The 144,179-nt window shown below is 33.3% G+C and overlaps 4 protein-coding genes across 8 annotated transcripts; 3 read left to right on the forward strand and 1 right to left on the reverse strand.

Annotated features, from left to right (window-relative positions):
- The first annotated feature begins 22,571 nt into the window (after positions 1-22,571).
- Positions 22,572-71,653, forward strand: LOC113395202 (insulin gene enhancer protein ISL-1). Its single transcript, XM_026632774.2, has 9 exons — positions 22,572-22,998; positions 57,113-57,302; positions 63,490-63,620; positions 63,857-63,924; positions 64,478-64,580; positions 68,279-68,396; positions 68,908-69,070; positions 69,519-69,716; positions 70,268-71,653. The coding sequence occupies exons 1-9, from the start codon at positions 22,896-22,898 to the stop codon at positions 70,376-70,378; spliced, it is 1,185 nt and encodes a 394-aa protein (XP_026488559.1). The 5' UTR covers positions 22,572-22,895; the 3' UTR covers positions 70,379-71,653.
- Positions 71,654-72,232: 579 nt separating this feature from the next.
- Positions 72,233-89,310, forward strand: LOC113395190 (endoplasmic reticulum metallopeptidase 1-like). 4 transcript variants are annotated; one of them, XM_064218681.1, is made up of 19 exons: positions 72,236-72,410; positions 73,318-73,389; positions 74,878-74,994; positions 75,659-75,839; positions 76,380-76,541; positions 77,766-77,893; positions 78,890-78,988; positions 79,411-79,555; positions 80,486-80,637; positions 81,147-81,291; positions 81,531-81,651; positions 81,898-82,000; positions 83,515-83,707; positions 83,864-84,045; positions 84,706-84,837; positions 85,541-85,815; positions 87,481-87,593; positions 87,986-88,167; positions 88,651-89,310. In XM_064218681.1, the coding sequence occupies exons 1-19, from the start codon at positions 72,402-72,404 to the stop codon at positions 88,816-88,818; spliced, it is 2,679 nt and encodes an 892-aa protein (XP_064074751.1). In that variant the 5' UTR covers positions 72,236-72,401; the 3' UTR covers positions 88,819-89,310. The 4 variants fall into 4 exon arrangements, with proteins under 4 accessions (XP_064074754.1, XP_064074751.1, XP_064074753.1 ...); XM_064218683.1 differs by having other exon boundaries at positions 85,541-85,800; XM_064218682.1 differs by having other exon boundaries at positions 73,321-73,389.
- A 2,376-nt stretch (positions 89,311-91,686) lies between these two features.
- On the reverse strand, positions 91,687-117,327 carry LOC113395189 (titin-like). Of its 2 annotated transcripts, XM_064218617.1 has the most exons (19): positions 117,266-117,327; positions 116,871-117,063; positions 116,331-116,474; positions 115,020-115,077; positions 114,694-114,744; positions 114,289-114,395; positions 113,085-113,616; positions 111,971-112,042; positions 110,753-110,852; positions 110,161-110,280; positions 109,889-109,964; positions 109,633-109,802; positions 109,200-109,432; positions 107,921-108,113; positions 107,648-107,778; positions 107,115-107,191; positions 106,197-106,268; positions 105,540-105,803; positions 91,687-92,650 (listed from the first exon to the last, which is right to left on the reverse strand). In XM_064218617.1, exons 1-19 carry the CDS (start codon positions 117,274-117,276, stop codon positions 92,519-92,521), a joined length of 2,736 nt encoding a protein of 911 aa, XP_064074687.1. In that variant the 5' UTR covers positions 117,277-117,327; the 3' UTR covers positions 91,687-92,518. The 2 variants fall into 2 exon arrangements, with proteins under 2 accessions (XP_064074687.1, XP_064074688.1); XM_064218618.1 differs by lacking the exon at positions 111,971-112,042.
- A 315-nt stretch (positions 117,328-117,642) lies between these two features.
- Positions 117,643-121,431, forward strand: LOC135193978 (zinc finger protein 652-like). Its single transcript, XM_064218679.1, has 6 exons — positions 117,643-118,355; positions 118,704-118,974; positions 119,503-119,621; positions 119,882-120,009; positions 120,556-120,643; positions 121,332-121,431. Exons 1-6 carry the CDS (start codon positions 117,773-117,775, stop codon positions 121,376-121,378), a joined length of 1,236 nt encoding a protein of 411 aa, XP_064074749.1. The 5' UTR covers positions 117,643-117,772; the 3' UTR covers positions 121,379-121,431.
- Positions 121,432-144,179: the final 22,748 nt, after the last annotated feature.

Below are 144,179 nucleotides of genomic sequence, written 5' to 3' on the forward strand. Positions count from 1 at the left end.
ATATTAATTCCATTATATATTTTTTTTAATATATAGAATAAGTAAATTTTCTCAACAACAAGAGACTAATATTTTAGGTAAATTGAAATCTATTGAATAAAGCTAGTTGATTAATTAAAGTAAACTATAGCTACAGGAAATATTTAAACATAATTATAATGCACTATAATGGAATATTTTTATAATCTGTATTTGTGTTATATAAGATCAAGTTATTAACAATAAAATCGTCTCGGATAAGTTCAATATTTTTACAATACAAGAATACTTTAGCATATATGAAATAGTCGAAGTAGAATAATAAAATAATGTCAAGTACCAAGTGATCTCGATCCAACTCCACCCCATCAACTAAAACTGAGTGATTTTGATAGACATGTAAAAAAGATTATATTCTATAGCACTGAATAATTATAAAAATGCGCGAATATAATTCTATAAATATGCCTTTTGAATATTGTGCATTTTAATTATTCAATAACGTTTAAATTAGGGGGAGTTTTATTATTATATTCGATAGTATTGTTTAGACATAATAAAATGAAAATCAAGTTTCTATTTTGAATATAACAAAAACTAAAATCAAAACATACTTTATTCGAGAAGGCTCATATATAATTATTTTGTAACGTTATTTTAAAAGTACATACTTGTTCTTTATATATAAGGAGACGTCTTCTTTAATTGCCTTAATGTAAATAACTACATACTCACATTAGCAGCCTGTAAATTTCCCACTGCTGGGCTAAGGCCTCCTCTCCTTTTGAAGAGAAGGTTTGGAGCATATTCCACCACGCTGCTCCAATGCCAGTTGGTGGAATAAACATCTGGTAGAATTTCTTTGAAATAAGACACATACAGGCTTCCTCACGATGTTTTCCTTATCCTGCCGAGCACGAGATTAATTATAAACACAAATTAAGTACATGAAAATTCAGTACTGCCTGCCTGGGTTTGAACCCGAATGCACGCGTTCTAACCACGGGGCCATCTCGGCTCGGCAATAAAACTTATACTAAAGTTTGTAACGCAAAATATACTTTATTCAAGCAGGCTTTCACCGGTTTCGAATGTAGATTCTAAAGAGAAGAACCGGCAAGAATCTCAGTAGTTACACTTTACCACAATTAAAATACAAAATTATGTTTGTTAAATACAATTATGTATGTATATAATATATCCCGCCTGGAAGTCATTTTTTTATCATTTATATAATCTTGTAACGTTTTGAGTTTGTTATTTATTCAACAATTGATAGATTGATCTCCCGAATATTTCTGACATAAATAATAACTCATCGTTAAGTTGATAAACATGAGGTACAGAAAAGTGCAAAATCACACGTGAAATATATTCTATTTTAGTTTGTCGGTAAAAAGCAAGTAAAACGTTGACACGAATTGATATAAATGATCTAAAAATCCTTCGTCATTCTTGGAAAGGGTGGGTCTCATAATAGTAACGCTTTCGTGTATAATTATATGTTTTTTTTAATAATATGAATTAATATAAATGATTTTTTATAAATTTTTCTAATGTTTTTTAAATTATATTTACTAACATTTTTCTTTAAATATATTTGTTTAAATCTAATCTTGTTTCAAACATATTTAAAAATATTAAAAAAAAAACTGATAAATTTAGCTAAAATATATTTTATTAGCTCAAGGACGTTCATGTCTACTTTCATTAACCAAATCTTTAATAATAATTATTTTTTTAGCGACCTACAGTATTTTTTAGGTTAAATAAGTTTAAACAAATTGTATGGTTTAAAATAAAGATACTTATTATATTTATTACTAGCTGTGCCCGCGACTTCGTTCGCGTAGTTGTCGGAAACACTATCATGATTATCGTTTGATTGCTCACGTTGGTTTTTGTTATTATAATCGTCAATAAGATTTAATAATATGTTTTACAGTACTTCAGCGTAGATTATATTTTTAGTTTTATTTTCTTGTGGTAGAAGAACATACTGATTTTGCCCGCAACCCGATCTTGACAACGCGATATATAGTTGGCCGTGTGAAAAGCAGTCTTGACGTAAATCGATTCCTACGTGTTTAAATGTTTGGCCCTGTGATTTATTAATGGTTACGGCAAAAGATAACTTAATGGGAAATTGAATTCTTTTAAAATTAAAAGGTAAATCATTTGGAATCATTGGGATGCGAGGTATAAGCACTGTTTGACCAACTGCCGGACCATTCAAAACTGTTGCAACGATCACGTTATTGCGAAGGAATTTTACTTGAAGGCGGGTCCCGTTACATAAATTTGGTGGTTTAAGATTTCTGAGGAAAATTATCGCAGCACCTATTTTTAACTTCAGGGAATGTGGTGGAAGGCCGCTCGGGTTTAAAGAATTGAGAAACTCTTGTGGGTAATGGACAGCATCTTCTTGATCCATTACATTATCAATAGATGTGTAGGTAGTTATATCGCCTGGAAGTTTGGTTAAAATTAGGTCGTTAATTTCGTCAACGCTACTATTTCTCGCCGCCAATATTGCCCTTTGACACATCCATTGGTAATCTTTATTTTCTATTTCGACGATATTAGGGTAAACTTTTGATATTAAATCCTCTATGCTAGTCACTTTTTCTCCTAAATCGCGATCAATTTCAATTTTATTTTCAGAATGAGGTACTTTTCCATCTCCTATTAAAAGTAACTTTGAAGGAAAATTTGTACTTCCTCCCCCCAAATGTGCTCTCATATTCGTAGATAGTTTTAAGGTATGGACAAATTTCCATAACGGTGAACTTTTAAGGCAAGACCTTACAATGTCTGCTCTAGTTCCTCTTAAAATTACCGGTAAAGTTTGTCGAAAATCCCCAGAAAACATAACGGTAATCCCACCCATAATTTTATCACAACTTCTAATATCTCTGAGAGTTCTATCTAGAGCCTCTACATGAGCTCTATGGATCATGGTACATTCGTCCCAGATAATTAAAGAAACGTCTTGTAAAACTTTACCCAGAGGGCCATTTTTGCGAATAGAGCAGACGCTATCTTTTTGTAAAGAAACAGTTAGAGGCAGTTTAAAAGTGGAATGAGCTGTGCGTCCACCTGCTAATAAAGTTGCCGCAATTCCTGACGACGCAACTGCCAAGGCTATTTTTCCCTGAGACCTTACTTTTGTTAATATGAAATTAGTAATAAAAGTCTTTCCAGTTCCACCTGGAGCATCCAAAGAAAATATTTTTCCTTCGTTAAAACGAATACTGCACATAACACGATTGTACGCCGTCACCTGGTCATTAACTAATTTTGGTTCATTTTCAGTAATATACTCATTTAATTCATTTACATCATACGGCTTCCGTAGTGCTACTTCTAAAGGATCTAAATTATTATGTGAATTATTCCTTTTTGATGCAGGAAGCCCAAAATCAGTCAATGATTTATCTGAAATTTCATGAATTTTATCTTCAATTAAGATAAGTCTATCATTGTATACGTTATCAGTATAGGCTAATGTTATATCCTGATTTTCATTACGCATTCTGTTTAATATATCTTCACATAAATCATTGCGAAATTTATTCCATAACTATAAGGGGTAAGATGGCTGGCAAAATATAAGGATGATTTGATTCCCGTTGTCGATTCACCGAAGTTCGGAAATTTTGTAAGGCTAACCTCTGTGAAGGTTCAACGCTCGATTCCCTAGCACGATGTTGTTCACTGACCGTTCTTTGATTAGCTAACCTCTGCGTATTGTCTTCAGCTGTTTCATTGCTACGCAAAAGCCGCAGACGCTTTGCATTAGCAGTCTGCCGAGAAAGGTTAGTTCTTTTTCTAGGCATTATAGTGACGAAAAAGATAAAAAAAAGGTAGGTATTAAATTTAAACCAAAACGTATCTTGTAATCAATAAAAACAAACATATGGTAAATAATTAAGTACCCGATAATATAATGAAATGTGTATTGAAAAAAAAAAGTATTATAAAGGTTATTTAATTATTTCGATATTTTATCGTAATAAAAAAACCATATATGTTTTAATAAACAAAAACCTAACCAAATCAGAATAATTATGCAGATGACACCCACTTCTAATAAACAAAAATTTTGACAAAAAAAAAACCGACTTCAAAAGAGAAAAAAAATAATATGCTCTAAAAAGTAAAAAATAATTGCTTATTATTCTACAACTTAATAATCAAGTAACTTATTCTACTTACCAATATGTAGGTACGTTCTGTGTTTCCACGCAGGGAGATAAGTATGTACCTACCCACCTATGAATAACAAACAATGATCACAATATTTTTTAGATTTAAACTATGTAAAATGAAATTAAAAATATTTAGACTATTTAAAAGTCAGCAAAGTTATTACGATAATATATTATAGTTAAAATTATTGTCCTTTATAATAAAAAAAGAATCATTAAAATTGGTTGGCACAATTTTGAGTTATTCACCTATTTATCGCGCACATACATAATGCACATTTAAGACTTATATCGTTTTCATAGGGATACCATCATCGTAACAGGATAAAATTAAAATGGGACCCCACGGGAAGCACTACCTTTCAAACAAAAAAAAAATTATCAAAATCCAGTGAAAAGTTATGAGGTAACAAACATATAAAAAACAAAAAAATACAGACGAATTGATAACCTCCTCCTTTTTGAAGTCGATTGAAAACAAACAATATTAACTTAAACGTAATAAGATAAACAAACCGAACTATAAGAAGTTTAGATTGTTTCTCCTTTGGTGTTATTATTTCATAAGGTGATTATAGTACAACCGTGTTGAATATGCTTGAACGTAATAGAAATTACTTGAAATATTGAACTACTAATTTATTTGTGTAGTCATTTTAAACGATATTCACCTATTTGCTTATTTGCATAATTTATTTTCTCAGTGATGATTAATCTGCATCGGTGAAAGTATCGCTCGCCATTTTGAACTTTTTTACGTGTGTAATTTAATTTTTATACCTTATTTATACCGTGAAACGTTTGAATTGTTTACTTGCAAAGTACGAAGGACTGTTCATTGAAATTTTATCTTATATCGTAAGTTAAAACTACAGCCGATTATGATTTAAATGTAATCGATTTTAAACGATAAAAAATAATGAGCAAATAAGCTGATAACAAAACCTAATTTTGATAAATAATTTAACTATTAAGAATGTTAATTTTTTTAAGTCGTTATGTGCATTGCTACTTCGCAGAACTACACCCGCGGGTGAGAGTGGCGAGCGCGGCGGCGGGGCTGACCCGCCTCCCCCTCATCCGCCACCGCGCCCCGCCTGCTAGCACACTCTTAACAAATAGACATATAGTGTCACGGACTTTTTTTTTATTATTAAAAGAGGAATATATCTTTCATACACATTTTTTGAGTAACTTAAAACGTTTATGCTGCGCACGCATCGAAAGTCCATAAATGTGAATAATTTTCCCCGTTTTTGCAACATTTCTCACTGTCGCTGCGCTCCTATTGGTCGCAGCGTAATGTTATATAGCCTAAAGCCTTCCTCTATAATTGGACTATTCAACAAAAAAAGAATTTTTCAAATCGGACCAGTAGTTCCTGAGATTAGCGCGTTTAAACAAACAAACAAACAAACTCTTCCGCTTTATATATTATATTTAAATATTTATTATTTCATTGAGGTAGGTATAATACAGATGTCTTCGGAAGATCACAAGATCAAATCTGGACGTGAATGGTCTTCCTGGCTTGGCCCAATGGTCAAGCTGGGTACGGGCCTCGAGGTTGCCCTCCTTACTCGGGCAGCTCCTCTCCAGTAGCCTCAGCTGCCGTGTCAGTTTGTTTAGAACCGTAAGGTCAGGGCCAATTTGCCCCAGTGGTGGGTCTGTACTGATGTACACGTTAATGAATTTATTTGTTGTTACTTCCGAACACTAGATGGCGTTATATCAAATCGTTGACATTTCTACATCGCGATGGCAAAATTCGCTAGTTGTTTTATATAGCACAATGGAAAGATATAGATAATTGTACTGTCGTTAACATTAGGGTTATGCACCGTCCTTATGATTGAGTGAGCCAGTTGTTCGACTGATGCCGAGAAGCGAGAACAAATCACTTACACTAGATTGTAGAACTTCCATTATCCGAACTAATTGGGACCGAGACTAGTTCGGATAATCGAAATGTGCTCTGGGAAAAGATTAAACAAAAACAACTACTTTTCACATAAAACCAGTACAGTCTAATAAAATTTGATATACATAATAAAATATAAAACGTAATATTAAACACCTAAAGAAAGTAATTTTACTTTTTTTATGTGTTTAATTATAAGTATGCTATTTATGTATAATTTTAGTCTATTCTGAATTGATGAACGGCTACATAAAAATTGCCTACTGACGTAATTCATAAGCTATTAAAGTCGTATAGGACTTTATTTATTTAAGTCAAAAACGAAATACACACGAATACATGAAATTTGTATATATAGGGTAAGCAAATACAGGCTGAGTAGTCTCAATTACAGTGAAACGACATTTTATTACAATTCAAGTGACCACAACTCAACACATAAAATGGAAACTATGAAGACATAGATTTACAAAAATATGTGTATGTGTAATATACATATATATTATGTTACATTAATAATATGTGAAGTAAAGTAAAGTAACTTGTAAATGTTCCACCTTTGGGCTAAAGCTCAAGGAGATAGTTTGGAGCTTATTCCACCACCCTGCCCCAATGCCGACAGAATTTCATTAATATTAAACTCTCAGTCTCAAGATGTTTTTCTTCATTGCCGAGCATAAGATGAATTATAAAAACAAATTTAGCACATGAACATTCAGTGTTGCTTTGTTGAGTTTGATCCCGCAATCCCGTTATAACAACTGAGTCATCTCTCTCTCTTCTAATATGTGAATGAATTAAATGTGTATCTAGAATGATTATACCTCCTAAAGTATCTTCCTTAAGAAAATGGAAGGCCTATGGCCAGCAGTGGGGTATTTACTGAATGTTGCTTTCTTTAAAAAGAAGGAAAACCGTCGAAGTCCATAAGTTCCTTATAAGTTATGCTATTCTCAAATTGTTAGTATATTTTAGTTTGATATATTTTAAATTGACACCGCGCTATGTACATGGTTATTTATAAAAGTAGTTATTATTACCGATAACAACGGTAATAATTGTTACAAAAATAATATAAAGCTTACGTAAAAAACGGTGGATTAACGTCTGTATCGTGAAATCAGTTTTAGTAGTTCTCGGTAGAGTTATTATGAAGGACTAAAACACACAATTCCAAGTAACATAAACGGAACTACACGACTACAACGTTACAAGAGAAATAATGTATGTTATTTAATATAAATTAGGCGTCTGCCTATTCACATTTTTATGATATAGGTATATAGGTAGGCGGATGAGCAAGTGGTCACCAACTACCATAGACAATAACGATGTAAAAAAATGCGAAAAACAGTCTTCTCTTAGGTCTACTCCGGCCATTTTGGAGATTACATTGCCAATGCGCCATCAATCTTAGGAACTAAGTTGTTATGTCTCTTGTCTAACTCACAGTTCAAACCGGGACACAACAATACTGAGTACTGCTGTTTGGCATACTCAGGCAGGCTTGCACAAAGCTCTACCACCACGTAAAGTAGGTACTATAGATTCGGTAAATGGGCCACTTGACGGTAAGTGGTTATGCCCATGCACTGCAAATTTAAACGACCTCTTGCCTCATCAGTGCATCACCAACCTTAGGAAAGACACAACATATATACTTATTGTTGTGTTCCGGTTTGAAGTGAGAGTTTGTGTCTTTACAAGCGCAAGGGACGTAACATCTTAGTTCCCAAGGCCGGCGCATTAGTGTTGATATTTCTTTGGCGGTACAATATGTTGATTTGATAGTACCCACCCATATGGGCTTCCGCTGAGCCCTACACCAAGTCAAGATTTACATACAGGATATATAAGTTTCATTGTGTATATTGATGAAAAGGAACAGCTATAGTTTTAGACGGTTCTTATTGGTAGAATCTACATCCGAACCCGGTGGTTTTAAATATCTTGTAAGATGACGATTCAAGAAATACATTTTATGACTAGTTCCGTCAAGATTATGTATAAGACAAAATTAAGATTAATGTTTAACGTAAATAAATCGCAAATTAAAATTGACTCACCCGACCTCGAATTCACTTACTAACAAGCCGGTGACATCTAAAATACTATCGCAGGTATCCGAAAATAAAAACAGGTATTCCGAGGACAGGACAAAAATTTATATCTGCGATAACAAAGTCGCCACACGGAATGTGGTCCGTCTCTGTATTGAGGTGCCGTTGAATTATACCAATTGAAACAGTTGTTATTGGTGTCGTTATGGCTTAGTGAGTTTTAATAGCGGTCGCAGATTCAAATTAAAACAAATAATCTTTTTAACAAAATATTTTATTTATTTTTTTATCATAAGGTATAACTATAATAATTAACTAACGTAACTTTGTATTTTTAAATGTTGAAAAAGAGTAACTACTGATTTTCTTGCCGGTTATTCACTTAATATAGTTTGTTAAATGGCGATTCAAAAGAGCTTGTAAAAGCCTAATATTTGTGCAGAAATATATCGATCTTTTGGAATATAGTATACAAATACTAAGTGAATATATGTATTTAGAATGAACGATTATAAATCAACTAAAAGGTATAGTTTTGTAAGTACAGTATTGAATCACCTGAAGCCCATGAGTTGAAGAATTCAGATGCAGGGCCTGATGCTGCAAACTGTAAACTTCTCAATTCCAGGTTGCTAATGCAAATTTCTTGTCAAAAAATTCAATGACTTCATTAGACTAACCTGAGGTTTGAACCCAGTTTCTGGGAATCTTGAGATTTGTTAGAAATCTAACTACTGAATTTACAAACCGAATCGGAAAGTTGATATACTCTTATAGTAAAATATGTTTCATGAGGTTTATACTAAGCTGTAGCTAATCTTTTTTTACATAGATTGGCAATGTTGACGTTTAAAACTTTAGTTTGGAAAATCATTATAAAATCGAATGAAAAATCGATTTAATCTTTTTATGATAATTTATAATTTACAAACAGTCGATTTCGATAACAATTTCGAAACATAAAATATATATATATATTATCAATTTCTTAAACAGACGTATAGACGTATTACGTGAATTATTAGGTGTAAGTAAATTGAAGGCAACAGCAACAAAGTATTTTGTACAAACGTTGGTTTTAATAAAAAAATAAAATATTTTGGAAACATTTTACTATTTTTGCAGACAGATTTTTTTTATTCGTTGTACATACATGTTTGATCAATCGGCGATGTTGTCAATTTCGTTCTATGTTTGTTTTATATGTTGTAAACGCAAAAACACCATATGCCCCATAAAACAAGCTTTTACGTGTGTTATCTGTTGACATTCGAATTACTGTACGCGATAACACTATCCTACTGACTTACACTGTAATGCTTTGAATTCGATTCAAGTGCTTTTATTGACTGGATATCTATACGTATAATAAAACTACAATCCTGTCTGTATGTTAACACAAACTTAAGTTATATGTGATAAGTATCTTTAGTTGCCTCAGACACATCTTGTTGGTTTTAATATTGAATAAATAAATGAATATTACTGATAATAAACGCGGATTTAATACTCATTGATTGTAGGCAGGACATACATTTTTTAATTCCATTTTATGGACATAAGCTTTGTAACATGGTGACAAAGAGTTCGGGCCGGTTCTTCTCGGTAAAATTTACTTTCTGACCGATGATAGCTTTTGGTAGCCGAATTGAAGAAGAGAGCAATGTAACTATGGTAATAAATGACAAAAAAAACAACAGGAAAGTTCTGCACAACTAATAATACGACAATTGCCATTTAAAATTATGAAGAAGTACATCATACGGGTCTAATAATACTCGTAAAATATGAGTTCCATAAATTGCCAGAATGGCGCTACTCTAGCTAGAGAATATAACCAACATTAATATTAATTGCGTTTATTAATTGTCGTTTATAAATATGAGAAATGATTTTAACGGATGTCTAACATTCTTTCTAATCCTGTCATATTTAGAGTTAGCGCGTTCCTTCAAATTTCATACATTTTGAGGAACACTTTTTATACACGAAGTACGTTCACTTACCGCAATATAAATATAAATGAAATAGTATTTTTTACACCATGATCAGTCATGAGTGAGCCAGTAACTACAGGCATAAGGGACATAGCATCTTAGTTCACAACGTTGGTGGCGCATTGGCGATGTAAGGAATGGTTAATATTTCTTACAGCGCCATTGTCTACGGGCGATAGTGACCAATAGGTATATAGCCTATGACCATCCTTGGGGCTCAAGCTTTCTTCATACCAAAATTCATCAAATTTGCATCAACAGTTTGGTCATGAGCGAGTAACAGACAGACTTACTTTCGAATTTGTAATAATAGTAGAGATAGTAACAATATTTAAAGGATACACGCATTCCAAATTCAAATTTACCGAAAAAAAAGTAGGTAGCCGACTTTAAGTTAACATGGAGCAAACGGGAAGCAGGAAAAAGGAAAATTAAAAGGATTTTCCAAATCGGTTAATACATGACGGAGTTCTAAGGTGACTACTTCTTTTTTGATGTTGGTTAAAATAGTATATCATCGTAAATCGGTTTTCAACATTTACTGGTGAGATACGAAGTGAATATCTAATAGAATACCTAATATAACATTGTAACAACCTCAGTTAAACATCACTTAGTCTTGCTCTGATTATTCTAATGGAAAGAAAATCAATTCTATCAAATTTATTTAATGATAATATTGCCGTAATTTTAATAAATAATTCCGTGAGAACGTTTGTACGTCTGTTGCGTTATCTCCTAAACTCGAGATTTCTACAAGGCCTCGTTTGTCCATCTCGAGTGCAAGTTATCGGTGGCAGATGTTTTATAAATATTATATAACAGCTTCCTTATATTAGAGATGAATGGTGCAGAGGGTATGTTTATGAGAATCCATACGGATCGTGGATTCAAATACGACGAAAGATATATTTTTTTATAAATCATTTTTATGTAGTATATTATTATCGAGTAAGATGGATTTTTTAAATAAAACTCGTTTATCACAGATCCAATTAATTTATCAAGTCCTATAAAAAGTTATCCATAAAAAAAGAAAATAGGGGCTCCTTAAAGGCTTGAAGCTTATTCCACCACGCTGCTTTCATTTAAGTTGAATAAATATCTAAGCTAATTACATCCGACACATGATTATTTATTTTACCGAATAGAACAAAATAAATTATAAACACATGAAAATTAATTCATTCGCCGAATTTGAACCCGCACCCTTCGGTTATGATCTACATTTCTATCTACTGAGCATCTCGGTTCAACATGGATAATATTTTAAAACATATATTTTAAACTTTAATAAAGTTTATAGGTAAAAATTTATTACAAAGTAATAAAAACACATTTAAAAATATTCATTGAACATAACACAGATAAAAAAAAAACACTTTTAAACAACCGATAGACAAAGTAGCATTCCAGAGCAGTCCATTTAACGTAAAAAAAGTTAATCCTTCACACACCAGCGACCTCTGATCCTATTCAGAACACGTACACAATAAGCGTCGAGAACCCCTAATGTTGGCAGATTAGCACATGCCGACAGACGAACCGAGATTTTATATAAAGACTAACAAACAACCGCAGTTATTCCCGTGTATTTCAGTGATTTTGTACAGTTATTTGTAGTATAATAATTGTTTCTTAATTCCGTTGCTAAAATACATAGGTATAAATTTGAGAAATTAGATTACCTTTAACTTTGTAAAATTACTTGAAATTTAAAGAGCGTAATTTTGAATTACGTTGATATATTGATTTGGTGCAAGTCCACCTGTGTAGACACCACCACTATACTCTACCGCTAAACAGGAATACTTAGTATTCATATTTGAAGGTTAAGTGAGCCAGTACAGCAGGCACAAGGGTCATAACATCTTAGATTCCATGGTTGGTGGCGAATTCGCCAATAGGCGATAGGAAAGGAGAGCCAATGTCTATGGTCGGTGGTGACCGCCTACTATTAGGTGGCCAACTTGCTCATTCGCTAACCTACATAAAAAAAAAACATAATTGAAAAGAAAATTAATTATAATTATTAATATATATTTTTTTGTAATTTTATTTACCAAGCACAATTGTACACATAGCAGGCTCGCAAGAATTAATTTCATGTTATCATAGTTTTTTATTACAGAAAAGATCGATTTTGCTTCAATTAGATTTAAATTTTATTTTTTTCATTCGTTTGCTAAATGCAGTTAACTAATTATTTGGTTCAGAAGTACCAAATAGACATTATCTTACCAACAGTTGAGTGGAAATATACTCGTTACATTCAGAAGATTATGTGACTTAGCCGAGTATCAAACAACGATTACTCGTGTGAACGCGGCGAAATGAAAATCAAAGAATGTTTTTTTAATCACAAAACACGGCTTAAATATTGCTTGTAATCTTAATAAATTTTTCTTAACCGTTTCTTTACATAGTATAAAACAAAGTTGCTTCCCGCCGTCTGTACGCTTATATCTCTTAAATGCGGTTTTCGTCAATAAACAGGTTCAAGAGGAAGGTGTATCTATCTAAGTATATAGTATATGCATATTATCGTAGAGAATAGCCAATCATTTTTAATCAGAAAAAACCTTACTGTACCCCTGTGTAGCTGGGATGGTTAGCTAGTCTGTAAATGCGAATAATAAGTGTACTGTTACAAAGCACTGTCAAGTTTCACTGCGATAGTGATCGTCAGGGCATCACGGTAGTATGCATTCTTGACACCCGCCGAAGAGACGGAGAGGGTACTATCGGTTTTTTAGTGGGTGTTCTGGTTAAGGCGCGCTAGGCGTCCTGGGCATCGGCAAGTTCCACATCTCCCCCCACTTCATGTAGGGGAAAGGAAACATGTAAGGCGTTTTGCCAGTGAGAAAAAAAATAAAATAAAAAAGGATACTGCGATAGAAGATTGTATATTTTAATGTATTTGTTATTATGTTTATTTTTCTTTGATTATTTTTGTTACTTACATTACACGCACGTTTTGTTATTTTAATTAAGTCTCTATTAACTTGAGTATAATTATAATTTATTATTATGATATAATTATAAATTTGTATATTACATTTTTATGAAGATTGAAATATTAAGAAAGTACACGAGTGTGTGCCCAAAGACAAGTGTACCGTTTATTCGCCCACTCTCGTAATCCGATGGGAGGTCAAATCCGAAACGGCTGGCAAGAGTTCAGGCACAGGAACATCGACTCGGCGCGCTTCTGCAGTAGTACCGATCATTTTTCGATAGAAAAACGAAATCACTTTTTATCAGGCCAAGCCGGGGTTTGAACCTAGGATCTGCGGCCCTAAATCTGGCTACTAGACAAGCTAGAGCAAGACAGTGAAACTATAAATTAAGCTACAAAGCTTAATGTATAGTTTCAAGTTTAAGGAATAAACAAAGGTAGTGAAGCATTTTTATCTACATAGTAAAAGCTTACTTGTGAAAAACCTGAGGGTCCTCACACCATTCCGCTCACCCGAGTGCTTAGACTTTTACACAAGAAAATTACTACAGCTTTTTTTTCAATTTCACAATTAATGTCAATAACAATGTTTATAATAAATTGTCCAAACTGCAAATGGGCATCGCTGTAACACGACACCGTGCCAGGATCGGATTTATTTAATCCCATCACCGTGCACCGTGAAATCCTCTCCGAGGGGATTTCTTTGTGTTTTTTGTCACCGTGGGCTACTGTTTTGAAACTAGCTGCTGTGTATTTTTTTACTTCAAAATGTTTTTACGTCAAATTGTATGCAAGTGCCATTTAAAAAAACATATTGTTATGTAAACATTATTTAGTCTTAGGAAATTTCATATACCTACCACAAGTGTGATGACATCTTAGTTAAGCTTGGTGGTACATTGACGATGTAGCGGATGGTGGTGACCACTTACCATGGAAAATAAAATTATAAGCACAAATTAAGCATATGAAAACTAAGTGCTTGCAGGATTTAAGAAAGTTAACATCAGGTAAGATCAGTATGTTCTGATCACAAATAAAAAGCTATATTTTTTTAAAATTATAATACGATTTTAATATAAAAGTGCGGGCATCCTTTTAAGGTTAAGACAGACCAAGCTCTAAAAAAACGTATTAGTCTATCATATCCACACATCTTAAAACCGATATTGTACAAAGAAACGGCGCCAAGCGGAGTGTTAAACGCGTTCTATTTTGACAAAGGAGGTTTTTGTATAATCTCTGGCCTTTTTAATCTGTGATTTTTTTCAGTGAGTTACTATGCCTTTTATATAAATGGCCTCTTTGACAGTTACATTTTATGAATTTTATTTTAAATAAAGATTAATTTTGTTCATTTATTTATTTTACAATTCGAAAAAATAGTAAAATTTTGCGCCTTTTTATACTATTATTTTATCTGTTATGAGTATTTTATATCAAGTTATCTTTGTATATTTACATAATACTTGTAAAGCGAATGTTATGTCTAAACGATGAATTAAAAAAAAATGTGATAAATTTAATTTATTGCCTCAAAATAAAATGTTGTATAATATTAATTTTCCATTAGTTTTAATTTTCCAGGAAAAGTAGTCTAAGTCGGTATATAGGCCTTTTAAAATTTATGCCAATCTGTTGCTACGTGAATGGAGGAAAAATTAAAATACAAAGTTTTGCATTTATAATTTGAATAAGGAAATAGAATTAAATAGTTTTTTCGTCGAATAATAAATTTAAAAAAAATATCTGAGGCCTTTATGATAGTGCTTGTTTAGATCAACTATAAACATATATAGACAGAGTGCAGTACTACAAAATAACTAAACCAAACGGACCAACTTTATGATCTTGGTGTACATGACAGCTACGCTTGACACTCGCCAAACGTCATACTTTACTAGTGTGCGTGTATTTAGTGGCCAACAGTTGGCAAACATTTGGCCACTATTCTATCTAGACAAATAAAAATGATCAAAGGTTCTTCCTTATTGCGACCGTTTGATTTCCAATAAATAATGCCGACATTATTTTAAGTTATCGTAGGATTTTCACCATTAGGTACTATAAAATCCTCGCACTTGCCCACTGCTGGACAAAGACATTTTATCCTCTCAAGAGAATGATCGTGGCTTGTTTCACAACGCTTTTCTAGACATTACTATTTTTCCTTTTAATTGGGTGTAAGGAATGATAAAATATCATGGGTCAGGATCGAACCAGGGACTTTTATATCGGTACGCAGTGGTTAACATTGGTTTATTAAAACTTGTGTGTTTTAATCTCTACACGACAAAAAATAGTTTTTAAAACATTGTTATTTTAAAGAGCGTTAATATGAACGTTCTGAAAAGAATATTTTGTACTTAACACGTCTTTAATATACGTGTGGATACGAATATCATTCCATCTCTCTCGCACATTAAGCTTGTACATTACGACTGACGTGAGCCGTCTTACCGTCGAAGCTTTGTTGGCGAAGTGTCACAGAGTGAAGTTTTTTCTTCTAACACGAATTTCAGCCATTTTGTTCGTCGCTTTGTTGTATGATTTTGGAATCGTGTCGACTGAAGATTTTTTCTTCAACAGTTGTACGATATATTATAAGAATACTTTGTTGGACGGGATGTTTAGAGACTTTAGAGTGATCTTTTATTTTTTTATAGTGTTTGGGATTAAATAGGTTAGTAGTAGGATCTAGGACTGACGTAAATCTATTAAAAATAGTATATACATATACATCGGAGGTAACCTCCGGAACTAATGATCAAATTCCAAAAAGTTTTTTCACTAATAGAAAATACATTAATCCTGAGTGCTATGATCTGTATTAATAGCATAAGCTATTACGTATTAATAGCACGTTTGGCGGTAGAATATCTGATGAGTGGATGTAAGATACCCAGACGGGCTTGCACAAAGCCGTACTACCAAGACAACGTCCTACCAAAAAATATAGCATTATAGATATACTGGAAGACAGAATAAACTTGATATTAAATGTTCTATTTTACTGATGAATACCTACTGCATGAAATATTTGCCATAAAGTAGATAACCAACGTGGAATTAGTTGCCAAACTGGTGCAAGCTTGGCGACCAATGCTGATTATATATTTAACACTAGATCTACAATACTAACGTGTATTGGTTTATTGGGATTGTGGTAGCTTTACATACAATTCAATCCAGTAACATTACTATACAAGAGTACTTATGAGAGCCAAGTTGAATCCTAACTAATACAATAAATGTGAAAGTTAGTTTGCTTGTTACGCTGATACGTCTTAACTTTAGAAATAATCATTATGAAATTACAACACGCTCTACGTTACAGTACACTTGACACACCGCCCCCCACCCCTCTCTCACACGTAGACTAAGCCGCGGGCGGAAACTAGTAAAGGATATTTAGATTTCGAGTTCGTATGTCATTATGAATTGTCGTGAGTAAGCACAGTGTTCTTTCCAAAGTTCTAATAAAGACCTTTAAAAGCCCCAAAAATGTTTGCCCTCATTGACAAGAGTATCACGATCGCTCGCATTTAAATGATACACATATTTACAGTTAAATTAGAACTTTTACGTAAACACGCACTGTACTGCGTTCAGTCCATTCGTAAAACAATGTAGTTATTTAAGATTTTAAATTAAAATGGTTATTTTTATTACTAACAGTATTTAAAACGGGATATTTTAGAGTCTCGTGAACAAGACATTCGTAGATAATGTTGAAATATCGAGCTCCACCAAATAAAAATAAAAAACATGGTAAATATACCGTTTTAAATACTATTAGTAATGTAGTTATAGTAAGGAGGTCGTTAGTTAGTATGTGTTCTCGTTCTCAGAACGAATGTAAGTGAATGATTATTTGAATTTATTTAAATTATCCATTGCTTTTAATCTTATTCTATGGTAAACAAGAATTATACTCTTTTATTTATCTTTATGACGTCACGTGAATGAGATAATGAGTGAATGGTTTAGATTTACAGAGATTTATTTTTTATTTTTTTATGTCCACGAACTTGATGTGTCTTGCGTGGTTTGGTATGTGTTTTTGTTTAGTTTTAAAATTTTCATCCAAGAAATTGAAAACATGTATTAAAAAATGATGAGACTGAATATTGATAATAAGTACTACTCAGTAAAGAATATATTGGCTTGTAACAAAAACCTCTGTTTATCATTCGCACGTTTCTAAACCCACGGCTACACATGGCGGAGTCAATTGTATAATACAAATCTTGTAAGGTTCTAATCAAATTACCGTACCAGTTTGGTAACTAGATCGACGAAAGTTTAAACAATAGACGGATAGAGTTATTTCTACAAAAACATACCGACACCAGTAACTTCGTAAAGTTAATTAATTAGGTAATTATCCATTTCTTTTTCAAGATTAATTGTCTGTTAATTTAAAATGTACATAGATTCTAAATAGATAGGAATCATTCGAAAGATACTACATTAATAAGTCAACCATACATACCTACTTACATTTGATTTAAAAAAGACAGACTCGCAAATAGGCGATCTGGTGGTAAGTATCACTTAAATTTACTGTGAATATTCTTACACTGGCTCACAATTGCATTTTAAGCCAGAAAATAATATTACTATTATACTAAGTACTGCTGCTTTTTATGATATCGGTAGGCGGACGAGCAAATGACCTACCTGATGGTAACTGGTCACCGCCGCCAAATATTAAACATTCCTTAAACACAATTAGTTACACTTTCTCACCCACTGGAACACAACAATACTGAGTACTGCTGTTTGGCGGTAGAATTTCTGATGAGCGGGTGGTACCTACCCAGACGGGCTTGCACAAAGCACTACCACGAAATAACATAGATTTTCTGAAAAAGCAACGAGTGGCCTAATAATTACAAGTATGAAAGCTTTAAGGTCACACACACACGTCGCATAGCTGACCACTTACCGCCAAGCGGGACAATTACTTTCCCCCTATTTTATTTTACATCCAAGCGAAGGAACATACCTAAACAGAATTGTCTCAAACAGATATCGAATTTCGAACTGTAGCAGTTCTGCAACTGAGCCAATAGTCGTTTATCCTTTACTACTAGGTCAAAACAAATGAAGTAGCCGAATCAATAAGTCGGTTTTATTCCCGGTTTCCGGTCCGGTTCTACCCTCGCTTCCGTCCGGTACTGTCCGGGGGTCATGAGATTAATTATTTTGTTTTCGAGACAATGGATAGACTGTCTCGTTAATGATTTTATTCCAAGTCATAAATCCAGAGATAATTTCACATACCAGTGTCTGACGAAGGTTCTAGTCCTTGCGAGATTATTCGGTGCATATATAATTTGAAATGTTCAGGACAATTGTCTTATTAATTAATAATATAGGTAACTTTTCATGTTTATAAGTATGGTTATATCTATGAAGGTACTTTACGTACGGTTATAGTATAGTTAAAAAATTACTATAAATTTGTAAAACTTCTATCTGTCTGTTGATATCTTGTAAAAGTTAAATTATTTTGATTTCACTAGAGTATACTAACAGAAGATATTTAGAAAAAAATATTTAAATAAAATCGTTAATTATATTTAAAATGAAAATACCACAATAAAACCAATTAGGTATATTATAATTTATATACCAACTATTTTTCACCATTATGATAAACTATTTAGAGAAAGCCTATATAGGTAGGTATAGTTTATAGTATATTTATTAATTTTACAAATATATTACATAAAACCGTCTATACAATAATGAGACATAATTACCTTCATAAATAACTTACCATTCAAGAATTTATCTCTATAACTTTTTACTAAACTTAAGCAACCTAGCGAAAATCCCTATCTGTGACATTCCGACATGTGCGATCTTTTTAAGGGCTCTTACAACTTCCTTCCTAATTAATATCAATCAATTTTAGCTTCTATTGCGTTAAAATAAGAACTATTTTCTGGTTTTTTTTTAAATCATACATCTGCTTAGATAAGTTTATTATCTGTGCGTTATTTTATCTATCGTCTAATGACGTGGCGGTTAACATTTGGCGCCGATTTTTTTTCTTTTTTTTTCCAATGTCACACATAGTTGACAACGTGATCAGAGGTATATTAATGATTCATACTTTAAAAAGAAAGTAAGTAATACTTCATACATAACAATAAAAGATCTGTCCAATATAATAATATTACACGGATGACACAATCTTTTGTAATTCAATAGAACGGTATACGAGATTTGGGAAGATCAGTTCTGAGTAGCAATCTGAAGTCAGTGTTTAGACTCGTGCCTCGGAAAGCACGTAGAGCGGTCGGTCTTTAACTTGATCGTTTTCTGATCGTAATTATGAGAGTGAGGGAAATCGGGATTAGGCGGTCGGACAAATGGGACATCTGATGTTCGGTGATCACCATCATCAACATGATGAAATTTAAATCGTTTTTACATAACCAATGCGCCACTGACCTTGCCAGCTCCCAAGATGTTATGTCCCTTGTACCTTTAGTTAGACTGGCACACTCTTCACTCACTCTTCAAACTGGAACACAACGATACTAAGAATACTAAAACACAACAATACTATAGCTGCTTGGCGGCAGAATATCTTTATGACGAGCTTGCACAATGCCCAACCAACTGATAGATGGCGATTATTTTTGCTTTTAAAGTATTATTCAAAAAGCGAATTAATTAATTAATAATTAAGTACCTACGTTACTGTCCAATACCTTATTACGCTGAACGTAATATTTTTTTATAGGTATCCAAGTCAATTTAATTACGGAAACAATTTTTACGCTAACGTTAACAAAACATTAAAATGTGAAAATCTATTGTGTCGGCTATTTTAACGGGAACCTGTTAGATGTGTTAATACCGAAAATGTGTCGTGTCTTTTTAGCATTTAAAAAAGTTATAATATTTGTGTCAATCAACATTTTGCTTGTACTATATACATAGTAGGTACATACAACCTATATATAACCTACCTACCTACATAAAAGTACACCTATGTACCTATATGGGGCCGAAAATAGTGATCCAATTTCTCAACAAAATGTGTAAATTTGAAAAACAGATTACAAAAGCCGAGATGTCGATCCATTTATAACGAGTGCATTTGATGATTTCGGGTTCAAGCCTAGGCAAGCACCACTGAATTTACAATTTATGTTTATAATTCATCTCGTGCTCCGCGATGGAGGAAAACAACGTTAGGATATTTGTATGGGTCTAATTCTAATGAAATTCGGCAACATGTGTAACGACCAACTCGTTTTGGAGCAGCGTGAGGCTTAAGCCCAACAGTGGAACATTAACAGTACTACAAACACTAGTTCATGAAATTCAAAAGTTTTCGAATTAATCGACAAGATACAATTTATTTCTATTATAATATTAGCTAAGTACATAAGTATTTACCCATTACATATTGATAAAAACAGTCAACGATTTTTAACCCATACAGAAATATTTGTATCCGTTCATTTACATGCCTATGTATTATAAAAAATATATGTTGATTTAATTTTTATTTGATTTTCAATACATATAATGCAAAAAGAGTAATAATCCGATAGATATCAAGGCATGTTTTTGTTACTATCTCTGTAACTATGCGATTATGTTTAATGAACATTTTCAACGAAAAATTGTAAATAAGATCTTATAGATTTATTTTCGACTACATTTTTACTGTACCGGTACGTACCGATTTATATATAGACTTATTCACTTACGAAGGCGCGCCCCTCCACTTTTAATAATGATCGTTGTGCATTAGTACGAGTGAGTGATGCTCGTGTCTACAAGTCTTAGTGTGCGTAAGGACGAAGAGTAAGATCAGCAAAAAAAATTTCTAAATTCTATTTTTTGAGTTTATTTCGTTTATTAATTTTATTATTAATGATAAACCTATAACCCTTTTTTTGATATACAATAATGTAGGACAATATGCGTAGAAAATAGTCCGTAACTACATTTTTTTATTACGACAGACTAAATTAAAATAATACCAACAATATTATAATCTACTAGTGTAATCGATTTAAAATTTTATACTTAAGAAGATAATACAAAAAAAAAATCGAATTCATTTAATTTTTTCTGAATATTTTTCAGATGTTTCGTTGTAATAACATCAATTTTATTTTAATAAATAATAAAAATGAAAAGTTCGACGTCGTAACAAGACAAGTCGTAATGTTAATAAAAACAAATAACTATATGGTAAATAACTTATTAAAAAGATTTTAATATTATAGGTAAATATAAATAACAACCTTTATGTATCTGCCTAAAGCTTCCTTGTAAGTAGGTAATCAAATTAGTACCTATACAAGCAAGTATATAGGTATAGGTTAAAACCACCCATAGGTGGGTACCTACCTGGGCTTAACTTAAATTACTTACCTACTTAATACCTAAACGAAATCTGGATGAAACTACAATAACGAACCGATGCTACTCAATATGGTACTTCGTTTTATAATATTTATTCTATTACTAAAAGCGTCTACCCATTGCAAGCGTTAAGACGGTCTTGACGTTATCAAAGCACTTTTTTCATAATTTCCCAGAACACATTAATATTTAAAAAATATAATAATAGGTAGCTACTCATAAGTAGGTAGGTATATACACATATATCGTATGTCATATATGTCGTAAGTATTTAAACACGCGACCGTATAAATAGGTACCTTTGTGTTATTAAGCCCTTTCTTTGTAACTCTATCTCCGAAATTAGCTCAACCAGTTATCACGTAATCACTTTAAACACGAAAATACTGATAATGTGAATAGACGTTCTTGTTTTTTTTTAATTTTGAATTTTCATCCAGTAACTTAGCATGAATATTCAACGAATGTCTGCTATTTAGTTTAAAAATTTAATAAATAAAAAAAAACGGGCTGTTTTAAAATTCAACGTTAATATTTCTTTTATTTAAGCATGTATAATAAATTCACTTGCCACGATGACAAATTTATTAAAAAGAAAAAAAAAGGCAAAATTTAAATTACGATCACGTTTAATGCGCGTTTTAGATAAATAAACAAATGTACAATTACAAAACATTCATCCACCGAACACGAACAACACGTTTAAAAAAACTCTAAAGATTAACACGACTAGATTAACACGGTAAGAAAAAAGAGACCACGGATCAAAACCATAAATCATGCTCATTATATTCGAACAGGATTATTTTTTACCGAAGAAAATGTTCAAAAAAGCATCAAAAGGCTATAAGGGGGGCGCCATTTTGTGAGGGCACCGTCGATTAGGGCGGGAAAATGGGAAGCTATCGACGTATCGCGAGCCGACGTTACAAAAGGCGTTCTAAAATTTGACCAATCCCGACGAAGGGCACTCTGCTCATGCGCTTTGGCGTCGATCCATAGAATTATAGATATAATACGGCAGTGTGGGCTTGGCCTCTGCCGTGACGAGATGTGTGTGTGCTGGCACAGACAGTTTTTTTTGTAAAAAAAAATTATGCCGAAGTGCCTAATGACCGAGTGCGTTTTTCTTTGACATATTTTAGTGTAATTTTTATTTGTGATAGAACATATGTGTTACGTTTCGAACTGGTTTAGGTGTTGTTAAGAAATCTCTATTTTTAATTAATTTTAACAACAAAAAAATAACAAAACGAAAAAAAAAACTTGCTTCTCAAAACGTCAGTCGATTAACCCTAGAACGCGCACGGCTCGGTCGTGGAGCGTGATACATCACGGGGACAGTGACCATCATCAGTGATGGTGATGGCCAGCGGCGGTGGCGGGCTGGTGCAGTCCCCGCCAGACATGTTGCACCATCACACCATCATGGACACGTCGTCTCACGTCGAAATGATGCCCAGTAAGTTGACTCTATATTTTTTTATCCTGGTCTATAGATACCTTTAGGAAGGTACATATATATGTATATAGGTATGTACTATTTAAAAAAAACGTTCAGGTAGGTAGGTAGATTTATCATGCTTAGGTATAATACTTATTATGACCTTAAATATCAATGACAAAGATGAATGCTATGTAGCAATAGATATAAAAATAACAATGATATAAAAAAAAAAAACAATCTAGAAATTGCTATAATAAAGTAAGCGACAAACTTATTACATCTAGAATCATACGACTGAATGCTGTTACATGAATTAAGTGAATAAAATATTTAATTGGGATATAAACTATTGAAAAAGAGTAATATTTTTTTAAAATTTATAATGCTTTCAGTCCAATCAAAATATGACCTTGTTTCAATAGACTAATAGAAAAACTAAAGAAGAAGAAGAGAAACAATTTCACTATATTTTGATTAAGCATATTTAAATATTTTATTTTACAAATTAATTAATAATAAAACCTCCTGCAAACATTTACTTTATTCAAATAGGATCTTACAAGCAATATTGAATCGCTAATTTAGAAAAAAAAAAAATTTAAATAAAATTTAAATATAATGATTAAGTTAATAGGATTTGTAAGTTATACTATTGAATAATTTAAAATTGGGAACTCTACTTAAAAATATATATATTGGATGGAATAGTAAAATTTCGTAGAGTGATTAATTATGATAAAATCGAAACAAGATTATAATATTGATATGTTACTTTATAAAGTGTGTATTTAGTAATTAAAAAAAAAGTACTAATGCCTTTTTTATAATGAAATAGGTACATATATTTGAAAAAGATACTAATAATTTCAATATTTTAAAAAATACTGCTTTATAGATTAGCGCAAGAATTACATATTATGCTTTTGCTCGTGAAATTAAAAAAAAAAATACAATTTTGTCCACATTCAATGACCGACATTATCTATATTAAAATATAAAGTCATTACATTATTTTTGAGATGAACTGTTTCAAGCTTAACAAATGTTAGTTATTTGAGGCACAAATAAAAAATATACTTAGTAGGTATTTTAAATAAATTATTAATTACACAATGTTATTTAACATAATAAGCTATTTATTTTAATCAGTGAAAATAAAATTATAGGATTATTTTTTTTATTTCAAATATTTCGTTTTAAATATTTACTTATATACCAACCTAGTTTTTTATTATAAGTATTATTTTATTGTTCTAAAAATAAGTATATCAAAATGATTATAAAATAAAAACCACACACACACTAGAACATTCTCTAAACTTATTTTAGTATCTTAATCTTAAATAAAACGTATAATTTAATCATATCATCCAGAATTTAACCAATAAATGCGAAAGGGGAGGTCTTGATTGATTTATAAATCGCGGGGAGGAATCAACCCCGGCGTTATTTTTGCTAATGCAAGCGAGACCGGCCATTAGAGGGTTGGGAGATTTATAGTAGTCACTTTGATGTTGGGTTGAAATCGAGCAGACGGGAAATAATCCATTCCTGAACCGTACAGGATTCGAACCACCAGGTACCGCGATATGGGGTTACTTGTTTCCCAACCCTTGAGCATGTTAAAATTGGGCGAGGTTTTAATCTACGATACTCTTTTAATTGTTGTTGGAAGTACATTGTTGGGATGGTTTCCTTCCGATGTTGCATATGTAAAAAACCTGTGTAGATTAAGCATTTCAATTTGAACCTAGCATTATGTAAGACCTAAGTGGTTCTTGGACATCTGCATACACATAAAAAAAACATACTTAAATTTATTTTTAATCTGTACTCCACGAGCACTTTTGAATAAGATTAGTTTAAATTTAAATTCAACAACGGTTCAGAATGAAGATTGTATCGTGAACAACCGAGAATAAATTCAATAGTTACTCTTTTCCAACAGATAAATCATATAGGTTATGTTTTCTTGCGTTTTAATATAGTTTACTGGTAGAACCCTGGCTATGTTTTAAATAGTCATGGCAATCGTCTGAACGGTTAAGAACGTGCGCCATTATCCGAAATGTTTATTACAATGTGGAAAGTATTACGCCTTTTTATAAGATACATGTATCGGAATACATTTCTAACAATAAAAATGTAGGTATTTTGAAATTCTTACAAAGCTATGTTAGATTCATTTGATCAAAATAACATAAGGAGCTATTAATTAACTTTGTCTATCAACATATTAAAATCTCATGTTAAATTAGTTTTATTATTGATAAAGATTTATTCATGAAGAAAATGACACTATATAAATATAACTCATACCAGTACTAAGGAATAATGTAACTTTCTATCAGTTAAAAAACAATTTAGAATTAGTTTTTTTTCAAGTATCCTGAATAATAATATAATCGTATTTAAATGTATGTATGTAATTTAAAAAATAATGTAACCGAGTTGTTAAATTATTGTTAGAGTTATTAAATTAAATATAACTATAATTAAAATATTTATGATTTCTTTATTATAATTGATAAAACTTCAATTTATATGTCCTTTTTATTAGATACATGTGTTAAAAATATTATCATTTAGTAAACTAGATTCCATTGTGCACAGACACCATATTGTATGTACCAAAAACCAGTTTAAAATAAAATTCATATAAATAAGTGAAATTAAATAAGATTATTGATAAAAGTAACTTACTTGGTGGTAGGGCTTTGTGCAAGCCTGGGTAGGTAGCAGGCACTCAAGTTAGCAATACTTAGTATTATTGTGTTCCGGGTTGAAGGGTAACGGAGAGTAGGCACAAGGGATATAACATTTCAGTTCCCAAGATTGGTGATGCATTGGCGATTGTTATGGCCAATGTCCATGGGCAGTGATCACTTACATACACGTAACGATATATTATTTTACAAAATCATGAATCTCATAAAATTTTATACTACAAATCGTAGCTACTTATGTTACAATTATTATATACTAAAACCTTCTCCGTAAAACGCTGCATCTTCTAGTATAAGTTTTATGTATATTGGTGTGGCATTTCTTTAGTCGTAACTAAAATTACAAAAAATATGTCTTCGTGTATTGGTACAGATGGAGAGATATAGTAATTCGAAATATGACTTAAAATATAAAGTTACAAGCCTCAAAGGTATGCTATAACATGAAATGCACAAAGACAAACATACGCTTGCCTTTAGCGAGGTTTATTGTACGCACTAAGTAGCAGGACAAACACACAGCTTAAAGGCTATTTTTAGATTTAACTCGTTTGAAGACTTGCATAGTATTGACTCGTGCTTATAGAAAAACTATCTACAGAATGTTTTATTTAATCTGTGCTCATTATTATTCATCTATGCGTATTTATTTTTGGCTGTTTTTTTTAATAATATTACAATTTATCCGAATATTTTCGAATTATTTACATAACTATAGTGAATAGGTAGACTAGGAAAAATATTTTACACTGTTCAATTTATTTGACTAAAAACGAAATCGGATATTTAAAAAAGTACAAAAACTAGGCTGTATGAAGCAATAATAAAATGTGCCTTTATGCTCAATTAATATTAGATACTTTTGTAATTTTACTTTTCAATATATTTTCAACTAATGACTACCTCTTGTAAATATAATTAAAATATAGCCTTAATAAAGAACTAATAACGTTTACCAAGTAACTAAACAAAATAATTTGTGGTATTTAAGCTTTACGGTGTAACATACAAAAGAACTTGATTCTGGAGCTTCTGTGCTATATAGATTAAAAATATCTGGTGAGAAATAATTTTAAGTAAATACCACTCTTTTTATCCTGATTGGTATTTTTTATGGTATAAAAAGGTATCCGTGCGTTTATCTGTTCTACCCTATACCTGGTCCTAATAAAGCGAGACCACCAGGGCAAGTTTTATTGGTGCGAAGTCGGTAGCGTTCGCACCTTCCTCCTAAACATTTGCCTCAGCCGCCGACACAAAAAATACTACGAGAAAATGTATACGTTGTTTGTGATTGAACTTTACTTACTTAAAAAAATAATTGTAGTTTAATTTCTTAACTTTTTAAAATATATTTTATTTGAAACAGAGTATTGTATTTTTTTTAATTTAAATTGTTTATATGTACTGGACTTATTGACATTAAAAAAAAAACTGAAAATCTTGTATGAATATTTCTTTGAAAAGTTTGTAAATAAAACGCAAATAATATGAATGCAATATTTATTAGCGTATTGTTAAATTATTTACTTCAAAATTAGACCTGGCCAGCCGTCAGCGTTTCCTGATCTTCTAGTTAAGATTTCGTTACTAAGTTAAGACTATATTGTAATAATTTACATAACATACATAATTTGAGTATTAAATGACTTATTACAAACAAATATTTTACTAACTTCCGCCTGTGACTTTGCCCATTTTTAATGGGCGAGCTACTGGTATATGTTTATTGTTTGGGATAAAAAGCGGTAGTCCAGAATATAATCTATCTCTATGCCAGATTCCATTTGGATCCGCTTAGCCGTTTTAGAGAAACATCCATCCATCCAAATTGTCGCAAGTAAAATTTACAAACGTCGCTAACGGCGTGTAATCGTTTCTGGCTTTGATTAGTTAATTTTTTCTCTCTTTCTGACATTATAGATTCGAAATTCGCAAGAGGAAAACAGATGATTTCTTAAGCAATACAATAAAAAATCATAATTTTGAATATTTTATCACAAAATTTACTTTTTTACCCATAACTTACATTAAATTAATAAATTTATCTATTATATTTTCAATTGTAACATTAATTAGTAGTTATACAAGTCAATGTATTGGAATGTAAACGTGTCAGTGTTAATGGTAAGTCACGTGTCGTATCTATGATCAACGCATTACTAATTTACGCCTTTAGCCGGAAATCACTTCGGTCTCCGTCGATGCGGACCCATTTTTTTTCTAAATAACCAACGAGTTCGAGATTCGAATAGATTAGAAAAAGTGAATTTTATAATCAGACGATATGTTTGAGCTACTTGTTTAAATTTATAACTTAAAAATCTTTATTCAATATAGAAGCATTACTTATTGTCAAGTGAAAATATCTACCACCGCTTCTGTAAGAAACATCTCGGACCTGAGAAGAATCGGCGAAATAAACTCAGCGGGTTATTTTTGTTTCAACGATTTTATTAATAATGCAATTTTTCATATATCCGTTTGAAACGGCCTGTAGTCGAACATTTCGTTTCCACTTTTCCAAGGTGTATATTTTCACGTAAGAAGTAATTCGTTTTATAATATCCTATTAAGCGTATATGTGGCAGGATTTCCTTAAAAGAACCGGCAAGAAACTCAGTACCTATTGGCTCACTCTTCTTTATAAGCAATTTAAAAAAATAGAAATAAAAATTAAGTTCCATGTTCTATTTATTAATTTATATATTTTTGACTGAATTTTAAGCCCAATTTTTTTTTGTATAATACATACTTATAATAAATTATAAGCGTCATTTTATTCTAATATTGTTTTATTTTATTATTATACATTAGAATTAATACTCTGTTCCACGAATGCATTTAAATATATTGGTAATAAAATATATTATTGTTATAAATTGTAAAAATAAAATCAAATTTATAATAATGCGTAATTCCGTCCTTAAATTTTTAATAACGTTTACTGTCGACAATTGAAGAAGACTATATTAAATTGCCGCAGGTGTGGCCGCTTCAGATAACTCTAGACAATATTACTGTTTTCAAATGTGTCTTGTTTCTCAACGAAGACCGTTGCGCGTGACGCAGACTACGTTCAGGGGATTAGGTAATGTTTTAGAATGAAAATCGTTTCATTATTAAAAATTGTAGATAAACCGAGACGACTCAGTGGTAACACGTAAATTTTAACGGAAGATAACGGGTTCAAACCCGAGGTAATTCCATCGAGTTTTAAATGCATAATTTGCGTTTGTAAATAGTTTCGTGCTCGGAATGAAAATCGTAAGGAAACCTGCATGAGTTGTAGGGCAATGTGTGCTTCAGATTACAATAGCGTGTTATAACACGCTAATGTAATCTAATGTAATCAATTACTATAGTATTAAAGTGGGATCATACCGACAGTCTCATGGAATAGCTGATCATTGTAAATGATTACCTATAATGCACTTGCTGTATAAATAAATATATATGTGTATAGACAAACACACACAAACATAATATCTTTACAAGCTTCTGAATATAAGCGTGTGTTAAATCTTACAGCTGAATTTTAAACCACTCCTACTCAGCTTCAGCGATTCCGAAATAAGACACACTCGTGAGATTTAGTACCTACCTATATGAATTTCATAAAAACTTGTATTTTTTTTATTACACTAATTTCATAACTGACTTACGGTTGCAGCAGAATCTATGTAGTATTCGAACCGGTTGATGTAAAGTTAATTTGAGTTATCTAGCTTGGGACTATCCGCGTGCATCGTCAACACGAGACACGGGTTCGTGAAAGCAGGACAAACAAACGAACTCGTCACTTTCACACTTCTAAACATAGAATGAATACATGGTGTTCGAAAAATAAACATTTATTTATTTTCATTACTATTTAAACAGTAACTTTACGTTCACAACATTATAATATAATCTACAGAAATTTAAAAGAGCTTAAATGCATATTTTGATTTTAACAGTACCTACCTAAATGTTGACGGATGATGGCTTTCTATGTTGACGGACGGGCAAATGGGGCAACCTGATGGTAATATTAACCATTTCTTACATCGCCAATGCGCCACCAACCTTGAGAGCTAATGTTATGTCCCTTGTGCCTGTAGTCACAGCCTTCAAACCGGAATAGAACAACACTAAGTATGACCGCTTGGCAGTAGAATATATAAGGATGGTCCAGACGGTATTGAACAAAACCCTACGTCCAAAAAATTAGGAATATTTACATACATTTATTATGTAACGTATGTTCTATCTATCTATCTACCTATCTGCTAAGAAAGTGGTCTGACTTCAAGGGGGGTTTCTCTCTTTTATTTTGCTTTGTATGAGTTTTAAGGCTTCACAATATGAGTAAAATATATAGCCTTACTATAAATACATTCCGCTTCATTTTACACGATAGGAAGCTACCTACTTACGAGCAATAATTTCGAGTGTGAATCCATTAAAAATGCTGGTAGGCCATGGGGTATCGAGGGGGGCTAATGCGAACATATGTTTCGGAGATACGTTATCTAGTACAAACATACACTACGGTAGTAAAACGCTAAGTAAACGCGAAATTATCTGAACGCTATAAAACGTACACCTGTAGTCGCTCGCATATGTTGAATATATTTTATTTTCTATTTGTTTTTTTGTTCTGATACACATATTGGGGTTCTGCGTACAGTGTTATGAAACGGACACAAAGATACAACACACATATAAATATACTTTTACTTATATACAAATGTTAAATGATGATACTTATTAATATTAACGAATTAAAAATCTTATATTATTATTTTGCTAACCTTCGTCTCAAAAGCGAGAGTAGACCTTAGCGTTAGACATTTAGAAGCTGTTACTTAACTTTATATTATTCGTTTTAATTCAACAACTCGTTTTTTGTGTTTTATTTATGTCTAGCATATTGCCTTGTATCTACAAACTTTTTACTTAGTAACTTCGGAGCTACGAATGATTTTTAGTAACATTTTAGTAACCATACCCAGGATAAGAGTCTTTTGAAACTGCGCCATCGGGATCAAACGCCTTAAAAATTATCAACTAGACCAAGAATCAATTAAAAATAATGGACCTAGAACCATCCTTCCTTATTAACTATTCGTTCTTAACCAAATATAATGAAAAGGGTTCTCAGTGACTTTCTCTTTTAATTAAAAAAATATTTAATTAATTAAATTTAACATTTAAATATATTTTTACTATCTATTTCAACTGGTTCATGCATTGTTGAATGTAATTACTTCAACTTGAACTTGAGTTAACTTCGGGATAAACAACATTTATTAACCGATTTAAAAAAAAATGGGTTCTCTTTTCTATATCGGAAATACAAGAGTATTCATTTATTTATTAAGTCTATGCATAATTAGTAATAAATCGGGAGACGTTTGTTTATAGGCGCATAATCCTTATACCAGCAGATATACACCTTTCAGAAAAGGCTTAAGTATATAATACTATTATATAAGTAATTATAGTTGTACCTACTTCAAATTTCTTTGACTATTTACCTCACAAGCATAAAAACTAACATTCCGGAATTGAACCTGCAATCATAAATTAAGATCCATGTATTCCATCCACTGATCCGCCTGATCAGTATTTAATAAAATATCTTAAATAATTTCGATAAAACTAAAGTATTCGTATTCGGTATCATCTTCAAAGCGAATCCAATATTAAAATCTCATTCTATTCACAAACACCTACGTACATTGTCTTAACACGTGACAATAATAATAAAAAATATCAACCGTATCGCATACGACATAAGGATCAATATATAACAACAAATGACACTGGCCATCGAACCGGAAGTAGTAAGATCTTTATCAGTCCTTAAAATTGCTGGAACATGAGGCGCCGGAGATTTTGATCTAATTAAGCGAGAAATTAATGTTATTCGGTTTAAATATCCGACTGACCCGGCGGTAGGGAGTTGGACATTTTAATGTATTTTATAAACATTTGATTCGTAATTAACAATTTACTGACCTGTTTCAAATCAATTTTATTCAAGTAAACTTCACAATGAAGCGTTTTTGTATAGTCAATGTTTAAACGGCAAGAAACTCGCACAGTTGCTCTTTTCAAATAAACAGATTTACACAATTCACAATTAGTGTCCTGTGACGGAACCCGAGTTTAAATCCAGGCGTTTTTTTCTTAAAAGTTCAATATCTAAGTTGCAGTTTTAGTTCAAAAATCGAACAAAGACAAGCGTCTTGGTGGTCAAAATAAATAAATTTTTTATAATGATATTCTCTCGACCGATTTCAGCCTCGGCGTGCATTTGCGAGAGTTTTGTGCGCAGGACATGAAGTGTACAAGTTTGCGTGCTCGTTTTCCTCACTCTCAAAATCCGATGGGACGGCAAATCCGACCGGAAAGTGTAAACTCTACGTGTGACGCTGGACCAATGACTTTACTTTTAATTTTTCAACTACTGACAGTAATTCCACAAGGGACTTAACGCCTTGGTTCCTACGGTGGGTTGCACTTATTTATTGTCGGTGTTGATCACTTACTTACTAATTTATGATATATATCTGCTTTTCTATATATATATAAATATATATGTAGTTATTTAGTTGCATATAAGAAGTTCTAAGTTGTAATTGTTTTCAGTTTTTATGTTATAAGGATAATCGTTACTTTATAATATTAATTAAATATTTTGTAAGCATTAATAAGAGTTTTGTATTATGATAATATTATATTCTTTACTATATAAATATAAATAAATTAAATAAATTACACGTTGTTATTACAATGAATGTAATGTTACATTTAGTTAAATACATTTATGAACCAAGTTAAGTTACAAATCTTAATAAATATCCAGTTATTTCAATGAAACCAGAACATTAGTTTTCAACAAGTAATTGCAATAGATCAACAAGATTGAGTGCGTTGTATTGAACTTGCTAGATTACATAATTAAATAATCCGAACTATTCAAAATACAACTAACCGCAACCATTTATGTAGTAATTATTTTAATATTTTTATCGGTAGGTATCTTAACTTATACGCGATTAATTTACAATGCGAGAGAGACTGTTAATTTTTTTGTTTATTCTTTCAAACCTTAACTATTACTGACCAATCATCATGAAAAAATAGAAATTCGAATACACCGTGTTAGACGTACAGAGAAGCAGTCGAAAACTCATTAAATAGTATCATTGAAATACGGTCAGATTAATATAATACTTGTTGAATATTATCAATAAATAAACGAACGGAATATCTAAATTGAATTTAATACAATTGTAGTACACAAAAATTATTGAATTAACTATTTATGCAATTTATTTAGCGCAAGACTAACCTAACTACGTACATGTACATACATACATACTTTATCGCTATAGAATTATGATTCAAATGTACTTGAAAATTCTTACTTTAATAAAGTATAATATAAATTCAAATTTGGCACTAAGTTACTAATGTTGTTAACGCGAAAGTTTGTACTCTTTTAAACTTTCGTAACACAATTATGTTCAAACTAGATATACCAATATTATAAAACTAAAGAGTTCGTTTATTTGGTCGAACGCGATACCCTCAGGAGCTACTGGTCCGATTAAAAAAAAATCTGTGTTAGATAGCCCATTAATTGAAGAAGCTATAAGCTATACACCATCGAATATATATGTAATATAGTCGACATACCACGCAGTTAGTTACATTATACTAAAATTTGGCATACAACTTTACTGCGTTGTAAATAAGGAGATTGAAATATATATATATACGCACGCATTGTGAAATACAAACTGATACTAGTAATATCTAGTATAAATTACAAGAAAAATCTATCTGATCACCTACTTTTTGAAGTCTTAATAAACAAAACACGCTTTCCAATAGCACTATGGCATGGTACCAAGTGTACGCAGACGCCGGCGCTTTAAACGATCTTTGAATCAAGCGCCGGCTCTTAGATCACCAGATGGATGGACCAATTTTTGAAGTTATTTCGATTTGATAACGGACGCTTTCAAAATAAGACTATTTTATTGTTATTAATAATTTGCCGCTATCAAACTAACAAAAAAACACTTACGTAATATATATATATATATATTTATCGAATCAAATCAAAATATACTTTATTCAAGTAGGCTTTTACAAGCACTTTTGAATCGTCATTTAACAAACTATTTTAAGTAAAGCTACCACCGGTTCGGAATGTAGATTCTACCGAGATGAAACTCAATAAACTCAGTACTCTTTTTCAACATTTTATATTCACTAAGTCCAGATAAGACTTAATTAAATCAAAATCGCATAAGAACAAAAAACTTAATGTTACTGTATTGTGTTTGAAGAGTTTACACACAGCAAGCGTGTAAGAAATTCTTACCTCAACGACAAAATATCGTGAACTAGTTTAAACCGGTTTCAAGCATTTATCAGAAAACGAAAATCATGCATATCAAAGTTAATAATAATACTTAAAATAGAACTAAACGCCGATAGTGACGCTTTAACATACAAGCCGATGTACTGACGTTCAGACGATAACTATGAACGAGACCGGTAATAATCAACATCTATATATAGATATGATAGATAAGCGTCTTTAGCTCACTGGTTAACGAGCATGGAGACGAGACAGTCGCAGGTTCGATCCTGAGAACTTGTTTTAGACCCAGTCGTAACACAAGTTGTACGTTTAATTTGAGCAAGTATTATGTTAACAGGAAGATATCGTGTGACGCGTCCGTTCATGAAATGCTTAAAATATTAAACATCAAAGTATTACTCTCAAATTCATTTATTATTACATTTTACCGAAAGACCGAAAAGAAACTCAATTATTACATTTTTATAAATTTATAATTACAGCACATTTGAGTTTTTTTTGTGCAATTATTATTATATACTAGACCGACTTCCGTACTTTTATTTTATGGAACAAGAAAACAAAAGTTTTCAATAATAAAATTTCGCTCCACTTATTACGAAAAAAAAAAAAAATAACTTAGTAATTATATTAGACTTCGCTAACAGGAAAGAATGCTTTTTCTATTCTATACGTTAGACAAAATCACAATAATAATGGAGATGTATTTAATGAGTTTTAAATTTCGAATTTATATTAAATATCTATATTTAGAATTCTCTTTACGGTTACAAAGGATTCGCTCGATATTTTCGTTTTATCTTACACATAGCGACTTCAACAAAATTGTGATTTAAATTCAGAACAGACAATGCCGCGGGCTCATGATATAAAACCTTCTTTATCAGCTGCGTAAATTCTGTCAATTACGAGGTTGGATTTTCGCTTCGAAACAAAAAAAAAAGTCACCCCGCCTCGCTACCACTGGCGCCGGACTGAGATAAGGCCGGGTTTCGAAATCTTTTGTTTTTTTTTTTAAATCTTATAGGTCTTTTATGGGGACACTCGATAAAGGGCGAGATTTTTTTTTAACCCGTTCAGTTTAGTGGGCTGGGATTATTAATCTATATATTTTACTATTGGTGATATAGTGTTATGGGAAAGTAAGTATGACTCAAGAAATAAAGAAACAGAAATTGTAAGCGAATACTTCGTTTATGACATGTCTAGAAATACAAGGTAGCAGTTAAGTATTTACTCTGAAAAAATGCATATTTTTGTAGTTTTATATAGATCTTTAGATATTTCTTTACCTGGCTGTAAAATCTCAGACGGGTAATGTTTTTCGATTTGTATGTGAGTGTATTTCATTTGCTGGCTCCGACTTTAGAGCCGACATGTTAGGTTTTAACATGAGTATCGAGTAATTGTCACAATAACCCTTTATAATTAATATTTATAATATAAGTTTACTAATAAAAAATATATGATCAAACCTATTAAGTGAGGTATCAAAATTAATGTATTTAAAGTCTAATAAGTAAATATATTTTTATAAAATATTAATTTTTGATTATATTTGACTCAATTTTGTAGAAATATAAATGAAATGTATGATATTTTAACATATATGTAAGTCCGAAAGTATCTTACTTGTTAGCTTATTTTAATCATATGCAGTTGTTATTTTATATACAGATTTATACATTTAAATATACTTATTAATTTATTATTATATATTACAGTAGTAATTCATTATCATAATAAATAAAAACAAAGTTAAAATGTCAAAAATAAAAAAAAAGGTTGGAATTATGTTCTAAGGTGCGTAATGACGGAGCAATAACTAAGAAATACTTGAAAATATTTTACCAATCACCCAAATCTATCGTAATTTACCGCAAACAACGCCCACTTTGACAGCTGTCAAATTAAACTGACAACTCCATAGCCTCGTGTGACGTCTATTTTACAACAATAGCCTTTTTTCTCAGAGATTTTGACGATCGCAATTTTTTTTTTCGTGACCGTGACGTGTCGTCAAACTTATTTGTTATTTTTTTTTAATATTGATAAGGTTGGCGCCATAGGGATTAGTTCTGTTGTTTTTAAACTTTCTTTTTTATTTTGTAACATAAATAATTCGAATATTATTCCTTACTTATAAAGGTAGTTATACAAATTGTTAATTTAAATTTTTATGTTGAATTCAGTTATTATATTTAAAATTTTCTGACTGTTCTCAAGAAAAAAAAAGCAATGATTTATATAATTTACTAAGAGTATTGCTTCAATATAAGATAAAACAAACAATCTTGAATATTAAAAATGTTAAATTGAATAGCTCTCAATAATTTTATTTACAAAGGCCTATTTCGTAAAAGAAGAACTAACTTACCTCACAGCTCCTTCGATGTCCTCGTACTTACTAGCACAGATTTAAATTAACGACTCACAATTCAAATCAAAAAGCACCCAATATATTCTTCTGTGTTTTGTTCATTGATCATCAATAATTTATAATATCGCAGATCAAATGTGCCATCCATTTGGTAAAGTGCTCTGTAAGAGATATGGACTATTCGTCAATGCTTGGCAACTTTGAGGTCTAGTTATTATTTGTAAATAAACAAAGTCAAACCAAATATATATATAATATAAAGTATTGCCTTTAGAAACAAGTTATAAATACATTTAAAAAAAAATAATACTTTTAAAGGAATTCTGTATACTAAGTAGTCTCTTTATTGTAATATATTTGTTCATAATAGTGATTTAGATGTTGGAAATAAATAATTCATTAACTAGAATAATTTAAAATGTTATTTTATTCTTGCAATAATTAAAATTCCTATCATATTATGAATTAAATTAAATATATCAAAATATTGTTCACATTATAAAAGATAGACCGATGATAGTGTTCACATAAGAGTTATTTATTTGATTTTTATTCATAAACAAATATATATATAAATATAAGTAATATATTATATAATATAAATAGTATATTTTATTCAAATAGTATTCAAATGTCATTTCTCTAGTCTATGGACATTAGTTATAAGATAAAGTAGCGGCTCGGAAATGTCCCAATAGTGGGCCATATTTTTATAATTAAAAATTGGTAGGCAGACTAGCGAATGACCTGATAATTAGTAATCACTTGGTGGTAGGGCTTTGTGCAAGCCCGTCTGGCTAGGTTACCACCCTCTCATCAGATATTCTACCGCCAAACAGCAGTTACTCAATATTGTTGTGTTCCGTTTTAAAGGTTGGGTGAGCCAGTGTAATTACAGGCGCAAGGGACATGACATCTTAGTTTCCAAGGTTGGTAGCGCATTTGTGTTGTAAGGAATGATTAATATTTCTTACAGACCACTTACCATCAGATGGCCCATTTGCTCGTCCGCCTACCGATATTATACAAAAAATACTGCTATCGACACTGTCCATAGACACTGTGAGGTGTCTTATACTTATTATTTCTTTCATAGACAATTCGCCAACGACCTTGGGATCTGAGATGTTATGACACCCTTGCTTAGTGTAACTATCAGTAAGACAGTGTAACTAACACTGTCTTACTTTCGCTTCAAGCTGGAACACAATAATACTGCTTGCTGTATTTTTGGTAAATACGTGATACTGGTACCTAACCAGACGAGCTCACACTAAGCACTATCAAGTAAAATTATTATATTAAAACGCAGGTATGGTAACAGCTTATCTGTTTTATAGGGACTGAAAATAACGATTCGTAATGAAGAAATGTTTTGAACATATTCACTAAAGCAAGACTCAAATTCCTAAACATTGTGACACAGAGTACGCCATTATTTGATTTAGGCCTTATTTTTTGTGAACTTGAAATTTGAGTTGAATCCGTAAAAACAATAGCTCGGTGACAATTTGGAAATACTTATCTAGAACGAGCAATTAAAAATTGAACCTTAGTACCTATCAAAAGAGCTTAATTTCGAAAAAATCGTTCGTTAATAAAAAAAACTAGGCGCCACACTTTTGTCGCCAGCTCTGATATCCGGTGTGTGAAAGAGAATTTTGTTTTTTTTTTTACGTCTCCCGTAGGTCAGTGACCATAGTCGATATATTGTCTGTACTCGCCCTAATGATTTATAGGTCGGTGACGGTGGCGACACTACGATCTCTTGTTTTTTTTTTTTATTTCGGAAGTCCAACACATGTTGCCATACTTATTAAAGGTATTGATTTTCGACAGTTTTCAAGAGGATCGAAAGAGGTTTTTGGAAAGTCTAATGATAATTGAAATTAGTTAAAAAAAAACTGCAGTGTTTGAAGTTAGTGTTACAATTTAAAAAAGTAGATAACATAGTAAATTCCTACTAACTACTTACTTGTTTTGTATATTTTGAAATTGATTTAACGTTACAGTATTACTAAAGATTTTATCTTGATATTTTGCAGAGGTTCATCAAATCTATTCACTGATTTGCAAATAAAATAAATACAGATGAACATACAGGTTTTATATTCATATATATATTGAACCTAAAAAAAAATGAAAAATATTGTAAAACTTCTCTCTTAACTACTATTTCTAACTATGTTAAATACTGCTTCTAGTTGTAAACGAATTTCCAATCTAGAATACTACCGACGCATGAATAGTAGTATGATTATAAAAAAAGAGAAACAAAGGTATAATGAATGAGGGCATTATGACGTTTCGATAAGAAGATCCGACACGACCGGAGATCAGGCGCAGGACCAACAGCTGAGTCGGATTAAGGCGAGGACAACCTTTAGCTACAGCTTGGGGCTTCCAAATTTTTAAACCCGGACTACTTATTTACAGATTTGCGTACTTTCCAAAGTATGAGAGTGTAACACGTTCAATTTTTATTTTCAACTTGTCACTGAGAATGTCTTAACAGAGAATTTTACGTTTTATTGGTTCGATCTCGGTTTTGAGCGTAATACCTAATCTCAAGCTCATAAACTATGACAAAAGACATAATCTCATCGTGACCCCAGTTAAAGAAATTCAAATTTAAAGTATGTCACTTCAATTCCATCACGTAAGCCTATCATTTACTGTCAAACAATAAAACGTAAAACCATTAATTAACTAATAAATAAATATTTATGTTTGCTTAAAACGAATTCTCTCACACTGCCAGTTAGACCAGCTTAGTCATTGTTTATACTAATGCAAGCTGGTCCGTGCAGCTTCAATCACGTTTAAATAGCTTTATAATAATAAAAATCCCTTATTTATGTGTTGACTGGGCAACAGATGAATAAACTCTTTCGAGGTAATTTCACGTTTACGGTTGTTGAGGAACATGACAGTTGACAGTGTCGATCCACTTTTATAAAATAAAATCACTTGAATAATGCTTCTTCAATTCAATTCTTAGTTTAAATAATGCTTCTTGCCTCTACTACGAGTAACTGTCAAATTTCTTAGCCTACAATAATGTCATTTCAATGTTGCCATTTCTATTTTTTAATTACTAAAATATACTTCGAGACATGTATTTTATTTTCCTTATTCATAATTGTATAAGAATATTATGTAACTTTTGACGAATAGAAATTACTAAAAGTTGTATTCAAAAATAAAATAGGCCATGATCTATTCTTTAAATCTTTGATAATTATTAAATATAAACTATACTACAGGAGTCAGTCCAGTCATGTCAAAGTGACACTTATTTTTTTGTTTTAAAGAAAAAAAGGTTAAAACTTTTACAGGCTATGAGTTCGTTACTTTTTTTTAATAATCTTTGAGCCATCCTTCACATTGTCATAAATCCTTTACAGTAGCTCGGATCTGTCAGTTTTTTTTTTATTTTGGTATTAAGGAGAGTGTACATTAGGTACATATTTTACCACAATTTTAATCCTTTCATAGTGGTTGAATTATTCATAAAATGGCTATCAATTATATTTCTTGTTTACAAAACATGCTCTTTGAAATTAAAGTCGTTCTAACTGTTCCTTATTAACATTAGAAAAAATACTAATCATTTAAAAGTTGTATTAATAAACAAACTAATACGATTCTTTATCAAAATAGACATTAACATGTTCAGAAAACCTTTGCTGTACACTAAATGTATAAGAATATTAAAAGTTCAAGTGTATCCCAACCTTTAGTAATTCCTGCTCAGCCTCATAATCCGACGTGTAAAGTACTCAAATTGAAAAAACACAAAAACACATACCATACACCGTAACTTAACCTTTATTTATGAAGTAGGTCAGACCATATTAGCATGTTTATATTTTGCACTGATTTGCATGACTAGTTGATTTCAATGAAGGACAAGTAATTTTTAACTAAGGCTTATAATAATTACTAGCAGCATCCGCGCTTATTCGATTAGAATTTAGATATGACCATTAAAATTAAAAGTTTCATCAAAATCGTTTCATTATTAGTTATATTATATTGTTTTTTAAAAATAATTTATATAATTCTGGGACACCAGTTAACACAGCAGTTTTAATAGTGTAATTGATCATTAGTTAGTAGGTTGTACATTTCGCTTAAGTAATTTAAATGGGGAAATAGAGTAACATCTATCGATGATATACAAAACGAATCTATTTAACTTAATAGTACATAAAAGACTTTATTTCCTTTTCCAAACATTCAAATTTGTGTCGTCTATAAACCTTCAAGTTGAATTGCTTTTTGTTAAATTTATGATCATTCTAATGAGTTATTCTTAATGAAGTCAATTAATTAATTGATAATATATTATTGTAATAAAGTTAATATATTTTTTGTAATTAATGACATCCAGCATAGTACAAAACTAGACGAGTTTTTGACCGCACGTTTTTTCGTCACTAACGCACACGGATACACCTAACCAAGGACAGAGAGGTGAGCACGTCGTACGCTTTGCGTTAAAATACCTAATATCTTATTCTTTCGTCAGCTTGCGTGAGTAACTTGTCAGCTTACCGCAGATAGCCGCTGTGGATTGGAGGATTTATTGTACAGAACTGGGATTCCCAAATTTTTTCTTATATTACGATTTCTCGGACTATATAAGTATGTTTATACTCCCCTTTTTCATAAAGTAATCGTACCAAATCACACTACTTTTTATGTTTTTTTTTTCTTAGAAGGTCGCAACGCTATAAGCTTCAATTACAATTATTTCCCAATCATGGCTGATAGGAGGTGCTCCTTTAGTTAAAACTACTTTGTTTATGTAATGTTTTATTTAAAAGTTAGCACACCTACAACAGGAATCACGCACTGTTTTCTATAAATTATTTTCTTCTACGTTAAGAAGCGCGGTTAACGAGACAGAGTTATTCAGTTCTGTGCGTTGAACAGAAACGTATCCCTGAACAGGTTTTGTGACTTTATTATTGGTGACGTCATTTTTTCAGACAAAACTAAACAATATTGTGGGCGTAAATATTGGGTATTGTTAACACGTTCAAGGGGCAACCTTCTGTATTTTTTTAGACAAAAACTTTCCTGTACATATAAGGAGGATTTTAACTTTATTAAAAATGATTTTGCAATGCATATATTATACTATTACGTTTCCGTTCATAATATCGATCTGTAAGATTCATTCCAGGAGTACAGGACTTCGCCCACCAGGGCGCCAATTCGACTAACAATTTGACAGTTTGCATAATCGTTGGCGTTCAACAGTTTTGCTATTCTACAAACACAACGATCCGGTTACGGTTCGGTCGAAGTTGGATCGGAATATCGTATCGTAACCGATATACATAAGTACAACTGGACGGTTACGATTAAGCTGACATTAATTTTGGCGAGGAATAATCGAATTTGGATCGAAATGCAATCGGGAACGTAACATTACCGTTGTACGTTAGTAGAATTGCCCCCTGGTTGGAATTCAATTTGACAAACCTATTAATAATCATTAGTACTATATTTAATATTTTTATTTGAATCAATTTTACTATTGTTTATTATATTATTATTTATAATTATTTAATTATAATGTTTGTAATTGAAAAGTATACATTTCCTACCATTTGTAAAATATTCAACTCGAGTATATCAATCCTAATTAATTAAGCTGGCTGTCTCAAAAATATCTTAATCAATAATCTTGTGCACTTGATTCTATACTTTTTTTGATTTAAAATGATTGAAAATCAATTAAAACAACTTTACTTTAAAGTTTAAACTTTTTAAGTAAAAAATTACATGTTTTTTTGAAATTTAATTACGTTTATTTATCAATACTTTTTTATACCTATATATAAATAAATGAACATATAACGAGGTACATAAATAGGTACTTTACCAGAGTAGCGGTATTAAATTGAACCTGTTTCTTCATGTTAGATATGAAACATAGTTATAAACATACAATACATACATACAAACATAGATATAAACATGAAGTGATGGTTCAAATGCTTGACCTATAATTATAATTAAAAAAAAAATCTTTTTTCAAATAAGTATCTTGTGAAACCTACTTCCATGTTCACAGACTATATCACGGGTGCTTGTAATATAAAATCTCACTGAATACCAATTCATAACCTAAGGAGACAACAATAAGCCCTGACTCACTGTGAGAATAAAAAGCTACAAGTCATTAGGCTTTATCATACCAATAATATCTACATTATACCTCGCTACCGGACTCTGAGTGACCAGTAAACTGGCGACATTCATAAGCGACATGCAACTGCACGAGCGGTGGCGTTATTATCAAAATCCATATAAAAAATATTTATTTAAGTTCAATTCAGTATTTTTGAATTGTATTCTAAACAGATATTATATTATAGGAATGAAATAGGAACACGTAATTTCTTCAAAGCAGATTCAACTCATCGTCTATCCTACATTAATACCATTTTTTTCTTATATAGGAATAATCTAATTGAATAAACTTCTAGAATGGGAGTATAACTCCAAGGGCCAGTCTCAAGTATTGACCACTCACGCAGCAGATATTATAATGCTTAACTCTCTATTACCTCAATCTCATAATCTGATGGGCAATACGACCCGATCGGAAAAAGATATGTCAAAGAATAAACTGCTTCGCGTACTCTAAATGCTTAACTAACACCAATTTCTTACATACTGTCAAATTATTCCAGAGAAAACTATCTCTGGAATAATTTGACAGAAAACCTAATTGCATTTTTATTAGTACAACTCCTGATTGGATCAAATTCAAATTAAAATTTTATAAAAGTTACCATATATAGCATCTGATTTCGTAGTTCGACGCATTTCGTACGATACAACTATATTTGGATTACGTTTAAAAAATCACACAATGGTCAACATCTAATGGCCCAACATCAAGGCCGCTAGATCGAGATAAAATCTCCTTTCTGCCTCAATTTGACATCTAAATTCACATATCGAACGCCATCTTGAAATTTAAAATAAAATTTAAAAAAAAGATGGCGTCACTGAGTGTCATACGATCGGAGATTAGACCGATGAACTTATAACTGATTTTCTCACTAGTTGCGATTGAAAAATATTTAAAACGTTTACTAATATGTATCTATTTAAAAAAGGCAGCAGAACGAAAACGGTTCAATTTCGATTCGATTGCGATCAAATGACATTTTGTTCGTAGAATTGGCGTTCAGGTTCATTACAATATTATACCGTCACACAGCTGGGCTTATGATTCCGCTTAGGTAGAAGATTTGCAGCTTATTCAGCCAAGTTGCTTTATTGCTGATTGGTGCTGAAGTGCAGCCGACATATTTCCTCACGATGTATTGCTCAACGTCGGAGCACGACATCTTTTATAAACAAACTATGAATACGAAAAGCCAATGGTGGTATTTGGTTTATAAAAAAAACTGTGACCAGTCAACTTATTTAATATTATAAATGAGAAGTGATTGTCTTAACTACTTAACTAATCATTATGAAAATTTGTAAACAAGTTTTCAGGAGACAGAAATAGACATAGGGTATCTAAAACTAATACCCCCAAAGGCGAGCGAAGCTGCGGTCGTAAAATATAACTTAAAAGTGTGTCAAATGTAAAGCTTATGGAAAAAAAATAAGTTGTTAACATTACAAAGTGTACTTACAATTCTGTAAAAGTTAAAATATGTACGTACATTTTTATAATACTAATTATATTAGTTAAACTACTAGCCTTTATTATGAACCATTGGTTAGATTAGATTCTTTACCGAAGGATGCGGGTTCAAGCGAAAATGTATGTATTAGGTATTCATCTAGAGAATAGAGTTGATGAATACCCTACTCACCTTAAAAATACTTAGCCCAGTTGTGGGATTTTACTAGTGACTTTACTAAGTCGCACTAAAAAAAATCGAAAGCCAACCGATCCTATAAATAATTCCATCGACATATATAAATAAAAACAAAATACACTACAACCTTTTTGCAATTAAAATATACACTTCCGCGACGACATGCCTGAGCCTCGGTCACTAACTAAAAAAGAAAAAAAGAGTTCGTTTTTTTACCGCAGTACGTAAACACGGTATGCCGGCGCCCTTTGGCGGTACGAAAAAGGAGCTGAGTGGACGTACGGACAACTCTACATTTCTATATGTGTATATGGGATATTGGAGTTCCGTAAAGGTTGATTTAAGCATATATGGATGTTCGAATAAATTTCTATGAAGAGTTGCAAACGAAACTTTAAAAAATAATCATAAATCTTAAACAAAGGAAAATTATAAAAAATAAACATTCGTTCAAATTAGAAAAAGTAAACCAAACCAAAACATGTAAAGACAATAAAAAAAAGAACAATAACAGGTTCCTTAAAAAAAAAATTTTAATATAAAATATATTTTGACATAAGTCAAACCACTACTATAACTACTAGACTACTAAACCAATATACATAAAACTTCTAACAGAAGAAGCAGCGTATTATCATTCGCAGTTTCACGATCCCGATTATCAAGGTTTATCAGAAGGGGCATTAAGACGGAGATTGGAACATGCAGTCGGACCTACAGCTTTAATTAATTATACATATTTCACAACAGTTTATACAAAGATATTGTTCGTTAAAGTTAAAAACATTTCATTTCAACAAAAAAGAAATTCTCATCTACAGGGTAAAAATTTAACAGTATAAGTAATAAAACTGGGGTGCACAATAAGACGGACTATGATAATAATTATCGCTCAGTAGCAATCTCTTACAGACAGACAGTCTTATATGGGTTTGAATAAAGGTTATGTATGTACATAAATTTAAGATTGGTGTGTTATATACAAAGCAAATAATTTGATTTACACCTTGCGTAATTTTTATAATAATTGAATACTTTAAATACAGCACAAAGAATAGCTTCAATTTTATTACTTTTTTGAGCTCGTACGTATTTTAAATAAAGTTAAATTTATTTTTATATGAAATATCATTGGAAATTATAAAAATGTAAAACATATGTTAACGTAAAAAATATTAATATTGAGTACTTTAACGAACAAAATAAAAGTAAAGTTATAAAAACTTTTTATTTCCAGTAGGTTTTTGAGACTAATGAAATCCCAATGAAAAAAAAAACAATTTACAAAGCATAATTAATTAAGTTATAAATTACAACTATTTAATGTCACATAGACAGACGTGCAAAAGGGGTTCAATATTTGTAATTAACCACACTCCGTAATCATTGGCACTGCAATAAATATGTTTTTGCTACTGGCCATAACTAAGATGTTATGCCTGATACAAAAACGAACATAGCAATACAAATTGCTCTTTAGCAAAAGAATAAATATTATTATTTTTTACTTGGTGGTAGGGCTTTGTGCAAGCCCGTCTGGGTAGGTACCACCCTCTCATCAGATATTCTACCGCCAAACAGCAATACTCAGTATTGTTCTGTTCCGGTTTGAAGGGTGAGTGAGCCAGTGTACAGGCACAAGGGACATAGCGTCTTGATTCCCAAGGTTGGTGGCGCATTGGTGATGTAAGGAATGGTTAATATTTCTTACAGCACCATTGTCTATGGGCGGTGGTGACCACATACCAGTAGGTGGCCCATTCGCTCGTCCACCTACCGATACCATAAAAAAATATTAAATAAAATATCCTACCACCAAGGAAACTCGTGTAAAATTCGCAAAGAACATACTATTTTGTTGAAGAGCAACAATTCATAAAATAACCTAGACTTAAACTAACACTAACTACTTAATTCCTAACGTGTTAATGCTCGTCAAACGCCGGTTCAGCTTCGTACAATAAGGTATTTTTCGACCAAACCCTATCTCTGTGTATTTATTCTATCTATTATAACTCGTGTAGGGTGACAGTAATATTGACGCCACTGATGGGATAGACCCATTTTTACTAGTGATGGTGATATTGATTGTGATTAAGCTGGTACGCGTTGTAATTGAATGAGACCTTGGAACTAAGATGTCCATTGTGCCTCTAGTTCATCCACTTGTGCTCATTCATCTTTCAAACCGGAACACAACAATCAAATCAAATCAAAATATACTTTATTCAAGTAGGCTTTTACAAGCACTTTTGAATAGTCATTTAACAAACTAATTAAAGTAAAGCTACCACCGGTTCGGAATGTAAATTCTATCGAGAAGAACCGGCAAGAAACTCAATAGTATACTAAGTATTGCTGCTTGGCGGTAGAATATAAGACGTACCACCATGTATAAACTAAAAAATAAGTAACGATATATGCTTATGAAGAACCCTTAAATGAAATTGTTTTACAGATATATCAAAAAGTCGGTACAATATATTATATTTTTGCAGCAGTCTCACCTAAATAATGACTTATTGATAAGAACTGATATAAGACTTAAATTAATTTGGATGAAGAAATCTGAATTTCGAATGGAATTCGTGATCATGTTTAAGTTATCACAAATTATAGATCTTCAAAATTTAAATCCATTTCCAAAAAAATATCCTAAATATTTTTTACAAAATGGCTGCCCCATTCCTTTGGCCCTTTACTGATGCCGCGGTAGTAGTCGCTAATTCAAACCCGCGTCCTTTACAAACAGTTTTAAACCAACAAGACTTTCCATACGGGTTATTATTCCGTACCTTACAACGACTTACTGATTCAATATTATTGTGTTTGTTCATATCTTTCACAGGATTTACGCCCTTAAATGCAGTGTAAGTTGAAATGTAATTGTTTACCAAGTCATTAAGCCACAGTACCACTGTTTTATGCGTGATTTGAAGGTTATTGAGACGTTAATTTCAGACTAAACTGGACAGACTAATCGTTTAATTGTGTTTCTGTCACTATATTATAATATATGACATTTGATAAAATCATATCTAGGGGGTTTTGTTAATTTACAAGATAAAATTGTATAATTATCATTAATTAGTCTTTAGTATTGTTTATCTTTTAATCTATACACGTATATTTAAGCGAAATACCACTGATTGAATCATAGCGAGATCTCCAAAAATATATGTCTGGTAGACTTGAAATTTAGCATAGGTACTCCTCTCGCGACGTAGGCGCTCACTATGAAAGGATTTATAATTAATGAAAGAATTAATGAAAGAACAAATCAAAAATATAAAGATGATCATGTAATCATCTTTATATACTTAGGATGAAGCCCCCCCCCCTCACAATAATATAAATAATATAATTTAATATTGGGGAAATGCTGCTAGCATTTTTGCCACCATTCCACGCGGTCAAGATTTATACAGTAACTATTTTTAATTCATATTTGTATATATTTAACCACTTAATGTTATTAATTCTTATGTTAATAAACATATCTATTAATCAGTTTAATGTAATGTTGTACGTGAAAAATAAAAGAATACACAGTTCTATAGATATTTATGACAGAGATGAAAAAAACAGTAGAGCTTAATTATTTATGTAGTATTTAAAAGCATTTTGATTTAATTTGTCTTAAAAGATATATATTTTAAACTAATTTAATGACTATTCATAAGCCTAAGCCTAAGCCTAAGTAATAAACAGAAACTTTAAATATATTTTTTCGCTATTACAAAACAATAGGAGATGCCCTAAGATAAAAAGCAATATCTTTTCCAACATCTTATATAAAGTTTTGGAAAAATTGATATTGATTGTTTTATAACAATAAAACATATCTTAGAACATATCATGGAATTACTAACCCTCAAAAATATTTCATTCATTTTCATTGATATGTACTCTATTAAAAATAAACTCTCATATTTGCCCGGATTGTAACTCATAACTGTTGGTTAAAATCCACTTATCTTATCCACTGGTCCATCACCACTCATTTAATAGACTGCTACTATAATCCCGATCCGTATGCAATATTATCTTCAATGTATAACTTACACAAACAGACAAATCTACTTTCTTACGATATATTCAGTATCAGAAGTGTAGAGTACCATCGCTACCCCGATGGTAATCGTGGAGATAGCGCGCCGCCTTTGTTGTGCCGACTCGGATTATTGACCGTAGGGCTGCCAATTTGCATTTCGAGAATTTTATTTATTCTGTGCATTGTATTATAGTTAAGCTTCTATTTTTAAATTTAATTTTAGCATTGTGCATTCAATCACAGAAATATAATAATATTCACGAAGACAGATTAGATGTAAAGTATTTGCGAATAAAATGAAAGTGATCTTAAGTGATATTATGATTTTTTTATCATATTTGAAATATTCAATATTATATACGCTGAACTATTGACATTATGTGATAAGGATATAATAAAAAAAGAGTATGTTTCTTTGTTTTAAACTAGCTTATAACACGCGTTTGAAGGTTTCTTAAAACTTTTTTGCAAAAGTAATATCCGACGCGATTCATTTTCGGTACCGTCAGAAAAGTGCACGTACGTGCCAACAACAGTTAAAGATAAATCCCGGTCTTTCAAGCTTCTATAAATGACGCGACATACAAAGCTTGTGAGGTAACGGGGAAAGCCCGATGCCCCACCACTGGCAACACAACAAAGATTCAAATTAATGGGATGTACAATGCGTGAACGCGTAGACTACGCGAAAAAACTACTACCATTGTTTAAATGAGATTTCAACGTCTGTTTTTCAATTAAATAGTGATTACAGTTTTTTTTATACAGTAATAATGTGTTTAGTTAATTTTATTCAATTATTTATTACTTTTCTTTTATTTAACCATTCATGTTCACAATTAAGATTAAAAAAATATATTTCTTTTTTTTTAATTATGTTATATTTTGTTGTAATAATTAGATTTAACAGTGTAACTATTTAATTACATTATTTTAATTTATTTATTACATTATATATGTCAGCGTGACGTATCGTTAATTAGGTATAACATAAAAGTGTTGTTTCATAAAAAATAAAACATATCCTGTATCTTAATCCACGATATAATAGACTTTTTTTACCAGACTATGAAGAAACAGATTAAACGTCTTAAAAAAAAATTGGCTTTAATAATATTAGGTTTTTTAAAATGGTAGACGAACTAATAGTTATGTCTTCTTTTGGTACGTGACCACCATTACTCGTAAACATAGGCACTGTAAGAAATATAAGACTTAAATATCTTCAATGCCCTGGTACAGAGTGCTGGAATTAGTAATGATTGGTATTTATACTTAAACAAATAACTATCATTGGTTACTTTATAATATCATAACAAATATCCACCAATCAAATCAAATTAAATTACATGAAAATTTCCCGCGTAAAATAAAATTCGTATTTATTATAAACCATTCCCCATCCCTATATACCCAGATCCAAAGATCGGCGTCGGCGCAACTCATTATTGACACAATAAATTCTAACGCACGCGTTTTTAAAACCAGCTCCACACACGTTTGTTTGTTACGTGTGTGAGTTAGATGTGTTCACACGGGTTAAACTAAATTACTATTACATAACAATTATATGACGATATATATCTTTGTTTTCATAAGATCCTCTATTCTTCTTCACGTTTGTTGCTGCTAAGTTGTATTCTATTTTTATAAGCTTTAAGTCCTTAACAATATATAAATAAAAATTCGAAATAGTTACCGTACAAATCATGACCGCGTGGAATGGTGGCAAGAATGCTGGCAATATTTTTTCAATAAATCGCTATTTTAATTGGAGTTACAAAAGTCTTCTTAATATGCTAATTCTAGATTTTTTTTTCGGGTTATTTCTGTTGACTACTTGCCTGAATAGATTTGACGAGTAGCAAGTCGAGTACCGATATTCAAGCTCAGATGTCGGGAGTCCACTTGAGAGCTCGGCGTGCTGTTCTCCTAACCATCTTGAGGTCGACTAGCCTACTGCGCGTGATATACTACTACGACAGTGAGCGGCAAAAATATACCTAGTCTTACTAATATTATCAATGCGTATGGATGGATGATTGTTACTCAACCACGCTAGAACGGATGAATAGATAATATTCTGTAGGAAACGGTTACAATAATTGTATACACGAGGAGGAAAGGTTAACCTTAATACCGTTCCTAGGACACGCCATTCGTTTCTATAATATGATTCCACGGTTATTTTTAACTTGGCCTATTAAAAAATTTAAAGCTCATGTCAAAACGGATTGATAAATGAAAGGTTCATTACTCAATACAAGATTATATTAAAAATAAAAAAGTGTAGATTTGATGATTTGTAAGCAGGGCATATATAAAAAAAAAATTGTACTTCACTGTCATACTCTATCATTAAAATGTTGGAACAGAGTAACCACTGAGTTTCTTGCCGGTTCTTCTAAGTACAAGCTTTACATTATTAATTCAACGATGCAACATGACGTTTCGAAGGTGTTTTTATGAGCCCACTTGAATAAAAAATATTTTGATTTTGAATTCGCTCGGCCTGTATTATATATTTTATTATTAGTTATTTAATATTTAGTATTAGTATATTTAATCTAACTACTTATGTTAATGTTATACAAAAGAAATACAATTTTTGTCATTGACTGCAACTCGTCCGTCAGAATATCACCATAAGAAATCAGCCGAGTATTTAAAAACAACTTTGAATTAGAGTCATATTAATGTTTAAGTGCTATTATGACGACACATCCGGTTCGTACGTGTGATGTTTATATACACGTGTGACTCAGTTGAGCGCGAAAACTATAAAAATTAACACCATATCATGAATGAAATTTAACCATTGATGAATACCGTTATCAGCTATAACAATACATCGGTATAAAGGTCGTTTTTCATTAGAACATAACAGGTTCGATTCTGACCCTTAGAGGTTCCAACTACAACCATAATGTTACGCTTAATCGTAGGCAATATAATTGCTAGTTTTATGTACTAGATTCTGCTCGCGGCTTCACCAGCGTGTAAGGGGAAAGGAGTGTCTACCTTTATTCATTTCTGTACCCGTGACAAAGTTCATAGACAAAACACAAACTTCCAACCCCCCTTTTAACCCTTTAGTAAAATCCGTTCTTAGCGGATGTCTACACCCTATAAGGAACCTACTTGCCAAAATTCAAGTTTGCAGTTGTTATAGTTTCTGAGATTTCGTGATTAATGTTGTATTTCGCTTTAATATCTGTATATATATATATATTTAGATTAAGATGATGACATCAATGTGTAGGTATTCTTCTTCTCCAATCAACTCTATCTCTTGTCTCCTTCTTACCTATTTCTTTCTTACGTGTAATCCATCCCACAGTTCTTCTGTCTCCTCGGGTTCTGTCATTCACATCTATGAAGTTACTCTCAGTGGAAATGCGTGGCATTTATCAACTGTAATATACCTATTTATTTTTATTTTCCGACTAACATCTTACAATGTAATTGTTTATTACGATGTTTGACATTAAAAACTATAATTAACTATTTTATGTACAAAATAACTGTTAAATTAAAGCTACTGCCACACTAAAGAATAATAAAAAATCTAGTCGTTAAATGAAGCAAATCTAATTAAAATCGTAAAATTAATTACATCATTAACAGAGTCCTTTCGGTGTCTACAAAGTTAATGATTCTGTCATTAATTGGATGTTTAAGTTATTGTTTTTATTTTGACATCTCATATGGATAGATTATTTTTGTAATACTCTGTATGATGTTTGTTTATCTAAATCTATTGGCCGTATCTGCGTACGTTAGTCAAATGAGTTTTTTTTTTATATTCATTATGCAAAATGCAAATTAAATAAAAAATATATATAAAAGTAAAAGCCTGTAAATTTCCTACAGCTGGGCTATAGCCTCCTCTGCCTTTGAGGAGAAGCTTTGGAGCTTAAACCACCACGCTTCTCCCACGTCAACCCGCTGGATGTGGCGGAATTGCAATGAAAAAAAACTAGGTGTAATTTTACAATACAGCTGTTAGGCAAATGCTGTTGTTGAATATGTTAGGAGTGTATTTGACCAAGCTGCTCCAATGCGGGTTTGTGAATCAAAACGTTGTTTAATTACATACATACATTTGACAACTTCCGTGGTCGAGCAGTGTGTACACCGGTTTTCGTGGGCACGCCACTCCGTGGTCCCGGGTTCGATTCCTGGCCGCGTCAATTTAGAAAAAGTTTATTAGTTTTCTATGTTGTCTTGGGTCTGGGTGTTTGTGGTGCCGTCGTTACTTCTGATTTTCCATAACACAAGTGCTTTAGCTACTTACATTGGGATCAGAGTAATCTATTAATGTTGTCCAATATTTATTATAATTACATACGAGTCCGTACTGTCGTTCAATGTATTGTAAGTATATTAATATTATACCCAATAAATGTTCTTAGCTTATAAAATCATTTATCCTGACTGACTCAACACGCAACCAAAACTACTGAGTCGTGAAAGCCGAAAATTGGTTAAAAAAAAATACCCGAATTCTACTTACAAATCGACAATTTATCGCAATGGAAAAGTAATCGTTTCCCTTAGCCGATTACCTACGCAACTGTCCAGTTGCGGTTCCAGAGTCGGGAACGTATCATTACCGGTATACGTCAGTAGAATTGACTCAACACTGCGCTCCATCGATCTTTAGCAAACTGCGAGTTATCTCCGTTGGTGTCAAATAGTAATAATGTTAACCCTTCCTAATATTATAAGCAAAAGTCTGTAAGGTTGTTACTCTTTCACGCAAGAACTGAAACTTCATATAGCTTTTATATACATAATTATACCTGACAACCGACTCCTAAAACGCGGGCAAAGTAGCGGTCGAAAACTAGTATAATATAAATTATATTTTACATCAGAAATTAATTAACTATGATTATAAACCAACACCATATTGGTATTATAATTATTTATTCAAACTTCCAATTTAACAATACATAAAATTTGACCTCGTTAGCTTAGTAGCTAGCTTATGAGCCGAAAGTCCTCGGTTAATATTCCGAAATGAGCCTATATAAAGTTACTGGGCTTTTCTGTCAAATTTCGGCAGCTGACCGTAGTTTCGAAGTTAGCAGATTCACTACCACCCAAAGTAAATAACATAAGTCGTTGGTCCTGCGCGTGGATGTCCCGTCTCATCGGATTAAGTGAGGAAAATTGTGTCTGTGTGTTTGTTTGTGTGTGTGTCTGTAAGAGCACATTACGAGATTAACAATTTATACTTGTTGACTTCCAGGCAGGATGTATTATATACAAAGGTATATAATTGTATTTAACTAACATGACTTTGTATTTTTAAATACAGGAAAAGAGTAACTACTTAGTTTTTTATTGGTTCTTCTCGGTAGAATATGTATTCCGAACCGGTGGTGGTTTCACTTATAGTCTGTTAAATGATGATTCAAAAGTGCTATTAAAAGCCTACTTACGCACAAAGTATATTTTGATGTTTTTATACAAAGATAGACTGACGTCACTTTTGTTATAATAGTTTTCGTTAGCGGACGAAATTCGTCTCTGATTTAAATATTTTTTTAATTTGAAAAAATCAAGTCTAATCAAAGTATTTTTTTTTCAAAAAAGCAAAAGCAGCTTTTAAATCATCTTGTTACAGTATTGCATACATGTAAAGCTACAGGTAGAGGAGTAACTCAGTTGTTACTCTTTTCCACCATTTAAATTTAAAGAGTTTTTTTTATGTCATTGGTTGGCGGACGAGCATATAGGCCACCTGATGGTAAGTGGTCACCACCGCCCATAGACAAAGGCGCTGTTATATATTAACCATTGCTTACATCACCTAAGCGCCGCCAACCTTGGGAACTAAGATATTATGTCCCTTGTGCCTGTAATTACACTGGCTCACTCACCCTTCTAACCGGAACACAACAATACAGAGTACTGTTATTTGGTGGTAGAATATCTGATGAGTGGGTGGTACCTACCCAGACGGGCTTGCACAAAGCCCAGAGTTTATGTAAATATAAAGTACTTACTACTTAAAGCCGAAGAAAGACCACAGTCACAGACCACAGGCGTGCAATTGGAGAGTCCACCAGTGGACGAATATGGGCTGATGGTGATGATGATGATGACAGTACTTACAACTAAATCTATGTATAGTCTGTCTAGATATCAACAAATACAACGAATTCCACGCTTTTTGTCACTAATGTAATCTTGTATTCAATAATATGCCTTATTTATCAACGTTTGATTGAGATTTAAATTTAATATGCCAAGTTAAAAACACTATAATACTAATAGAAAGAAAAAAAAAACATCAGTTGATAAATTGAGCTGCTTTAAAAAAAACATGTTTATATAACTTTTTTTTTTTTTTTTACTTCATAATTATCCTTTCTCCATTTGCTTGTTTGAGCAATTATTCACATAAAAATCCAGACCGTCTGTGAGATCATAAACTTTAACACACCGCAACTCAAATAAGTATTACTTTGAATTTGTTGAAATATTAATTAGTTTCCCCAATTAAAATCGCGGAAGCATTCACGATCATAAAACAGCTTTTAAAATCTTAAAACAATCCATCAAAGCGTAATAAAGTGAAATTAATTAAACAATTATTATTAATGTTAAAATAAAGAACAATTTTTAAGTGTCTTTCTCGGAAACATCGACTGAGAGACGAAATTTACCGTTCGTTATTTCAAAATTAACTTTTAACTAACGATTTTAGTTTTATTGCTTTGATAATTTGAACTTTTTAAATTCTCAATATGATTACGTAAGTTTTGTTATTTACTCCTAGAAGCTTATAAAATCTAACCAATTGGTCTAGTGGTTAGTTTATACGGTTATATATGCCTAGATTTCAGGTATACAATATAAACATTAAAAGTTATGCTTAGATTGAAAATTCGTATTGTTAACAATACCGTGCTTAAGAAAACACGTAAATTCTGCAACTGAACTCTCTCCGGTCGGTTCGGATTTGCCGATTATGGAAGGAATAATTTCATAATCTATTCGTATAATTATGAATATATATCATAATTTTGAAATGAGCTATATTTTTTAAGGTACCTACCTATATCTTAGGCAGGTAGGTACCTGATTTTGTATGATAGGTTTATTAAATATTAATTCGGATGTATTATATATTCGGATGTAAATATATTTCTGGGATATGAGTTACAGTCAAAACTGAGAAATATTTTGCTCTATTGAATTAGCAATAATTCAGTGACATTTTATATCATTGGCGGAATAATAAAGAAATGTCACCGAGAAGGAAAAAAAACCACAGTAAAAAAGTATCTATAAAACAATTTTAACAGCCATACATTGCTTATAAACGTATTGTTTCAATAAAAAATGTTAATGTTTACTCGAATTTAAAGATAAAACGCTCGCTGATGACATAGACAACGTATAACACGGAATTATGAATAAGTTATCTGTGCCCGAATCAATATCTGATGGGCGTGGTCTGTTTGGACCACACCCACTAATGTCTCCATCGTTTCGTCTCTTTCCCGCGTTTAAAAATTTAAACGTCGTGTTTGCGCTAGCCTTTATGTATCGCCAAAGTAATTAGTTAATGCCGGCCGTTATGTTTCTCTAGTGATTAGAAAAATAAAATTATTTAATCTAAACTATAACTGGTTATATCGTTATCGAAACGTGAGTGAAATCGATGTTTTTATTTGTATACGCTTATCTTGTAAATTAATGTATTTTGTTTTTTTTTCTGTTATTTTATTAGTAGTAATATGATAGTTTGGGTTTGAGGGTAAGATGATCCAGAGCATCATGTCTCAAGCCCAGTTTTCTCGTAAAGGAGGTCATTTATGTGACCAACCTCTTTAAATAAAGAAAAAAAAAATAGTAGAGTCTTGCTAATCCAGACTTGAATTATTTGTCATAATTTTGAAAATATTTGTTTGCTTGGGATTTGTTGGCCGGAAATTGAATTTACAAAACCTTACAATTCAGTGGGCACAGGATAGTTTCAGAGTGTCGATTAGTAGGAGAGCCCTTTATCCAAACAGAGGGCAGCACCTTTGAAGGCCGGAATGGCTGAATGAGGTCTTTAGCTAAAAGCATTAAATCTCTCCTCTAGGTAATAATAACTAAAGCAAGCTATGTTGCGACTGAAGGAACTATGGTCGAAATAAATATTCAAAACATTTTCATAAACAGAATTGCAAAGGTAAAATGTCGAAAAAGAAAACTCCGGTCATTTTCACCGTTTCTTAGTTGATTTTGGACCAACACTATACTAACTGGTATGAAATTATAATTTTGTATTTAATTAATCAAAGTTTTAATTGCAACTATATTATTAAAAAGATTAAGGGATACACTACTAGAATAGTAAGGATTTAGAAAAGGAATGAGTAACAAGTTCATGACATTCAAGTTATAAGTACAAGTATTATCTGCGTTAGGTAATATTACCGCTATGTTACTAATAAAATTCATCGAATCAATCCCAATGAATCATCACTATACGGTTAAAATTTCGAGCTTGACTACATACCTAAGATTATGCTGTAATATGCCAGGAAAAAATTCTTAAAATATATCCACAAAGAATACATATGTCGTAATCATAAATAGCTATATACCTAAGTATAAGTATTATCTGAGTAAAAATAAAAGCTTTCAAAATTCAAAATTAATCAACAAAAAAAAAACCACTTAATTATTTATCTTTGATATTTACAGAGAAACTCCGCCTGTCCCTCTGCGTGGGATGCGGCGGCCAAATCCACGACCAGTACATATTGCGTGTGGCGCCCGACTTGGAATGGCACGCCGCGTGCCTCAAGTGCCAGGAATGCCGGCAGTTCCTAGACGAATCTTGCACGTGCTTCGTGCGAGATGGAAAGACGTATTGCAAACGAGATTACACTAGGTAAGTGTGTTGTGACTGGTTCCCCTTGGTTCCAATCTAGACACCAACGTAGCACCAACGTGATATCATTACCAACATCAAGACTTGTATCGCTGCGTTCTGGTTTAAAGGCGTGTGAGCCAATGTTATTACAAGTATAACGACCGTATCATCTTAGATCCCAAGATTGGCTGCGCATGGACAATGTAAGGAATGGTTTATACAATGTCACCCCTTGTAAATACAAATAGGCCATTAAATAATAACACTATTCAACTCTCGATGTCTTCTTTTGTCTGCTGTCTTGCCGGTTCTTCACGATAGAGAAGATGAAGATGAAGATATTATCATTCGAATCGGTGACATTATTTAGCACTTAAAATTCGCACAACTTGTCTATAGGACTTTTAAAAGTTATTTTATGGATTCAAATATTATAACCTTACTAAAATTAAGAAATTGAGCTCATGGGCAAGTAATAGATAAGTGGAAGTATTTAGACAGTAGTTAGGTGGTGCAAACCCTCGTATCCAGTTGCGTGATATAAGTATTTAGTATGTGCTGCAGACGGCATTGCAATGCTTACTGTAAGTTTATACGCTGGCGACTAAACATCTTACAATTACTAAAGCCACATCATATCATCTTTCAAAAAAACAAACAATCAAAGAGAGACAAACATTAATGCTTATACTTATTACTTGAACTGTATGGCAACCCGCGACCTTTAATCGGAAGCCAGTCACGATGACTACCACAATCAGTAGCAAGTGTGAAAATGTGTTTAATCTCTTATCCGTTGAGTGCGATGGGATGCTAGATTTTGAATTTCTGTCTAGAATATTATTTATAATTTCTATAATAATTACGATCTTAATCAACTAAAAGCACTATGCGCATTGCAAATAAATCAATTAAAACCGATAATCACATTTTAAAAACGTTTTTTGTTTATATCGGTCTCTTATACTCACAAACTTAAAACTAACTATAAGAGTATAATATTTACTTTATAATTATATTTATAGTCCGGCTTACATTTCAAAAGCTCCCCTCTATATTTAGTCTATGGTACAAAATAAACCCTAAAGTCATTTAAAAAAAAATTCATAACATGTCAATCATAATTCATCTCGGCGCCACTTTTTAAACACAGACAAAATCTAAAGATGAATTCACTAAAATAACTTGGCTGTTTACCTTTTCACCCTTCTATCTCGCGGCTAAAATATAGAATTACACATCAGCAAACAGAACTTTACACGGCTCCGTTCTTGCTATCAACGTCATCTTTTTTCTTAAGGTAATAAAGAATAAATTCGTATGACAAACCTTTAAAAATAATTTGGATGAAACACGAATTGTCTTTGCCGCTTTGAACGGTGATGTGCCGAGAAAAACAAACCAGCATTATGTATTTTGGCGCCAAAACAAACGTCAGTTTGACAGCACGGCGGGCGGCGGGAACCCGATATGTCTATGGTTCGTTTCCGTTCGCCGGAAGATCGATTACTTTTTTCAGTCTAATGCATTATTTGTTTTTATATTTCTATGTTAATTTACGTGTTTTCCCATGACTCGATCGTTATAGGTGTGATTGTTTAAATTGAGTTTTATCTATGATCATATTTGATTTCACTACGTATATGATGGCTGATTGAACATTTATTTAAATCACTATTGAACTTCATAATAAATTGTTGTCTATATACTACCAAATATGTTACTATTGCTTTTTAAATTTCAGATAACTTTTAAAACATAAAACCTTTTTTGTAAGTATGTATGAAACCAAGTCATTGCTATGAACATATGATTCTCAAAAAAAAATAATGCAGTCGATATAAAAAGTAAAAATAAATATAGAAATATAACAAAACGGACACGCTTGTTTGCATATAAAATTACAAACCAAACATCCTTACATTATATCTATTTATATTTTAAATTAAATAAGTCCGGAAACACGCAGAGGAAGGACATATCAATTAATGACTTATCCAAAAACAAGTTTATTTTTAATATAAACAAAAAAACGGATTATAATCCGGTATAAGCCGAAATTTTTAATGAGCAATTGGACTTCAACTCACTGCTTTAGCCTATCTTTAAGACTTATACAGAATAACAATAATGTTTATTTTCAAGAAGAAGTGAGATCACGTATTTATACCGCTATTATAAGAAGAGAAAAAGACAGTGAGAACCTTCAATACAATATATTTACATTTAAAGCCAACTTCAGAAAGAAGGAGTTTAATTTGTCATATATTTTTATGTCGTATTGAAACTACATAGTTGGTCTATTAACCTTAAAAGAATATAAATCTTAAGTTCTTTACTGTAAACAAACAGTAACTAAAAAAAAAAATCTGTCGAGAAATTGTCAGTAGCAACCCGTTATGTTTTTTAAGTGGTGCTCGAATTCTTTACAATCGTGTTGGATTGCGATACCCAAAGAAATATAAAACTGGGGCACTAGATTGTGTGTGTTTATGTAAATTCATGTGCACTATAAGTCAACCGTGCATTTGGCTATCGGTGGGAAATCGGTCGAAAACTAATTCAATGTGTAAAATAATGCTTATTCAATACGTGCATGACGTTTCAGAATACAGTGCCAAGAGTCATGTCAGTGTGATTTCAGTGCGTCGTAAAACAAATCATAGACAACACAGCCCTAAATATGGACGACCTCACGCCCCGCAATTAGCGGAAGATGAGACAGCACGCGCGTCTCCCGTTACTGTGTATAAACAAACGGACATTTTGAAACGAACGCACACTTGATATACGTATACATACATTCAATAATATCCATGGTTATATAATTTGACGAAAACAACAAGGAAATTCATTCCTTACGATAGTCTTCTATATGCTCCTGAAATTAAATACACTATCTGTTATATAGATATATAATTATGCATATATACGTACATAAATATCACGTCTTGTCCATAGTCTAAATTTAAATCGGTTGAAACTGCGAAACGCATAAGTTTATATAACAATATTATATACGAAAATCGTTTCCAAAATGATCCGTATCTTCTGGTATAAACGTAATGTATTTAATAGAATAGTACATTTTTAATTACGAATTCCAAAAAAATCTCATTTATAATGATCTACAAATATTATACGTAATTGCGAAAGTTTGCATGAATGGATGTTTGTCACAAAATCACGCCACGGCTGAACTGATCCGATTGAAATTTTGCACTGAGATAGATTATAGTTCCCGAAAAAGGGTACCCACCACTTCCACTTCGCTTTCTTTTACCTACCCAAAGCACATGTCACTTGGATAATGGTAATAAGAAATGACAACGAATAATAAATATGGCGGACATTCAAAAAAAATACGTTTGGAAATATAAAAAATAATCAAACTGTGTCGAAGCAGCACTATCTGACGAGCATGTAGGTAAGTAAATTATTATCGAAAATTCGAAAATCATCGCTTTCCTAAAACATTTCCTTACAAAATAACGTTTTACTGGCCGGATTCGGGGAACCCCAAAAACACACCTAGTATCAAAGAATCGATGCTAATTTTTCTAAAACAAAAAGACAAAGTATATCATAAAGGATGATTTATTTAAAAATTAGTAGCTTATATTTAGCGGGGTAATATTGGATACGGGCGAGTAAAATAGGCAATATCACTCGCGTTACGTTTGACATCTCGTGTGTGGTCGATGTTTTCACAGCTGCCTGTCAATCATTCGAACGGTGAACAGATGTTGAAATCTCTAGATGGCGTTTGCGAATTGATCATCGGAGGAAATAAATAAACTAAACGCATTTAACTTCTTTTTTTTGTTTAGTACCTACTTATATAAGTAATTATACATTTTTTTTTGCTGGGCAGTATAAACTACCCACCTGGTGGAAAGTGGTTACCATCCCTAATAAACATTAGCGCCGTAAGACATATTAACCATTCCTTAAAACACCAATGAACCACCTACCTTGGAAACTAAGGTCTTATGACCCTTGAAACTCCCGAGTAAACGCGTTGCCAGCCATACTAAAGCGTGTCACATCCCTTATGCCAGCAATAGAACTGGCTCACTCGTTGACGTTAATACGGCGAAATATTGAAGAATCACGTGGTACGTGGTACTCAGATGGTCCTACATTTTTATTTGCGCTGTCGGACTGGCGAATGTGCTGCCTGCTGGTAAGTGGTCCCAAATGACATCGGTACTGTGAGAAATATTTCCCTCGACCGTCCACAGTCGGTAATATTCGGTTAGTTCAATAACGACAATACATATTCAATATGTTGCAATATATGTATTAATATTCGATTTATTAGACATTCAGTCAATGGATTACAGAATGGATTACCCATCCAAATGTGCTCAAAAATACCTACCTGATTAAATAGATTATAAATAGATAATATATATTAGATTTGAACCTATTAAAAAAACGCAAAAGCCTTTCTTAGACAAAAAGTACTTTACTTTGAACTGTGCGTTGGCAGATAAATATATAATTGTTTTTATATATATATATATATAGATAATTTTAGTAGTTCTTTGGGATTTCATATAGACATAAGGTGTGTTTACCGGTTTTTGTTCGATAACAGAAATTTTAAGTAACCCTTTACTTTCCCTTAGGGATGGGATACTTAGGGATTCTCACCCCTTTGAAAAGACACCCCTTAAAGATGTAACTAAAGAATAATAGTCTGGGTAACATTTAATTTTATTTACAATGTACTTTTTAAGGTATATAATTACAAAGTGCTCCATAGCTCTATATTATTACTGGAGAATAAAATTGTATAAGAATTTCGTTAATAAATCAAAGATCGATTTTGTTGCGCTAATTTAGTTCTTAGATATTATTAATTATCATGATTATTGCATTCAATATCGCTTGAAACACTCTCTTAAATGATTTTGTAGTTTAATTATATTAAAAACTAGATCCTCATGGTTACTCGCGTTTAGCGTTACCGCTTCACCCCCCTAGGGATCATATCGTGGTGTTATAGTATAAATTTTCTTAATAAATGGATTATCAAATAAAGAAAATCTTCACCTTTATAATATTGTATCTAATTCTTCCGTAAGTGAGTTTATCTTAAACTCCCCCTAACAAACGGCTGTACCGAATTTAAGTAGGTCTCTGCTTGATTTACCTTGGATTAGACACGGTAGGTTGCGCTGCAATCGGGTTGCTGTAAAAATAATTTATATTTCATCTGTAGGAAGTTGGGACGAGCAGCGAGTGTTAGTACCGATTCAAATATGTAATAAATAAAATATCAAAGCTTAGGATTAAACAAAAAAAAATATCTAGAACTAACACAAAACAAAAAAGCAAATTAAAACGTCTTTACAAAATAAAAATATATAACCTGTTCACGGTATCTGTAACGCGAAAATCGTAAAACCCTAACCGTAAACTTATTTCTAGGGGTATTGACCGGCACTTAGTAAAGGCACCCTCGCAATCTCGCTAAAAGCATCGCGTATACCGCTACACGTAGCTTTATAGCGTTCTATAGACAAGTACATGCCTTGTGTAGTGTATACGTTTCATTGTGTTGATTAGAAGTATTTATACAAGTATCGACGTTTTATTTTTCGAAATGAAACTGTACGTATACAAGGTTATTCAAAGGGGAATTTGATTTTCTGTACACATTACATTTTAATGAAAAGATTTCGATGCAAAAACGTTTTAACTTATGTACCGTGTCTTGTATATACGTATTTCATTTTAGGTATTATCAAAACAATGATCACGTTTGTAAGAATCAACAGAAAACTGTTGAAAGTCTAGACGACGTATTAACAATAGGTACAATATATAGCTACTATAAGTAGTCACCAACAGACAATAGCTGAGTAAGAAAAACTTTGAATTAGTTTATATGTACATATATATTTGTATTTACCAAATTCCGAATCGAAGTTACCACCTGTTTGGAATATTGAGTCTACCGAGAAGAACCGGCAAGAAACTCAGTGATTTTTTTTACAAAAACAAATCTACGACATTGAACTCACCTCAAAACATGAAAAGATATAACACAAGCCCAAATGAAAATAAAAAGGTTTCACCGACGAACCACCTTCCTCCGAATAACTTACATTCGTTTTCCATCCACTGAACTCTATCCAAAAACAATTTTCTATTGTTTATCACCTCTATTAATAATATATAAATTTATCAACAGGTTATTCGGTACGAAATGCGACAAGTGCGGCGCTTCATTTAGTAAAAACGATTTCGTGATGCGAGCGAAGACGAAGATATATCACATCGACTGTTTCAGATGTTGCGCGTGCGCAAGACAACTAATACCAGGTAATTATGTCTTATACTTGCGGTAGTTACACGTCGTGGTGAGTCCTTATGCGATACATGGATTGTTTTATTCCCATTGTATATATTATAAATGTTTTTATTCTTATCAACAAAAATAATAATGGATAACTCGCAGTCGCAATAACATTAATTTGAATCACTTTCGTTGTTCGATTTACACATGTGCTTATATTAAAATATATTTAATTCAGTTAAATTTTAATGTTTTGTTGCAGGCGATGAGTTCGCGTTACGAGAGGGCGGTGCTTTATATTGTAGGGAAGATCACGATGTCTTAGAGAAAGTATGTATCTTCTGTATGTAAATAATTAAATATATTTTTCACCTTTGTTATATACATTTATATAGTTAGTTTATATTCATTAAATTCATGCATGTCACGTCATTGGTCTAAATTTAAAGCGATTTAAAACTAATATGGTAACATTTTATACTAAAACCTCCTCCGAAACGCGGTGCGTCTTCCAGTATAGTTTTATGTCTGTTGTTTTAGTAGTTTTTCAGTTCCGTATTTAAAAAAAAATCGTCTTTTCGTTATTTAGTATAGATTAACCATCGACTAAGATAAGCATACTAGTAATTATTTCATAATTTTATCAGTCTTTTGTTTTTTTTTTTATTAAAAGTAGTTTTATTTAATTGCTTAAATTTAAAATACATAAATTTTAAATACTTTAGTTCAACTTTATCTTCTTAGTATTAAAAATGAGACAGTTTGTATGTTTGGATATTAGTTTCTCATTAAACTTACTTAACATTAAAACAAATGATATTATGTTGCATATACTCTTTGCATTATTATCAACATATAATATATAATTATACAATTCCAACAGAGTGCAAACACAAGCAGCAACAGCGGTAACGCGGAAAGCAACAACAATACAACACTTAGCAACAATAATTCACACCATCCCCACGAGCTGGGCTCAATGTCAGGTAAGAATACGAATATTCGGACTTACTTATAAAATACTTTATTGCACAAAACAGTATGTATATTCTACGAAAGAGGGAGTTAATGCTAAAAGTAATCTCTCTACATATATGCAAAAAAAAACCGAAAAACTGTTAACAGAAATGCATATAAATCAGAATATCGAAGACGGCTCTCTATATTCTTACTGATATTCTAACAGCCCGAGCTTGGAAGTGAGAAGTAACACTTCTATACATTGGCAAGTTCGTATATCAATATTATTAAAATTACAAACACGTAAAATTTATTTGTATGTAGCGGATTATCTTTGGAACGAATAATTCAATTTTAAATAGCTATTCAATGGTAGAAAGCTACATCACTCCGGAGTCAACGTCTTAGTTCTCAAGGGTGGTGGTGCGTTGGTGATGTAAGGAATAGTTAATTTCTTAGTTTATCTATTTGGGGTGGTGACCACTAACCATTTGTCCGTCCGCCTGCCTATATCACAAAAAAAAAAACTATATCAAGTAGCATGGTACTTTATAATACTTTAATAATATCCTCAATGATCACAATTTTAACTAGAAATATATAATGTCAGTTACGCCCATCTATCTCTATGTAGAATCTGTGTATCGATATAAAATCACTCGGATGTTGTTTTCATTATCAACAACACGCATAATGAGGGATAAGTCCGTATCGTAATAACATCGGCGCGATAATAGCTTTGATTGAACTGATTTAACGTACAGCGAGCGGAAAAACTTGTTCAATATATATTAATTGTATAATAAAACATAAAAAAAATATATATTAAATTCAATAAGTTGCATGTACTTTTGAATCGTGGTTATTCAGCATAATATTAAATGTCAAGGTACCGTCGCCATAACACTTAATAGTTAACTTTTTCTTGAGTTAATTCAGTAATTATTCACCTACAAATAATAATATATAATCTCAATAAAAGACAAATAATTTAATCGACTTGTGTGTATCTCCACGCTTTTTATCGTCTGTTCATAGTATAGAAAATGTCGCTTCCCGCCCCCTTAGATCTCCTCAGTTACGCAATGGATTTTAATGCAGTTTCAATATACAGAGTTATTCAAGATTTATATGATCATATTACATAAAGAAAAGCCGAGAATTTCAACTTTCCTAGCCGGAAAAAACACAAAAATATATCTTTTCATGTTTGTACGTCATTCTAAAAGTTTAATATAACAACTGTTTGTAGGGTAAAAAACAGGATAAAGTGCATTTTTTAAATATTATATTATTGATTGTGAATTTTAATATTCGATATTCAATCACATTAAAATGACTGGACGGTTTGTTATCGACTATTTCCTATGATGATGATATGAACATGATACTTTAAACATTTAAAATGAAAATAAAATATTATATTGAATAGTTATATTATATTTAATATAATATACCTATCTACTAGGGAACCGAGCAAGTAACAGCTAGTTAAATAATAAAAAATCTAAACGTGCTTAAATAATTACATTAAGTAAGTACATAATTGTAATGAAAAAAAGCACTTTCGATAGAGGCGTCGTACAGAGAAAAACGTTAAAAATTAAAAGTAATGGTATATCCGAAATTAACATCAAATCTGCTATTTGTTTAAATATATATATGGCGTACTTATAAATTAAAAAATATAACATAAATATTATTTTATAAAGTCGGTTAATGTCATTAAAACTTAAACAGCAATTTATCAAAACATTTTCATATCAGTACCTGTTCTGTTCACTGTACGTTATCTCGCTTTGATGTTAGCCGACAAAGCCGCCGCCGCCTTTAATTCGCCGCGTGAAAATTCGAGTGTCTTTTATCTAGTAATTATATTGTGCGACCTAAATTTGACCTTCAATGCCCTATTAGGTACAAATTGCTGCTTTACGATTTCGCTTCTGTTATTTTACGAGAGTAACTGACAAATCGTTCTACATTCAAATTTGAATTTTAAAGTATTTTTAAAACTAATTTTAATATCGTACGTAATTATTTTTTGTAATAAATATTGAATCTATAATCCTGCCATTCTGCTATAATTGCTATATTTAGACACACAATAGTTATGACTTCAACTTAATCTTTAAAGCACTGCACAGATAAAATAACAAGATAACTTTTTTTTTTATAAATATATTTACATAACCTAAATTTTAACAAAAATATAAATTATCTTATTTAAAAAAATATTAAATTATAAATTTGATTACTACTTTTTTCGTAACGAATGCTCTACAAACTTAGCTATAATAATCGTGTTCACACTTTTGATTCATAATTACAGTTTAATACTTGACATCTCCCTGCACAATTCACAAATAACCCTTTATGAATTTGTAAACAGGCGTCATACGGAATGTCTAATTAAGGATGTCCAATTGTCCAGTGACTTAGCTTAGGTGCGAAGTAGGCTTAAGTGTCATTAGACACCCTCGTGCTGAGTGGGGTTGCCAGCGTTTGTTTTGTCCCGAAATATAGGGGATATTTAATTTATATAAAATATATTTTTCATATTAATATTTTGTTCGTATTTAATACAAAATTAATTAAATATTATCTAATTATATCAATTAATTAATAGTTATTAGTATAATAGTATTAAAATGTGATAGTCAACTTTATTTATAGTAATGATATATCATGTCCCTAGTTAATCACCTTTGATTCAAAAATATTTTCGTTGTGATTAGCTATTGCTAGTAATAATTCAAGTAATAATTCAAACCCTATAAGACTTATAATTATCTATTATATAATAGTTAAAAAAATAATTATAATTCTCATCTCCAATCATTGATTTTATGTTTAATTTATATTTTTAATACGTATTGTGTAATGTGATAGTGCACGGTGCGACTACCTGAAAATGCCAACACACACTTGCTAAGATAATTTTGAAATGTTTTTTTTTTAAGAGGTTAAATGTGAAATAGTGATATTGTGTATATACTGTTGGTTTGTTCTACTGAAAATAAAATAAAACAAAAGACTTGTGAGATAGTTTTTTTTTTTTATATGACTATTGACTCGCCCTTGCTCGCACGGGTGCTATTTATTAATAAATAAAATTAGATGACATGAATGTACCTAATCGATATCATATTATTTTGATTTTCATCTTAAAGCACTCAAGAATAATATAGCTTTCTATTAGTGATTTTTGTTTAGAATTGGATCATTTGTTCCGGAGTTTATTACATGCAATTAAACAAATTTTATCTCTTTATAATATTAGTGGAGATGACATTATCGAATTATAATACGTAAGACGTACTACATCATCTAAAGTTAATCTTTTAAACGAAAAATTAACATTTATTATTATATTTCATTCTAGAGAATAAATAAATCTTCATATAAACTTTGTATTTTTTTTCATCGCTATGAATTATCATTTCAGATAACTAAAGGTGATCATTAACATCTTAGGTAGGTAGTTGATTAATATACCCAGTGCGATGCTACATCAATCATACCGATATCTGATTTGCCTTTATGTTTTCAATTTTTTGCGAATGTCCGATGACAATCTCCTTGTAGGAATAGGTAATCTATTTAATAAAGCGATTCGAGAGTATATTACAACCTTTTGTCGATAAAAATAACGTTGCTAAAAGTTATTTTTAACACGGTTGAAGAATCGTCGTTATTTTATTACGAACTAAAAATGTTGTTTCAGATTCGGGCAGTGAATCAGGTTCTCATAAGAGTGGTCGGGCGCGACCAGGAGCTGCCGCCGACGGAAAACCGACTCGAGTACGCACCGTACTAAACGAAAAACAGTTACACACGCTTAGGTAATTCATCTTTACAATAATAATAAAGTTTTAAAATAATATTATAAACATAAGAATTCGTAAACCTAATAGTTTGTGAGCATGTTCATTTGATACACCGTCAGATATTTGCACCGACATTTTTATTATTAATATACAATTATGTTATTTAAATTAATTATTCCGAAATACTAATTAAGCTACATATTTTGTCATTTAATTTGTATGCACAGCTTTGAGGTGATTAAGCTTAGAGAATATTACAATTACAACATAATTTAACTTTTGATACTATCGTTTTGGTTTTGGTCAGGACATTGAAAACTTGACTGTAACGATAAAATAACAAAACGAAAAACTATTTTTTTCTAATAACTACTTAAAATGATTATTTAATAAAATACGGTTCGTTAACCACTACGTAAATACTTTTCTGTTTGCAGTACACTGAATTGTTTATCATAAAACTGTAATTTCGTTATCAACAATATTATATCGTAAATTGAAATACGCAATAACTCTTATTTCGCAGAACTTGTTACGCTGCGAATCCGAGGCCCGATGCTTTAATGAAGGAACAGCTGGTCGAAATGACCGGTCTCAGTCCGAGGGTCATCAGGGTGTGGTTCCAGAACAAGCGATGCAAAGATAAGAAGAAGACGATACAATTGAAAATGCAAATGCAACAAGAGAAGGTGATAGTCTGAATAAATGATTACATTCTGTTCTGTAATCGAATTCTGAGTAGAATCTCATCTTTAGGGTTACATTGAATACAATTGTTATGATTTTTAGTGAATTTAAAGAAGTTAAATGTTGAATAGTCTTATGATAAATGATATAACGCAGTGGTCTGCGAGAGACTTAACTCTCCTTATACTGTCCACGCACATAAACAAAGTCGGTTGTAGTTATACATATGTATATATTGTTATTTACTATGATTATAATAGAAATAAATTATCTACATGCCAAAAATATTTTTCGCGCATTCTATATACATAGACAGCGTATATTTTTATATAACGTATACAAGTAAACCACGCCCGTGTCTCTCGTAATAAGAGCCTCTCGGGCACTCGTAACGAAGTGGCCATAAGTCCTTATCAACCCACAAGGTATGATATTAACGGTGCGGTACAGGAAGGCCGCCGCCTGGGCTACATGTCCATGGGTGTGCCGCTAGTGGCGGGGTCGCCGGTGCGGCACGAGGCGGGCTCGCTGGCGCTGGAGGTGACGGCGTACCAGCCCCCGTGGAAGGCGCTGTCCGACTTCGCGCTGCACGCCGACCTCGACCGCGCGCCGCAGCACAGCGCCGCCTTCCAGCAGCTCGTCAACCAGGTCACTTGATAACTCTGCCTTATATTTCAATAGATCGCGTTCATTATTGCCCCAACCAACCGACTTGGTGATCGGTGACCCATCATCGTATATAGCAGTCTCACGGCGTTAACACTAGAGCTAATACTAGAAGTCTAGAAAACTATTCCTGTTCTAAGCATACGCGACCCAAACAATATGGAAAAATAGGGATATTGTCAAAAAAATAATGTTGACCAACCAGCTTTGACCAACCAATCTTTCAGCTAAATTTGTAGGAGTCCGTTTTATGTACATATATGTAAAACATAGATGTCCTCGTCTCAATCGCTTTTTATATGAAACCTCATATTACCTATTTGTAATAATTTAATTTTATCCTTCGGAAAATACTTTAGTTTTATTTTTCTGAAATAACTTTTCATATTTTAATATGAAATGTTATTTCAGAAAATTTGAAAACAAATTAAAAAAACAGTTTTCCTTTCCAATATTATAATCAAAAATTACCATAGAACTGCAAGATATGAAGTATTATCTTCGTTAAAGAAGACAAATATTTTTATTTCCAGATGCACGGTTACGACATACCCTCACTCCCGCCTCCACGGCCTGCTCACGGCGGGGAGGACAACTACGTCACTTACCTGGAAAGTGACGACAGCCTACCGCCATCTCCCTAGTGCCGTCTCTCCTAACCCCCTTCTATGGAGGGAGACAGATAAAGACATTTCTAAATCGGACATCAAGCGAATATGCAGCCTCGACGCGATACCCGCGGGCGATGTAGTGCTGTCTCAGATTCTCGAGTAGAGAAGGATAGATATAGACTTTTCTTACTGTCAAAATAAATTAGCAACAATTCTCGACATATTATTATAATATTAAAAAAAGTGATATATGATTTAATTAAATCCCTCGATATCGCCTTACGTTAAATTTATAAGTATTTCTGAAGTACTTCATTATCAAGTATTATTGAAAAGCCTGAAAGATTTTTTTTTATATTTAAGTAATCGAAGTCACATTTTAAATAAGATCACATTTTTGAAAAGTAAAAACCGTAATCATTTCATATATTCGTATACATGTAATGCAATATATCAACACCCCGTGTGTGTTACTTTATTCGTAAATAAGGGTTTTTGCTATTTAAAAACTGAGTTTAAAATTGTGACGTTACATGGGTCAGTGCAAAGTATTGTAATATATAGTATAAGTGGACTTGCCAGGTTTATTCTGTAATATTGTTTGTACTTTGAAAGCAAACATCACGGTTATAACGTCAATTTCTTGTCAAAATCTTAATTTGTACAAAATAAGATTTTCACTTTGATCTTTGTAAACGACTCGTTTACAAATTTTAAGCTATTTTTAAGTTAAATTTTCAATTTTAATGCTTATGAATCGTACTTAAATCATATTTTACTTAGAATTATTTACTGTTAACAATTATGTGATGTTTACCACTAGTTTTATAATAACTTAAATGTATTTACTTTTTATTTAATATCACCTTTTATTCACTGTGAAGATCTGTTAGTATTGTAAATAATTTTTGTGTAAATAAAGTGTATAAAACTTAGATATAATATACATTTACCTGCGAACTATTGAATAAGCGTATTTTAAATAGAATAAGTCTTATTGCTAATGCACAAACCAAAACCCTTTAAAATATTCATATTGCAATAAAAAATTAAAAAAATAATAATAAAGTATTTAATTTTTTCAAACAGTACAGTAATACCTAATGAGATTGACGTAATTGTAAAATATTGTGACTTATTTTAATAATGAAAGAAAAGGTCATTTTTTTTATACTTTCGTAAACTAAAAGGGTGGTGTTATACTAATCTTTGATAGAGATTACCAGATGTTTAATTTATTCTGTAGTTAAAACTATACACTTCTTAGATTGTGAGCATAATATTAATAAAACATTGAGTACCTAAATATATTAGGCTATTATTGCTTCCCTTTCCTTCTAAATTTTTATATTTTTCCCGTATTTAAAGCTAATTATTACGAAAAAAAATAATTACGACATAGTATTTTAATAAGATACTTTATAAGAATCGATTAACACTCATGATTAAAATAATCCAATAATTTATTTAGTACGTTGACTATCGTATTCTGGGAATTTAAGTTTTTAGTGTACAAGAAACATTAGCATACAGGTAATTTTCAAGTCCTCAATCTGACAGTATCGCCGACAAACTTTTTTAATTTAATTTAAAGGTCAAATACAAAATGTATGCTTAAAAATGATATAAAATAAAAAGGATTTAAAGGTTTATTTTAAACTGTTCATTTATCTTTGCTTTTTATGTTACTATAAGCAAAAACAATAATATTATAACACTTTAGGTTAAGACGATGTGTAGATGATGGCAATATTATCTTTTTTGACATTGCCATATCAGAAATGATATTTGATAACATGAGCCATCAGCCAATATAAAAGTTAAAGTCGAGTGTAGTGTTTTGTTTACTGTTAGTGTTTACCTTCAAGTTTCATTAAAATCAAATATTTAAATTATTACGGTCTTCGAAGTAAATAACTAAATAGTGATATTTAATTCTACAAGCGATATCTAACAAAGGAGTGTAACAAGATTCAAGTAATAATTATTTTTAGTAATACCTTTTTAATGTGTTACCTACCGGTGTCCGGTATCATCAAAACATTTTTCTAAAGAAATGTCATCCGTAAGTAAATATACAAGATTTACCTTTTAAATAAAAAGTTATCATAGCAAGACTGATATAGTAACTTTAACATTAGTTAATTTTACAACCGGGGACTTAGTGTCCTTATTTAATAAAACTTTAAAAAGTCGATGTATGTATAATACATATTATTTGAGATTTTCCTCAGTACAAAGAAAAATAAATTATTTTGTTGAAATTGAAATTATTAATGATATCCTCGTATGTAATTGAATAATAATTGCTGATGACAGAATATCCCCCTTTCATAATAATAAGTACTTGGAAGTTTATCCATCTATATTCTTTTCTATCATATTATAAGTGTTTTGTAAATTCTGATCTTGACTCTACAAGATATTAGACAACAAGTTCATATTAAGTTTGATTTATTGATCAGCAAATGAGATTCAGTTGGGAATTAACATAGTACTTAATAATATGATAGAAAATATTGTAGATGAAAAATTTCCAAGTACTAAGGACAAGTAGATGTTTGTAAATATTATCCAATTAGCAGATTTCAATAATCAAAAACTTAACAATACTTAGTCAAAGTAATTTTTTAAAATTAATTACAGAAGTTATTAATTTTAAGAAATATACACACAAAAAAACGAATGTGGATTTTTTTATAGGGTTATTAATTTTTTTTTTTTAATTTGGAATGATCCAGAGGCGGTCATCTTATTTCCAAGGGGTGCAATCAACTAAAAAGTCACATTCTTTTAAATTTTACATCTTCTGGGATTTTGTTGTAAAAATTTGCTACATTTTCCTTCAAAGGAATTACTAACCCTGTATAGTCGGGTAATCGAAACTATAAGTATATGTTGTTCCTTGTGTTAACAGTGTGTACATTAATTCTAGGAAAATAATTTTTGTTTTTGTTTTTTAATACTTACAGAAGAACCGGCAAACTTTTGCTGGTCTTCCAACCATCGAGGGGAATGATCATGAGGAAAAATCTTCACAAAGGGTTATTATGCTATTTATAATTTCACACAATAACAATGCATGTTTCATTTATTATTTTCTGAATACCAATTTAACAACGGATCATTCATAATATAAATATATATGGTTACAAAAAGTTATTGGTTTTATGTATAAATGTTGTATGTGGAGTGATTAGTTCAATGATGTCATGTCAGTTTTCATTTATACTCACTGTACAATGTTTATAAGTAAGGGCATAACTGCTTCTACTTTTTGTCTTAACTTTCTTCATGCAACATCACCTTACAATATCATCAAAGTCATACATTAGTGTACTTAATGCATTATATTCATAATGTGCTTGGAAGAAATCAAATTGAAAAAAAGACAAAATTAGTAAAATAGTCTATGTATGAATCTCATTGTCAATGTATTACATAACATTAGCAGCCTGTAAATTTCCCACTGCTGGGCTAAGGCCTCCTCTCCCTTTGAGGAGATGGTTTGGAGCATATTCCACCACGCTGCTCCAATGCGGGTTTGGTTATCTTATTTTATGTCAATGTATGTGTAGGACCAAAGCTGGAGAACTGCAATAAATACTGTATAGTGTAATTAGTAGTTAAGTACAATAACTTAATAATGATAATAACAAATTACACATACATATTTTATTGGTAAATCAAATACATTTTTAGAATTACTTAGTTATATTTTTTATACAATAATTTAACAGCTTCTTTTATATACAATTATTGTATATTACTGAGATTAATTCGCATTTCAAGTTGACTGATATGGAGTTTTTGTGTGTATCAACTGATATATGAAATTTTTGGCATTTAACAATAATGTTGTTACTCACATGATAAACCGACAATAGTATATAGTTGACTTCAGAAATATTAGGAAAGTATTGCATAATAATTAATTTACCTTGTAGTTTCATCACATCAGATAGAAAAACATTATTGTATAATTATGTTTGGTATATTTATCCTTATATTTCTCATATCATTTTGTTGTTCAAAAAGTTCTCGATAATACTTCATTAAAGTGGATTACGTAACTTGTATTAGATGTTGAATATAGATAAAAATTATATGTAGCAGCCAATTGATTAAATTAGCAAATCAATGATATGCCTAGCCACTTTATTAAACGGCGCCGTTCGAACAGCCTAAATAACATCAGCCAATTCATCTTCAAAGTTGATACCAACAATTCACCACCAATCACCAATCAGGCTTTGGGTAGTATAACTGAATAAGCTTAAAATTCTCCTCAAAAGTCCAGCATTGGGAATTTTACTGTTTTTTTTTTTAGTTTTGTAGCTATTTAAGAGTTTTAGTATAATCAATTAAAAAAATAGTAAATAAGAAGTTCAAAGCGTTAATAATACATGCTTACCAAAAATTTACCACAAATGTGATTATGTTCGAATTTCGACCACTGGCAACACTCATTCTTATTAATATGAAAAAAATATATTTAAAGTGTAATTAAACATCATCTGTTTCCATTTTAGGTTGCTGGCCCATATATATTATTATTTTTTGGTTTCTACTTGCTTCTTACATATATAGTTATAGTTATTGAAGATGCTATGCCAACAGTTATCCGTGAAAGAGACATTGCAGATGATGTAAGTTTTTTTTTTAATTACTACAGCAATGATAACATGCATGTGAGGCCCAATGGGGCTATGAGCTTTCCTTATGACAAGTTATCTGACTGTCTTGTTGATCTAGTGGCTAATTAATAAGGCTACAGATCCCGAGACAAAACCTCAATAAAAACTCAGTAGCTGTCCAGTATCTCGAGAAGCATGTAAAGCCGTTAGTCCTGCGCCTGAACCCTTTCAGGTCGTATCGGATATTTCATCATTTTGGCTTATGAGAGTCAGGTAATAGATAATACATCCGTGTCTCCATACACCGATGCACTATAATATGTGTCTAGTCTAATGTAGATTCATAATATTCAGAATTATTGTGTTTGAAGTGTGAGCGATCCAGTGTAACTACGGGAACAAGGGACATGACATCTTAGTTTCCAATATTGGTGGCGCATAGAAAATGTAAAGGAAGGTTAACATTTATCAGTATAAGTGATCAGGTGACCAATTTGCTGGTATGCCTAACTATCACTCCGAACTGATGGTAAACTTTAATTAATTTAAAACTAACATGATGATTCAAAAGTGCTTAGGTGCCTGCTGGATGTAGTCTGTCACAATGGGCTTATCGGAAATTTCGATGATAATTCGCTAGTCTTTCTTCTTATGGGTTTAATGAAACTGATTCCAGGATTCGAATACATTTAGCGAAGAAACCGCAAAGGTTTACCTCAATCGCATACTCGGAGGCCAGCCCAGGGTCGCAGGGACATTGTTTCACTTGATTAAAACTAGTGATATGAAAGATCTCGTTGATGAAATTGCTAACAAAGCAAACATACCCGTGAGAACTGATTGGCAGTTTGTTTCTGGTGAGTAGGACTGACAGGTTTATCGACATTTCATTTCTATAGTAAATAAATATTTCTGTAAATATCCCACTGCTGGGCTGTATCTTCTCCTTTTTTGGAGTACTTTGAAGATCATTCCTTATTTGACTTCTTAACGAAGATTGTGGATTCACGGGCAAATTCTGCTATATTTATGTGCTTATCTTGAGTTGTAGGATTCCTTCATCATATATTTTACCGACAAACAGAAATATTTAATATTGCTATGTTCCGGTTTGATGGGTTAGTGAGCCGGTGTAACAAGGTCAACAAAATCTTTAGGAAACCTGCAATAGTTGGTCGAAATTCTGTCTGGATGGATTAGAGCAACTTGATTGAGCCCAGCATATTTATATTTGCAGGCGGTTCCTTAAAATTGCTTTCATAAAATAATGACAGCGCCTTGAGACTCCTTTATCTGCTATGGGTACAAATTTGTCCACAACGTCCCGGTTCAAACGTCCATATAATACTAAATATTATTTTAAAGAAGGGTTAACAATGTTTTGAAATGTATTATAGGTGATTACTGGTTAGCATCCAGCTCCCCCCATGTGAACTGTTACCAGAACGTTTCGAACGTCATAGCGGTGTTGGAAGGTGAGAGCGGTTTCCATCCCAACGGTACCATCGGGACATCGTTGTTGGTCAACTGTCATTACGACTCGGTACCCTTTGCTATTGGTAAGGACTTCTATATGTGTTATTTGATTCTTTTTATGATTACAAGGTTTTATGGCAAAATGTCTACATAGCATACTATATCACTTTTGAAAGTTATTTAAAGCAGAGCGTAGTTTTAATCAATGCCAGCCTAAGAGGCTTTTCTGATAATATAATGTTTTGAATAAAATAAACACGACGAGTTTATGCATAATTCAATTAAAATTTATCTGTGAATTTACACAACACACTCAGACAACAAATATTTTTTATATATTTACACATTTTATTTACAGGGCATTTAATTTCTAGATTAATCTTATTAATTTTATAGAAAAAATGCAAATATTTGTGTAAAAATAATTATGTATGATTATTATATTTAGTTCCACAAAAAAGTTAAACTAATTGCTGTCGAATCGAAACCGTCAAACTGCCACAAAACAAGTGGATGCAATCTATACAGATATTTTGAAAGCATTCAATTAAGTTAATCGTGACTTATTTTATTTGAAATTTTCTTTCTTTTTAACAAATTAAGATCAAAAGGTCTTAAAAGACTTAACGTTGGGTGAAAATAATATCAAATTAATGCGTAATCACAAATCGTAACCGTAAAGCGTTTTATATCATCAGTAGACGCGATTTTTTTGGAGTGCCTCAAGGATCGGATTTTGGTCCTCTGTTTTTCATTGTTTTTACTAACGAATTCATAATTAAATTAAGTTGTTATTCCTCGAATAGCATTATTAAAATAAAGTTGACATCATTTTATTTTATATATATAATATAATCTATCATATAATAGTAGGGGTGACTATTTGCGATAATTTTAACCCCCATATGCATGATGCAAAAGTGAACCATTTTTGAGTTATCACGTTTTTTAGATTTATTCAAAATAAGTCAAAATTGCAACTTCTAAAATTTATTTAAAAAAAAGTAAACGATTACAAGTCGCTTTAAAATGCGACTAAATCAATCCTTGTATGTATTTGCTTATAATAATTATGTCGATAACTGTTTTGTGTGCCGAATAAAGAAATAAATTAAATGAGTAACATAATGACATATCGGACAATAGTTCTACAAGATTGTAAGCGGTCATTAGAGTAGCATAGTACACTTCGGCACTGGAAGAATATTACTGACACTGTCCATACAATAGATAGCAAGCCTTATATCCCGTTAACCGATTGGCTAGTTTATTTATTGAATGCTGACACTAAAAACATACTGATCCAGGTGCGTCGGACAATGGCGTGTTCTGCGCCGCGATGGCGGAAACTTTGTCCAAGTTATCTCGGAGGAAGCAAAAACTGAAACATAACATAATCTTTCTCTTCAACGGCGCTGAAGAGAGTGCCCTCATGGTGAGCGGAACTGTTTACTACTAATAACTGTTATTGTTATATAAGTATGTTATTTACGTGTTTACATCATTTATGTTTGTAGTGTATATATCTTAAATACTAGTCGTTACTAGTAACTTACTAGGATTTGGGTCCTAACCTTTTATAACAGTAGACTGTTCTCTTCTTGACTTACTTGGTAGGGTAGGGCTTCAACTGGCTGGCTGACTCATCAGGTATTTTACCGCCAAACAGCATTTCTTAGCAGTATTGTGTTCCGGTTTGAAGGTTGAGTGAGTCAGTGTAACTACAGGCACAAGGGACATAACATAACTTAGCTCCTAAAATTGGTGTGATGCGCCACCAACTGGCGCCAATGTCTATGGGCGTTTCTCTTGCCATTAGGTGGTCCATATGACCATTTGCCTAACTACATATTACGTAAAAATATATCGCGCTTAAGAATGGCTGATGTGAGGCAACAGCTTTATTATAATCATTTCGACCGTCGCTTGTAAGATCCACCATCTTATTATCAAAGCTAGTCATAGCTAGTCTATTTAGATATGAATACTTTTATGTAATACACAGTAACAGCCTGTAAATTTCCCACTGTTGGTCTAAGGCCTTTTCTCCCTTTGAGGAGAAGGTTTGGAGCATATTACACCAAGCTGCTCCAATGCGGGTTTGTTTGGATTCACACGTGGAAGAATTTCGTTGAATTTAGACACACGCAGGTTTCCTCGCGATGTTTTCCTTCACCGCCGAGCACGATATGAATTATAAACTCAAATTAAGCAAATTTAGTAATGCTTTACTTTTGTGTAATATTTAAAGGTAATTCTAAATTTGATTATCAGCCCAAATCAATGTTGCCAGTGAATTAACTATGAATCAATCTCGCGTAGTGGAATGAGCTACAAAACATGACCTGAAAAATAGAGGTTGTGAGTGCCTATGGGACTGTTACTGTTAACCTATTAATAAAACTTATACATCGTAGCAAAACGTTTACAGGGGAGTCACGGGTTCCTCAGTCACCCGTGGGCGAAGGGCGTTACGAACGTTGTCAATTTAGATTCAGCCGGAATGAACGGAAAGCCGAGCGTTTTCCAGGTGAGTCAAACTTGAATCAATTACAATCACTGTATCAACAATAGCAATTTTTCTTTTGGCCTTCATAGATAAATCTAAATTAATAAAAAAAAAACCACAACTGTTTTGTCAAGTTCCATCTAAGGAATGATAAAAATACTTGCTGTATTACTGGAGATACACATCTCACCTCCAGTGATGCAGTAAGCAGTATAGTCATTTCTGTTTGTTGTTCTACCATCAAGCATCAATACGACGAGTGAATATGGTGTTGTTTGAAGTGAGAATGATATAACAATGTTGTTTTCATAGTTCGTGCAATGACAGCTTAAAAATGGCTTCGATTTCCGACAGTGTCAACGTTGACGGGTTGTCCTGTTTATGATGACCCATTTGCCTACATTTTCATCATGTACTTAACACATTGGTCGCAATTCATCCAGGTAACGGATCCGAGGGTGCTGATGGCGTACAAGAGGACTTGCTCGAGACCGAACGCGCAAGGCTTGGGGGAGGTTTTGTTCGCTTCGGGGGTCATACCCTCAGATACTGACTTCAGGATTTTCAGAGATTTCGGGAACATACATGGTGAGTGTAATGCAACTCACTGTTGCGCCACAATATATTTACGACAGTGTTATGTGTATCCAGAGTAACATTAATCACTTTGCTAGAATCAGTGTTAATCTAGTCTAACAAAGTCAATAACTCATTTTTGGCAGATATTTTTAACTTTGCCGATTCGTAAACTCTAATCACTCGTTAAAAACGTTAATAGATAAAGCATATTATTCAACACAAGATTTATAGATGTTAAAAAAGCATGGATTTAATGCTTGTTGACTTCCAGGCAGGATATATTATTTATATATATTGAGTTTCTTGCCGAAGAGCCGAGATGGCCCAGTGGTTAGAACGCGTACATCTTAACCGATGATTTCGGGTTCAAACCCAGGCAGGCACCACTGAATTTACATGTGCTTAATTTGTTTATAATTCATCTCGTGCTCGGCGGTGAAGGAAAACATCGTGAGGAAACCTGCATGTGTCTAATTTCAACGAAATTCTGCCACATGTGTTTCCACCAACCCGCATTGGAGCAGCGTGGTGGAATATGCTCCATACCTTCTCCTCAACGGGAGAGGAGGCCTTAGCCCAGCAGTGGGAAATTTACAGGCTGATTATGAGTTTCTTGCCAGTCCTTGTCGATAGAATCTACATTCCGAACCGGTGGTAGCTTTACCGAATAAAGTATATTTTGATTTATTCGAGTGTTGTATATTTAAGGATTATTTGTAGAATATCTAACGAGTGGTCGGTACCTACCCAAATGGGCTTGCACAAGGCCCTACCGCCAAGTAATCATTATTATAAATCTGAGGAAAACAAATAATACTTATGTTTCGAACTTTTTGCCTACTATTCTTTTATTTTTTAAGTTGGTAACACTAAAGTAAGCCAGTACCAAAAAAAGGTTGTCAACAGTGATACAATGTTATTTTTACTGCAACATTTCAGGTATCGACATAGCTTTCATAAAGGGCGGTAACGTCTACCACACCCGCAACGACAGGCCGGAGCTTATACAGGATGGAGTCATCCAGAACGCTGGCAACATGCTGCTGAGCCTCGTGCGGGAACTGGCTGACAGCGAGGAGTTGGAGAATAAGGTTGGCGAATATCAATAAAATTGTATTTTATTTAAACAGGCCCTTAGAATCATCGAGGGACCGCTTCGGAATGTAGATTTTTGCGAGAACTAGCTAGAGACTCGATAGTTTCTCCTTTTCGAGGCAATAAGAAAAAAAACGAACCGTACCGGCCGAGTAGGCAGCACTCGGTGGTCTCGGCGGCTGCTTCCCGCTCATGGCATACTTTATGTACGCGTTGTGAAGACTGAGTGAGTCGAGTTTGTTTGGTGCCGGAAGATAACATCGGCAGGGGAAGGTCGTGCGTGGGGGGGGGGGGCTTTTGGTCTTCTGTGAGGGTGTCGCAAAAGCTGCGAGTGAGGAGGGTGCCCCGAGGGTGCCCCGAGTGTGCCCCGAGGGTTCTCCTCCCCTAGCAGTGGGATATTTGCAGCCTGATTTTTCTTTCATCTTTTTACTGTTTTCGTTAAATGATGCTCAAAATGTGCCTCGAACAAATTCTTAACAATGTGCTAAATTTGTTAAAATTCCAGGAGTCGAAATCCACTGTGGTCTACTACGACTATATGGGACTGTTCATGGTGACGTACTCCACGACTACCGCCCTCGTCGCAGACGTACTCGTCGGTCTGCTGGGTCTCTCCAGTGTGGTGTACTTCCTGTGGCTGTTTGGATTCCGTGAGTTTTTTCATCGTCGTCATCTCATCCTATTTAATATTATTATGGTAACGTAAATGCCCACAGCTGGACTGAGCACATTACTATTCTAATAAATAAGTTATCGTCTTTATACATATACAGTCGTTTTATATATTCTTCAAACTTCTCTGAAACGTGCTCTATCTTGTGGAATAAGTTTTATGTAAAAAAATGACAATTTTATTAATATAGATAATTTTGAAATCAATAAATTTCAGGACGATCTTCTGTAATAGAACTACTGTGGTCGGCCGTCGGTCGAATAGTGTGTGTGCTATTCGGCCTCGCGGTGGTCGCTCTGAATACCGTCGTGATGGTCGCCACAACCACGCAGATGAGGTGTGACCTTGACATGTACCCTTGACATAGATTCGCCCGAATTCTCTAATTTAAAGCTTTATTTCTACGGTCACAAGACACTTTTGTTTATAAGGATCATTTCGATGCCTTAGTGGTTAAACAAACGGACAGAGTTACATTATTCGTCTAGTGTATATTATTAATTTGATTTAATATTAACAATGTTCAATGTCTATTGAGGATGACTAATATTCATATTCACCTTCATAATTTCTGTAATTTTAGATATCTCTCCGAGCAGTGGTTGGTGGTACCGCTCTACATAGGACCGTTTGTTATAGCGATGACCGCCGCATCACACGCCTTCGACTCTTGGAGAGCAGGGAAGGTGAATACAATTTACAAGTCACTATAATATTGTTATGAGATTTTATTTCTATAATGTTTCTACAAAATGTCAGTTATTACTATTGTTTTACTTTAATTCATATATATATTTATATGAATTGGTTTTAAGTAGCTATATTATTAATAGTCCGTTCGGGATTTGAATCTAGGATCGCGGAAGCTTATACATTAGTTGATGTATAATCAGAGCCGTCTCGAGCTATGCTAGGGCCCTTGGGCACCCCTGAAATTTGGTGCCCTTTTGGTAGATATTTACTACCATGTACAAATACTTTGCTTACGGCCGGGCCTTAGGGTAGTTTCAAATAAACTGTGCGGTAATTTTCGTAAATTCGTAGGAATCTAATTGGTCGTACAATCTTATGGCTATTTTATAGTATATCTATTTCTTTCATGGAGAGCACGTCTTTCTACTTTTAATATCGACAATCGTCAATAGTCTTTTTTGATAAATTTTTATTTCTTACAAATATATCACTTTCGAAAATATACATAGCAGTCAACGTGAGCACAAACGTGTGAAGGAAATTGTTGGTTCTTCGGGGCCCTCTCAGGATGGGGGCCTGGGCACGTGCCCCATGTGCCCAAGTGTAAAGACGGTAATGTGTATGATCAATAAAGTTCAAGAGGTTTTAAGTTATTAGATTTAAGTTCATAAAGGCAATATCAGATTTTCCGTCTATAGTGACCTTTTAGGCTTTTAATTACACTTTGATCCATTGGTTGTAAAGTACTGGTGGTATTAGCAGGGAATAATGCTAACTCTATGTTTCGAAGATTACATATGGTTGGATGAGCAGGACAATTGTGTACTAGAAACAAAATTTTCCGTGATTTTAAATCAACATCCCATTTTCTCACTTCTTTTTCAAAAATGTCATGTCCAAGCTGACTTGTTTGCTCTGTACGTAACTGGCAACTGTTTTATGTTCTTGAAACACACAGGGTTTTTTGATTTGCCTGTAACCAAGAGCTTTCCTTTTTCTGTGCCTCTCATATTGGCAGCTACCAGAACAGTAATACGCTCTTTGGACATTAGATTTGTTACCTGATAACATAACGTAAACAATAATACCGATAATAAATATTTACTGTCTAAAAATATGAACACATTTCTTCGTAATAGAGAATGACTGTATCGCTATACCTACCGAGTTGTGCTCACTTCCGCTTTATAGGGAGTTTATCGTTACAAAGGATGACGTTATAAAGAGTTTACACTGTATTTTAAATATTAATATTAAGTTAAGTATGAGTTGTGATGTGCCGTACTTGTGTTCCGTTATTCCCGAAGTGAGCTCACGTACGACGTCGTGCGTCGGACAGCTACCGGGCACGGGTGGTATTCGATGCTTGTGACACCGGTCGCGCATCGGATATTTGGATGAAAAATCGGTGTTGACATCCGATTTCAGCTGTCGCCCTGTCTTTGTTTAACGTTACATCGTACGATACGTGAGAAGGAGATGAAACGAACGCGATGTCGGCCCCCAGCGCAGCGCCAGTCGCGCCGCCCGCGCGGCGCGCGCGCAGGCGGCGGCCCGCGCGCTGCAGGCGGCCGCGCTGCTGCTGCTGTGCGCGCTGCCGCGGCTGGCCGGCGTGCGGTACGCGGTCGCCGCGCCGCTGCTGCCCGCGGCGCTCGCCGGCCTCGTGTCGCTGACGGCCGTCCGATACCGGAGGTTGACGGGTGAGATTCGGGAGGACTCCTCCTGCGATATTTGTCGTGGTCTCAGTCTCTCCTGTATCGATGGAAAAAATGAGTGGGCGGTCGGCCGGTCGCGCCCCGACCGCGCGGGTACGGGTGTGTCCATCGAAATATTAGCCTCCGAGTGCGTCGCCGCAGGCTGGCGGCACCTGGTGCTCGAGGTGGTCCTGCTGCTGCCGGCGAGCGCGATGTGCGTGTCGCTGGCGGCCCGCCTGCTGCCGCTGCTGGTGCCCATCATGGGCCGCTCGGGCTCCGACGCCCCCGACTACACGGTGGCGGCCGTCACCGCGGTGCTCGCCTCGCTGGCCGTGGCCCCTGTCGTGAGACGCTTTTGCTTTTTGTTCTCAAACGAAATAAACATTATGCGTTAACGTCATACAAGTGGGGTTTTAATAATGATACCGATGTCGCGTTGACCGATTTCATTGAGGCGCCCAATCTCAGGTGAGCTGGTGAGCTACGCAGGGCATATTATGACGTAGTTCTGTGCGTAAATACGGGTGCACTCTCTATTCCCACACTCTCATACTCCGACGTGACGGCAAACACACACTCACGCCGGACCGACGGCTTCCCGTGCTCGGATCTTTTTAAAACAAGTAGATATCTCGATTATTCTATTTAACTTGTTTTTACTTGGTGGTAGCGCTTTGTGCAAGCGTGTCTGCATGGGTACTGTTCACTCATCAGATATTTTACCGCCAAACACCAGTACTCACTATTGTTGTGTTCCGATTTGTAGGGAGAGTGAGCCAGTGTAAATACAGGCACAAGGGACATAACATCTTAGTTCCCGAGGTTGGTGGCGCATTTTAATGTAAGGGATGCCATTGTGTATGGGCGGTGGTGACCACTTACCATCAGGTGGCCCATTTGCTCGTCCTGCTACCGATAAGAAAGAGATGTAAAAATGACGACGTCGACCTCCCCTCCCCCCCGGCCGCCTGGTGGGGTGTCTGCTGACGGCGAGTGTGCGTCAGTCGGGAGTGGAGCTGCTGTTCGGCGGTCGCGTGTGTGCGTCGCTGCTGTTTGCGAGTTCGCTGTGCGTGTGTGCGGCATTCGCGCCGCTCAGCCCGTACCGCGGACACACGACGCAGAGACATTTCTGGTATGTAAGTATCATGAGAAACTGTTTTATTTGTTATAAATAATTAATTATTTTTACAAAGGTTAACTACAGTACCAATATTCCCACGTTAGAAGGGCACACACGAGACTTACACAAGGCTTCGTCGACGTTCAAAACGCCTTTTTTCGCAAGTCCATAATGAATATCATAGAATATTCGAGCTCGACCGATGATGTCGCGGCAGTTGAATATCAATTGTTGTTTATTTGGGTTTTGTCTTCTTGTGGTCGGAATCGGCTATACGTCCTTTGATATCGCGTACAAAGTTTCGGTACCAAATTCGCCGACGTTCTACCCATTTCTACGCGAATCCATATTGTATACCACAGACGGAATGTTCTATCAATTCAAGACTTTCGTTTATTCGTCTTAAGACCTGGTATTGGAATTGCCTATTTGAATATTCCGCCTGATTGTTTGAGTAGAAAGTAAAATCATCAAATATTAAGCATTTGTGTAGTAAGTGGAGCGTACAGTGAGTGAGCCAGTTGCATCAATCCCATTACAGTCACGAGATGTTCGATCACCTTATATTCAACGACTATAATGAATGCCTTAACTTCTAATAGACCTTTTGTTTTTGCATAGTCACAGTCGGACGGATCACTACTGAGACCGTTTAATTGATTATTAATTGTTTTCGTTATAGAATGAATAAATGTAGTCTGTAATGTCTTTCCTTTCAGCACTCACAAATAACAACGTACGATGCGAATCTAACGGCCGTAGAGAACGTGACGGGCGTCCTCGTCAGCAAACTAGACGCGAACTCCGTGCAGTCGGCGCTGACAGCGCTCCGAGAGAGCCCCCTGTACGGGGCCCGCGGGGGGGCGGGGCCGGACCGGCCCGGGGACACTTTTGAGATCACCGACAGCGATTTGACTGTGTATTCGACGGATAAATGTGAAAAATATATTTATTGCAATTTGCCGCTCTACAAGCCGCGGTTCGACAGATTTATGTAATTTCTGTTTGACTAACCTTTACTGTTGCGGGGTAGTTTGTTTCGAATATTTGAGAAATATTATTATTAGCCCGAACCACCCACTCATCAGACATTATATCGCCAAACAGCAATACTTAATATTATTATGTTCCGGTTTGAAGGGTGAGGGAGCCAGTGTAACTACAGGCACAAGGGACATAACGTCTCAGTGCCTCTCAGTGTATTTTAACCTAAAGTGGAATAAGTTGTTCGATTTAGTTGATGTCCGAGCGGTTGAGTATTTTTACTGGCCCTAGTCACGTAACAAGTAACCCTGCGGGGTGCACTGGCAACGAAAACGAAGTCAGTCAACAGGGTTTCCATTTATCAGAATATTATTTAGTATTCCTCGTTATATAATCGAATACATTAAACGACAGATTTTATTTACTCACGATAGGCTTGGCTACAATCATACCGGACGGTAAGTACAGTTACTGCAGCTGGCAGTGCGCGCCTCGCGCGGGCGTCTCGAACGTTAGCGTTGGGTCGCGTTAGTCAGTGGCGTCTCGTTGGAAAACTTCAACGAAATTAACAACGTAAAGTTAAAAAAGGACACTAGAACTTTATGAAAATAAAACTAACTAACATAAACGATGCAAAATATTTTAGACATTATTATTATTAGTAAAAATTTCAATGTTTCCCTCCTAGACGGAGATTTCCTTTCCTCTGGTGAGGTCTAAAAGTTATTCCAACACGGTAATCCAATATGTTAGCCGTTCATCGAGCGCAAACTAAGCGAAACAAAACGAAACGAAACGGCTCCTGCCCGAGGTGTGCCGAACGTGCCCCGAAGGCTAAATTAACTGAAGCTTCAAATATATCCTTAAATAATAGATTTTGGCATAAGATTCCGTTTTATTGTTTTACAAGAAAATTTGTTCATGAATGTCAAATCACTAGTCTAGGTTTAAAGTGTTTGAAGCTGAATCGCAGGAACTTCAACGGTAATATTATACACGAAAACCTCTGAAACGCGGTGCGTCTTCTGGTATAAGTTTCATGTATATCGGTTTAGTCATTTTTTAAGTTAGGCATTACGAAAAAGGTATTTAAGATATTATTCTTTGTGATGTATTTTTTTCTGTGCCGTCTGTTTACGGGATCGTGTCGTGCGAGCTCGAGTGCTTGCTGTGTGTGATGTCGCTTCACTAATTACCGATTAAATGTGCATTCGTTGCATAATGCGGGCAACTAGATATTACCAAATTATATCTCTGCTACTAAATGCGAGAAAAAATAAAAAAAAACTTAGTTTCTTGATGGATTGGCTGCAGAACTATAATAATTCAAAAGATCAACCACAGAGACAAATGTTATTCGTTCGTTACTATTCCTGCTATGACTTACTAAACTTTGTATCGATGAAATCCCTACATTTGGAACTGCGTTTAAAAAAAATTAATTATTCAATATAGAAGCATTATTCTTACTAATTGGTTTAATCCTTATCACTTTAAATTCATAAGCGAATTATAAATTGCAATGTTGCAATTGCTGACTATAAACTAAAAGAACACGTGGATTGAAACACAAACGTCTAGATTGAAAACCAACTTTGTTTCTACTTCTGGCGACGTTTCATTAATAATCTTGGAGATATACTTGGTCCAGACTTACGTACTTTTTTGTTTTTAGGAAAGGCAGTTTATTCATAAACATGGGCCCGCCCGCGGAGTACGAACATTCTTTGACGTTGGCGAACAGGTCCTGCGACGCCGACGGCTGCGCGTTGAGCTTCATTATGCGCGGTGAGACCTTCGCACTGCAAAGCTCACCTGGGAGCGCACTGCCCTGCGCGCTGGGGTCTCTGTTTCTTGATTAGCAGTGATTATAACACTATTAATATACTGTTTTTACATTATTTACTGTTTACGACAAAACATTTAGGAATACTTTAACTTGAAATCGGAGCACACATACTGGTTTTGTGAATAAATTTCTACCGCCAAACAGCCACACCACACTAAAGACGACTGTGACGATGACATATGTGGATAAATTAATATTACAGCGCCAATGTCTATGGCGGTGGTACCCACTAACCATCCGTAGACCCATTTGACCGTCCGCCATATTGTTTGAATAAAGGGAGGGGGTGATGGTAACACAGCCCGCTAAGTATCCCGCGTGTTCCCCGCAGGCCCCGCCTACAACACGGTGAGCGTGTGGCCGCGGCCCGCCACGCCGCTGCGCGGCTGGTCGCTGGGCTCCCCCCTGCGGGCGACGATGTCGCACGAGGGCCGGCCGCTGTTCGTCATCACACACTCCACGTCCACCTACAGCGAGGTGTTCCAGCCTCTGGAGTTCACTTTGACGTTCTCGGTGCGTGTATTTTGGTTTCTAGTAGACCTACAGCTCTCTCTGTTTTTGTCAAAAAAAATCCTTGTCCCGGTAGGCTCATAAAAGCGATTTTGAATCGTCGGTTTAGTGTTGAATTATATGTAAAGCTACTACCGGCTTAGAAAGTAGATTCTACTGAGAAGAACCGCAAAAAAATTCAGTAGCTACACTTTTCCACAATTTCAATTACAGGTATGTCAGTAATTTTTTATACATCCTGCCTAGAAATCAAATACTAAGGTCACGCTCTTTTATCATGAATGTAATCTTGTTTTGACTGATGTGCCTTCTTTATCAACGTTTTTCTGACGTGAGCTTTAATGTCTTCAATAGTAGTCACTCGCTTCGATTACTTTAGAAAAATCTATATCCGTTGATCTGCACCGGTGGGTTTGTCGGTTCTTCTCGGTAGCATCCGCGTTCATAGTGGACGGCTTCGCAATTATGGCGTTTACGTGTCTGCAGGTTCCGCGGGACTTACAGTCAGACATCCTCGCGGACATCTCCCACCACGCCCACAGAGTGTATCACCCGCAATACTTCACCACAGATTACAAAAAGTTGCTCGGCGTTATGCCGGAATATTTTAATATTGCGACATATTTATCTTTTAGGACCAACTATGTATTTTAATATTACTACAGAGTTCATTTCAATAGATAATCTATTTGGGTTTTAGAAATTAAAAATGGACGTAGCAACGATTATTTCACTTTACATAATTTGTACTTATAAAAATAAATATTAAACACATTAAGTTTTCATGGGCTTTTTCGCTCTTAAATTAATGCTGTATTCGGTGGGGAAGGGAAATTTCGACAGAAACCTGTAAGGGTCGAATGAAAATTGGCCACATGTGTATAACAACCCCACTGTGACCAAGCAGTGACCAGCAGAAAGACATTGATGGGTTGTGATTATAATAGTTATTATAAGACTAGATCATAAGTAGGATTTTTGTTTCAATTATATATTTAAATTGAAATTTTTGTTTGTGTTTTGATCTCTACATTTTTTATTTGTCCAACTAAATATAACTCTAGAACAACTGATAAGAGCTTTAAACAAATATTTGATTTATTGTATAGAATAACCACACTTAAAAGTTATATACGAAACTGTCCAATACATAACTTTAAATCAGAAGAATTTAAATTTTTTTAGGTAGTTTAACATAAATATTGTTATTATTGCTGTAATATATGTCTGTGTTAATATTATTCATTCGTGTTAAATAAAGGTATAAGGGTTGTTCAAATAAAAATACCAAAAAAAATGTAAGAGGGTTTTATTTTAAAGTCAGTCTTCATATATAGCAGTGCTTAGAATATTATACCATTTACATATAATATTATAAACATTGATTTTATAAACTTAATTAATTACTGATAATGACTTAAATATATTTACAAGAATTGTCATTGGAAATATTTATTCATATTTTATACGAATAAAATAAATCAAGCCTTAATGATATAATTGAAACACAATGTAAATGTTCAATTTTGATTATTTTATTTGAGATCGACTCACTCAGGTTACAAAATAATAAACTTTTTAACTATTCATATTTTATTTGTCACAAGGTATGATCATAAGAAATCTAAAACTCTTAAGACTTATATAAACTATCACTCGTTTAAAACTTCTGCAGGAACTAAACACGAAATGTAAAAATTAACAAATATTTTGATGTTATTTAATGTGACATAATGTAGGAGTTGAGAATTTTCTTAAAACTAATTGCACATTCAAATTACCAGGAACGGATTTAGATCTTTGTTAATTTGGCGCCTTTCGTTTCGTGAAAGTATAGATATAATAGATATAGTATATTTTTATAATTCAATTTAAATAAAATTAATTCATCCCTTAATTAGTTATCTTTAGACTGTACAAGGGAAATAATACGCATTCAAATTTAGTTTTGGTAACGATCAAAACCTATCAGTTTCATTTCGGTCGCCTCAAAAAGCCCCAAGTCCGTTACTGACGGTCACTGCGTTGCGGACAGTACTGAATACTGAAGACCTCAGTGTGTACGAGAGAAATGTTAACAAATGGAAACGTGCACGTGCATTTTAACGCTAAATGAAAGTAAGTCTTAACACAAATACTTATCAAACAATTTGTCAAATTTATTTTAATCCATAAAAAAAATACATACACTCAATGTAAAATTTCTTTGATTTCGTTTTAAATGACACTCAAATTTAAATTTATATACAAATACCCCCGAATAGAAATGCAGTACTTATTATACTATTCATAGGTTTTCCTCTGCTGTTCACATGGAATTATAAAACGAGAAATTTTTAAAATACTAAATATACAGTAACACAACTCTGCACAGTTTAAAATTAAACATCAATTTTACATATTCCTTTTGCCAGTAATTGTGCTGCTTCATAATTAACATTTATTATTATTAACATTTTTTTTTTAAAACTAAGAGTCCAACAGGATAGTCGTATAATGTTGAAATATTATATCATATCATTGAATTTATATGTCAGAGGACCAGGTAGTGTACATATATGTATTATATACCAATGTATAACAAATTATACATAATTATTTTTTTCTATTATGTTTTTGAGACGCGTTTTGTTTCGTTGAGATTATACAATAATATTTGTAATTTATCCAGGAGGTATACAATTTTTTAATATACATAATCAGTAATATGCGAAGGGTTTTTTTGTTCGTTTAAAATATATATTGAGATACGTTTAAATTTAATTTAAAATCATACCACCATGACTATACTTGGTCAAAAAATATTTTTTATAACTCAAATAAATCACAACATTAATAATAAAAATGTCTGTAACCCAACCATGACATAAGCGACGGATACATATTTAGTGTACAAAAAATCAATGTAAAATATACACTTTTATAATAAAACAATTACACAAATACGTAATTAAAAGTTTGTCGCGAATTACTAGTATTTTTTTACATTATGAGGAACCCACAACAACATTAACAAAACATAATCAAATCGTTCTATTGTTAAACAGAAAACTATAAAATACTTATTTACTTTCTTAATATTGAATACAGAATACAAAAATTTATATAATCAATCACAAATAGTGACTTCCACAAATGCAAAATGGCAACGCTTCGGATCAAGCAAGTTAAACGCTTCAAAATTATTTTCATTTGGAAAAATCAATATGAATTATCAAATTTTACATGTGATTGAACTAGGTGTTTAAAATGTATTTAATAAATGTTCGCCTTCGATCGGTAATTTCTCGATAAATAAAGTGAAACCGAAACATTTTCACCGATATATTCCTCAAGTCATAAAAAGGAAACAACGGAGTCCGTTTAAAACGACGTGCATCTGTTTTGCATGAGTATTGAACAAATAATTTAGTGACTAAAAAATTTAATAATTTTGCTGTCGGTACTATTGGTAATGACGAGTAATAGAACATTTTTAAAATCGGCTAATAATTTATTCAAAAACATTATTTAAAAAATTTACTATAAATTTAATTTATGATAAAATTAAAAATGTCCAAGTCGTTGTAAACGGATACCATATATTCGGTTACATAAATGTATGTATGTTTATCGATATTGTAATTTGTCATAATTACAATAAAGAAAAATAAATTAAATTCTTGTCGTTCAGAAATGTTGTAATGTCTTTTGAGTGTTTATACAGATTCGTAAGGAAATATTTTCACAGCGTGTATAACTTGCATAATAACCAAAAACTATGCATTTCTGTTTTTACGCGTTAATATCTGTAGCGTTTGTTCATACAAGTGTAAACAAATATTTAATAATAATAATTATACATGGTTTGTATTTATATATCTATAAAGTATATTTTCATTAGAAGAAGAAAAATGTTAATGGCAATTATCGTTTACAAAGTCGTGCGGAATTATTTATAAAGCTACGGTCACACCTGAGTGGCTGAAGGTACTCTATACATCATTCAAATTAAAATCAAATTTTGATTAGCGTAACATAAACTTTAGGTTGGTCATATAGAAGGCGTATTGTCACATACTCTTGTGTTATTAACACTGGTTTTTAAAGGTCCATTAACAAGAGTCTATGGAATTCTTTAGCGAAAACTAATTTATTTCACAAGAACTTTATAAGTTAAAAAAATATTTCGAGATTGTAACATTATACCTATTTTATTATTAGGACGACACCTGTGACTCGATAGACCTGTATGTTGCAACGCCTTTTACTTACAGATTAAAAACAGTAACGATATCACAATTAGCAGGTGTGGCAGTGGCTTAAGAAATATTTGAATGTTAAACAATACTATCAGTTAACTTAAATATGTAGTCTATTGTAAAGTAACAGTCAAACGACTGGCAGCGACCATCTTGTTGTTGAATTTCTTCTTAAAATTCTCAGCCGCGAGACCCGTTTTGAATATTATAATAGCGCTGCGTTCCTCTTTATCCAAACTTAAGCTCTGCAACATTAATCCTTTGGTTTTGACTGCTGGCTCTCAGACTATATTTACTTATATATACTAATAATACATTTATATCATTTAGAGGAAATAGGAACAATATTATTTATACAATATTATATAAAAATACAATTATTATATTATATATGATCAATTGACATTCAGTAAATAAGGATATCTCTCTGAAATGTATGCATCCACCACTTAACAATGTTTTATTCACCTCTGTACAAACATTGTACATCATTAGTTCAGTATCAGTGATACCTTGCGACCAATTTTACTACACACTGTTTTATGAACAAAACGTCGCCAGTTTTAGAACTACCCTCGTCATAACATGTCTTATTAAAATATAAGCCACAAGATATTTATACTTTGGTTAATATTATTAGAATATTATCTTGAACCTTTATAGTACAATACTGGTTCCGTATTATGGAAACGAGAACAATTCTTAGAATTTGCTTGCAAACAGTTTACAGGCTCGACAATAGAATGTTTCCTCCATCCTCTATTACAAAAAATCAACATCATCAGATCAAAATGAATAAATAGTGTCGTACAACAAACAACTTCTTTAAACAATTATTAATTAAGATGAAATTTAATTAAAACGCAACTATCTACAGCACAATATAATTTACATTAATATTTTTCCTACTTCTTCTAAAACATTAAAATATATATATATATATTAAAAAAAAAAAGAATTATTTTTGTATAAAATTAAAAAATCAACCACATTTATACTAAAATACTAAATTGTTATAATTACAATTTCTTTACATACAATAGTATGTTAGAATTGAACAAATTCAATTTCCAGCATGAAAAGCACAAAATTTCAACATATATACTTTTGTACAGATCATTCAAACTACACTTATTATAATGTTATTTATAAATTAGGTGTAAATATGGATTATTTTTTATAAACAAACGTTTTGTTGATGCGATTTCTTTACGTCTTAAAATGTGTTACTCACATCGTACAACAGCCCAGTGTAAATAAAGATTGTCATTAAAATTTAACAAGTAGACCAACCATTCTGTAATGTTTTTCTGTAAAAATGTACTTTTTATGCATTATGCATTTCCGAACTAATTGTAATTTATTATCTTTGAGATGATCTTTGGCATTTGTAAGGCTTCACTTTCCTTTCGCTTTTTGAGTCGAAATGTGACGTTAATTTATTTTCGAAGTTTTTATAACTTTAATTTTGTTTTAAACTTTGAATATTGTTTAAAATAGTTGTTTCAAAGAACGATGAGTTAAGTCGGTTAATTATCAAAATCAATTCGGATATTTGTTGCCTCGTAGGAATTTTCAGAATATTTTCCCTGATGCATTTCGTTATTTGTAGAAAATAACCGGGATCGACCGGGTTATTTTCTTGATTTTTTTCGGGAATTATTTCACTGGCATTATTTTCTATTGGATTATTTTCAACGCTTTTCGATGAACATTTTCAACATAATTCCTTGAGTGTTTTGAATATTTATGTGGAGGTTTACTTCTGGAAAACTTATATTTTGAAGTTTACTTAATGAATATGGGTATTAGGAAATTTTAAAGAAACTTTATTACTGTTAAATATATAATTTTATTTAACATATTCTGTCTGTCTGTGTGGTCGATCCTTGCGGTGAAAAATAAAGTGCTACGTTGTGCAACAGAATATCTCAATTTTTCAATATTCTTCGAATACCATTTAAAAGGCCATAATCAACAATTACTCTAATCTAAATTTCTGAATATCGGTAGCCGCAGCTTATGAACCGCGCGAAAATTTATTGGAAATTTATAGCATAAAAATTTAAAAAAAAATCGCATTCCAACATTGTTTAAAGAATTATCCAAACGTTATTCAAAACGAATATTTAAACAATAATTCTAACTTTTAAATTTATTATTTAATTAAATTTTGAAGAAGAATTAAATTTTTGTGTACTTTATATCAAAAGTCAAAACTTTGACATGTATTTAATTTTTTTTTAACATTAAGTATATGTAAAGAAAAAATGTATTATTCTTTAATTTGAATTCCGCGCATCAACCGTCATCGAACGCGCAGTGACATGACAACTAATTTATAAAAAATATAATTATGAAAAATATTATCAATCTCGTAATTGTATAAAGTAAAGTATAAAGTATCTTGTGATTTAGGAACAGACATTGTTAATAAATAAACATTAAATGTCGTTTCTCTTTTTACAGGTATGTAAATATTATTTTTGTAAAAATTCGTAGGTAAATACAAAATTTTATTTTATTCTTTCTTATTGTAAAATTATCCAAATAAATCTCTTTTTACAGAGAAACTCAATTGTGTTTCATTAACTGTGTCGTCTTAATAAAAAGAATACAAGAAAAAATCTTATAAAACGACATTTATTGTAAAAAAATGGAGTCGTTGAAGTTTACATTTGAAATTAAACCATCAATAGACGGAAAGTCAAACTATATCGCCATAACCGCAATTGCCACAAAAGATGGAAAAGTTTTCGTTATGCCTGAAGAATATCAAGCAGTATCACTTCACAAACATATCCAAACCTCGAAAACCTTCTTTACCGTGAAAAATACATTAAAGAAAAGATATCAAACTAGAAGTGTTTGGATAAAAACAACACAGGATATACTACAAACATATTTTGATGAGGATGGAAACATGATGTTTCAGGATCAATTTTTAGAGGAAACTACCCAAGAACAAATGACTATTGGTAGTAAAAGGTGTTCAGAAGATCCCATAGTGAAAATTTTGGAAACATTTGTTAAAAATCAACAAGACAAAGAAAAACAAAGTATTAAAAATTTAGCTGACAAGTTTGTGATTGGAAAATTTGATGGTAAAAGTTCGAATGCACACCAGTGGATGGAAGTATTTGAAAAAGAATGTACAAGGTTTAGTATCGTAAAAGAAGAAGAAATAATTGAAATCTTCAGATTATTTCTTGAAAAATCATGCACTGATTGGTATTCTTCCATGATGATGAAACTTAGCTTACATTCCGAGTGGTCAAAATGGAAATCATGTTTTTTGGAAACATATGCTAATAGAGGTTGGACTGCTAGTAAGTATGCTTTATCTTACAAATACCAATCAGGATCTTTACTAGAATATGCAGTAAAGAAAGAAAAACTTTTACTAGAGGTAAGAAAAACAATAGATGAAGGGACTCTTATTGATATCATTGCTGCCGGCTTACCAGATTTTATAACAGACAAAATCAACAAAGACCAAATCGTAGAAACAAAAAATTTGTTTAGTGAACTTGGAAAATTAGAACATTTAGTTTCAAGAAGAAAATTTATTAAGAAGAAAGAAGATACTAAGCCAGAGAAAAAAAAATGTAGCATTTGTGAAAAATTAAATAAAGGCGTACGCTATCATTCAGAAGATTCTTGCTGGTTTAAAACAAATTCAAATACTGAAAAAGATAAAAAGCAAGTAAAGCTCGTTAATAATTCAGAATTGGAATGTGAATTGCAGTGTGAAGATCCAAAAAACTAATAGTACCGCCATTGATCAAAGTGAAATTAGTACTGAATAAAAATGTTGAAGTGTCTGGAATCTATGACTCTGGGTCTAACGTTTCGTTAATAAATTCTAAATTGTTAAAAATAAAAAATAAGGAAACCAGTCATTGCAACAATACTAATTTAAAAACGATTAATGGCGTTAAAAAGGCAAATGGAGTAATAACACTTGATATAGCCATCTTTGATGTGGAAAAAAAAATGAATGTTTTCGTAATAGACAAGGAAAATTTCGATTATGATTTTTTAGTGGGTCTTGATTGTATAAAAGAATTTTACCTAGTTCAAAACGAAAACTTAAAAATTACGCAGAAATTACCTATAAAAAGAAGTGAAATAGTTTCCAAGGAAACAGACAAAATAGATATAGTCTCTAAAGAGATTAAATATGATAATTTAATAAACTTCAATGAAGACATACTTGAAGAAAAGTTCAAAATTTGCATAAATCATTTAGACTTTCAAAAACAGGCCATGATTGATAAATTAATTTCGAAATATAAGTCTGTGTTTGCAAAGGACAAATATGACATAGGACAGGTAACAGGTTATGAAGCACACATTGATCTACTTATAGAAAAATATTGCTCCAAAAGACCATATCGTTGCACAATAGAAGATAAGAAGGAGATTGAAGATCAAATTGCAAAATTATTGGAAAGAAATATAATAGAAGAATCATATAGCCCATTCGCAGCACCAGTCACATTAGCTTATAAAAGAGATGAAAACAAAAGATCAAGATTGTGCATCGACTTTCGAGACTTAAATAAAATTGTTGTGCCTCAATCACAACCATTCCCTCTTATTGACGACCTAATACTAAAGACGAGAGATTGCAAGTTTTTCTCAACGCTGGACTTAAACTCAGCGTTTTGGTCAATTCCTTTACGTATCACAGATAGACACAAAACTGCGTTTGTGACGCAGGAGGGACACTATCAATGGACCTGTTTGCCATTTGGTTTGAAAACCTCCCCAGCTATATTTCAGAGAATAATGTGTAATATAATACGGAAACACAAGCTTGGAGATTTCGCAGTATGTTTCATAGATGATATTTTAGTTTTCTCAGAAACTTTCTCGGATCATATCAGATATTTGGAAAAACTCTTTGAAGCAATAAAATGCGAAGGCTTAAAACTAAAATTCTCTAAATGCACATTTGCAGCTGATACAGTTAAATACTTGGGTCACATAATACAAAATAATTCAGTCAGACCACTGAAAGATAACTTAATATCAATAAAAAACTTCCCGACTCCTAAAACTCAAAAGAATGTGAGGCAATTTTTGGGAAAAATAAATTTTTATCATAAATATGTGCCAAATATAGCCATTAAATTGGAACCATTGCATAACCTTTTGAGAAAAGGACAAACCTTTGACTGGACTGATGCATGTCAGGAGTCATTTAATGAAATGAAACAAATATTATGTTCTCAACCGATATTAACAATCTTTGACCAAAACCTACCTATTCATATATACACAGATGCTAGTATATTAGGAGTAGGAGCAGTACTAAAACAACCACAAAATAACAATGAAGAAAAACCAGTAGCGTACTTTTCGAAAAAATTGACTGAAGTACAGAAAAGGAAGAAAGCCATCTATCTGGAATGTCTGGCAATTAAGGAATGTGTAAAGTATTGGCAACATCTATTGATAGGTCGGAAATTCACTGTATTTTCTGATCACAAACCATTGGAAAATATGAACATAAGATCTAGAACAGACGAAGAATTAGGAGATCTAACATACTACTTATCACAATATGATTTCGAAATTAAATATTCGCCAGGAAGATACAACATTGAAGCTGATTGTCTAAGCAGAAACCCGGTACTTGGGCCAAATGAAAACTCAGAGGAACAGTTAAAAGTAGTTAATATAATAACACTAGAAGATATTCTAAAAGACCAGGTTAATAATGAATATATACAATGCAGAAAAAACAAGTTAATGAAAAAACAAAATGTTTACTACAAAAAAGTAAGGAAGAAAGAAAAAATTATTATATCAGAGGAATTTAGCATAGATTTCATGAAAAGTGTACATACAGATCTGGGGCATATAGGAATTAAACAAATGCAGAGAATGATTAGCTCAGTGTATACAGCAGAAAATATGACTAAAAACATAAAAAAAATCTGTGAAAGTTGTACAGTATGCTTAAAGAATAAATCAAGAGGACAAATTAAATATGGGTTGATGTCCCACTTGGGTCCCGCCACAAAACCTTTTCAGATATGCTCTATTGATACCATTGGAGGTTTCGGAGGTTCCAGATCAACAAAGAAATATTTACATCTTTTATTAGATCATTTTACCAGGTACGCGTATATTCTAACATCAAGTACTCAAAATGCTAATGACTTCATTAAATTAATAAGAAACTGTACAGAAAGTGATGGTATTGAATTAATACTATCAGACCAATACCCAGGTATCAATTCTAAGGAATTTAAAAGATTTTTGGATGAAAAAAATATTCCCATAATTTTTACAGCAGTGAATTCTCCTTTTTCAAATGGCTTAAATGAGAGATTAAACCAGACATTGGTTAATAAAATCCGGTGCAAGATAAACGAACATGACACTAAAATGGCATGGACGACTATAGCCCACAACTGTGTGCAAAAATACAATGAAACGGAGCATACTATTACTGGATATGCTCCTAAATACCTACTTTATGGTACAGATGTTACGATTTTGCCAAATGAGCTGAAACAGAAGAAGACTGACCATGATTTAATCCAGGCTAGGGAAAAAGCTTTAGAAAATACAATCAAATCACATAATTATAACAAGAAAATTTACGATAAAAATAGAAAACATATAGAGTTCAAAGTCGGTGATATTGTTTTTATAGAAAATGGAAATAAACTGAATCGAAAGAAGCTTGATGAATTGAAACTTGGACCGTACAAAATTTTACAAAAAATTTCAAACTCAATTTACAAAATAAATATTGAACATAAGAGATCAGAGTCCACTTTTTTCCACATTTCAAAGCTAACACCAGCTCCTATCTACGATTAAAGACCGTGCATGAAAAAACATCTTCACCTGACTTTCTTTACGGAGGGGGGGAGATGTAAAGAAAAAATGTATTATTCTTTAATTTGAATTCCGCGCATCAACCGTCATCGAACGCGCAGTGACATGACAACTAATTTATAAAAAATATAATTATGAAAAATATTATCAATCTCGTAATTGTATAAAGTAAAGTATAAAGTATCTTGTGATTTAGGAACAGACATTGTTAATAAATAAACATTAAATGTCGTTTCTCTTTTTACAGGTATGTAAATATTATTTTTGTAAAAATTCGTAGGTAAATACAAAATTTTATTTTATTCTTTCTTATTGTAAAATTATCCAAATAAATCTCTTTTTACAGAGAAACTCAATTGTGTTTCATTAACTGTGTCGTCTTAATAAAAAGAATACAAGAAAAAATCTTATATATATATATAAATAAACCATTTATTTTAAAAAGGGTTTTTTCTGTAAGAAAATGCCACTCACATAGTGCTTACAAAACATTAAACTTAACAAATTGATTAATTACATCGATTCTTAAAAACACCATCCACTAATTTGTACAAAACATACGCTGGTTCTGATGTCGGGTCAGCGAGGACACTATTACATGCCCCCGTACCAGATCCCTTAGTCAGCGATCGCTCACCAAAATACTCTCTCTAAAATTTGTAATATTTTTGTTTAGCTAGATATAATAATTCCGTATGATGTGGTAGGCAATGGTAGTAAATACCATTTCGTGCTGCATTTTTTACGAATACATCTACTTTTTCAATTATCCTCTAGACCAATATGAGCAGGAATCCACTGCAACATCACTTTTTTATTTTGACGTTTTAAGACAACATTTTAAGAATTCTATGGCTTAAAAAATTGCACAGATAACGGCAAAATTTTGACCCTACCCCCAAACTATCCAGAATCGAAATTAGTGAAGTAATATTGACATTGTTGTATGCGTTATGGATGTCAATAAAATACGCGATAGTTGGTTTATTTTCCAAAAATCCAACTGAAGCTTTAGTTATAAAGTAAGAGAGATTATCCGCATACTGATATGATTTTCTAAATGCTGTAGTATTTATCGAAAAAATGTTATTCTTTTCGCAGAACCATTCCAATCCCTTATTAAGAATACTATGGAAAATTTTAGATAAGCAAGACATTAAAGCAATTGGGCGTAGTGACGAAAAAGATTCTTCCACTTCATTTTAAGCCATAACTCTGTTGATGTAGTTTTTTGATTTACAGACGAGCAAAAATTTTTAAAACATTTGCTTTGAGAGTTACACATCTGGTTTTGTGCAGAGTTAATTTTATCTTTCAATATATCCAAATTACGTGGGATTGGATTACGACGGAGTTGTGATAAAGCCAAACGTCTCTCAGACAATGCTCTAGATAAATGCTGATTCCAGTACGGCTTAGGGGAGAAGTTCGAAGTGGGGATTACATTAAATTTTATTAGAGGGATAGATATTTCTGCAGCTATATTTATATAATCTACGAAAGAGTCGTAGTCTTTTTGGGGGTCATTAAGCCAAGAAAAATTATTGAACAAGTCTTCAAGTATTTGCGTGTATAAATTCCAATCAGCCATTTTAAAATTTCTTTTATATGTCGATGGATGTGAATGTCTGAAATTGGTTGACATTTTAATAACCCTGTGGTCACTGCCCAATGTTTCATTAAGAACTGAATAAGTGAATTTTAGCGCAATATCAGAGGTTACTAAAGAAATATCAGGGGACTACTCTTGAAGAGCACCGTTAACTAATTTTACCCTAGTGGGTGTGCGGTCATTTAAGGTCACAAGCTGATTATCAGAAAGCGCATCGAATATTTGAAGGCCCCTTTGGTCAATTTTTTGTGACCAGTTAGTGTGATGCCCATTAAAGTCTCCAATTATAATTGTTTTAGAATTAGCTATCGAGAAAATGGCGTCCCAATCATGAATGCTGGTTCGGGCTGAAGATGGGCAATAAACAGAAATTACATCTATCAAACTCTCCACAATTCAAAAGCTTAACGTGGATGATCTGGATTAATGAATTGGTTTGGCGCACTTTGCATATTTGAGATTTGATGGATTTATGTACAATTATGGCTATCCCTCCATACGAGTCAACACGATCACATCGGTGTATATTGTAATTTTTAATATTTAAGTAACTATTTGGCTCTAACAAAGTCTCACATACGGCAGCAATATGGATCTTCTCCTGCCACAGTAAATTTTCAAAACTTGTCAATTTAGGTCTAAGGCTTTGTGCGTTCCACTGAATTATGTTTAGCTTTGTGAATATATGTGTTTAAATAGTCTAAAATTAACTTTAGGATAGGCCAATCAGAAATATTTTCAACAACACTTAAAATCAACCACTCAACACAACACTTAATTGAATTCTTTAATTTCTGTTGAAAAGATCCGCCTTTGAGAAATAAAATTTCTTTAATCTATTTAATAGTTCTGAGAAATTGATGTCTCTATCTAATGGTTTTTCGAGGTTTGCATGATGTGATTCTTCAGATTCAATTTTAGAATCAGGCAGGTTATGGTTTATAGATAGGTTTGTAGCTTCGGTTCTAGTCACTTTATGTTTTCTAAGTACATTTTCGGATTTACGATTTATTCTTGGAATTTTAGTCTGTTCACTTGAAACTTGTGCCGAAGAGATGTGTTTTACGTTTTGTTCCTCTTCTGAATCCACTTGAGTAGAAGGAAACACTTGTGATACAATATTTGCGTACGTGCCATTTGGATGAATGTATGTTTGATCAACGCTAGTATTCACAGTTTGGGTTTTGTATTTATTGTCGAGCTTTCCTGTATGTACAATTAAATTGAGACATGATCTCGCGGATCTTTTTGCCATATGTGAACCTTGACATTTAACACAAACAAACGTCTTTGTCTCGCAATTTGCATGATTGCCACCACATTTAGGGCGAATAATCTTATCTGATGGGCATCTAGATAGCGTATGTCCTAATTTCCAGCACCTGGAGCACTGAGACATCGGGAATGTATAAGAGTCAACATTAATGCGGAGACTGTCCACGAAGACATGTGTAGGCAAATACGAACCTTTAAAACAGAGGCGGACTCTCTCGCAGTCAATCCAGTTACCATCCGCATCGCGTCGTTTCAATCTACACACTGAACTTAATTCCGCGCGACTATCACATTTAATGCGCATTTTAATTTCTTCTTCCGTTAAATCGAGGTCCACGTCCTTGATTGTACCATATGTCAAATTGACTTGAAATGCTTTTGAAATTTCCACCCCTTATTTATCAAATCTTCACAAGTCATCATTCTATTCATACAGTTGACATTATCACATACAACTCTAATTTTGTAGGGGCTCAAGTATTTTATTTTAGTTATATCAGTAAAATTCAACTCTTTTAATAATTTTGTAAGGGCAAATTGTTTGGGAAACTTTTCTTTACATGAAATGTACATTTCAACAAACTAAACTCATAACAACCTCAGTAACACAAAATGTCATGGCAGCACTAGACGAAAAACTTAAAGCGATCACAGAAGAAAACGCCCAACTTAAATATAAAATGAGTGAGCTAGAGTTAAAACTCAAACTCGTAGATAAGGATAAGAGCAAAAATAACCTTGTCGTTTTTGGCATTGGAGAAGGGGAAGCAACAACAGAAACGGAGCTAGTAGAATACATCAAGGATATCATATTAGAAATGGGAGTACATTTTGAAGCCTTTGATTTATTTACAGAATCGTTAAAAAAGAGCTCAATAAAAATCGTCCTGTTGTAGTCTCACTCATAACTACGTGGAAAAAACATATGATTCTGCGAAACAGATCTAACCTACACGAAGGCGTAAATGTCAAAGAGGATTACCCTAACGAAATAATAGAAAAACGCAAACTGCAGCTGCAAGTTGAAGAGGAAAAGAAAAAATGGAATATAGAGTTCATAAAATACGATAAACTTATAATAAAGAAAACACATGATAACAAGAGAGAAAAAAGAAAAACAGAGACTTCAGGTTCACCGAAAATACCATCACAAAAGAAAGACAATGCACGTAATACCCAAAGCACATTAACCACCCTGAAAAACGCCTCCTCTAAAACTGCAGCAAAGGAAATAATCAGACCAAATATTCTGAACTATGTAGAGCACGGGAGATCAGCTTCATTATCAAATCTCTCAAAAAAATAATATGCGACACCCGGACCCAAACAACCTCAACAATCACATCACCAAACACAACACTCATAAATTGCACCCCAAGTCGGCCTGTCACCTTGGGGGAAGAAGACAAACACCCTCCATCGAAATCAAAACATTATAATTCGAAACACCCTAAAGTTAACCCATCAAAAACAAATATACACAAAAATAAAACAATACGGATAAGACAAGATAAAAAGATCACTGAACATATACATGTCTGCACACTGAATACTCGGACAATAAGAACAGAAGTACTGACAAAACTTTACAATTAAATCTTACAAACAAATCAAATTCCAGAAGAATGGACTGAGTGCCACATAATTCTACTATATAAAAAAATCTCTAGAGACGAGTTGTGAACTATAGACCAATTGCTCTAATATCAAACATATACGAAGTATTTGCTAAAGTAATTGTGGAAAGAATATCGATAACACTAAACGAAAGTCAACCCGTAGAGCAGGCAGGATTCAGAAAAGACTTCAGTATAATATATATATCACATTCACACAATAAAACAGTTGATACAGTAGTATAACGAATACAATAAACAAATCTACTTGGCGTTTATAGATTACTCAAAGGCATTTGACAGCCTCAGGAACCAATACATATGGCGGAGCCTCGAACAAAAGGGGTCCAGATCAACTATATAGAAAATACTTAAGAGTATATACAAATCTAGCAAGGCCAGTATTCAACTAGAATCAACAGAAAAAATATTTCCTATCAAAAAGGGCGTACGCCAAGGCGGCCCTCTCTCTCCAACGCTATTTAACGCCGTACTCGAGCACATCTTTAGACAGCTAAATTGGGACCACTTAGGGCTGAACAATAATGGAGCTCGCCTAAACTACCTAAGATTTGCCTATGATCTGGTGCTTCTTGAAGAGAATCCAGCAGTAATACAACAAATGATGCAGAGCCTAGCAAATACAAGTAGAGAAGTTATTTATGCTAGATAAAAAAATTATCTATGCTAGATAAAAAATGTGGACCTACACAAGTGGGTCATTCAAAATGATGATGTATTGTAAATAAATTAAATATTATTCATATTAACAAACATTTTTGTAAAATTGTGGCCATTGTTCGTAGTAATATTGTAATATGTAGCAGATCATATGTATTTTTATTTATATCAGCAAATTACATGTATTTTTATTTATTTCAATAAAATTGTTGGCAACCCTGTATGGATTTGATTTAGAAATGTTATTTATTATTTTTAATATAACAATTTATATCAAAATTAATGTTTTATTAAAGCTGTTTAATATTTATTAAATGGTATGAAAATATTGTTAGTCACGCAATATTACGCCTTTTAAAGGCTTATATAAAGTGAGCAAGTATGGTTGGTCTCAAAAAAAATCACAGTAAAAATATAAAAAAATCGCAATATTCATTAATAATGTCTTATTACTAATATAATTATACAATACGTATGATAGATACATAAATAAAATCACAGTTCATATCACAGATAACATATTTTGAGGATGAAAAAAGCTTAACCTGAACAATGGATAAGTTATACTTAAGCTAAAACTAGGTGTAGAAAAAAATATTTGTGGGTCGTCGACGAGTGCGCAGGGTCGGTTTGCTTTGATGATTGGAAAACATTCTTTTGGATAAATTATTAAATTCCTCTAATAGACAATATATAATTATTTCATAGGGCGCGGCAAAGTCGATATATTTAAAGTAAATTTTAATACAAATTGTAATTAAATATTGCACACATTTATAGCATCTAGTAAGGGACATCTCAACAAATAAATTTCGTAATTCTTTTACCGAAAACGAAATATGATTATCGAATTTAATTTAAGCAAAATGCTTATAATTGCTTTTTCTGTGTCCCTATGATATTTTTTGTTAATATTTTATAAAATTTTAATCCGATGTGATCTATATATTTTTAAGGAACTACATCGATATTTCAACGTGGTCCTCATTAAAAAATCTACCGCTTTTAAAATCTCGTTTACCCTCAAGACCGTCGCTACGGACCGGCAGCCAGCAAAGCGCCCCGCCCCGCACTGCACACTCTCGTTACCTGCGACTCGGCGGCGAGCGTGCGCAGCCGCGTGTCCGTGATGCCGGGCGGCAGGTTGCGCACGAGCACGGCGGGCGCGGCGGGCGCGGCGGGCGCGGGGGGCGCGGCGGTCGCGGCGGGCGCGGGGGGCGCGGGCGCGATGGCGGTGCGCACGGCGCGGCTGAAGATGCAGGGCGTGGGCTGCGAGGGGTCGGCGTCGATGCGCGCGAACACCGACTTGTCGGGCGCCGCGCGGAGCACCACGCGCCGCGCCGAGCGCCCGCTCTGAGGGGGGCGGCTCGTTACTCCCACGCCGGACGTGCCGAGATTATCCGGTGGGACGGCAAATCCGACCCGACCGGGTAGAGTTCGACCAGGATGTCAGAGGACCGACGTGCGCACCGAGGCACGGTGGTGCCTTCCGACTTTCAGACCTCAGGCTATTGCTGAGGATTTTTCGTCAGAAAAATTCGGGCCAACCCTGGGATTCGAACCCAGAACCTCGAGATCTGCTGCCTTATATCGAGCCGCTAGACCACCGAGGCTGTCGATATTACGAGGTTCCCACTTAGTCGCAGGATTTCTACGTGAGTGGAATTGAATTAAAATGACAACTCTACAGTGTGAGCTACCTAGGCTAAGCGAGTGGCATCGTGATACATTATCTAATCTACTTACATCTTTTTTGTCAAATGTAATCTTTTGCCTCGACTTAATAGTAATGGAGTTGACTTCCACTTTCGATTTTTCCTAAAATGAAGAAAAATTTATGAGATTACGGTTTGAGTAAAGTATGAAGTAGATGATAAAAATATCTAAGCCTAAAAATAAAACAACGCATTTGATGCTATCCTGGGAAAATCCAAGTCCTGTAAAACTTATTTGTGTTGATATCATTTTATGATAATGAAAATATCATTTGATATCAAAACGGTCACTGCTCGGTCCGCTGTGTGATTGATACTGAATATTATTAATTAATTGTAATCACGTGTTTTCAGTTTTGTATACACTCAAATCTATCCAAATATCACGGCCTTGACAATCACCCTGCGACTTATAACCTGATCTAACTAGATAATAGAACTGATATATTGTATAAGTTAAAAGAAATACTTTACACGCGTTGTCCTAGGATAAATGTTGAGATATATTTAAAATATTTGTACAAGTTTTCGAACAAATGTAAAAAACATATGTTAACCGTTTTTTTTTATAGTGGAAAAATAATATATATTTATATAGTCCATTTCAACCACAACAGGACGAAGACAAACAACATTTGACATTAAATTGACGCGATATCATTGGTCGAAAGCTTGAATATAAATTGTCTATGATATTCATTATGGATTTGGGAAAATATCCCATTTTGAATGGCGACGAGGTTGTTATCGGTACTTTAGCAGTAAAATTAAAGTGGATATAAGTATTTAAATGGAATAGTATTCTATTATAAACAAAGATATATAGCTGAGCCATCAGCAAATCGCATGGAATACGTATGTCTAAGGTTTGTTTATCTTTATTCCTCCTTCGATTGAAATAGACTAAAGATATATTGCATTATTCCTAGCACGCGTGTGAATGTATCACCTTGTCGGTTTTAGCGTCAGCTTTCACAGCGTGGCTCGTTTTTGATCCCAAGCCAACTCGGCGAACTGGAGATTTATCTGCAACGATAATAAAATCAACGATGTTTACATTTATTATTATTGTGAACAAAAAATAATCACAAAGAGTTTTTTTTTTTGCTGATTCTTCTCAATTTGATGTGTTTTTTTCGAACCAGTGCTAGATTTTTTTTTTATCATTATCGGAATGTTATTGGTAAAATTTAATGGAAATACAGAATTTAAGTATTTTATGATATTATTATCGTTATATAATGCAGGTGACGGTTTCGCATTTCTTAACAACAACAAGTTACACGTGTTCACTCGAATACAAGTGAGCGCACTTGAGTTTGAGTTGTTATGTTCCTCACTTCTAAAATCCTTTATACCCGAAGTGCTACGGAGAATTTATTTAAAAACTAAAAAAAATTTATTGTCTGTCTGGGATTTGAAACCGAGAATTTTGCTGTGATTGTATATAGTGATTATATACGTAAATGTAGACGAGTGTACCTTTCTTTTTTTTATCTTCGTTGTTGTCGTTGAAAGTTATCTTCTGTCTGGGTTTCTTGGGTTCTGCAACTTTGGGAGGTAGTTTGGAGCGGAGGTCGACTTGCTTCTCAACAGTTTTGGGTACTTCATCCCTAAAATAACAAATTTAATATTGATACATTATGTGCATATATGATGTGTCGATTAAAACGACTGTCTTTATTTTTCATAACTTCGTAAAAAGCGCCGAAGCCGAATCGACCACGTTCGTCTGAGAAACAGAAGGGCACGAACTTGCTGGCCTTCTCCTTGAAGCGGCCGGAGTCGTCGTCGTCGGAGAGGATGTCGTCGATGTCGTCGAGGATGAGGTCGAGGTCGTCGTCGCTGTCGAGCGCGGCGGCGGCGGCGGCGGGGGCGGCGCGCGCGGGGGGCGGCAGCGGGGGCGTGGCGCCGCGCTCGGGCGACGGCGGCGGCGGCGTCAGCGTCTCTGCGGGCACACTGTCGTTACGGCACGCACAGGGAATCATGTCTACAATCCAATTCATAACAATCTTACACTCTCCAGCAAAATATACGATTTGGAAGTAAAAAAAGGACTCAAATAAAATTAATTGTGAAGCATTACTTTAAGTACTATCTAGCTTACGCTCAATATTTTCACACAGCGCTCTTATTATGTTATTAGTAAGCGGAGTGTAGATCAAAAGTATAGTTTTTAGGATTCCCCACACAAAGGGTAAGACGGGACCCTATTACTCCGCAGTCCGTCTGTCATCGGGAACTAGGACAGTTAGGCAGTTGGAATTTTCACAGATGATATAATTCTGTTGCCGCTATAACAACAAATACTAAAATACAGAATAAAATAAATATTCAAGGTACGGAACCTTTCGTGCACGTATCCGACTCACACTTGGCCGGGTTTTTTAAATTACATACGCATATTTTTTTATTATTGGATATTTCGTTTTTTTTTTTTTATACTTTGCAATGCATAGTGGTGTGCTACTAAGCCGAATCATCGGAATTCTCAGGGAATAAAATATTGGCTTGTCCGGAAAGTTCCAATTTCGAAACGCGATACGACAACGTAGAGGTGGTAACTCAAGTCAACCATCAATTGAATTAAGACGTTTATTCGTATTGTTAGTATCGGGACTGTCTATCTACTCTATAATGTAGAAGCAATTACAATATCAAGAACCACTCGTTTACCAAACAAACTTAAACTAACTTTACAACAGATTACATATATGAACTGTAGAATATATTTATGACACACCAACGGCGATCCCCGGCATCGCTCGGCTGTAAATGTATATATTTTTTAAACTAATGAAATGAAGTTTCAATGAAGAAAAAAGGTCTTCTATCGTTTTTTACCATAGACTATATCTACAATTTTTTTTTTAGAACTAACTTCAGTTCAGTCAAGTTCGTACATGTAGCGTCTTTTATATTAGTTCCGTAATATATTTTTTGATTTTAAATGTATTCTTCAGTGATTACAGTTAATATATTTAGAAAAGGTACACTCTATTGTGTTAGTGTTAGTGCTTTTTCTATTGCTCACCACAAGTAGAATTAGCTTCAGCGCTCTCCACGACCTTGATAGGAGACCTATCTCTCCTCTCTTTCTTTTCTTCCACCACCTCCGTCTCCTTCTCCCTCTCCGGTGTCTTTCTCGTCGTGTCCGGCTTCACTTGCTGAGTATCGTTTGCATATACGGTGCTCTGTTTAACGTCCTTTACATCCGTCTGCTTTATTTCTTCCTTCGGAACTTCCTTGTCCAGATGATCTTTATCTCTGTAACGACAAACAGTGAGTTCATTAGTTATTTTATTGTTTTCCTAAAATTGTCTCAGTTTCTTACGCTACAGAAAGACTACGGGAGGTGGTTATCATCGCTCAAAAGCATCGGCGCCGCAAGAAACATTAACTATTCCTCACGATACCGACGCGACCGATGCCCCCCCAATGCCCCTCGGGCGGTAAGTGCGACGGACCTGGCGGGCTCGCGCTGCGGCGCGGCGGCGGCGGCGGTGGCGGCGATGGCGGCGGCGGCGGCGACGGTGGCAGCGGCGGTGGCGTTCTTGCGGCGGCGCAGCTCCTTGGCGCGCAGCACGCGCTCGCGCAGCGACTCCTGCTCGCGCACGCGCCGCCGGTACTCACTCTCCTGCGGACACACGTCAGTCTCACTCGCGCGCCCGGCTCGCGGGGTGCCGCGGGGGGGCCGCGGGGGGAGGGGGGATAGGCACTCACCTCGTCGCAGGGCCGCGGGCGGCGCTCGGGGCTGCGGCGCGGGGACGGCGAACGCGGCGGCGACGGCGAGCGCATCCTGCGACACGGACACGGACACGTTATGAGACGCTCGCGATGCTCGTATTCGTATGATCCATCGCGAGTCAAATATTTGGCAATTTCTGTAGTTTATTTCTTTTTCAACTTTACTTTTAACTTTTAGTTTTGCTTTAGAATTACTATCGTAGATATTTCGAAGACCGAGCACCACTAATCGAACATGAGATGCATACCGTCTCCGCAGACCGGCTCTGTTGGCGTTGATGAACTCCTCCTGTTTCCGTAGCAGCTCGCGATCCTCGCAGCTGCGTGCGAGATCGTTCTCTATCTCTATTGTCGTGTTCTCGATGTATCTGAAACGAGTGCGATCTATGGATTAACTTTCAAAACGTGGATTGAGACATTATTTATATAAAAAATAAAGACTAAAGCGATTATTAAAAACATTATTCTATTTAGAATTAAGGACTATGGAACACGCACCTCTTTTGTCACTTATACAAAATTAAAAATGATTTATAATATGGATTTTTTTTTCAAGAAAACGAATCGAGATCAGGCGGTCTCGATTCGTTTTCTTAATGGTTTTCGTGTTAGTAAGGCGGAACACATGGATGTAATCGTACATAAATGTTGTGCTCATCGGTGAAGAAATGCATCGCGCCAGTTGTTACAACATTATTATAAATAATTGTCATAAACAGATATTCCGTTACAAGGAAGGGCTTGTCCCCCGATGTCCTTGATTTGGCGTGCGGTAAGTAAATGTGTGCGTGTGTATAACGCGTGTGCGTGTGCGTGTGCGTGCGTGTGCGTGCGCGTCACCTCTGCGGCTCGGCGCGGTGGCGGCGCTGCGCGCGCGCGAGGGCGCTGCGCTGCTCGGCGATGAACCGCTCCGCCGCGTCGTCGATGTCCTTGATGGGGCCTGCGGGCGGGCGGGTCAGTACTATTGGAATACACTCGGCGCGGTGGTCCTATCTTACCTATTCACTTTCTGAAGTCAATTTAAAGCTTATAAAAATAAGTTATTGTTGTACTTTATTTATATATTAACGGCGACTTACAAGTTGGTATACGTAGCAGTATGTCTAAAAGAAGGTTGTACGTAGTTTTTAAATATTTATCTTCATTTACGTAATAAATCAAAGTAATAAAAATAATGTATTCAAGTATTCTTACGGATAGTTTTATTTAATTTAAGCACATTTAAAACGACAAAACGACAATGTCTAATACTATTTATTTATCTCAGCTTACTGATAATAAAACACTAAACTAGATAACATCTAACTTCTATTTAGTTGAACTTAAACATGCAAAATAATATCACAAGCATATTTTTATGATAATTATTGAATTAAAAATATCAAAACTACTTCTAAATTAAGAGCAAACTCACTATAAAAAAACAAAAGGTGCAAAAGATTATGTATAAAATTGTCGTCAATGTTTTATATGATTTAGAATTATATTATAATTATAATGTCATAGAGAAGAATTATTGATCTGTCATTATACATGTAACAGGCTCTGTTATTTGCATTAAACCTTAACGAACTTTAATGAAGCGAAGTCGGGACTATAAGTAGCTATTAAGTAATAATTATTTATATCTACTAGTGTTAGCCCAGTGGTCGAAATTCTCCAATAATGGTTATTGTAAATTGTAGGAGAAAATATATGTAAATATGAACGTTTCAAAACTTATTTTTTTTTAATTTTATTTCCTTTTTTTTATCTCAATAACACTAAAGCTCGTCAATAGGTGCCAAAAAAATAAATAATCTGATGACAAAGAGGAGAAAGCGGTACTGAACTGTTTTGTCTTTGCCTATACAGATAAAAAATAGGATTTATATTTAACTCTTTCTCACTGTTTATCCACCAGGAATCCCTCAAAAATATAAAGATCTCACTTAAATCATAGAAACGCTTAATGAACGCGAAAATGGTGCATGATAATAAAAAGCAGAGAAGCGGACTTTATTACAAGGTGTTAGGGTACAAAATCACACGTGCATACAAAACGTAACGAACTGTTACCGAATTTGCTCTCCAGAGTGGGACTGAGAGGCGGGCTCTTTTGTATTCTCGTCGGAACGTATCGTGGGAGCCCTATGACGGAAAATACTATTGAATTATATTGTTCTACTGTTGGCTTGGGTAACTTTGAGCCTTGGTCGAACTTTGATGAGAGAATAATTTCAAAATCGAAAATTATGTTGCGCCAAATAAGGTAGCACGAGTTTTGCTACTGCCTATTTAATGAAATCATAAGAAAGAAACCTTTTTTTAATTTCTAGCTTATCATTGTGAGGTTTACTTAATATTAAAAAATTATAACTTGGTCAATACCAGTACCGTTCGCACTTTTTTTTTTATTCCTTATACACTTTAAAAAAAAGTTCGACGCGATTTCTTTCAAAGTTACCCAAAGTCTTTGATAAGCTCGAGTGATGCGATTTAAGAGCATTTTTGTTGCTTTATCAATTAAGAATATTGGTATAATTACATCGATATACGATATAAGTTATAAGATCACCATTCAGTTGAATTATTTTTACTCATTGCAATGAATGAACCGGTTATATTGAAGCCGACATGACCATTGCCGTCTTTACCATAGGGCACATGGGGCACGTGCCCAGGGCACCCATCCTGAGAGGGCCCCGAAGAACCAACAATTTACCAAAAAATATCTAGCAAAAGGGCCCCAAATTCATGGGTGCCCAAGGGCCCCAGCATAGCTTGAGACGGCTCTGGACATGACCTAGTAGAGAGAACACGTCCTTGTGCTTATAATTGGGCCGTGTATATAGTTCATGGCAGTTGTAGTGTTTATTAAATCTTAACAGCTTTTTCAGTACTGAGGCTGATCTATATGGGTGATATGACATTATAAAAAGAAAAATGAGTATTTAGGGTCGTATGTGGTAGTAGATAATCGAGTTTCTCTCAGAGTATTTTCATTATGTGATACATTTGTGACTTTACCTTATAACTTTTATATCAGATACAATATCATTAATTCTATTATTGCTTTTGAAGTATAACCCGAATCCAAATAAAAATCATTGTATGCAATAAGTTGAAATGTTTTCTTTGATGGAATGGATGAAATTATGATACACGTACTATGTATTTATGCAACGCTTACCTTCGACAGGCGGTTGGAAATTCCCTTTAAAGTGAGGATTGATCAAAACTTTCTTCCCAGCTAACCCGCCAGGGGGTAAGTTCGGTAGGTTCGGGGGCAAAACCGGCAACATTCTCACTTCCGGTTCCCTACCCTTGGGCAGGTTCACCGTCATCACTGGCAAAGGTTGTCTTATGACTTGGGGCATATTATTGGGCATCATGTCTCTGGGACCGAATTGTCTTGGATTGTAAGGACGCTGGTAGAACATCGGACGTTCGAAGTTGGGTCGAATGTTTGGACCAAAATTTGGCCTCTCCTCATTCCTGAACTGGAATCTTTGGAAGTTTTGATTGTAAGGTTGGTTCTCAATTTGTGGATTCGAAGGTTGGATCATTTCTTGGGGTGGATGGGGTCGCTCGGGGGATAATTCTCGATCCATTTGGGGTAAATCCGGACGATGCTCTGGTATATCTGGTCTGATTGGTGGTTGGATTGGGATCTGTGGTCGAATGTGTGGCGGAGGGAATGATGGGCGCTGAACGAAGTTCCCCTGGAAGTAATAAAAACAAAAAATTAGGGATTGAACCAAAAAAGGCGATCTAAATGAGAAAAGAAAAATTGTTGTTCAATGACTCGTTTTCTTGGGGTAATTTATGCTTCAAGTTAAATAGTGTAAATTATCATATTGTTATTTAGCGTAGTATTAAAAATAATTTCTACTATTAACGATATAAATGTTTTTAGGGAACAATATGGATACGAATAATTGCTATTCCTATGTGGATCACAGAGTGTACACTTATGTACAGTTTACACTATGTCTAAAGGATTATTAATTTTTATATATTGTAATTACATAAATATCTATGTTACATATAGATAGAATATTTTATCTATTATCTTAATACTTTAGCATTAATATGTTTTGAACGAGAGATATAATCTCATCGACGGGATACAATAAAATAACAATACAAGTTTAATCTGCCTCATTGATCTATAATTAAGAACAAAGCAGGCGAGCCGTTATAGGTCTGTCTCGCTCGCACTCTTTCGAGTCTTGATGTTAAACTAGGTTTTATAACATTCAACTGGCTATATAGGATGTGGACCGAGTAATATGTGGGATACGAGAGTACACTCCCGTAATATCGTCGGTGATGGACTTTTATAACAACATTATATAGAAATAATAACAAATAGATTAAAATTAAAGACTCACCCTGAACGTGTTATTCCGCCTGTAGGGATGGTTCTGTCGGTAGTGGGGGTTTCTCCACGAGCTGCGGCCGCGACCATTGTATGAATTTCGCGGTACGAACACTTTATCTGTTGAATTTTAATAATACGTTAGAGAAATTATTTAAATATAATCTGCACCAAAAGTACATGCAAAATCTCACCATCTGACCTGCTTACTAACATTAAAAATTCAAGTTAAATATAACCTTGGAAAATAAACATTTATTAGCTGACATCACAATAAATCCTTTTTTTTATTGTAAATACCACGACAGAGAACATTTATGTAGACTTTATATAAAAACCCATACAAAAATTGGTGGATCTATATCGCAAATCTTTACAAATGTATATTGAATCTATTCGAGTATTAGAGAGCACGCACCGAGCGAGTCGGGAATGTTCCGCGCGCGCGGGGAGCGCTGGCTGGCGGGCTCTGAAACAACACACGTATCTGTATCAAATTACTATTCATTTATGTTAAAATAACTTTTCTTAAGCATGTTGTCCATCTTGGACAATATAAAACTTAACATTACATGAACCTTCGAAGCTAGTCTATTACAAATATGTATCCTCCGGCTGACCCTTCAAACCGGAACACAAAAACACTGAGTATCGTAAAATATTAAGGTCAATGACTATCTAATTTCATGCAAAAGCGCATCTGTTTAGAGTTAAATATTAAATAATATATATGTCGTCTCTTACTCGGCGCAGGGACCATCTCCGACGGTACGATTTGTGGTGACTCCGCAGGGGCGGCCGGCTGTAAGCAGATTGATCTATTCGTCAAATTATTTTAGGATACTAAATTTCATTAATCTAAATTAAGGGTAGATATTTTAGTTACCGGATGTAGTAGAAGAATAAATCATACATTTGGCTATTATAAAAATTGGAATAAAGCTGTCTCTACACTAGTCTGGTTTTTTGGACATTTAATTGAACTAATTATAATTTTTTTGTATTAAATATGGAATAGAAACCTGCAAATAAGCAAAGCTATGGATGTTTAAGCTAAAATACCAGAAAAATAAACACTGGAAGGAGTTTCAAAATACTCAAAAAAATATTACCTATCAACTATCCTTTTAATATATGTTTAATATGTTAATGTTATATCAGAAAGTTGGGATAGATGAATGTTTATTATTCTATCAAGCCAGAGTGGTTCACAATAGTGACGAGCAGCAGTTTTTGCATTACTTTCCATCAAACAACCATGACTGTTTTACGAAAAAAAGCGTGTTGAAACCTGTCGCGTTATGAATCACATACTATGAGATTAAGGGTCATACATTGGTGGGAACTTTATACAAGGGTTTTGGATTAAAAAAAAACATTAATTAGAGGTATTTACATTTTCTTGAAAGTTGAGAATTCATTATAAAGAGGTTGTTCAAAATGTAAAGGTATATTTTACATTGAGTCTTATGGACAATTCGACGGATTATGAAGAATTTATTAAATCGAGGAAGTTGTTATATTTTATTAAGGTTGCACATTGTATTCTTGTTACTTCTGGAAATGGTATATTAATATATTATTTAACTTAGTTGACACTTCAATTTTTATTGCTCTTTTAATATGTCTTTTCTCTAAAAGACAATATCGCAATTTTTAGAAAGCTAATGGAAGCTAGAGATGTAGCCAAATGAGTTCTCAAAAGAAAATTGAAGTGTCCCAGATATAGGGGATTAACAAATAACTTGATACCACAATACAATAATTTTTTTTTAAAGAAATAATGATTTGGAGCAATGACATCATAGAAACAGCTCGAACACTATTTAAGCCAAGACTTTCACTGCACAATGGACTGCCTTTTACATTATAATTAACAAAATATTTACATACTTATTGTTTTAGATTCAATATATATATATATAATTTTAAAATATATTCCTTGTATGTTTTATACTAAAGATATCTATCACAACAATAATTGTATATTGTTATGTTTAGTTTATATATTACTTTTCAGTCACATATGTTGCTGAATGAGTAAATTTTACTTACAATGGCTGGTGGTACTGCATGTTCTTGCTCATATGGCTCATTGAATGGTGCATATGTTGTGTGTTCCGTTTGTGGCATGTTCGGTACTTCCACTACTATGTTTGGTACAACACATTCTGGCTCTGGTTGTGTGTATGGCACGGGCTGATCAGACAAAGTACAATTAATGACAGTATTATTAAGGTTAGTTCTAACATACTGTCTTAGTTTTATTTAATTTAAATAAAAAAAAACACATTTAAAGTTCTCAAATTAGGTATTTGTTTTTATTACCTTTTCAATATTAAATTTGTTGTGAAATAAAGTGTAAGTAACTGTAATAAAAATTATCCATCAAATAAGATTATTTTATTTTTACGAACGGGATTACTTAAATGGTGTTACGAGGCAAAGCTATATCACTTAAATAATTAGCAAACCAAATCGATCTATTTTCCTTGTATGCTGTTTTCAAGTTGAGTTTTATTTATAAATCCTTGAAATGAAAACAACTAATTATAACAAACTTGTGTTATTTTTGAGGAAATACATATCCGGTACCTGAGTATATTCAATGCTTTGTCTAGTAGGTACTGTGTCCACTGATTCACTGTATGAAGAGTTATTCGAACTGGGGACATTTTGTGACGGACCACTGTCATAATCATCAGCGAGAAGCTGCTCCTCTTCTTCATTGCCGAGGTTATAATCTGCGAGACTGTGGTCCCCTAAATCATCGCCGAGTAAGTCCTCGCTGCGAAGAAAACAATTTCTTATAGATTTAGGCACATGCACGTAATTTCTTGGTAACTCAATTGTAAATAAAACACTTGTTCTCGTGTATTAGATTTCAATGTAGCAACAGTAGTCTATAATGTATTAGCAATAATTCTATATATAAAGATACATTAGTAGTTTAGCAAGTTATATTATTAAAATAATAAAAATACACTAACTTGTCCGACATGTTGACAAAAATACTTGCGTTCTAATTTGTTGCACAGATTCAGAATTAATTTTGATACTCAACTCAACACAGTTTCTTGTCTATACGAAGAACACCTCTATGCCAAAATTATACCTATTTTGTTTATTAGAAATGTTATGCATTTTAATGAAAATTATGGTATATGAATAAAATAATAAGCCATTTCAATTATTATGAAAGATATTATGTAATAACGGGTTAGTTTTTTTCATTTATTTTTATTGAGATTAATTATTATTAGACTGTATTCTGTAATTATAATTTGTCAAAGTAAAAATGACTTTATAGTGTCAATAAGTCAACTGTTAAACAGCATGTCAAGTAACAAATAAGTCAACTCAACGTTGTGTTGGATCATTAATTATTTAATAGTTTGAAACATTGAATCAAAGAGTTAAAAATACAGGGTAATACAATCAGGACAGGACATACATGTAAAAGTACTATATTCTAAGCAATAAATAGTTCTGAAAATATGACCGAAGACGAAGACTGTGAGATTGAATTTTTAGATGAGGATGCAGATATTGTTCAACAATGCTTTCAGAATGTTGATAATGAAACCGATATTAAGCCAGCTCTAATGGAGACTACACTGCTTGTTGAAAGGGTTCCTAACGAGAAACCAACTAGGAAAAGACGAAAAAAAGAAGAAGATTCGGATTATGATCCCACAGAGGATTTACCAACACGAAGTAGAAAAAAAAAACTCCAACAATATCCGCGGCAAAGTGCTACCCGCGGACGTCGATTCGAATCATCATATGTACATAAAACCGATGGAAAAAGCGAACGTAAATATAGAAAGGTGGATTCGAAGGCAGTTTTTGTTAATAGAAAATTACTTAACATTAAAATACCTGATTATGACGATCCCCTGTGTCTGCCGGTCCGAGCTATGAAAAAGGATGAATGGGATGCAAGGAAACTTAAGAATTGGAACAATCTATGCTTAGAACACTTTAAACATTACGACAACCCTCTAAGAGCGGAGAAAGAACAGACTGTATCATCGAAAAGAACAATTGTGTTAAGAAATATACACAACAAAATGACAGGTACCACCCACTTGCACATGTTCCACTGCTAAACAGATATTCTTAATATTTTTGTCACTTGGTTTGATGTGTGAGTAAGCCAGAGTAACTATTGAAGCAATATCTTAGCTTCCATGATGGTGCATTAACTATGTAAGCGATGGTGAATATTTCTTACAGTACCAATGTCTAAGGTTGTATTGACCACTTACCATCAAGATGCCAGTACGCCTACCTTCATTTCAATATAAAAAAAAAATTACAATTATTTTTTAACTTAGTATTATAATAATAAAAGAAAAATAAAACAAAATCATAATCTTTAAATTGTATATATACTCTATAAAATTAACGTGTCTGTCTTTTCAGGTAAAGTAGAGACAACTATGTACAGTAAAATATGTGTTGAAAACAAAAATGAAGATAAAAGGTCAGAAGTAGTGCAGTCTGTGCTACCAAAATACAGAGAAAAGAAAGTACTGAATACATTCAGATTATCTGATCAGAAAAAACGAAGGTCATTTAATCACAAGGATGAAGTTTTATTAACCAAAGAGGTCAACAAGGAAGTTGAGACCTTAGTTGTGTATAAGCCTGAAGAAAAATTGTCATTAGTTTACAAAATGTTTGAAAAGAAAAGGTTGGTTAATAATATTAGAATAATTTTTTTAATATCACTTTGGGATTCTTATAGCCTATTCCAATCAAAGTAAAGTAAATATTAATGAACCTCTGCTATATTATGCACTAAAACAGTTCTCGATTGATATACCTTTATTTATACAGCAACACTATTACTAAATATATCCAGTAATTTTACGTTTAAAGACACAATATCAACTTTGCAGACATTCATAATGCCTGTTTTTTGAGAATCCATAAGAGATGTCAGAGATTATTCAAGATCTAGACCGTTCATATTGCAATAATAATCTATTCAATGTAAAATTAGAGAAATGGCAATTTGTACTATATATTATATTATATATATTTAAAAAGCCAATATTTTAATTTAGGTTATTTATAAATAATTTTTTTCTTATTTTTGTGATAACCCCCATCAATTAGCCTGTCGCCCATTGCCGGCTTGATGTTATTTTCTGGGACACTCTGTATATTTTCTTAGATTAAACAGAAGCTCTCTATTACAAAAAAAAAAATATTTCAGTGACAATGTTAAAGACATGGATGAAGAGAATAAGAAGTATTTGAAAGAGGTGGCCAGTTGTAAGACCTGTGCGCCTTGCTACCAGACTTCTTGGAGGGGATTTAAGAAGAATGACAAAAGTGAGATTGTATTATAGTCTATTTGTTATTATTGGTGTAGTAAGTATCAGTCAACCCAAAGCACAAGGATCATAACATTTTAGATCGCATTCTTGGTGATGTTTACATAGTAAAAAAGTGTAGTAGAAACTTGTAGAACACTTCTTATGGAACAAATGAATGTCTGCCTTTCTAAAATTAATTTGATTATATCACATTTTATATGGAATCCAAATTATGTTGATTTTCAGAACTAAAATATTATGACTACTTGATTGCAGGAAACATCAGATGCCAAGTGTGCATGCGTCCTTGTATAAGTGTCTACAACCTGCTGGCCCATCTGAAGAGCCACTCAGAATCAGATGTCCGATCCAGCAAGCGAGCGATTGCTAGGAGTCTGGCATCTGTAAGTAAAATAACTATTCGTATATTTCATTGTGGTTTAAACATTAGTTTGTTATCTATAATCCAAGTTATTTAATAATCATTTTAAAATGAATGAAAAAGAAATAAAAAACATTAAGTCTTTTTCGTTCTATAATTATATTATAAATAATTATTTATTAGTTAATTATAATGTTATAAGAAATATTTTCTAACAATTTGTCTGTGAAACGAATGCAACATTATTGTCGACATAATAAGTTAAAAAACGTATTTCGTTATTTTTTGATATTTTTGCAATTAAGCATATACAAAACTAGCTTAAGAGTAATAATAATCTTCATTAATTAAGAGAAAATCTTATCATAAAATAACTTTAAAATCCTTCTTTTATTCCTGACCTGAGGTTTTATATTAAACTCAAATGAACATCTCTTCAGTAACAGTTCGGATATTATTTCTTACAGCTGATTTGGAAGAGTGAAGATTACTCTCTTCCAAATCTGTCTGGCTTTATAGCTATATTTCTTCGTCTGCATATATTATTTTTTCGTATTATTTTTTCCAGGTAGTTGAATATCATTACAAGTGCAGAATATGTCAGGAACAATTCTTGAGTATTAAGGAGTTGAGGCAGCACGTCAATACGCATAAAGGTACATTTATTTGCATAATACGAGCGCCCAGTGGTCGAAATACAATCAAAATCATCATTAGTCAAGAAAACAAATGAATTTGCACGTTTTTTTTTTCTGCATTTATTTCTAAAATATTTTCATTAATAAAACTAATTCTCGATAATATTACTATTAATACATTGTATATGAATACCAGTTAAGAAAAACACACTCAGGCTTGGACACTATATCTGTGACAGACATAAAAAAAAACACAAAGGCTCGTTATATTATTATAGCTACTAAACAAAATAAAAAGGAAAATCGGCTGCGAAACAGAGAAGAAATTCTTTGTCTGTCTCTTTATATGTAAATAATTTTGGAAGCTCATCAAGAGCCTCATCCATCCAGCTCGGAAAGAGACCTGTTGTAGAGAGTTGTAATGAGCATGGCTTTAATTTGCATAAATAACTTGTATGTGTACTGTACCTATGCAAAGTTTATTATTTGTCAAAATTGGTCCTTCGAGCCCGATTTTGTTTTACATAGCATGCTGCCTTTGCCTATGAGCGATGGTAACTACTTACCATCAGGTTGTTCATTTACTCGTTTGTTCATCTACTTGCAAAAAAACCAAATATATTCGAAACCCAACTCATGCTAGGATAACAGCACATTAGTGATTCTAACATTTCGGATCAATTATAACATTGCGTTTCTTTTTCAGGTACAGAACCATTTAAGTGTGAAGTCGGAAACCATCATACCACTTAATAATAAATAACATGTAACATTAATGAATAAAATATATTTTAGTAAACCATTTTGATTAGATAATTTATTATTTTTCTTAATATTAAGTTAAAAACATCTACAATTCGAAAAAAAATATTCGACCTCTTTATCTTTCACTTATCAATATTTGATTCTACTGCACGTACCGCTTGTTGATTTTAAATTAATAATCGTTTAGTTCGAAGGAAAAAATTAATTAAAGAATATTACTGACATACATTAACACTTTAAGAAGTATTTTTTACGTATTTATAAGAGTGCCAATTTTCCGGAAATTGTTACCTTATATGTGAGTCTATTTTGTCTTGCCTTAGTTGAAAATGACTTCAGAGGTTGTATAATAAACATTGAGTAACACTCATAATTTCGTTAAGTTAAATAATAATAATTATTTCTCCTGTAACTCAAAATAAGGGAGGATGTAATCGAAGTTTCTTTAAGTCGACCATTAACCTCAATAACTTTTCTAAGTCGAAGTCGATTTTTTCTTCTTTTGTCGAAGTTACTATACTAAAAATAATGATGTTGATGTCTTCCTGACCGCTTTCAGCCTCGGTGATCGTTCTCAAGGACGACTGTGGAAGAGATAATTGTTAGAAATATAGCAAATCATTAAAAAAGTAAGAAAATTGTCTATGTTTAAATCTCATTGTCTTTTGATTAGTATCTATTATATTTAACAGTACTTACGCTGCTTATGAGTAGGGTCTATGCCGGAAATGGTGTTATAACAATTAGTAAAGAAATAGGTTAACAAGAATTTAATAATACAATAATCTACGTGCACTCTCATCATTCGATGGGATATGAAATATCTGAAACGACCGAGAGGCGCAAAAAGCGGGTTGACATTTCACAGTCGAGGCTACTATTGTGAAAATGTTTCGACAATAAACAAGTAACATTATAATAGCTGAACTCGGGTTTTGAACCCAGGATGAGAATTAATGTATGCGGCGTAGCTGGAGCTTGAGGGTGAAACTTGAAGGGACGCGATAATATCTCGTGGAGAAAAATTGAATTAGGCACGTTTTAAAAAATATATATATTATTATATTTTTTTTATGTCGTAGGTAAGCAGACGAGCAAATGGGCCACCTGATGGTAAGTGGTTACCACTATAGATAATATATATAATATACACTATAGAATATTTCTTACAGCCCATAGATAATGGCGCTGTAAGAAATATTAACCATTCCTTATATCACCAATGCACCGACCTTGGTAACTAAGATGTTATGTCCCTTGTGCCTGTAGCTACACTGGCTCACTCACCCTTGAACACAGCAAAGTACTGCTGTTTGGTGGTAAAATATCTGATGATTGGGTGGGAATTACCCAGACCTTGCCAAAGCCCTACCACTAAGTAAATTTATAAAATCCATTTAATTACCGAGTAAACGTTAATGTTTAGGTTACGTTCTAGCTACAGTAGCGCCATTCTGGCAAATTATGGAACCTTTATTGCATACATTTCGGTGGACACTTCTGGAATAATAATATGTAATACTTCTCTTCACCTCTGCAGCATAGGCGACGAACAGCGCCCCTGGGTTATTTATAATAGCGGCAAGCGCCAAATACTGTCTGTAAGTTATTTTATGAAAGAGGCAGTAATGAATAATACTTAATAGTATTCTGTGTAGTCTTAAAATTGTCAATATTTAATATTTAAATAAAGAAACTACGTTTTGATTGTGATTTACTTCGATTTGAAAACTCATTCCTTTCGGAGTCTTATTATTAATGTTGCGATAGCAGCCTAATCAAAATCAAAATATACTTTATTCAAGTCGGCTTTTACAAGCACTTTTGAATCGTTATTTAACAAACTATATTAAGTAAAGCTAGCGCCGGTTCGGAATGTAGTCTACCGAGAAGAACGGCAATGTTGGGAGAACTAATGGCGGCGTCTTGTTGAATGGTATTCTGAGACCTGTTATCAATTTCCATATTGATTTTGGTGGTTTGAATAGGGCCCAAGTGTTTTGATAACGTCTCAGACAGCCGCCGGAAAAGCCTATCGAGTCATTTATTTATATATCCCGATTTTCTACCCTCTGTCTTATATTTTCTCCCTCCCCCCTTCTTCTTGGCAGACGAGTTATTGTGAATGAATCGTTCGGAATTTTTGGCATTGAATGTGAATTGAAAAATTGAATGTGAAAGTGAATTTTTGGCCCGTTTGGGTTTATAATTGTTATTCGACTGGCATCGAAACGACTTTGCGTCCACAGAGGAGGTAGAGGGCTCTGGAGATTTAGCGCGGGTGCGGGTAGAAGATGGGATCTGTTTTTGTAATCTATCTACTCCACCAATTTTTTGTAAATAAGTTGACAACTGACCGGGGTCAAACATGTACTCGCAAGACGGCGGAATTCTACTCAGATCCTCTCTCATATATTTATCTTTTAATTTTTTCACGATATCCCTACGGCGCAATTCTAAGACTTCAGCTCGTTTCCCGCAAATCATCTGTAGTATATCGTGAGATACATTCTTATATTCAGAATCGTTACCAAATAACTGGCTTAACTTTTCGTAAATAGCGGACGCGTTAAGCTGAATGTCCTTAGAAGCCGACCAATCAACTAGGTTCAATTGTTGTGACAGTATGTCAAACCTTTCCTCCAGATCCCGTGAACTGGCACGCCTTTGGCGTTTCCTTGGTGGCCCTTCTTGATCCGATGAACAAACCGAAGAACTATGACTATCACTTGAATTAGGTCCGATAACCACTTTATCACTCATTTTTTATCACCAAAGATGTTTTAAAGGTAACGGAAGACAAACTAATTAGTTTAAAATTAACTTTCTACTTAACTCTCGAAAGCTAATTAATACTATAAAATTTGCGACAAAATTATTCTATAATAAATATAGATTATTCGTAACGACCATGTGCTCGGTTCGAAAAACGACGCAACAATGACGAAGATGGCGGCTTGTGAGAGGTCATCCTGCTTGGCCAAGGCCGAGCTGGGTACGGGCCTCGAGGTTGCCCTCCTTACCCGGGCTGTTCCTCCCCGGTAGCCTTAGCTACCGCGTCGTTTCTTTCTGACCCAGTGGGTCAGGGTCCTGTGGACCCAGTGGTATGCCCTGGTTTCTTGGTTGGCAGCTTGTAGTTAGTACATGGCTTAGATGCAGGCCGGAAGCGGTAGGTGGAACATCTAGGTAGCGGAAATAGCGACATCTGGCGACCAAGCGAGGAAAAGGAATCGATGTACTCTCATAAGGGACTTCGGACGTCAAACGAAACGCATAATACAATTAGCTCTTTGGTTTTTTCGCAGTACCTACTACACTCTATCTAAATATGTATAAATAATCGAAGGTATTTGTGTTATATGCCAAAAAATTAGGTACCTACTTAAAACTTCAAAAACATTTTATAATATTGTTTCGGTTAATTTGTTTATTTACTATATAAACATAATATAGAGTACATTATAAAGAATAATACGAATTATTATTGTCATGGCAATGAGTTCAATAATGTAAAAAAAAAACATTAATTGACAGGACAAGGTCGTTGACATTGAAATTATTTGTACTAGATCGCATAATAGAATTAAGAAAATTTGCGGTCCATCGGAAAAATAACAATGGCGCAATAATGATACATTATACACAATATGCGGAGTGGTCACTTTTGCCCCTATTGACGCTGTCAGAAATATCAGCCATGATCAATTTAATTTTACTTTGCTACTTGATTTGATAGATAGTTTTTTTTTAAATATGGTAAGGCAAACATAAATGCCGCACCAACCCAAAGGAATATTTTAATTATACTTAATTATATGTATAATTTAAATTGTATGATTTTATTATTATATATATATATATTTTAATTATTATACTTTCAATTTCTTTAAATAAAATATATAAATAAATGACATTGAAGAAATTACAATTTACAATAATACTGTCGACATTATTGTATATCATGTTGGTGTTCTATAAATAAAATTTGAAGCAGCTTACCTTCAAACAACACATGTCCAGACGAATTTCGGCTGCATCTATTAATTATTTCTTTCTATCAAAACTCCAGCTACCCTTATAGCAGATATGATGTTTGCAAGGGTGGTATTGATTTTTCACCCTCCCGTTCATTTTGATTACGACCTTCATAGATATATCGACTCTTTATTAGAACGAGAAAGAGATAGACTCGGTTGTGTACTGTGTATAGTAGAATTTCGAAAGGATAAAATACAACGGGTAGTTTTTTTATAAATTAGTCATATTGCAATAAAAAGTAGTTAAGTATTTACGCTTATGTAATAACTTTGAATCTGGCTGTGTGAATACAAGCCGACGGAATGTGATGGAAAATTATGAATAAAAGTAAGAATACGCAATTAAAAAATATAGTCGACAGTTTTAAAATAAGATAAACAATAAGATTTTAAATTAACATGGTTATTTTTATTACTAACAGTATTTAAAACGTCTTGTTCACGAGACATTCGTAGATAATGTCGAAATATCGAGCTCCACCAAATAAAAATAAAAAACATGGTAAATATCCCGTTTTAAATACTGTTAGTAAGATAAATAATTTTAACAAGAAATCTTTATTATTGATTTCGATTTGCTTTTATTTATCATAGGAAATACGGCGTAAGTGTTTTAGTAGCGAGCAAGTATTTCCTTAAGAAAAGATTATTGTTGTAAATGCTTGTAATACTATTGTTGTATTTTTTTGGTTTGTTTTGTGAATATGGTGCATTGGATATTATTGAATAAATTTTGTTTCTTGTAAATTAACAATATAAATAAACAGCATCTGTGTTTATTACATCAAACAGAAAAAAATCTATACAGATGATTTTGCGTGTGCATTGAACGCGAAGCGAATACATAGTGCTACTTGTATTAAATAAATAAATAAAAAAAACACTTTTTTCCACTTTTGTGGAAAAAACTTTTTATTTTTAAATCACTTTTATCTCTATATTCACGTAAAAACCATTTTTTCTGTAATTAGGACAAAGGTAAATAGTAATAAATGCTGTGTGTGTGCTGTGTGTCAAGTTGCACCATGTTAGAGTAATTACGGATATTGTTGTCAACAACGACAACAGTTTCAGTAATTACTGTACATAAAAGTAAAAAGTTACAGACTTTAAATGTCCCACTACTGTGCTAAGGGCTCATCCTTTGAGGAGAAGGATTGAAGCTTATTCTACCGCGCTTGTAAATTTGAGGTTTGAAATTAAACACATACAGGTTTCCACACGATGTTTTCCCTCACCGCCGCACGAGATGAATTATAAACACAAACACATACATACTCTACATAGTAGACAATGATTGTTACAATGTCTGCAATAAAGGTAATTTAAAATTTTCAACTTGAAGTTATATTTTTCCTAATGATTAAAAAAAATTTGACAGTCAGTGGTCACTGCGCTGCAATACTTCAAAGTTAGTTATACGCATATATGTATATGACAAATGTTCGGATGGTACCGTGTTAGGATTCAACAGCGCTTCATTGTGAACTTTACTTGAATAAAACACTTTTGATTTGATTTGATGTCAAGTGGTATTTTCGATCTAGGATTATTTGCTCTGAATGAACACTACAGTCTCATTTTTTACTTGTACCGTTCCAACTGCAACAGCGATACAAAATGATGTTAAGCGATACAATAATTGACGAGTGGTACCGACCAAGTCCATTATGTATGTAAAATCATACCACCGGTATAAACATACCTCTACTTTTGTTGAATGTTTACAGGCCGGCCTTTAAGATATGAGTAGAGTATTCTTGAAGATTCCCAGTTCGTATTCGTTCTGAAAAACCGCCGGCGAAAATGAAATGATTATAATAGCTAAGTTAAGCAATTACAAACTCAATGTAAACAGACGTTTGTAACTATAATAATATGTGTATATAATCACAATGTACTTTTTGATTTGAATATATTTAAAAATCTAAAATCCCATTTTTGTTCAACAACTGCCACTGGACCTTCATTAGCTCAACTTTTTTAGGATTCCGTTGATAACACCGCTGTGGTATTAGTATTAGGTTTAGATAGGAAAGTATAACAGACAGACAGAAAGAGTTAATTTCGCTATTAAAATCGAGTACTTAGTAGCATTGATGGTAAGATATTCCACAATAGATACACCAATGTAACCAATGTAATATGGTGCTTATTTTTATATTTGCACTGTCAATGCGCCGCCAATCATGGGAACTTCGATTTTTATGATTTGTGTCTGTTATTACACTGGCTCAATCTCCATTTAAATTAGAACGTGTCACTAAAAGGTACGTCGGTATTATTTTTTTTGAGTAGATGGCACCTTAAATCATATAGACAACCAGCTTAATCCTAATTTATTAAACATCAAAATTGTAATGAATTAACTTATTTGAAAAAATAAACAACTATTTTTGACATATCGTGTAATTTGCCTACGGAACCCATTCCCTGTTTTACCTTACAAACTTGGCCGAATTTAAATTTTAAGAGCATGTTTTGCATGCCGTTCCCTGTCATAATTAAGTTGCAACCCCTTTTAATTTCATAATTAAAGTCCTCCCCTATTTGCGATAGGTAATTGAATATTTTACTATGGTAACCCTTGCTGTCTTTTTAAATCGATATTGCTAAAGAGTGAAGTCCATTACAATCAAATTTATACAGAGTAAAAATGTACATTTTAACATTTTAAATTTCTAGAATTGAATGAAGTTTAAAGCATTTAAATAATATGGGTACTGTGGAGAGTTAATCAAATATTTATTTAAATATAAATAAAAATTAATATTATTATAATATAAAGCATTTAAATTTCGAATAGATTATAATTCTTTAGCTTTTATATCTATTTTTTCTTGTTTTAATTAATATAATAGTAATGTTGTAATAAATATAATGAAATAACTTAAAAGGACATTTTTACAACAAGCTTTAATATACAAAAATTCATATCTATGCTGTTAGGAGTTCATCGGGACCCAATCCTGGGTAGAATCAGGTGATTGTTATAATTTGTAGAATAAGAGGAAGTGGTTCAAATTAAGTTACTAAACAGACATTTTAAGTTAAATAAAAGCTTGTAAAATTTGGAAAGAAAATAAACGAAATTATTTTTATGGTTTATCCGTCCGTTCTTATTATTCAATAAATTTGGAATATATATACTCGTAAATAAATAACATGTTTTTATCTTTCTTTTGTCTTCCTTGACCCTTAAAGAACAACGGCGTCAGGGTCAAAGCTCACAGATATTAGTTCATAAATATGTTTTCTTCACTTTGGGAATAAGTAAAAAATCATAAGGGCCTAAATCCGGCTAATATTTGGCGGTCAAGGGTATCTTGACAGCGCTGCGTGTAGCGTAGAGCGCAAAGGTATTAAATACTATTAAATCTCTTTTGAAGAGCGCCACTTCCGATCGCTGAGCATTATGATAAAGATCTTTTTTTTAAATTTAATGTGTGAGCTTAACTGCGTTTGTCAGGCTTTGTGCAAGAACGTAGGTTTCTCATTCATCAAATATACGTGGTATTTTTGTGTTCCGTTTAGAAGGGTGAGTGATCCAGTGTAACTACAGGCACAAGGGTAAATCTTAGTTCTGAAGTTTAGTAGTTTATTGATGATGTAATGCGAAAGATATGCGAATTGTGAATACTTTTATAAGTGACAATGTATGTTGTCTAAGTGGCTTACGATGGTTAGAAGTCACTACTGTCCGTAGATATTAGCGCTGTAAGAAATGCCGTCTAATGTGACGGATCACCACCTAAACAGGTGCTAAAATATTGATATAGTTTATTGCAATATTTTCCAAGACCAAAACTATTGAATATTAGCGTCGACAGGATGCTCCTTTAAACAATGCATATTATAACATAGTAATAAACATATGGCTCAACATATATTACATTTTTCACGCACATATTCTCCCTAAGATTTCTACCCTTAAAATAGATAATAGACGAATCACCCCCGAAAGAGCGGTCATTGACCCTGGGGACAGTAAGTACAACGACCCTATATCAGATATATCCGCGGAAATGAGATCCCGCGATAATAACGCACGTCTGAGGGTTGCATTGTGTTTGTAACAATGTAGCGTACGTGACAAACTGACAAGTCACAAGTCATATCGATATCACAATTGACTCGAAAATATGTTTACATACAAATCAAACCAAATCAATATATCTATTCTATGTTTAATTAAACTAAAAAAATAACACGTTTGTATCGTCATACAGTATTGACTTAAATGTAAAGCTACCACCGGTTCGGAAAGTAGATTCTTCCAAGAAGAACCGGCAAGAAACTCAATCGTTACTCTGTTCTACCTTATTGAATTACAGATTTTAAATCAATCAAGTAAAAATTTCCAATCTCCTTCGTGTAAATCAGCAAATACTAAGTCCACACTTCAGTTGTTCAACGTTCTAAGTTATCTTACTATAAAAGATGGACTCTCAAGTAGAGCTGTTATGTTAGAACAAACATCAGACTCATCTCAGAAAGTGATATTAGTCCTCGGAGTTATATGTCGGAGTTATATGTCGGAGATATAGTCCTAAGGAGTGCTTGTAACATTATAGTTTAGCAACAAAAGCGAATGATGAGCCGAGATGGCCCAGTGGTTAGAACGCGTGCATCTTAACCGATGATTTCGGGTTCAAACCCAGGCAGGCACCACTGAATTTACATGTGCTTAATTTGTTTATAATTCATCTCGTGCTCGGCGGTGAAGGAAAACATCGTGAGGAAACCTGCATGTGTCTAATTTCAACGAAATTCTGCCACATGTGTATTCCACCAACCCGCATTGGAGCAGCGTGGTGGAATATGCTCCATACCTTCTCCTCAACGGGAGAGGAGGCCTTAGCCCAACAGTGGGAAATTTACAGGCTGATTATGTTTATTATGTAACAAAAGCGAATATAAATTCCCGTGCTTAACAATTTGTTAATACGTCAACAATAGTTATCTATCTATTAAGGGACGCGTCGTTTCGCACTAAGAACGAACGAAAAGTTGTAGTCGCTCTTTATTTTGTTGCTTTACTTTAATGTTCCGCGAGCTCCATCAGTCTTTTGTTTTAATAATAATATAGATGTTCTGAATCTGAGATCTGAGATCGGAATATGGGATATTGAATATAATTATTATAATAATTACTAGGATACGCGTAAAAAAAGCGCATGAAAGTGCGTCGACTTTCAATATTTCAGGAGTGAAACACCAAGTGAGTTACGGAACAGCAGCTAAACAAGAACACATTCGAAGCAAGCTTTGATTTAAGTAGGCTATGATTATGAATCGACATTTTAGAAGATTAATTATAATTATTAAGTAGCCCAGAGGTAGCGCATGGTAGATGCGGATTCGGTTTATGTTTTCATGAGCGTAATAATTATTAATCTCGTGCTCGGTGATTAGAGAAAACATCGTGAGGAAACCTGCATGTGACATTTCGGCACATACATCTTCTTTTCAAAAGGAGGGAGGATATATATTTTTTATTTACTTTTATGCAAAGTTTGCACAACAACAGTCAAAACATTCCCGAGCGACAGACGGAATTGTCGTTCTGTTCGACTTGTTATTGTACACATAAATACGTCAATAATTAATTTGCGAGGGTAACCGAAGGGTGCTGTCTCGTAGGGGATGCTTTAGGGTGGTGTTCGATACCTTTGCTGAATTGTATAAGGGTGTTCGAGTGAATGTGATTTTTCCATTTAGAGCATTTATTATTAGTTGAAATACTATTTTTTATTTAGTTTATTTAACATAGGTATGTGATATGGTAGGTGAGAAATGTGATGAGATGTAGAAGTCCGACGAGCTTGCACAAAGTCCTACCAAGTAAATGTTATAAATGTATAATTAAGGAAATAAGAGTTTTTGAATTTATTTTGGATAAAATTTCCTTTTCGGAAACGGTTTCGGAAACTTTGGTCAAAGTAAGATTATCTAATCTAATTTGGCTTTAATCTGAATGATCATTGGTCCGTGGCAGCCGATGACATAATGCGCTACCGATGGGCGTGAAAACTTTGATCAGTGTTTCGGAAACTGGAGATATGATATACATTGTATTTGTAATCTAATTCTCTTTTGTTTCTGAATAAACTTTATGAGTATTTTATAATTAAACTTTTTTCCTTATCAATCAGGATGATTTATAATAGCAGCACAGTTTTATCGGTATTTGTAAGTATGATAATTTTCACTTGATTTCTTTATACTGTAGATAATCAAGAAATATTTCTGGCAAATTTATCCGTCAAGGATAAGTACGAGGTCAAAGTTAGATTGAAAGTTCTCTAGTTATACAAGATTTAACTCGCAATGTTTGTTACATAATATCAAATTAATTTATTTATTTATTTATTTGGGAAACTAACAATTTTAAAAACACTGTAATATAAAACAAAAATAACATAAAACACAAATCAATCAAGTTTCCACTTAAAGCTAATACATAAAAAAAAATATATAAAATTAAAATTAAAACAAAAATAAAAACAGCATATAAGTACATTATCAATTTAGATACAGTTAACATTTTAAGATATCACGAACTGCTCTTTTATATACACCAATTTTTGGGCAAAAAATGTCTAATATTTGGAAGTTATTATTATGATTTAAGCAAGAACGGTACAAAAACACATTTTTTGTAAATTTATTTTTACATGAGGGTACAAAGAACAATGAATTATTTCTAGCACTAAGACGAGGACATTTAAATAATATATTACTTAGAAGATATTTAGAGTCAACCATGTTATTAATTATTTTATACAAATATAATTGGTCTCTTAATTGTCTACGCACAGTTAATGGGACTATTCTAGAGATATCTTCGTTATCAGATAAACCAGCTCTGAATCGCAAATGTTTTAAGAACTTATTTTGTAATCTTTCTATCTTATCTACATGGATGTTATAATTGGGATTCAAAACTGTAGAACAATACTCAAGTATAGACCTCACGTATGCGTTGAATAAAAGAATAAGGGTGGAGCAATGTGTAAATTCTTTACTCAATCTTAAGATGAACCCAAGCATACGATAAGCCTTGGAAGTGATATTATCGATATGACAAGTAAACACTAATTCTGGTGTCTATCCATTTTCATGATTTGTTTCTATACTATACCCAAGATTGACTCCAGGTAATGGAACTCCTTATCGGTTAAAAGAATAGACACGAAATTCTGTTTTTAAAAATGTTTTTACTTCCCTATTAATATATTATACAAGAATTATGTTAGTAGATAGAAGTTTATATGTTTCAGTGGTTAGAACAAGCATCTGAATTCTGAACCGATTATTTCGCTCGAACTCGTTTCAAATCTGGGCTCGAACCGGGCAAACACTGAATTGTCATGTGTTTAATTCGTGTTTATTCGTCTTGTTAGCTCCGGGAAAGGTCTATGTATTGTAAATATAAAAATATTTGTTAAGATACTGCATCTTTAGTCTAGTGTGAAGTTGGACTGCAACGCGTTACAAGGACGCATTTTTGATATTCCGCTTTCTGATGTCATGCCGTCAACGAGCACTGGGCCAGCGTGGACTATGGCCTCACTTTTACTAACAAGAGGCCCGTGACCAGAATTTCTAATATATTTTATTATTATAATAAGTTAACATAAAGATAAATATATCTTTAAAAATTAAGGAAACCTAATACTATCTGACATAAATTCCACTTAAAAAATTTAAAGGGCACAGATGCTAAACATGTTAAAATCACGTTATGTTTAAATCTACAAATATGTTTCGCTATATAAATGAATTAGCACTGTTATTGGAGTAATGCTATTACTATCTTAAAAATTAAGATTACTTAATTCATTGAGTGTCATCCCTTCCATATTTAAGTAGGGATTCATTTTAAAAGAAACATAACACTGCTCGTTACTTGTACCGAAAAGCCTGAAGATTAGGGTTCATATTTCTATCTTGACAAAGGATAGTACCATACATATGGTGCCCTGCATTTTAGTTCCAGTTTCATCCGTTATAAATATATTTTGAACATGTTTTAATAGCATATAAATTAGAGGTGCAAGTGGTACAGGCAAACAGACAGCGTGTCTTTCGTATTTATAATTTTAGTATAGCTAATGGTTTAATGACGTAACATTTTTATAAATGTACTCGTAAAACGAAGAGGTATTTCATATCTACGAATGAGGCAGTGTGTTGTAGAGTTCATTAAATAAAAAACTATTTAACTATTATTTTTATGTGTAAAAGGAAAGACCGAAGTTTTCATGGCATATTTGTAATGTATGTGCTTTGTTTTTGAACATTTTTTGCTTATATCAAAATCTTTATTCAATAAAGAACTTATAGAAGCAATATACCTAATTGCTTATTATTTGTGAAAACACTACAAACAATTCGTAGAGAAAGGCCTTAGACATGAGAAGAACAACCAAAATTATAGACATGTTTACAGAACCCTTGCAACAAAATATATATTAATAGCTTTCTCGCCCCGACTTGGTCTGGATGAAATATATATATATAACTTTATTTATTTTCCAATCGCAGCGTCACCGGATAAGTCCAATCTAAGACACCTTGGACCCACTCAAAAACCACATAAAAATCTTACGTCGAAGTCGGTCCAACCGCTTAGAAGGAGTTCTGGGCAATTCACTTTAAGATTTCCCTATTCTACTAACACAAAGATCGGTCGAAGTTGGACTGGAAAGTAATTCCTATTTGGTGGTAGGGCTTTGTGCAAGCACGTCTGGGTAGGTACCACCCACTCATCAGATATTGCATAGCCAAACAGCATTACTAAGTATTGTTGTGTTCCGGTTTGAAGGGTGAGTAAGCCAGTGTAACTAAAGGCACAAGGGTCATAACATCTTAGTTTCCAAGGTTGGTGGCGCGATGTAATATTTCTTACAGCGCCATTGTCTATGGATGGTGATAACCACTTACCAGGTGGCCCATTCGTCGTCCGCCGACCTATATCATAAAAAAAAGAAAATCAGATTGTAAGATTGTATCGTAGAATAATACGTATATACATATACGTAATAACGTATATATGTATATTAGTAGTACTTGCCTACAAATATAATGAAAAATATACAGCATTTCAAAACATTAAAAATATTAACCTTACCCTGTATTTACATATTAGAAATTTACAAATTCGTTAAAAACAATAAAAAAATGTTCAACCAAATATCTGAAAACCCGCTGTGTTTTGAATCACGATATAAATATAATTTTGAAATTACAACATCAAAACTGAAACTTCACCAATCGGGCACACATGCTATGTGCATAAAAATTTTTAATAAATTGCCGGACGTATTTAAGCAAAATATAAATAAACCAAGCTACCCAAATAAGTTACAAGAAATTCTTAAAAAAAATGCTATTACACACTCGAGGAATATCTGACAGATAAAATTGTGATAAAACGTCCGTCTCTCTAACATTTGCTACGCCCTAGCAGGGTTTATTTCATGTAAACTAAAGTTTAATTGTATGTGTGAGCATGAAACTGCAAATAAAATAAATAAATAAATAAATACTTATACATTAACGAAACTCATCTTTTTTATGATTCAAATAGACTCCAGATATATTTATTGGTTTTCCTTCTAATAACCATCTATTTTAAGGATTTATAGTTGCGGGGCGTTTCGCGATGGCCACGTTTCTTGTTACTTTCTCGTTAGATATCTGAACAACGGTCATCGGTAAGTGAAAAAATTGTATGTTCTGAATTGTAGAGGCTAAAAAAAGCACCAAAGACTATTTCATCGCAATTTTCTGCTGAGTTAACAAACAAAATTTTTCTTTTTCAAAATGGCGGCTTTTTGGTTCGCATGCTTTTTGAAATGTATAATTATAATGTTTCAGCCCCGTGTTAAGCACAACAAGGTTTTCTGCTCTTCCCCCAAAAACATATTTTTAAGAGCCCTTCGTGGGGCGCCTCCCCGATTCTCCAAGACTATCGGCGAGGTTCCTCTCAACTCGCCGCACCCGGACTTTTTACAACGTGCACTCTGAATAAAGTCGTGCCCATAATGACTGGATTAATGTGGCATCTCCAACTGGCATGTCCTCTCAATGGTTTCCTCACGATATTGTCCATCATTGGTGAACACGAGATTAAGTACTTCAAAAGTCAGTAACCGATGAAATTTGCGATTTTAGATAATTTTGATATATTTTTCGTGAAATTGTACAAATCGTCTAATAAATAGACGAAGTACCTACCTGAAGGCTGGGGTGAGAAGTCGTTATCTCGCGGCATATAGTAGCGTTGACTTGGGTTCTTCTGCCTGAGGTGTTTCTTTCCGAATCGGTGGTAGAATTTTGACAATTAATAAAAAAGTTTAATACTTCTATATTGAGTAAAGATATTTGAATTTGGATTTAAACCATCTCCTGATATCCGTTCCATTTTTATTATTTCGTATTTTCTAGAATTCACAATATTACCATTTTGGAAAATATAAAATGATTATGTGCCAATTAAAAATTACTGGATCGACTAATGAAACTCATTGAATTGATATATTATATAGAGGTTAGTTTAATAACAAAAGTTGAATATTTCTAGACATAACTTGAAATTACTAAACAAATTATGATGTAACATATCAAATCAAATCAAACCAAAAAATCTTTATTTGGACATACACATTTTACAGATTATAGAAATATATACATACAAAATAACCAAAGACACAGAGAATGTGATGCCCAAATTGGTAAAGCACTCACCTTATGTTGAAATCATTGTAAAATGAGTTTCAACGCTGGTATTCTGTGGTCGCCAGTCAGTACGTACGTCACGTCGCAGGTAGTGAATAAATACAAGATAAATAAAAAAAGAAAAAATATAAAGATTTTTGTGATTATATATAAATAACAATAAAGTGAACGCCTTAGTTAAAGCAGGACGCTCGCTTGATCGAACGTTAACAAACGTCACGGGACTTATCGAGACACTCGTATGTAGGTACAGATAATAATTTAATATTACAGTGTATAATAGTGTCTCCTAAATGAAACTACCTAAAGAAGAATTGTTAAAACTAAAATAAATATAAAATGAATGCTACAACAGGGGGTAAGTTGAAAATAATCTCTCATTATGGAATAGATTATGAATGAAATTGAATTTGGTAATATATAGTACAGTCATAATAATTTAATACGCGCTTTTCGCAGCTAGCTGTGGGTATAAAAATAGTTAATTTTATATATCACATTTCTAATTACATTTTTAGATTGGGCGTTTCAATCATTACATCAAGCAATCAACGTGCTTGACAAAATACTGTACATATTTGCTGAGAGCACAGGAGCATCGTCACGCTGCCAAAAGGCCATATCGAAAAGGTAATAATTTACACCAATTTTACACAAAAAAAAGACGCGAAATAAAAAAATTTGTATATGTCTGTTAAGAATGTAATTGTGAATCTGTTAAATACTTTTTAAATTTGTTTCTAAAGATATTTAATGTTTTCAGGTTTCGAAGAGGTGGCGGCAGGTTGTTCCAGCACTTTGTCGCAGTATAAATAAAACTCCCCCTAAAGGCAGCAGTCTTATATGGCGGCATGGTCAACGAGTAGGACGATGCTCGTGTTTCGTGGGTTAGTCTCTGTTCGCATGCCCATTTTAATTTGTGATAGAGGTATGGAGGCATTTTGTACTCCACTATGCTGAACAATAATGTCGCGAAATGTAACTGTCTGCGATAGTCCATCTTTAACATCTTAGCAGAGTTCAAATATGGGGTAACGCGTGAGCGTGGTGTAACGTGAAGCAATATCGAGCACAGGCATTTTGAATCTTTTGAATAAGATTTTTAGTACGCATTAGTAATCTCGGGCCCGTTAATTTGATTTCGAAAGAACAAGTGCCTCGTATAAGTTTACTCTCACATAAGGTTTTAAGTATTTATGAATTTGATATAATCATTTTAACCGATAGAAACAACCTCGAACAATGTATACAACGTGTTGATCAAATCTTAAATTTTCGTCCATCAAGACCCAGATTTCTAGCTTCAATGACACGCTCAATCTGAATGTTATGCAATTTTACATTTGGGGATAATGTTGTTATTTTGCGTATCTGAGTTCGCGTGCCCAAGATCAAGTATTTGGTTTTCTTTGGGTTAAAGACTAAACAATTAGAATTAGACCATGTAGAAATTCTCTTTAAGTCATCGTTAAGCTTATTAACCGCTATATTTAAATCTGAGAGTTTAAAAGATATATATAGTTGTATGTCGTCGGCGTAAATATGATATTTGCAAAATTGTATGGAACTAACTATGTCAGCATAATAAAGCGAAAAGAGAACAGGTCCAAGGATAGATCCTTGCGGTACCCCTCAGGTAATTATACTGCTTCTAGATACACATTTAGATCCATTCTCCCGAGTAACTTGTACAACTTGAAATCTATTGTTGAGATAGCTGTCGAACCATCTAATAGTATCTGCACTGAAACCGTAGTAATGTAATTTAGACAATAACAACGCCAAATTAATAGTCTCGAAGGCAGGTGAGAAATCGAGAAGCACTAGTATGGTACCTTCCCCAGCGTCTTTAGCTCTTAGCACATCGTCAACTACATTAGCTAGTGCGGTAGTTGTACTTCTACCTTTCCTAAACCCAGACTGGACGGAAGGAAGTATGTCGTTAGTTTCTAAATAGTGTGTAAGTTGACAACACACTATTTTTTCTAGAACTTTTGATAATGAAGGTAAAATACTAATCGGTCGAAGATCACTAATATTTATGGGGTTATCAATTTTTGGAATCGGTCTGACGATTGCTTTTTTTCCATAAATCAGGAAAGGTGGAAGTCCGTAAAGAAGATTTAACTATATTTACAATCGTATCCGAAATAAACGGCAAACTACTTAAGATCATTTCCATAGAGATACCATCGGAACCTATAGCTTTTGATTTAATGCAGCGTAGTGTTTTTAATATAGTTATGGCATCTACTGGATTTAGGGCAAAGGTACTAGAAGAGTATCTATTACTTGTGTAGAACAGATCAGACTGTGTCACATCATTGTTTCCGGGTAATTCGAGAAAAAACTAATTAAGTTAATTCGGATCCGATAAGTGCTCAGGTAGAAAACAATCCCGGTTTTTCTTATATGTAAAGATGTTATTTAGATGCTTCCACAAGTCCTTAGGTCTCTTAGCGTTATTATTTATGAAGTGAGTAAAGTATGCACTCTTCTCTCTGTGAATTGCCATTTCTACTTCAGATTTTAAATCTTTATAGTACGCTATGTGACTGTCATTGCGAGTAACCCGCGATCTTGTGTGTGCCTGGTCGCGAGTACGGATCATTTTATTGATGTTATAGGTAATCCATGGATATTGATATTCTTTAAAATAACCGTAAACCAGAGGAGCTAGGGTGTCGAATACAGATAATAAACTGCTTTAAATTCACTAACATGACTGTTAACATCATATCAGTTTTCAAATTGTAGGTTAAAATTTGTTAAGTAGCTTTTGAGGTCATTTTCATTAATGTTGGACATTTTTCTATAAAATTTGATCACTGCTTAGGCTTCTCCTTGCGAATATTAAATTCGAAGGATAAGAAGGCATGACTGCTAAGCTCATGTATATAGTCTATCCGTACTTTACTATTATTACCATCCACACAGACTAAATCTATCAGTGTCTCACTGTGAGAAGTAAAGTGGGTGGGATATTTAACAATTTGGTTAAGATTGATGAACGTTAAGAAGTCAATTAATAGACGTGTACAATAATTGTTGGTATCGAGGAAGTTAATATTAAAGTCACCCATCAATATTACATGATCATAATCACACAGTGTAGTGAAGGTTTCCGTAAGGCCATCAACAAACTTACGTGGATTTAGCCACGGAGGTCGATATGCAGTGCCGATAATTAATTTCTTCCCACCGACGCTCTCGCTAAGCTACATCTGTTCTATGTCTGGGGAAGTTATCGGGTGGATAAGAGCACGTGCTGCTATTCCTCGTCTAATGTAATAGTCCACACCACCACCACGGCCACGCACTTCAGTAGGGCGCGGCTTGTGGCGTAGACGATATCCTGGAATATGTGGTGCTCGACCCTCCTCACCTTCTTTGAGCCACGTTTCATTTAAGGCAATGATATCGACGTCATGGCGATTGATAGCCAACATGAACTCATCATGATGTGCCCCCAGAGAGCCTGGATTCAGAAAACCAATTCTTAATTTACGTGCCCTAATATTAAAGATATAATAATTATTAAAGATATATATTAAAGACCGATATAATAATTATAAGTAAGTATAGTAAAGTGCAAGTTGTATAATGCTAAATAATGTGATGTAAAAATAATATGAAAATATTGGCAAAAGTTTGCTATATTGCGTATTTTGAATTTGGGCATCTCACTCATTAAATTAGCACAGCAGGATAATATAATGTTATATACTAAAGGCTCAAGTACTATAAAATGAATGGTGAAATTAAGAGTGAACAGACAGTAATAGCATGTACAGTATTTAACAACAATAGAGGAATATTCTTTATTAACGTTAATTATTAGGCACTCTAATCTTTGTTTAAACCAAAAAACTTTTGAATATCTGTTTCTGCACGAATGCGATATATGGATGTGTCTGTACTACGTCGAATAAACATTTTGCCCCCTCTCGTCCACACGAAACGCCATCCCTTACTTCTACCTTCCTCTCGTGCTTTGAAAAAAAGGTAGCGATTGAGAGATGTGAGTTGCTCATTGAAGGAATAACGTCGCAGCTCCCCATCGATGATGCCCGACGTATCGACGCCGCGCCGCACGTGCGCCGCTCGCAGCAGCTCGTCGCGCAGTGAGCGGCGCGTCAGCCGCACCACAATAGGACGCGGTCGCACTCGCTCGCCGTCAGCCCGAACAAGACATAGTGAGTGCAGAGCGTCAGCGTCGCTCTGTACTCACTATGTCTTGTTCGGTAAGGTCGAGACCGCCTTTCCTCGCACATAATATAACGATGTTGAGTGTGTTCTCACCAGGCGTCTCGGCAACGCAAGCCAATTCGAGATCCGTTGCAAAGTGGTCCTGTTCCCTCTCATTAATCTCCATGCGTAATCGCAAAATTTCCGCTTTGCTTCTCTCTTCGGTTTGGCTTTGATTGGCCGCGTCTTGCGATTCCAAAGCGGAAATTCTCTCTTCAACCGAAGTCAAGCGATTATTAAATTCCGTCATGTTCGAGTTCAACCGCGAAACTTCTTCTCGAAAGAATGACATACCTCGAGAAACAGATGCCATTTCCTTTCGTAGCAGACGGATCAGTGTTGCCGACACGTCCTCGCCTACGTTTGCATCGGCGAAGGTTTCATCAGCAGCATCCTTGGGGTGGGGGAAGGAGGCCAGAACAGGAGTACATAGTTTTGGACTCCCTTTACACTCCCGGCACATCCATTTGCCGTTAATCCTCGTATCTGGGCCAATATTTAAACAGACCCAGTGATATCGTGAGGCGCATTTTACGTCATCTGTTGTCGCGAGGAATTTGCCACAGTGCTTGCACTTATTTCCCATGATCATTATAAATGAAGTACAAAGTAGTGTTAATAATGGACGCTAGATGGCGTTGTAAAATGTTTTTAATTTGTGATTAAAATAAAATTATGTATATTAATGGAAATAATTATAGTCACTAAGTTGAGACAATCACTATTTACGACACTGATAAAAAAATTAGATTAAAAATAACTTTTTTCTTTCACGTCAAAGTTACGTGGGTATATTGTAACAGACCGTTCAGAGTGTTTTAATGGTATTTATGTTAATAAACACTAATAAGGTCTTCCCATTATAGTTTACTCACGGAATATTGTCACACTTACAGTTATTAACAATAATAAAACTGTTTAATAGAATCTTTACCTTTTATTTAATTTAAAACTCCATATCACAATATATTTGAAGTCTTTGTAATTGCCATTGCATTTGTAAATAAAAAAAAAAAAACAATAACTTTTTTAAATATATTATATTAATGATTTAATGTTTAATAGACTTTTTTATTCGTCCCTTTCAATCACACAGTGATTTGCTAAGATGAAAAGAGAACGAAATATAAATGATATTAATGTTCGTTGTAAGATTTGACATTTTAATCATATTTTCTTTTATAATGTAACGTAAGTCTACATTATACATTTATTGTAAAACTTTCACTGGTTCGGAATGTAGATTCTACCAGGAAGAAATTAAATAGGTATGTTTAATAAATTAATTAAATGAAATTACGGTAATAATTAATTGTTAAAACAAATGTTATATTAAAAAAAAAACTATATATATGTATGAATATATAAATTAACTAAATAAAGTATTTTTTTAAATCTTTTGGCAGACATATTGCTACACGATCCTTTGACCTGAAAACACATTTGGAAAAATGTATAATACGATATTTAAAAATTAAAAGAATCGGTTCTATAGTATTTGAAATGAGTAGTAACATAACAACAAATAACGTTTAAGGGATGTCAGGGATGAGGGGGATAAATGAAAAAAATTAAAATTTCGGGTTTTTTATATATTTAGAACAAGAAATGTATAGTTACAACCATTGAGGATATTAAATATCATATTGTAAAAACTATTGTATAAAGTGAAGAGAATGTGACAATTTTTCATTATTTTTTTTTTTTATTCAATTATAATTAATTCCAATAAATTAATAATTATAGACACATAAATTACGTGAAAATATTAATTAATGAATAAATTACTTAAAACAGCCAAGTCACCACTACAGATGTAAATATTTGGTTAATAATGTCTTATTTTAGGAATGAGTACTTTAAAAAATATCTAGACCGAACTTTAAATAAAGTACGGTTCGATGCGATTTTCCAAAACGCAATATCATTTCATCTAATATCGACCCGGTAGGGCTCCACTACGAGTTTGGAAAACCACAGACTTACAAAATATAGCGAACAACATTTATTCTACTAGGCTCTGCACAGGACCTTAATCGGTCGTGGCAGACAAGGACGGAGCCACGAGAGCGACGGAGAGGTCCTTATGTACGCCCGTATAGCTCCCTCCCTCTCGCGCGCTCTCTTAACGCGACTACTGAGTAAGGTCATGTACGAAGCCCCTAAGATGACACTAAAACTGACTTCACTCGGAACTTTTCAGTTTTTTTTAACGGGAAATAACGGTTGCATGACCCAGTTACCTGAAAACACATATTTTAAAAAATAGGTCATTCGATATTTCATATTTGCTTTAAATTAACCCTAAATTAAACATTTATGCTAAATTGTACTTCATTGCATTTGTATTATGGCTCATTATAACTTAACGAGCCGTGGTTAAGACTGGCGATTATTCCCATTACCGTGTTTCCCCGTTAAAAATTCAACTTCCGTCACTGCAACGACATCAGTCATTATATCGTTAGCGCCTTTTTACCTATCGTGTAAACCTGAGCACTTGTGCAATTCACACTCTCGTAGTTCCGTACATATCATATAAGCATTTTGAATTTTTATCGAAATAACATCGATATAATAATAATAATAATAAATGAGCTATCTAAAGACGCCTAAATTAACCTAATCGTACAATTGTTTTATAGCTCAAATACAATTCAATGTCAAAGTCACGTGATGTTATTGAACATTTTTTCAGCACAAATTATAGTGGACAGTTGTGTCTGATACACGGAGAACACGATATATAAAAAGATCGCTAAATAGTTCAGGTTTAGCCTCAATCTTACTCTCACTAGTATCTTGTGCAAATAAAACGTCTTCACAAAAGCTATACTGAAGAAGAGGTAATTGTTTAAACAGACACAAGAATATAGAAATACCTATCTCTTAGGTACGAGGCAACGCAACCGCGAACCGTGCACGTGATTATGGATACAATAGCAATTATTTTAATGACTATTATCGCGCGCGCGGATCGCCCTACGTCACAGTACAACAACTAAATCTGTTAGTACGACCAACACAGATACCTACGTCTTAAATTTAATTAAGAAATAGACGAAATCAAACGCCTTCGAAATATCTCTTTAAACATATGTACGGGAAGTTATTTTTTTATTTTTTTTTTATTTTCACGCGTTTTATAAAATACGTTCTGTATCAAATGAAAGTCAGCGGGATTTAGGATATCGGCTGACTGATAATTTTATTAATTATATATATGATTGCTTTTTAGTTTAAATTTGGAGTTTTGGTAAAATACTTACACAATACTATGAGACTTAAATTTTTATCTTACGTTGCATTTCTCTAATTATTCGCTAGCCTTAAACAAATTGGAAGTTGGAGTTCATAACACCATTTGCAACCTTCGGATATTTAAGGGCGTATGAGAGAACTACTTTTTTATAATGTATCACATACTACGCTGCTTAACGTGTCTGTTCCCATCGCGCTGGAATACGTTACGAGATATTACACTATGACGTCCGGGATAAGGATTAGGCCTCGGTTTGATTGTTCAACGTGAAACAGGGAACCAGGGAAGATGAGCGATGCGTCGTTAACGGTGTTCCTTCGTTGTGTGTTCGAAATGGGAACGAACCGTTTAGCAGAAGAGGAATCAACACCGAAAATAACCTAATAAATAGACAGTGAAATTGATATTACATGATATTACTTTTTTTTTTTTTTTTTACTTTAAATTCGAAACTATTTCGGTTAACCCGAAGCTGCTCCGTTGCCTGTTTATTTAC

This window comes from Vanessa tameamea, chromosome 23 (assembly GCF_037043105.1).
Source record: "Vanessa tameamea isolate UH-Manoa-2023 chromosome 23, ilVanTame1 primary haplotype, whole genome shotgun sequence".
In the NCBI taxonomy this organism is placed as follows: domain Eukaryota; kingdom Metazoa; phylum Arthropoda; class Insecta; order Lepidoptera; family Nymphalidae; genus Vanessa; species Vanessa tameamea.

What these genes read in the sequence shown, in the direction of transcription:
- LOC113395202 (XM_026632774.2), top strand. Translation starts at nt 22,896, where the DNA reads ATGGTGATGGCCAGCGGCGGTGGCGGGCTGGTGCAGTCCCCGCCAGAC. An exon ending in CGCAAGACAACTAATACCAG is followed by an intron (nt 63,621 to 63,856) that starts GTAATTATGTCT and finishes GTTTTGTTGCAG; the next exon opens with GCGATGAGTTCGCGTTACGA. An exon ending in AAACAGTTACACACGCTTAG is followed by an intron (nt 68,397 to 68,907) that starts GTAATTCATCTT and finishes CTTATTTCGCAG; the next exon opens with AACTTGTTACGCTGCGAATC.
- LOC113395190 (XM_064218681.1), top strand. An exon ending in TGATTGGCAGTTTGTTTCTG is followed by an intron (nt 75,840 to 76,379) that starts GTGAGTAGGACT and finishes AATGTATTATAG; the next exon opens with GTGATTACTGGTTAGCATCC. An exon ending in CTCGGTACCCTTTGCTATTG is followed by an intron (nt 76,542 to 77,765) that starts GTAAGGACTTCT and finishes ATACTGATCCAG; the next exon opens with GTGCGTCGGACAATGGCGTG.
- LOC113395189 (XM_064218617.1), bottom strand. An exon ending in CGAAGATAAAAAAAAGAAAG is followed by an intron (nt 107,192 to 107,647) that starts GTACACTCGTCT and finishes TTATCGTTGCAG; the next exon opens with ATAAATCTCCAGTTCGCCGA. An exon ending in CTGACGCTAAAACCGACAAG is followed by an intron (nt 106,269 to 107,114) that starts GTGATACATTCA and finishes TCTTCATTTTAG; the next exon opens with GAAAAATCGAAAGTGGAAGT.
- LOC135193978 (XM_064218679.1), top strand. Translation starts at nt 117,773, where the DNA reads ATGACCGAAGACGAAGACTGTGAGATTGAATTTTTAGATGAGGATGCA. An exon ending in TATACACAACAAAATGACAG is followed by an intron (nt 118,356 to 118,703) that starts GTACCACCCACT and finishes CTGTCTTTTCAG; the next exon opens with GTAAAGTAGAGACAACTATG. An exon ending in ATTTAAGAAGAATGACAAAA is followed by an intron (nt 119,622 to 119,881) that starts GTGAGATTGTAT and finishes ACTTGATTGCAG; the next exon opens with GAAACATCAGATGCCAAGTG.